The sequence below is a fragment of the Cervus canadensis genome, chromosome 5, assembly GCF_019320065.1.
Source record: "Cervus canadensis isolate Bull #8, Minnesota chromosome 5, ASM1932006v1, whole genome shotgun sequence".
Taxonomy (NCBI): domain Eukaryota; kingdom Metazoa; phylum Chordata; class Mammalia; order Artiodactyla; family Cervidae; genus Cervus; species Cervus canadensis.
The window spans coordinates 86,347,417-86,491,595 of NC_057390.1; positions in this window are offsets into that span (position 1 = coordinate 86,347,417).

The window sequence follows — 144,179 nt, forward strand, 5'->3', positions numbered from 1 at the left end:
AGTGAACGCGCAAGTCCTGACACGGGACTGCCGGGGCATTTCCTGGGTCCTCATTTTGAAGTGGTGGATGAAACATTTGAATGATCTTTATTCCTAATTAAAATGTTACTTGCAGTTCATGTATCCTGCTGGCCAGTTCTGTGTCCCTCACAGCCTGCTAAGCCCCACTCCCTTCTCGGGGCTTGGCTATCTCTTCTGCAAAACGTGAGGGTCAAGGAAGAGTTTTGAAGTCCCTCCCAGTTGAATGTCTATGATCATTAAACCAATCATAGTTTCAAGTCCTTCACAGAAAATCATTTGAATTTTGAAACCTCCTCTCAAATACTAGTTTCTACAAATGCTGGCAGGCTTCCCTGGTGGCTTAGTGGTAAAGAATCCTCCTGCCAAGCAGGAGATGTGGGTTCGATCCCTGAGTTGGGGAGATGCCCTGGAGAAGGAAATGACTACCCACTCCAGTATTCTTCCCTGGGAAATCTTATGGACCTGGTGGGCTAGAGTCCCTGGGGTCACAAAAAGTGGGACATCACTTAGTGACTGAAGCAACAACATTAATGCTGGCAGGGCCCATGTGGAATAAAGCCGCCTGGTGCAAACCCATGAAACAGACAGATGTCCTCCAGTCCTTCCCCTCCTGCGGGGCTGCCCTTCTCCCTGGCACTCACCCTGGGAACCTGCCCTCCTGCTCCCACTTAAGCTGCTGGGCCTCCATCCCAGAGCACAGCTCACCTGGATGGCCTCCGCCTTACTCACATCCTCGTCCATCTGTGTCAGTTTTGGCCACTAGGTTCTTCTCCAATTCCAAGGGAAGCATCTGCCATCCTAAAGACAGGAAAACTCATTTGTCTGGGCTGCGAGGGGCTGGGAAGGTGGGGCTTCTGACAGGAAGGAAATAGACCTTAAGAAGTTTCCAACAGAAAATAGATTCTGGATTCAAGATCTTCAGTAGCTGCTGCTTGCTAAGGCCTGCTAAGTACCAGCTGCTCCATGGGCCAACTTCTAGATGCATCCCGTGCCTAGTCTGTGACTCTCCAAGTAACTGTCAAGGCAGTCATCACACCCATTAGAGATGAGCAGACTCAGTCACTGAGACGGTAAGTGCCCGGTCCAAGATCAAAATATAGGCAAGGAGGAAACCTGGGCTAACCTCAAGATTCTCAATTTCATCTTTCCATTTATTCCACGTTGACTCTGGGCAGGAGAGTTAGAAAAGGCAGAGAAACCAGAGAAACTGGAAATATCCATTGGATCATCGAAAAAGCAAGAGTTCCAAAAAAACATCTATTTCTGCTTTATTGATTATGCCAAAGCCTTTGACTGTGTGATCACAACAAACTGTGGAAAATTCTGAAAGAGATGGGAATATCAGACCACCTTGCCTGCCTCCTGAGAAATCTGTATGCAGGTCAAGAAGCAACAGTTAGAGCTTGACATCGAACAATAGACTGGTTCCAAATCAGGAAAGGGGTATGTCAAGGCTGTATATTGTCACCCTGTTTATTTAACTTATGTGCAGAGTACATCATGTGAAATGCCAGGCTGGATGAAGCACAAGCTGGAATCAAGATTGCCGGGGGAAATACCAATAACCTCAGATATGCAGATGACACCACCCTTATGGCAGAAAGTGAAGAAAAGCTAAAGAGCCTCTTGATGAAAGTGAAAGAGGAGAGTGAAAAAGATGACTTAAAGCTCAACATTCAGAAAACTAAGATCATGGCATCTGGTCCCATCACTTCATGCCACATGGATGGGGTAACAATGGAAACAGTGACAGATTTTATTTTTCTGGGCTCCAAAAGTGCTGCACATGGTGATTGCAGCCATGAAATTAAAAGACGCTTGTTCCTTAGAAGAAAAGCTATGACCAACCTAGACAGCTTATTAAAAAGTAGAGACATTATTTTGCCCACAAAGTTCTGTCTACTCAAAGCTATGGTTTTTCCAATAGTCATGTATGGATGTGAGAGTTGAACTATAAAGAAGGCTAAGCACTGCTTTTGATCTGTGGTGTTGGAGAAGACTCTTGAGAGTCCCTTGGACTGCAAGGAGATCCAACCAGTCAATCCTAAAGGAAATCAGTCCTGAATATTCATTTGAAGGGCTGATGCTGAAGCTGAAACTCCAGTACTTTAGCCACCTGATGCAAAGAACTGGCTCCTTAGAAAAGACCCTGATGCTGGGAAAGATTGAAGGCAGGAGGAGAAGGAGACGACAGAGGATGAGATGGTTGGATGACATCACTGACTCGATAGACATGAGGTTGATTAAGCTCCTGGAGTTGGTGATGGACAGCGAAGCCTGGTGTGCTGCAGTCCATGGGGTCACAAAGAGTCAGACACGACCGAGTGACTGAACTGACCTGAGGAGAGTTAGAAGACAGACTATTCCAAACCTCCATCCTCAGAGTCCTACCTTGCTTGAAGCTTCCATTTGTGGGCCCCATGTCTCAGCTCTGAAGGATGACACTTGGGGTGAGGAAGCAGCATCTCAGAGCAAGTGACAATACAACAACAGGTTTGGGAACTGCCTGGATTCATGGCTGTCTGAAGGGGGAACCGTTTTTATCTCTGTGGCCTGAAATTATCATTGTGGTCACGGTGAGGGAACCTGGCTAACAGTCAGTCAGTAAAGCCATGCACAGAACATCGATGAGTTACGGAGTGCAGAGAGATGTCTAGGAGATGCAGAGGAGGATTGGGGAGCAGATGTTTCTTACTGTGTGAATTGCTTCCATGTAAGATATTTACAAGGAGTTCAATGAAGTGCAGAAGGAATCTGTGAACTATTTTCAGGCATATCCTGGGGATTTATGAGGTGCCTACTAAGTGCCAAACATGGCAGCAGAAGCAAGGTGTGGAGACGTGGATAAGAGGGAATATCTCCCTCTGAGGAGTCCAGGAAGGGTCCCAGAGAGACAGATCTGAGGGGGTCTTCATGCGTGCATGGATATGGAGTGGTCAAGATGGGCAAAGTGCTTTTCCAGCAGAGGCAAGGGTGTTAGCACAGGCTCAGAAAGGCTTGAAGAGACGAGGGAAAAGCTTCAATGCTTACAACACGGGTGGTAGAGATGTCAGGAAGTGCTGGAAACCACAGGCAGCCTGAGAACAAGTTATCATGCACATGTGCTTGTCAGCCTGCCTCTGGCAACCCACCCGCTCAGCTCCCATTGGCTGAAACAAGTCACAGGATGTGCTCAGATTTAAGGAGGGGGAAGACAGGCGTCACTTCCCCTAGTAAGTAAGTAAGGGTTAGTCACTCATTCATGCCCGACTCTTTGCAACCCAATGGACTGCAGCCCACCAGGCTCCTCTGTCCACAAGATTTTCCAGGCAAGGATACTGGAGTGGGTTGCCATTTCCTTCTCCAGGGGATCTTCCCAACCCAGGGATCGAACCCAGGTCTCCTGTGCTGCAGGCAGAGTCTTTACCGACTGAGCTACAAGGGATGCTCTCACTTCCCCATAGAGTTCTTACAAAGGGACCTTATCAAGCAGCCTCAGTAGAGGGAAGCAAGAGGCCATGATGGCTTGTGCAATAGACCACAGATGATATACTCAAGCCCTGCCCCCTGCCACACCCTGCAGTGATGGACACGTCCTGACCCTGAGCTATCAGGACCTGGGCACCAACCATGTGTGGCCGCTGAGCACCTGAAAAACGGCAAATGTAACTCAGCTCAAATGTTAGCTCTATTTAATTATAATAGATTAAATTTCAATGGCCACATTGCTTAATGGTTACTATTAATATATTAGTGAGTAAGCAATAAATCTCAAATATTTTTGACAGAGTCCAGCTTACTGAGATTTTAGGTTTCCCCTTGTTAAGCTGAGCAAGGGCACAGTTTTCTTCAGCACTATGAGCCAAAGATGCCCCTTTGTGAAGTACCAGTCCCTGGTCTGTCCTGAAAGATGACTTGTGCCATCTTGAAGCTCTGGCAAGGGCAGTGTTCTCTCGTTTTGGGTCCCCTCATGTCCCAAGATGAATCCTGAGCTGATGTCTAGGAGACTGATGACTTCCCACTTTAAGGGCTAAGAGCATCTCTCATAGCCTGCCTCAGGGCTTAACACAAAGCCTTGGGGCTCACTCCCAGGTGCAGCCCAGAAACGTGGTTGTTGAGATGTTGAATGAATGCCCCAGGGTGGGGCCAGGAATCAGCAGATAAATGCTGTCTCTGTGGGGACAGTTCTGAGACGCTGTCTGTCTGTCCTCAGAGCATCCCCATGGCATTCACCTATAGTTAGCTGCAGCTGTGCTCAGCACCAGGCTGTCTGTTCCATGACTTTTCTCTTTTCCCCCATTTTTTTCCAACTGCCCCTCACTTTGGCTTCTTGCATTGACTCTCAAGTAAACTACCTGCAGCCACGTTTTTGTGTCAGGCACTACTTTCGGGAAGCCCAATCCGAGACAGGAAGAGACAAGGGGAAAGCTATCTCCTGGTCCAGGTGATGGAGATAACAGTGACTCAGCCAAGCCAGTACTGGTAGAGATGGGGAAAAGTGCAGAAGGCTGACATGCATTTTAGAGTCGAGGGGGACCCACCTGCCAATGTAGGAGATGCAAGAGACTCGGGCTCAATCCCTGGGTTGGGAAAATCCCCTGGAGGAGGGCATGGCAACCCACTCCAGTATTGTTGCCTGGAGAATCCCCATGGACAGAGGAGCCTGGCCGGCTACAGTCCACGGGGTCTAAAAGAGTTGGACATGACTGAAGCGACTTAGCACACAAGCAACAAGACAAAGGTGGTATGAAGTGCGATTCTCCAGTTTGGGCCACTGTACACCAGAGCCGTCTTCTGCTCAGAGAGACGGTGGACTTCAGACAAGTTCAGGACAATTGTAGTAGACACTGGGTATACGACCATGAGATCCATTTGGGGCGTGTTAACTCCAAGCAGTGAGACACTCAAGAACTCCTTGTTAATGATGGATGAGTGAAGTCAGTTCATTTCCATGTTCCATGTTGGTTCACTCGTGAAAGGAACATTGTGATAGCTGCCTACCCAGGGGCCCAGAATTGAATAAAATCTACCACATTAAAGTGCTTGTGTTTTTGCAAAGGTCAAGTCATGCAATTTACCTTATAGACAATCAGTTAAAAAATTTGCCCAAAGAGGTCCTTTGACGTTATTGCACTTTCTGCTGCTCACACAGCTAATGGGTGCTGACTCTTTAACTTGTGTTCCTCTTCTCCTAAATTGTGTCTGCTGCAGCTTCATAAAATTAAGACAGACAGACACAGTAATCATGTTGTAGGTATATAGATTATCAGGTTATCCTATAAGAAATAGTGCTCAGTGTCTAAATGAAAATATTTTCAGACATTCTCTCATCTAGCCTTCCAATGATTATGTGGTATAGATGTATTATTCTCCCCACGCTATACATCAAAAAATTTGAATAGAAAAGTGCATTGCACTGTCCAAAATTACAGGTAAGAGATGGTAAAGGCAGGACTTGGGCCCAAGTCATATGAACTTAAATTTTGTCTTCCACAAATTATATTTTGCCTTCTAGAATCTCTGCTCTAATACTTGCATACAAGTTCAAAGGGATCACTAAATTCAGAGAACTTTCTATCATAAACATTTAGTCTACTTTGGCATTTGGATTTCAAAAGCATCATAATGAAACTTTTGTCTCACCCCACTAAAGCCCCCCTTGGCTGTTTATTAATGCAAAAAATCTTACAATTGCATTTTTAAACTTTAGCTTTAGCCATTCAGAGATTTTTTTCTCTTGATGTTTTAACACAGATTCTCCTAGGGCACTTTAAAATCAGGTCAAATAATTTACTTTTAATGTGAATAGTTTATCATATAAAAATCACAAATCATCAACAAATCATGCTTACTTTCAGGCATATGTTGCAATGCTCTGAGCCCCCGTGTCTAGATCGCAGTCCTCAAGCTTCCACTTTGTGTTGAAAACTGTGACCCAGACTTGATTTTTTCATCCCAATATGGACCTTGAGCTCTAGAGGTCACTGGGCAGAGGGTGAGGGCACTGGGGTGAACGCCGTCTGTTGTTGGGTGTTCATCCCCCGGCAGGACCTGTGGGCATGCCTGTGGGCAGGCAGGGTGGACTTTGTGGACAGAAGAAAATCCCACAAAAAATGCAAGCCTTAGCAGTTAGAATTTGGTAGCTTGCACTGAACTAACTATCCAAGGATTGGGGATATAGACAGGGTACTAACACCGGTTTTGAATTCAAACTTCAGCTTGATGTGGACTTGGTTAAATCTTTAACACTGAGCTTCAATTTATCAGTAAAACTCTGAAATACTGATATTTCACTAATGAGAGTGAGTAGTAAAACAAATGCCGTTATTCTATACAATTAGAGGCACTATACATATGCGTTGCTATTTAGTTGCTTGATCGAGTCCTACTCTTTGTGACCCCATGAACTGTAGCCTGCCAGACTCCTCTGTCCATGGGATTTCCCAGGCAAGAATACTGAAGTGGGTTGCCATGCCCTTCTCCAGGGCATCTTCCCAACCCAGGGATCGAACCTGAGTCTGCTGCACTGGCAGGCGGATTCTTTACCATTAAGCTACCTGGGAAGCCCTCTATACAAATATAAAGTGACATATTTTATCTGAAACACATTTTATCCCATTGGGGCCAAGCTTTTTCACGTAATTTCACCCTATTTCTGAATTCTATACCAAAAGTCTGTGAACAACAATCCTGGGGTCTATGCAGCTATCTCAAGTATGAAGTTGTTAACGGTTTCCACTTAGAAAGTATTTTCTTACTGTGGATCAGCAATGAAACTGTAAGGTATCTTGTTTTTCTGTCTTCATTTTCTGTTGGAGATTTTAAATTTCTTCCTGACATAAACCATGGCTTGCCTTGAGCCGCTAGACCTTTCAAAAGCCCTTGTGTCTGGCTCTTGTTTGGGGCTAATAATTTTTCGAGACTATTTGGTACCATCTCAGAACTGACCTGAAGCAGATACAGCAAGACCACGAAAATAAAAGGTCTTGATGAATTTAATTTTGGGAGAGACTGGGCTTGAATTCAGCTAATAATGAGTCCTTAGTCCCCATATGGGGAATGCAAGTGACTGGGGGCCCTGGTGCAGGGGTGGATGACCTCCATGAAGAAATGGTCAAATGACTCTCCTCTTCCCAGACAGACTCTCAGTGACAGGTGATCTCCTGGCTTTTGGCGCGCCTCCAGCAGTGACCGGCCGCCATCCAGATTCATCTCGGAAATGCATGAATGAAGCAAATGCCAGGGAGCTGGCCTGTACCCACCAGAAGCAGGGAGTTGCAGGGGAGAGAGATTTCGACAGGGAGTTTATTTGGTTTAATCTGGGCAGATTTAGCATTTTGCAACTTCCAAGCAATTTCATCTTTGGATCTGGTCCAGACTTTGAAGTGAGACAGACCTTTTGCTCAAATTCCAGCTCTGCCTCTCACAAGCCGAGCAAGATAACGAATCTCTCTGTCTCCACTTTTATATAAAATGAGAGCAAAAATATCTACTTTACAGGATTATTGCAGGGCTTAGAAATAAGTCTTGTAAAATTCTTGGCACAGAATCTGTGCTCAATAAGTTACAGACGTCTCTATGCCTTTCAGACATTTTTGGTTGGATGGCCCATTATCCCTTTAAACTCATCAAATCAAAATTAAATTTGTTTACTTTTTTCCCAAATGGATTTGTCTTCTGATTTCCCTTTTACTAGTACTTTTCCCATGATTTTTCCAGTACTTTTTCCATGATTTTTCCATCTTTCATTCTGAGTAAACTTGGCCTTTACTCTTCCACCTTTCAGCCCCTCCCATTTTGTAAGTTGCAAAGCCGCTCATCAACAAACCAAACTCATGGCAGGTCACCAGGTCTCTTCTTGTCCCCACTCCCCTCCATGCTCTTGCCTGAGTGACCACCTAGAACATCTCATGCACTCTGTGCAGAAAGGCCCTCCGTGACTTCTGTGAGGATATGAAAGGCCTTCACCTGATTCTCAGCGTTATTTTTCAGGCGCCATGCAGTAGGTGTGGCATTTACAGAAGCACATGTCATTGATGGATATCAGAGTGGAGCTCACAACTCTTTGCTGAGAAGCTGGATCAGGACAGGGTCCATCTGGAGGGTCATTAGCATAAGAGTCAAGACAGAGGCGTGAGCATGGAGTCTGGAGTTTCCTCAAGGAGTCAGGCTCTGGAATATGGCAACAAAGCATAGGACAATTGTGTTTTTCCTTCCCAGAATCACATCTTTTCCTGGCTGCAGACTCCTGGATTTCCCTGGGTCTCCATCACTCTTTCATTCTCAGATAGTAGCTCAGATAGGTCTGTAGAGGGTGCCCCAGACCCGACCAATTAGGGAAGAAATTCCTCCCTGGGCATCCATGACTATTCAGTTCTGAACATGCACTCTAGGAAGCATCAGACCTGAGGAACTCCAAGACTCGCGTGGTGCTCTATTAGAAAGATGTTCCATTTCTGCTTTTCCTGAAACTCAGAAGATCTTACATCTTGCCTTTGCATAGAAACTGAGAGTGAAAGCCAACATAGAGGAAAGAAAGGCTGAGAGATGAACACAGACAGAACTCTGACAATTCCAATCAGCTGCTGGATCAAAGACACTCAAGATACACCTCCTGCTTTGCCAAAGCCAGTACTTTGGGTTTTCTGTCATGAGTCCAAAATTCCTTAACTGACACATCAAGAAGCTATGGAAGTTTTGATTATGACATCAATATATGAGAAATTTTCTATATCGTGTCTATATGCCATTGAAATAATAACTGTACTGTTTTCTGGATGCAGTAGTCAGGTTCACTCATGCACTGCATCAGACTTGCCCTAGAGCAGTTACCAGCTTGCATGACCACAGTCCTTGGTCAGAGGGGGTCACTCACTGAGTCAGGAACAAACAGACTCTGTGCAGCATTGCTTCTAGTCTTTGATCATTGCTGTTGTCTCCACCTGCACTGCCTCTCTGTTTCCCTTCAAAATCAACAAACCTTGTAGAGTTCAAGTTCATTATTTCTTTTATAAGTTTGGTAGCGTCATCTTTTGATAATATATTAAGTCTGTGGTCTTCCTGATCACCTCCTCTGAATTACCAGAACATTTATTCTTTATTCATCTCTCTGCAAGACCGCATTTCTACATGTGGTTTAGGTGATATTACTTCACCACTGTAAGTGTCTGGTCTCAGATTTCAGGCTCCTTCAAAGCACAGTCTGTATGTAATCTTTTGGGGTGGATGAGAGGAAATGCTCCATCAAAGAAGCCCGGTACTCTTCTAGAGTGGCTGGAAGAGAATGTTCGTTTAAAGGTGCGCCTTGTTCCAATATTAAAGAATTATGCAATCATTTATAATTTTGTGAGCTATAGTCATAGAAGCTTCTTTGCTATTAGGCAATGTTTTGTGAGGCTCTCATATTCTACCAGCGTATCTAGAGTTGTGCCCATAGTAATTATATTTTCCCAACTGTCTCTCTTTCTTTCTGTCCCTCTCTCAACACTCACACATACAAACACACACAGAGTTGATTATTTGATGCAGAGCTTTTTCTCTGTTTTAGGGTTTATTACAATCATTTCTTGGGGGGCTTCCCTGATAGCTCAGTTGGTAAAGGATCCGCCTGCAATGCAGGAGATCCCAGGTTGACTCCTGAGTCGGGAAGATCCACTGGAGAAGGGATAGGTTACCCACTCCAGTATTCTTGGGCTTCCCTTGTGGCTCAGCTGGTAAAGAATTCACCTACAATGTGGGAGACCTGGGTTCGATTCTTGGGCTGGGAAGATCCCCTGGAGAAGGGAAAGGCTCTACCCACTCCAGTATTCTGGCCTAGAGAATTCCATAGACTGTATAGTCCATGGGGTCACAAAGAGCAACTTTCACTTTCATAATCATTTCTTCAAGGCTTTGAGGAGTCAACAAATTATTCATCAAAATACTCAAGCCCACGTGATTATTTTTGGATGCCCATTCTCATGATTGAAAGACCATAATGCATGCATATAAGACAAGCATCTCTTATGTTTGTATAATAGAATTACCTATGAATGAACACTCCATGATGTGCTATATGGAGTGCTATGACTTTCAAGTACTCTACTAACTGAATGTGCTTGAGAGCCCCAAATCTGGACTGAATAAGCTCGATCTTCACAGTGGAGATATGATGAGGTCACGATGAGTTTATGCAATGATCCATGGGCAAAAGAATTTTAATGTGAAATGTCAATGGTTAAAAAGCAATTACTTGGGATTGTGTAACTCAAATCCATTATCTTATGGACTAATCCATTATGCAGCTTCTCTGCTCTTGCCTTGTCATCTCTCAGCAAACTTACTTTCTGTAGTATAGTGATTGAAAGCCCAAACCATGATGGTTTGAGGCTGAGATTGTTAAAAGGGTATCTTAGCCATTATTTTGTGAGAAATACTTCTCTTGGGCCATAAGAGTAATCCTAGCAGAAAAACATCTGCTCTGAGCATCTTTCCATTGTCTGTTTAGTTTTGACAAGTATCTGTATTACTGAACTTTTACCCATTGTCTGTTTTGTTTTGACAGGTATCTTTACTAGTGAACTTAGAGGTGCTGATTTTGGGTTTTTAAAGCATGAAGAAAGTATCATTTCATTTTTTTCAGACTTGTGCTATAGACAATATTTGTGAGCCCTCAAAATTCATCTGTTAAAGCCTAACCACCAAGGTGGTGGTGTTAGGAGATGGGGCCTCTGGAAGGTGATGAGATGATGGGGACAGAGCCCTTACGTGGGATCAGTGCCCTTCCAGAGCCCCTGGGCCTCTTCGTGCTGTGTGTTACAGTGAGAAGAAGGCTGCCAGGAACTGGGAAGTGGACTGTCGTCAGTGTCAGCACCCAGATCTCAGACTTCCCAGCCTCCAGAACTTTGAGAAATAAATATTTGCTGTTTGAACCACCCAATCTGTAGTATTTTTGTTATAGCAGCACAAGTGGACTGAGACATGTGCTTATAACTCTTTGGTGCAAACGTGTGTGTGTGTGTGTGTGTGTGAGAGAGAGAGATGGAATCAGGTATGCGTGTGTGTGTGTGTGTATGTGTCATGGAATCAGGTATGTGTGTGTATGATAGAATCAAGTATGTGTGTGTGTGTGAGAGAGAAGGAATTAGGTGTGTGTGTGTGTGTGTGTGACATGGAATCAAGTATGTATGTGTATGTGTGAGAGAGAGACAGAATCAAGTGTACTCAGACTGTCTTGCAGAGAATGGAACCTCTCCTGGCATGACCATGGCTGAGGATGAGCCGAAGTTGGCTTGCTGGGTTTCCCAAAGGAGAAGACGAAGCTCAAGCCCTGGAGGGACCCAGTTGCTCCACGGAGCCTACGTGCACAGGGAGTCAAAGGAGCTTTCTTGGATCAGGATTGAAGCAGAGTGGCTGCCATGGAGGATTTATTTTTCCCTCGAGGCATGCCTCATCCTGAGCCCTGGGGCATCTGTGTGTGCAAACCAAACTTGGGAAATTCAGAGCTGTGTCTTGAGTGATTGTGCCCTGTTTTACCTCTCATAGTCAGAAAACATCCGGAACATAAAAATGTGTGGTCATGTTGTTCCAATAACAATGAGCTAATCTCAGGTTTTTAAGGCAGAAGCTAATCACCCGGGAGTTTGGAAGAATCTTCTGCTTTCCTATAGTAACCGAGCACCGAGAAGCACCAGTAAGGAAAAGTCATCCTTCGTCACTAATTGTTCATGCATTCATTCAACCAACATTCTCAAGAACCCATTCAGTTAACAGTTTTTAAGCTGGAGGTCACAGTCAGGCAAACAAGAAGACAACCTCACCCAATATGCGGGCATGTTCAGTTGTGTTCGCAAGGAATCTAGTCAGCCAGACTCCTCCGTCCATGGGATTTCCCAGGCCAGAACACTGGAATGGGCTGCCATTTCCTCCTCCACGGGATCTTCTTGACCCAGAGATAAAGCCCGTGTTTCCTGCGTTGGCAGGGGGATTCTTTACCAACTGCTCCACCTGAGAAGCCCACAGTTCACCCAGTACAGGAAGTGTTTTGTTCAGGGCTGTGTTTCTTGTCTGCACCCCACAGACATAGTAAGCCAGATACCTGCAAAAGCAATGGCTTCGTTTAATGAGTTTGGGGGAGGGGCTCTCTTGAGAGCATTTAAAATGATTTTCTTCTTAATGAAACAGATGTTAAGGATACTTATCTCACCCCAAACCTTTCTTTCCAGTTTTTGCTTTTTCATGGTATGTGTCTGCTATCAGTTGTCTTTTAATATTCAAGAGAGTATTTCTTTATTCTTTTCTAAAGTAATTTATTTTTAATTGAAGGATAATTGCTTTATAATATTGGTGTGATTCCTGTCATACATCAACATGAATTAGCCATAAGTGTACATGTGTGCCCTCCCTGTTGAACTTCCCTCCCATCTCCCAGCCTTTCCCATCTCACTAGGTTTGGTACTGATGAACCTATGTGCAGGGCCGCAATGGAAATGCAGACATAGAGAACCGACTGATGGACACGGCTGGGGCAGGGGAGGAAGGAGAGGGTGAGACGAATGGATAGAATAGTGTGGAAGCACATACACTCCCATATGTAAAACAGATACCCTGTGGAAATTTGCCGTGTGACTCGGGGAACTCAAACTGGGGCTAGAAAGAGAAAAACAAATATCGTATATTTGCGCATATATATGGAATCTTTCTTTTGTTTTACTGGGTGGTTTGCCCGTGGACGTTCCTCATTGTATGCTTAAATGAATTCCAGCACAATATAAGGTCTGAGCTGTTTTTTTATGGTTGTTTTTCTTTTCCCATTCTATGGTTGATCTTTATTAGTCCCTAAGCCGTGTCATTCATTTTAAAGTCATGAGTTAAAATAAAAGCAGAAACATTTTGGTCTGAAAGCACACAGAATGAGTTCATGTAGAAATTTTTAGCAAACTCCTTGTCGCCAGCTGCCTGAAACAGCAGGCCTGGAGCCCCCAGACAAAACTGTATTTTGAACTTGACACATATTTTGGTTCCTCTAGAATCGGGTAGAAAGAAAAACAATACAGCAAAGCCCCTCTTGAATGCTTTACTTTTCCAAAGACCACAGCACTTAACCTGCCCCCAGATGAAGTCGTTTATCTACAGCCTATTTGTAGGACTAAACTACCGTAGTATTTACATGTTAGGCAGTGTAGCCACGCTGGTGGCTCAGACGGTAAAGAATCTGCCTGCAGTGGGAGAGACCTAGGATCAGTCCCTGGGTCGGGAAGATCCCCTGGAGAAGGGACAGGTTACCCACTCCAGTATTCTTGCCTGGAGAGTCCCATGGATAGAGGAGCCTGGCGGGCTACAGTCCATGGGGTCACAAAGAGTCAGCCAAGACTGAATGACTGGAGCACATCTGAATATATGTTGGCATCCAAATAATTTAATTTTCTTTACTCTTCACAGAACTGTATATTCTATTGGTTTTTTTGATACCAATAACTGAAATTAATAATAGCAATAATTCCTGTGTTATTACCCAATGTTTTTATTACAGGAGGAAATTAATAAAAGAGAAGCAGGTCTGGGGGTGGCCATCATAAAGATGTTGGCAAGTGTGGAAGTCGGGGCTCCAAGCTCCGATCCCTCTCTGCAGGGCCCTTCTCACCTGACATCAGAGGGTGCCTTCTACAGGGGAGACCCAAACTCTGCCTGATTTTCAAACAAGCCCAGGTATCCCCACACAGAACAGAAGCCCGGGCACTGACCTCTGTGTGGCTCTCCCTTAGCTTTGCTGGGGTCTCATGAGCGCCTGGCCATGGAAACCTTCCTTCCTGGAGCCCCCAGGCTGCTGGTGTATCTGCTTAGGTTCCTGGGTCCTTGGTTGCCTTTCAGCATCTAGTCTGCTCTGAACACCACTCAAGTCTGGACTTTGTTAAATACCCAGTGCCTCTGCTCAGAACCAGGGCATCTGTGTCGAGATTACTCCATCAGTCTTTCCTGCTCCCATCCTCTGTTACCTGGCCTGATGCTCAGGGGCTTCCCTGGCGGCTCAGTTGGTAAAGACTCTGGCTGCAATGCAGGAGACCCGGGTTCAGTCCCTGGGTCGGGAAGATCCCCTGGAAAAGGAAATGGCAACCCACTCCAGTATTCTTACCTGGAGAATCCCCATGGACAGAGGAGCCTGGTGGGCTACTGTCCATGGGGTCACAAGGAGTCAGACACGACTGAGTGACTCACACTTCACTTCCTGATGCTGAGACTTAATCTTCAGTGCATGAAACTTACAATGCAACTCACAAGTGCCCTGGAATCTCCCACTTGTCACCATCCCCAACAGGACAGTGATGGCTGTCGATGGCCCTCAATTTTGTCACACAATAAATAATCTTGTTCCCTTTCATCCTTAATGTCTAATTTAAATGTGAAAAAGTTGACTTTGAAAAGATGAAAAACAAGATGAAAAACAAAGAAAATCTCAAATTCATTGAATGAATTAGTATCTCTTAGACTAGCATTTTCACGTATTTCTTAGCAGGGGGACTTTTTCACAAGACATTTATAAGGAACCCCAGTTTATACAGTTGCTCCATGTCTCACCTCTGCTGGGAGGGGCTTGAAGGGAAGGTTGCCTTTTGCGGGGTGCTGGGCTCACTGTTCCCCCTCCTGTTTTGCTCCTAGAGGAAGCTCAAGGCTCCAGGAAACCCGCTTTGAAAATCCACTGACCTGCGGTAGCTCCTTGTTTTATGTTGGAGCAAGCAGAGAAGGTCTCAGAGCTGGCTGGTGACAGAGCAGCTGTCCCCTAAGCCCATGCCTCTTGAACCTGCAGTCAGAAACCTCCCTGCTTCCAGAGCTTCTGGCTGGAATGAAACAGCCCCGTGGGTCCCGTCCTGGTCTTCCTCCACTATTAGCACCGAGAGGAACCAGCTCTTTTCTGGTTTCTTCCTCTGCAGAAGAGCCGCTGGTGGAGGGATGTTAGGGACACGCTCCCTCCACATCTCACGAGATAAACCCTAGCCTCCTTCTCCGGCCGGCGTCTTCCACCAGCTCTGTGTTCAGCAAATGTGTTCCTGGTTCCAACCAGATGGTGCGTAGCTTTCTGTGGGAACTCCTGGGTGGTCTTCAGGAATTGCCCTGAGACAAACACTGCTTTCTGGCCTTGGTCTGAGGACTTTCCAGAGATAAAGAGAGGCTGCAGGCCCAGCATCACCTGAAGGCGGGGCCCCGCAGTGAGGTGGACACCAGGGCCGGTCCTGCTCCTGTGCGGTGGCCTCGCAGGATGTCCACTCCGTTCTGTCCCTCCCAGGGAGGCTGTGGCTGCCTTGTGCGTCTGCTCTGTTCTCACGGGCCCAGCCACAGCTGTCTGGGGTCCATCTCTCTGCAGCGGCCCTGCGGCTGTGATGTGATCTTTAAGTCCCTCAAGGCTGGGCTGCCTGGGTTCCCTGACTTTGCTGGGCATCCAACGCAGGACCAACGTGAGTGTGGGTGTTTCCTGAAAAGCTTTCCAAGGGCAATGAATGAATGAACACCACTTGGCAGATAAAACAAGCTTGCTTCTTTTCATCTTCAGCGTGAATTTTATCAGAACACAGGATGGCAGGTCCATATATCTTTGGAGTGAAATGGCATGATATAGTGAAACAAACACCAGGCTGGAAGTGGGAAGAGACTTTGGATTTTAGCTCCAATTTGCTCTCGTTTTCTCTCTGGTCTCCAGCTTTCTCTCTCTGCTTAGCATTATCAGATATTGCTCAGGACAGACATCCTTATACAAAAAAATGTATATAATGTATATATATATATATATATATATATATACGTATATAGTTTATCTGAGGTTCAAGTGCAGCATAGCATTATTAATAATAAATGCTGGCTCTCTTCTGAGCTGTTTGTGTTCTTTCTCTGTCTCTCCATGAATGAGTGTGTGTGTGCGCTGTTAGCAAGTACTACTCAATGTCCTTCATCTCTACCCTACTGCTCAGAAGAGGCCTGGGGAGTGAATTTAGTTTGAATTTGTTCAGAACACAACACAGATTAAGCACTTGTTTGTTGACACAAATTAGTGTATAACAGTAGTTTTCAAGGTCTTAATCTGGAAGAATGAGTAATTCCAGGAATTTTAGCTCCAGGAGAGGGCCATTAAGAAAGATGAGGAAGACTTTTGGGGAAAGAAAAACAACTTTCAGTGGTTCTCAATTCCTATCACTAAAACACTGTCTCCTCTGCAGAACCCTGAGTGTCACCACCTAAAATATTCAAAGATCAATGCCAATGGGAATGGGTTTCCCCCAGAAAATGTGGAACCCTTATGTGTAATTACTTCTCAAGAATTCTAAATCTGCACTTTCACCTTTGCTTCGGTGAGAGCAGCTCTACAAAGAATGGAGGAAAGGGATCATCTTGAAATGATTCAGGGGCTGATTTGCCATAAAACCCTCTCGGTTCTTTTCTGCTAGGGGATATTTCAAAAACTGAGGAAACACGGTGGAAATATTTGTGGAGAAGTGGTTTCTTGAACAAGAACATAGTTATTATTTCCTTCATTTAAGAAACAAGTAGCTTAATGTCATCCGAACCTCTCTGGTGAATCAGTGGGTAAAGGATCTGCCTACAAATGCAGGAGACTTGGGTTTGGCCCCTGGATCAGGAAGATCCCCTGAAGGAAGAAATGGCAACCCACTCTAGTATTCTTGCCTGAGAAATCCCATGGACAAAGGAGCCTGGTGGACCACAGTCCATGGAGTTGTAAAAGAGTTAGACACCATTGAGCAACTAAACAACAATAACCTCGATGTCATCCAGCTTGGGGTTTCCAATGATCCCTCCACTTTGGTTGAGGAAAGGAGAGTTGTGTCTAGAACCTAACAAGAAGTTTGAAGCTTCCAGCATTGCTCATCCTGGATGCAGTCTTGTGTACCATGCAGGTGGCATCTTCCAGGACCGAAGTGTTTTCCTCTGACACTGCTTGTGAGTCAAACATAACACTGTTGTTTTCATCCCCAAAGCACTGGGGCCTTCTTTTTTACAGTCTAGCCCTTCGCCTTGGGAGTTGGGGGAGCAAAACCTACAGCTGTTAGGAGGCTACCAGATGGCAGTGGCTGCAGAAGACTCTGTGAGCACAGGCAATGGTGTTGGCTAAATAGTGAAGCTTTGCCTGGAGCCGTCCTCCCATCAAGCTCTCAGTCTCTGGGGTTCTAGTTGATCTCTGGGACACACGACTCTAGACTGATTGTCACTAGTTTACCATTTAGTCACTGGCCAGTTAGCTGCAGAATCCAAGACATTTTCATGGTCATTTCTATTAATAACATCTGAGAGTCCCATAAATGTGTTTAAAGGGGAAAGAGCCACTAGCTCATGTAGTCCATCAAAAGTTTTACTGAGCATCACTAGACACAAGGCATGGTGCTAGGCACCAGTGACAGAACTCTGGGCAGCAAGTCATCTCTGCTCTCGGTGATGATTCTTCAGTTCCTAGGGGTCGTGCCTCGCAGGTACATACCGTGTGCTAAGTGCAAGAACACAGGTAAGCATGTGGTACTCCGCCTGCATCACGGAGGATCCTAACCTTCCCCATGTTAGAGGAGACTTAGACATGCTTCCTTACAAACAAAACAAAGAGGAAAAGCACAGGCTAATTGGCCATGACGGTACAAATCATCAGACTTTCCCTGGGAGGAAGAAGAAAGCTGGGAAGAGAGGACTGTGGGGAGAGTGAGCCCTGGACAGGTAGGCTGGCCACACAGGATGGCAAAATAATGTGCAGACCCCAAAGACCAAGACATGGGGGTTCAGAACTTGTCACGGGAATTGGGCAGCTTCATGAACATAGAGTAGCTCACCTTCTGACTACGTGTCTCATAACTGAAGGTCATCTTTCATTTGAATAAAAGGGTCCTTTATCAGAAAGGCATAACAGTCCTAAATGTGTGCACACATAACAGCAAAGCATTAAAGCACATGAGGGAAAAAATATGTTAAGGCACAAATAGGCAAAATGCATACCCATAGAGAGGTTTCACATTTTTCTCAGTATTTTACACAACAAATAAGCAAACTGTAAACAATGATGTAGAATATTTGGAGAACACAATCAATCAAGTTGATCTAATTAACATTATAGAACACAACATCTGAAACTAGCAGAATCCATGATTTTCAAGGGCTAATTGATCAGTCACCAAGGTAGACCATATGCCAGGCCATAAAATTTGGGGAAGTTTGAAATCTTACAGATTATGTTCTCCTATCACAACACTTGATTTAGAAATCAACAATTATTTGACAGAAAAAAACCCACAAAATAGTTAGAAAATAGACATCACACTTCAAATATCCCCTGGATCAAAGAAAAAAGTCTCAAAGAAGGAAAATTTAAAAAAAATATTTCAAACTAACTGACAATTAAAACAAAACATATAATATGTGGAGGATATCCCTGAAGCAGGGCTTAGAGGGAAATCTATATTTTAAATTATATATTGAAGAAAGTTTAAAATCAATGATCTAAGATTATACAGTAAGAAATTAGAAAAAAATTGGAAATCAAATCCAAAATAAGTAAAGGAAAAGTAATATAGGAAAAGCAGAAATCAACAAAATAATACAAAAACCATGTTAAACTTATCAAAGCTAAAATTTGCCTCTTAGGAAAGACTGACACGTTGAATATATTAATCAAGAGAAAAAGAGAGAAAACACAATAACCAATACCAGAAATGAGTCACTGATGCTAAAAATCCCACAGATATAAGGGTATAACAAAGGAATGCCATCACTAAATTTGCAATGGACAAATTCCTTGAAAAGCATAATTTACTAAAAATTACACAAGAAGGAATAGAAAATTCCATTAATTGAATTAAATATATATGTGAGAACTTGAATTTATAATTAAAAGCCTTTCTGCAAAGAATTTTCCAGACCTAGATATAATTTACTGGTAAAGTTCATCCAAAAAGTGAAAGTGAAACTGTTAGTCACTCAATCATGTCTAGCTCTTTGCACCCTGTGGACTGTAGCCCACCAGGCACTTCTGTCCATGGGATTTCCCAGGCAAGAATACTGGAGTGGGTTGCCATTTCCTTCTCCGGGGGATCTTCCTGACCCAGGGGTTGAATCTGGGTCTCTCGCAGGCAGGTTTCTTTACCATCTGACCCACCAGAGAAGCCCCAGATTTTAACAAAAACATAGACATTAAATAATAAAAATCTTATAAAGAGCTTCCCTAAGAATTTGTTACTGGTTGATACAGATTTTCAGCTTCTTCATAACTCAGTCTTGGTATTTCATATTTCTAAGAATTTTTCCATTTATTTCAGGTTACTCAAATTCTTTAGATTATCTCTTTTACACTTCTTTTTATTTTTGTGATATCAGCTATAATGTCCTCTTCCCTCCCACCCCCTCCCCCCCGATTTTAGCCATTTGAGACTTTTTTTCATGTTTTTCTGAAATTAAGAGTTTGTCAATATTCTTGATCTTCTAAAAAGAATAGGGCTTCCCTGGTGGCTCAGCTGGTAAAGAATCCACCTGCACTGCAGGAGACTTGGGTTCAATCCCTGGGTTGGGAAGATCCCCTGGAGAAGGGAAAGGCTACCCACTCCAGTATTCTGGCCTGGAGAATTCCACGGGCTATATAGTCCATAGGATTGCAAAGAGTCGTATGTAACTATTCTTCTAAAAAGAATAATTCAATTTTGTTGATTTTTTTCATATTGTCTTTCTAGTAACTATTTCTGAAGAAGGCAGTGGTAACCCATTCCAGTACTCTTGCCTGGAAAATCTCATGGATGGAGGAGCCTGGTAGGCTGCAGTCCATGGATTTTCGAAGAGTTCACACGACAGAACGACTTCACTTCCACTTTTCACTTTCATGCATTGGAGAAGGAAATGGCAACCCAGTCCAGTGTTCTTGCCTGGAGAATCCCAGGGATGGAGGAGCCTGGTAGACTGCCGTCTATGGGGTTACACAGAGTCGGACACAACTGAAGTGACTTAGCAGCAGCAACAAATGAAATAAACTATTTCATTTATCTCTGTCTTAATTTGTATTTATTTGTTCCTCCTGCTGGCTTAGGGCTTAATTTCTTTTTTTTCTTTCTTGAGGTATGAAGTTAGGTTGCTAATTTGAGATCTTTTTTCTATTTTAATATATGCATTGACAGCTATCAACCTAATTTGCTGCATCTCATAAGTTTTGATAAGCTGTGTTTTTATTCTCATTTGTCTTAAGCACTTAAGCAATTTTCTAAATTCCTTCATGATTTCTTAGACTCATCTGTTGTTTAAGAGTGTGTTAAACAACCCACTTGTTTTGCTTATTTAGTATTTATTTTGTTTCCATATATCTTGAATTTCCCAGTTTTCCTAGTGCTGTTGATTTGTAGTTAGATTCCATCATGTTTGGGGCAGATATCATGCATGATTTCAGTCTTTCTAAATTTGTTATAACTTCACTTCTGGCCTCATAGGTGTTCTATCATGCAGAATGTTCCAAGTGCATTTGAAAATAACTTATTTTGTACTGTTGTTAGGCGGAGTGTTCCATATATGTATGTTAGGATTAATTGATCTTTAGAGTTTTTAAAATTCAAATTCTGTATTTCCTTATTGATCTTCATCCTGGTTGTTCCATTCATTGCTGAAAGCAGGGTATTGAAGTCACCTGTTAGTACTGTGCTGCTATTTCTTCTTTCAGTGCTTCCTCATATGCTTAGTAACTGAGGTTTGGGCCACAAATGTTAATAAATCTTCTTGGTGAATCAACCCTTTTATTTTTATATGATGTCCTTCTCTGTCTCTTTCACAGTTTTTCACTGTGAAAAATTTTTTTCACTATTTTTTTTCTAACTTTGGTGTAGATTCTCCTGCTCACCTTTGGTTTCTGTTTGCATGAAATATTTTTCCCATTCTTTCACTTTCAGTCTATGTATACCCTTAGATCAACCATGAGTCTCTTATAGACATAGTTGGATCCTGTTTGTTTTTGTTTTTTAATGCATTCAGTCAATCTGAATCCTTTAGTTGGGGAGACTAATCCATTTACATTTAAAATAATTACTAATGGAGAGGAACTTACTATTGACATTTTAAAAATTGTTTTCTGAAAGTCTTATGATTTCTTGTCCCTTCTTTCCTCTCTTACCACCTTTCTCTGTGGTTCATTGACTTCTTACAGTGATATTCCTTGTGGTGTTGGTGGTGGTTTTGTCACTAAGTCTTGTCCAACTCTTATGACCACATGGATTGTAAGCCCACAAGTCTCCTCTGTCAGTGGGATTTCCTAAGCAAGAATACAAGAGTGGGTAGCCATTTCCTTCTCCAAGGGTTCTTCCTGACCTAAGAATGGAACCTATGTCTCCTGCATTGCTAGTGAATTCTTTACCACTGAGCCAACAGGGAGCTCCTTATTCCCTTTCATGTATATTCTATAGATATTTGTGGTTGCCACTGAAGTTACATAAAACATCTTAAAGTTTTAGCCTTCTAGTTTAAATTGTTAATCACGTAGCTTCTGCTGCATGCAGAAACTACTCCTCTACTTAATTAAATTTTTATCTACCAAGAGCAAGGCAATTGGAAAAGTTTAAAACATTCCATTTACAATGTCATCCAGAAATATAAAGTTCATGGCAATAAATAAAAGACAGGCAACAACTCTATTCTGAAAACTACAGAACATTGCTGCGAGATACTTTTAAATGATCTACATTCGGAGAGAGCTATTCTATATTCATGGATTGGAAAAATCCATGTTGTTACAATGGTTATTTTATCTGTATACTCAACACATTCCCAAGCAAAATCTCGGTAAATTATTTTTGTAGAAATTGACAAGTTGATGCAATTTATATGTAAATGCGAGGTAATTTTAAAAAATGCAATCTTGAAATGAAGAACAAAGCTGGAGGATGCACAGTATCCGATGTCAAGATTTTCTAGATCACCTCACTAATCAAGACGGCGTATACAGGACAGACAAATCTGTCAAACAAAAAGGAGTCGAGAAATTGACCCCCACCTATGCATCCCATTGATTTTCAACAAAGGTTACAGGATAATTCAGTGGAGGAGACTAAAGTATATTTATCACGTGGTGTTTGCACAAATAGAGAAGCAATCATGTGAAACATTAACGTGTCTTCCACCTCACACCATCAGGTCATTGTATCACAATGTAAAACGTAGCATTTCTAAAAGAAAAAAATATATATATTGGAAAAGTTATTGGGACCTTAGAGTAGGCAAATATCTCCTAGATGGGTCATAAAAGCATTAACTATGAAAAGAAAAAAAAACTTTGGCTCATCAGAAGTTTATCAGGAAGATAAAAACTCAGTTGCAAACTGAAAAAATTACAAATGACAATAACAATACATATAATTTTCAGAGGACTTATATCCAAAATATATACATAGAACTCCTACAAATCAATAATAAAAAGACAAGCAAGCCTAATCAGAATAGGTAAACTACTTTAACAGATGCTTCACACAGAAACATGGAGATGGAGGGTAAGCACACGGTTAGAGGCTCACAATCATTTCATCTTCAAACAGAAGTTAAAATCACAACGAGATCATATAAAGGCTCACACTTTCTCCTTGGCCCAAAACGCCATAAACCAAGTCAGAATACAAACAATAAAGAGAAAAAAAAAATTTAAAAAAGTTTAGTGTAATACTCCTGCATGCTCTCTAGAACAGCTAAAAATAAAAAGATTGATGATAAGATGTTGAGCCATTGGAAACCTTAATCATTACTGGAAGGAGCATAAAATGTTAAAAACACTGGAAAATTGTGCAGTGCTTCTATGTGTTCCAGCAATTGCACTCCTAGGCGTTTATCCAAAAGAAATTAAATCTATGCACACAAAAGGACTCCAGCAAAAAATACTTGCAGCATCATTATTCATAATGGGCCCAAATTGAAAACAACCAAAATGTCCATCAACAGAAGATTTTGTAAGAATTTACAAGCAATTATTTGGACATCTATGCAGTGCAATACTATCCAGCAGTGAAAACAAGGACTGCTCATATTTGCACCAATATGAATGAAGCTCAAAAACTCTATGTCATGTGAAAAAAACCCAGGTATAAAACATATCTATATGATCCCATTTGTATGTAATTCAAAAATAACAAAATCAATTTGCAGTACCAGAAATCAGAAAAGCTGTTGTCAATGTGGAGTGAGGAAGTGGACTGGTAGAGGGCTTGAAGTCTTTATCTTGACTGGCATGCTGGTTTCACACAGGTTTTACATTTGTTAAAATTCATCAATTTGCAATTTAAGATCAGTGTGTCTTACTGTAAGTATATTTTATTTCAAGTTATACATACATATGTAAATGATCACCTCCATCAACACCATCATGTCTCCCTCGGTGCAGCCCACAGGCAAGACTGGTGCTGATTTTTAGCTGAATGTCCAAAGGGTCTTTGTTCTCTTTCTCCAGAGAGGAGCATGTGGCCATGGAGAGGATGCTGGCTGTGGAGTCCAATGTGATTCCACTTCCACTCTGTCACTTACTTACTGGGGGGATTAGGGCTATTACTTCACCTCTCTAAGAATAACTTGCCTCATTTCCTGACCATGAAAAGTAACATCAAACTCATAGGATTGCTGAGAGAATGAAAGATTAGAAAAATATAAGTATATGGTTACCCTGGTCAAGGCTCAGATGTTGATTCAGATATTAATTCCATTCTCTTGCCTGTGCACATGGGGATATAAAGGAAACATGCCCTCAAAAACTCACCTACTGAGCTATAACTTTTGAAAGAATTTTCTGTTTACCCCATTCAAAAGGCTCCTCTCATTTAGAAACCTGTATTTACATTCCTCAAGCGCAGGTACGGAATCTCGTCTCCAGAGTTACTCTGCAGACGCGTGACCTCTGATTTCTGGTTAACACTCCTCACTTGCTCTTCACAGACTGAGTACCAGCAGCTCCGAGGGCAGAGCGACTGTCAGGAAAATCGTTAGGACATAATGTGGGTCTCCAACGCAGACATGAGTTCATTTACTTTGTATGGATTATCTAACCAAGCAATGAGGAAACAGAAAAACACGGACAGTTAATTGATAAAGTAAAAGAGATCAAACACATTTCAGAGAGCAAAGCAAACCTTCCCTTTAACTGTGGATGTTCCTAATTTTGAAACATCTGAAAATGATTTCCTTGTGAGATGTTCAAGTTCAGGAATGGAATATGGGCCTTTGCTAAGAACACTCTATCTGAGTTGTGGTTTATAATATAGGCGTGTCAGAAATACTCTGTTAGAGGTTCTAGGAGGAGGAAAAGGCCATCTGGGCCATCATCCTGGACTCTGTTTCAGTTTAATCTTGCCTGCCTGCATTTTCACTCTGCTCTTTAATCCCTTCCCCTTCCAGAAAAAGACCGAAGCGGTTATTGAACTCATTTATACTGTTGCCTTCAACTGCATCGTCAGATAACCTTTTCCATATGCTTTCCAACCTTCATTTTAAAATAAAAGAAAAGCTGCCCACCTTCCTTCAGTCTTCTGTCTGTTCAGTGTATCCATTTTAGGCTTCAATCTTAACTGTTTACCAATAAGAAAATAAATTTCTATTTATTTGGTTTAGTTTTTACATAGTTTTTTTTTTTCTAATTTTAATCTCTTCAAACATAGATCACTAAGATCTTTCAAAATAATCTTATGACTTGTCAATTCCATTCCACATTCATTTCCCCTGAATTGGAAAGTTTTCCCCATATACTACATAGCCAGAGAGAAAACTGGCCCTGAGTATCAGTCAGGGTAAGGTAGATTATGCTGCAGTAACAAACAATCTGAATCCTTAATCACTCAGAACAACATAAGACTTTTTTTTTTCTGACTCACATTACATGTTTCATGTGGGTCAACATTTGGATTCTGTTCATCAGCTGGTAAAGATCTGCCTGCAGTGTGGGAGACCTGGGTTCAATCTCTGGGTTGGGAAGATCCCCTGGAGAAGGAAAAGGCTACCCCCTCCAGTATTCAGGCCTGGAGAATTCCATGGACTATATAGTCCATGGGGTTGCAAAGAGTCAGACACTACTGAGCGACTTTGACTTTCTCACTTTTCACTTCAGCTGTTCTGGCTGCTATTACAGAGTACCACAGCCTACATGGTGTACATAATAAACATTGATTTCTCATAGTCCTGGCGGTTGAGAAGCACGTCAAGATGCCAGCAAATTCCTTGTCTGATGAGGACCTGCTTCCTCCTTTGCAAGTGACCGTCTCCTTGCTGTGTCCTCAGAGGGTGAAGAGCAGAAAAAGAGAGCATGATCTGAGATCTCTTCTTATGAGGACAGAGATCCCATGCATGAAGGCTCTACCCTCATGACCTAAGCACCTGCCAGAGGCCTCACTTCTAAACCCCATCACTCTGGGGACCTAGGCTGAGATATGCAAATTTTGAGGGGACACCAGCATTCGGTTTGTGGTAAAGAGCATGGCAGTGGCTGGTTGGGACTAACTCTCCTGCACATTTGAGCAGGGACAATGCAGAGGGGTTTATGAAGCCTTGTGTGGCGTCAAATGATTTCCCCGTGTTCCCACTAAGCAGTCTCTCCACCTTCATTTGACTTGGTTATTTCCTTGAGGGGAACTTGAGTTATTTTTAAACATATATTTTCACACCTCGCAGGCTATTCCTCCACTGTTTCTTTGCAGCATGCCAGCACTATGATTTGCACCATATCGGTCAATCACTGTTGAGTTTAAAAAAAAAAAATGTTTCCAGAATTGAACATAAACGCCAAAATGCGACGTCAAGGCACGCTCACGATGGAATGGCGCAGCGGAGAGCTCACTGACTGCAGACTTTGCAGTCGGAGCACTCATTAGCCCGAGGTTGTCCTCAAGTCTGCAGGGCTGTCCCAGATCGACTGATCATGTACGTCTCCCTCCATGTGCAAAGAGCTATATTGAAGTCAATTAGTATCATGCAAAACACAGCAGTGTAATTTGGCCCAGCTTACAGCATGTTACCAGTTCACTTTCCAGAAGAAGCTTCAGACTGCTTATCATGGCAAGAGAAACTCTGAAATCTGCTTGCCCCTGTATTTCCAGCATCTCCAGTTGTACCTGTTACATTTTAGCCAGAGTAGATGACTTGCTAATTTTCCAAGCCCGGCAGCTGCTTTCACATCTCTGTGTTTTGTTTTTACTTTTAAGCTGTGTTCTCAGCACAGAATGTAGTATCATTTCCTGCCCGTCATAAATTCTTCTGCTTCAAGCTTCAGGGTAAATGGCATTTCTACCATAATGACTATTTTGTTCCCTATAGTCAGAATACATCATGTATTTCCTTTTGCTTGCACCTCTATTACAAAACTTACTGAGTTTTTGCTTGCTTGGATGGTAGAGGACACAGTCTAGCCCCACTGATGCACAGAACTAATTCATAGATCTGCGTGCTTAAGTACCAACTCTTACTATTCTGCAAGGGGACTTCAGTGAAAGGTCAGGGAAAAGCCTTACAGAGAGAAATGAATCCACAGAAGTAGAGCATCTTTTTTATGGAAGCACCGGCCATCCAACTGAGTTGTGACAGCAATCCTGAGCGGTGGAGTTGGACATGATGACAGGTCACACCTTGTTATTTCCAAGCGGCACAGAGGAGAAATGGAAAAGAAGTTGAACCGTGTCCTCGGGTTCAGATATGGTGTTCCCAGCAAGGGCTGGAAAGGTGGGAAGGAGTCAACCATGGAAACTAGATTTTGAAAGGAGAAACAGGAATCCTGGGAGAGAAAAAGATATTATGTCTATCATACTCTAGAGGGGTTCCTATCTGTTCGTGGCAAATAGATGGAAAAAAAGTGAAAACAGCAACAGATTTTACTTTCTTGGGATCCCAAATCACTGCGGACGGTGACTGCAGCCATGAAATTGAAAAATGCTTGCTCCTTGAAAGGCAAGCTATGACAAACCTAGACAGTGTATGAAAAAGCAGAGACATCACTTTGCCAACAGAGGTCCGTGTGGTCAAAGGTATGGGATTTCCAGTAGTCACGTACGGATGTGAGAGTTGGACCATAAGGATGGCCGAGTGCCAAAGAATTGATGCCTTTGAACTATGGTGTTGGAGCAGACTCTTGAGAGTCTTTTGGACTGCAAGGAGATCCAACCAGTCAATCCTAAGGGAAATCAGTCCTGAATATTCACTGGAAGGACTGATGCTGAAGCTGAAGCTTCAATACTTTGGCCACTTGTTTCAGAGAGCCAACTCATTGGAAAAGACCCTGATGCTGGGAAAGATTGAGGACAGGAGGAGAAGAGCATGACAGGATGAGATGGTGGGATGGCATCACCAACTCAGTGGATATGGGTTTGAATAAACTCTGGGAGATAGTGAAGGACAGGGAAGCCTGGTGTGCTGCAATGCATGGGGTTGCAAGGAGTCAGGCATGACTTAGTGACTGAACAGCAACAACAAACCAAGAGTTTTTAAAATTTAATTTCAGATCAATTTCCAGGTGCTTATTAGTTGATTTAAATCATGTTTGCCTTTACTGGATTATGAAAAAGGTACTTTTTAAATCACTTTTATATTTCTGTAACCCCTTCTTCCAAAGCTATAAGAAGCCTGGGTCTTTTATATAACTGCTCATGCTTAGCTTATGCAAATATAGCTTCTGTTATTCAAATGGTAGTTCAGTACCCAGAGACAATTGTTAGAAGCTTCTTTTTCTTTCACTCCCTTTAATTTTCCTTTTTTGAAAAAAAAAAAAAATGAACTTTTGCTAAATGAAATGAATACCAGATTTTCCACCACAATTTTGCTCTATTTTCTAATCTTCTGTGGCTTATCTCAAATTTGGTTTCCTTTGAAAAATGAAGCCTTTGATAAACTTGACTGCAGTTGTATCCTCTTTCAGAAATGAGGTGAATGTATATCTCACTTTTTGATCATTTTACCATCATATGAAGGTTATTTTATTTTTGGTTAACCTCTTCCCTTTAATTCAGTGGCCTTAATAAGAGCTTTTTTTTTTTTTTTTTAAGAGAATAATGGATGAGAGAAACTTTACTCTGTCTTCCCAAACATTTTTTTTTTAATAATTAAAGAGATATTGGGGTAACATGAAATATTAAATGCTCCTGGGCAGTACCTTTTCTTACAAGCTGCTTCCAGAGCTAAGAAAGAGTCTCCTTCCTTGATCTATAAACACAAGCCACGGAACAACTACATAGCAAAAGTCCCAGCAAATTGGGCAGGAGGGCCACCCTCCCATCTCCTCCTTGTCCCAGGTTTGCTGACTTTCATGGTTAGAGCCAACGACTCTATGTCTCACTCTGCTAGTGGCTAGCAGGGCCAGGTTGGACCTTGGCTTTAAGCTGAGGAGGACCCTTTCAGTTCAGTTCAGTTCAGTTACTCAGTCGTGTCCGACTCTTTGCGACCCCATGAATCGCAGCACTCCAGGCCTCTCTGTCCATTACAAACTCCCGGAGTTTACTCAAACTCATGCCCATCGAGTCGGACCCTTTAGAGAGCAATAAATGCATTTTGGAGTGGTCGGATTTGCTGGGTGAGCAACCAGATCCCTGGTTGACACCAAATCTTGAGTTGTGTGTACTGGACTAATCAATCTACTTCACAAACTATGGCAACTTCTCTAATGTTGTCTGCCTTGGTGACGAGGGTAACTTAAAGCTTCTTCTTCTCGTGGCAACCTTCAGTTTTATTAACAGCTCGTGAGTGTTCAGGAAGTAGCACAAGAAGCAAAATCGTCAGATCCAACTCTCTGGGTGTCAGAGACCATGGACCCCAGTGATATGGAGGGGAGAGGTCTCGTGAAATGTCAGTCTACGAATCCCAACTGACATCTCACGGACTTTTTTTCTGTTCTTAGTATGGTTTAGATCTTCTGGGCAGGCAGAATAAGGTCTATATGACTATAGGCCTCAATGACTATATTTTTATAAAAAACTAGATGGCAAGTTTCTCTACCCCTGAAAAATTAGTGAAAGAATGAATGAATGCATAAATAAATAATGAGGAGATAGAAAAGAGAAAGACAAGCTACACATAAGAGGACTCTTCCTTTCTGAACACTGCAAAGATGCCATTAAAATATATATATTAAAAATATATATATATATATATATAAATATATGTACATAAATTATGGGCTTCCCCAGTGGCTCAGTGGTGAAGAATCCACCTGTCAATGCAGGAACTCCAGGAGATGTGGATTTGATCCCTGGATCAGGAAGATCCCCTGGAGGAGGAAATGGCAACCCACTCCAGTATTCTTGCCTGGAGAATCCCATGGACAGAGGAGCCTGGTGGGCTGCAGTCCATGGGGTCATGAAGAGTCAGACATGACTGAAGAGACTTACCAGATATGCACACTTATGTATTATATAATACATATCATTATCAATGAAAGGGCTTAAGAAACATTGCTATAAAATATTATATTTTATAATAAACTTTATTTACATTGCTTGTTCTTGCCAAAGTTTGATTTGCTCAAAGAAATTAAATAACTCCTAAGTATCTATATTAGAATGATCTTGTATTTATAAAACTACAAATAATACTTTTTAAAAAATTTTGTCTGTTTGTAGCTAAGATGGATCTTTCACTCCCTGTGTGATTATATTTGGGATGTTTTCTCCCTATTTCCTAAAGTTTAAAATAAACTGGTTTATTTTAAATAGTACTACTGATAAATGATCAATCAGAGAGCAAGATGCAGTATTTTAGGCTTTTGTCATTGGTCTCTAGTCATAATTTCTGTGTCGTTTTTGGCAATATTGTTTTATAAAATTCACCCCAGATAACACTTCAATTCTCTCTTCATGAAATAAATAAAAGCATTGGAGTTTGCATTTTAGAACTTCAAGACCAAACAAAGACCCCTATCATGTTCTGTGTTGACTAAAATCTCAATTAATTAAATATTGTGATATTAGAGTTTTTCTCTTTTATATTTCTTGAAATATTGTTGATGAATTCAGGTTTAGGTAAAGCCCCATTTTGATCCTTATTGAAAACATTTCTGAGATGTATTAGACCATGTTCTTGTCTTAAGAACAGATCACCTTTTTAAATTAATTTAATATTTTTAAAATTAAATTGTCTTTACTCCAAATTATGTCAACTCATGACAAACGAGATCAAGAAATTAAATTTTTGATATTATTTTTTGTTGAAGTATAATTAATTTATAGTTTGGTTAATTTCTGCTTACAGCATGACTCAGTTATACATATATAATTGCACATAGAATGAGTAAACTATAAGGTCCTACTGTACAGCATGGGGAACTGTATTCAATATCCTGTGATAAACCATAGTAGATAATCTTTTGTTACAGAGTTTCCCTGAGAAGTCATGATCAAGGGCTGGGTTTGCATTGTCCATGTGGCAGAATACTTGGGTGAATGTCAGGGTTTATGTAGCAGCAGAATTGGGCTTAACTTTTAGTTCAGTAGAACATGCATTAGAGAAAAGCACACATACCCATCCACATACCAGTGAGCTTTCACAAAAATCGGACTCCACACCCCGGAGACCCTGCTGGTGCCCCCTTCCCATGGCACCCCTCTCAGCACTGGAAGTTTGATCTGTTATGGCTGGATCTGTTTTCCACAGGAAATCAGACACACCCCCATGCAGTGTAAGCAGTATTGTGCCTGTGGAAGCAGAAAAGTTTTCAACTCTTTATCAAAAAAAAAAAAAAACACCTTAACTTTTCCTGAAAATGTAGGAAAAGTGAATGAAAGTGAAAATTGCTCAACTGTGTCCAATTCTTTGTGACAATAGTCCATGGAATTCTCCAGGCCAGAATACTGGAATGGGTAGCCTTCCCCTTCTCCAGGGGATCTTCCCAACCCAGGGATCGAACCCAGGTCTCCAGCATTGCAGGCTGATTCTTTGAGTTGAGCCACAAGGAAAGCCCAAGAATACTGGAGTGGGTAGTCTATCCCTTCACCAGCAGATCCTTCTCACCCAGGAATCAAACCGGGGTCTCCTGTATCGCAGGCGGATTCTTTACCAACTCAGCTCTCAGCAAAGTCCAAAAATGTAGGAAAGACTGCCATTATACGATGCTATTGTCCAGCTCTTGGTTGGCAGGGCTTTTGCGGGAGTCCTGAGGACCGCGGGGCAGATGGCACTGACAGTCCAGAGCACCGGGATGCCCAGCACAGTGTCTGTGTCAGGACGTCCCCCGGCAGGTCCTACCATCCACTCCTCATCCCAGGAGCATCTGCCACCCACCCAGCTGGCCAGCGCCTCTGCTCCTGACTTTGCTGCCCACGGGATGGACACTCTGCACCTGTTACTAGGCTCAGCCTTCTGCCCTTTGACTCAGGAGGGGACTTGAACTCATTCTTGAGAACTTTTCCCACTACAGTTTGGCAAGCATCTTAACAATGAGGAGGCTGTTCCTCCAAGGAGAAAGGTCCTGGGTTGGCCTCTCCTTGGACGGGACACTTGGTGTCCAGGAAGGTCTTGTGTAAGGTCACCTTCATGCCCTCTCTCTCTTTACACACACACACAGACACAGAGGCACACACATTACACTCATCACACAGGACACACACACTCAGGAGCACACACATCACATGTGCGCTCACTCTGCAGGGCTTGTTGGAGAAGTTCTGGGCACTGCTACTGGGAAAAATCAGCTACTGCAGCAGGTGGCTGCCTGCGGAAGGGTTGCTATAGACACGGAACCTGAGGCCACACCTTGCAGATAGAATGACAGAGCCCCTCACTGACTCTTAGGCTCAACTGAACACACAGCGCTTCCTCCTGCCCGGATCCAGGTGTCTCCTACCACCCTCGTGTAGTACTTACGTCTGATCTGCAGCTCAGTCTCCTTCCCTGAAAACAGACTTGCCGTGACTAAAGGGAGAACATGGCCATTAGCCCTTACCAACATTCTGCTCTCTCTGACTTCAGATGTAAAGAAAATCTCCCTGTGAACACATTCTAGAATTGGGAAAAGACCCTGGAAAGGGGCACTTTGCCCACCTGTCGTGCTGATGGCCTCTGAAAGCTGAGACAGCCTCCCCCACTGAACGAGGACCCTCTATGATCTGTTTTTCAAGGCTGTAATTGTTTTTTATGGTGAGGATGATTACCTTGACTTGAAATCTCATCATGTGAGCAGGCCTGTGAGATTGCTCAAATCATAATAAGAGGCAGATTATTTTAAGTACTGCAGTGGAATTTGCCCCCAAACCTACCTTTTAAATTTGTGGAGTTACATTAGAGGTGATTATCCCAGTTTTCCATTAAACAATTTTTTCAAGACAGATGACATGAACAGGCCTTATATTTCTTTTTTTTTTTTTCTTCATTTATTTTTATTAGTTGGAGGCTAATTACTTTACAATATTGTAGTGGTTTTTGTGATACATTGACATGAATCAGCCATGGATTTGCATGAGACAAGTGCTCAGGCCTGGTGCACTGGGAAGACCCAGAGGAATCGGGTGGAGAGGGAGGTGGGAGGGGGGATCGGGATGGGGAAAACATGTAAATCCATGGCCTTATATTTCTGAAATGCTATAATACTCACAAAGAGATATGTGGTATGTTCCCAAGTATGCAATGAAGGGTCCTAAGTAATTTATGTGAAATTTCACTTGTCCAAGGGCAATAAAGACATTGCACTTGGTAATGAAATCTGCATGTGGTTTTCTCTTGATCTCATCAGTTTACGGGGGAGCAAAATTTACCAGATGGTTGGTTCTTCCTGATGGTAACATAAGTAGTCAAATTTTGCTAGGTGTATTTATGTCAGCTATAGTTGACAAATTATGAACTTTGGTACCAAGTAAGATGTTTCCCTGAAATGAAGATATTCAGTTCAGTTCAGTTCAGTTGCTCAGTCGTGTCCGACTCTTTGCAACCCCATGAGTCGCAACAGTCCAGGCCTCCCTGTCCATCACAAACTTCCGGAGTTCACTCAAACTCATGTGCATCGAGTCGGTGATGCCATGCAGCCATCTCATCCTCTGTCGTCCCCTTCTCCTCCTGCCCCCAATCCCTCCCAGCATCAGGGTCTTTTCCAATGAGTCAACTCTTCGCACGAGGTCGCCAAAGTACTGGAGTTTCAGCTTTAGCATCAGTCCTTCCAATGAACACCAGGACTGATCTCCTTTAGGATGGACTGGTTGGATGGGCTGGTTGGATCTCCTTGCAGTCCAAGGGGTTCTCAAGAGTCTTCTCCAACACCACAATTCAAAAGCATCAATTTTTTGGCACTCAGCTTTCCTCATAGTCCAACTCTCACATACATACATGACCAATGGAAAAACCATAGCCTTGACTAGACAGACCTTTGTTGGCAAAGTAATGTCTCTACTTTTTAATATGCTATCCAGGTTGGTCATAACTTTCCTTCCAAAGAATAAGCATCTTTTAATTTCATGGCTGCAATCACCATCTGCAGTGATTTTGGAGCCCAGAAAAATAAAGTCTGACACTGTTTCCATTGTTTCCCCATCTATTTCCCATGAAGTGATGGGACCAGATGACATGATCTTAGTTTTCTGAATGTTGAGCTTTAAGCCAACTTTTTCACTCTCCTCTTTCACTTTCATCAGGAGGCTTTTTAGTTCCTCTTCACTCTCTGCCATAAGGGTGGTGTCATCTGCATATCTGAGGTTATTGATATTTCTCCCGGCGATCTTGATTCCAGCTTGTGCATCTTCCAGCCCAGCGTTTCTCATGATGTACTCTGCATTAAGTTAAATAAGCAGGGTGACAATATACAGCCTTGGCGTACTCCTTTTCCTATTTGGAACCAGTCTGTTGTTCCCTGTCCAGTTCTAACTGTTGCCTCCTGACCTGCATACAGGTTTCTCAAGAGGTGGGTCAGGTGGTCTGGTATTATGTGTGTGCATATATATAGATATAGATAGATAGATAACTATATAGTTACTTAGTTTAGAAATCTACTGTTGTGGTTGTTTAGTTGCTAAGTCATGTCCAAGTCTTTGTGACCCCACGAACTGTAGTCTTCCAGGCTCCTCTGTCCATGGGATTTCCCAGGCAAGAATGCTGGAGTGGGTTCTCATCTCCTCCTCCAGGGAATCTTCTCAACCCAGGGATTGAACCTGCGTCTCTATCACTGCACTGCCTGGGAAGCCCTTAGAAATCTATACATATATGTAGATACATATAATCATACACATATATATGAAAAAGTCAATTACCTACTGAAAGGTGTCCCCCTAGAACAGTGATGACAGCAAAGTGGAGTTGACTTGGGCTTTGCTTCCACATTCTGCCTGTTTCCACTGGTGACACTAAACAGCATCTGTTTCCCCCAGGTGGCCCCTTACCTGTTGTTTACCCACCATCTCTCCTCCAGTTATTTATCTACTTACCTACTAAGTGGTTTATTGTTTATCATCTGGTCTGCAGGAGCCACACGAGTGATTATTTTTCGAGCATGTTCAACTGACTCTGTCCCCTTTTGCCAGAGTCATGCACGCTAAGCCCTGGGGAGAGTTTGGAGGCCCCATCCAAAGATAACACCACATGGCCAGCACAGATTTTGAGCAAACTCACTTAGAAATGCAATCACCTGCTTAGCAAAGATGCAGAAGGGACTGCCATTAAACTAGAGTTGTGGAGTAATTCTCTGTTCGGAAACAAGGGCTGGGCTGGAAGACTTGTGAGGTCTGGAGTTGTGCTGAAGTGTTCGTGAGTCTTCCTGGAGATGGTGTTCTCCTCATGACTGCCCCCGAAAAGCCAGCACACTGCTCACAACTATCCTCGGAGCAGCTGGGGAGTCTGGTTCAGTTGTTTTAAGCTGTCTAGATGTGTTCTCACTCTTCTAAGTGACAACTTTGTGTAGAACTGATCGTATTAACATTACAGTTGAGGTGTGATTGTTGTACTTTACTTTTTCACCAAGATGTCACCACCATAATGAGAAGAAGTGGACCAGAAACTAAGTCCCAGGTGTTAAAATAATCAATCTAGCTGAAGTTTGCGAAATATAATAACTGTAACCCCTACGTTGGACTTCTCTTGTGGCTCAGTGGTAAAGAATCTGCCTGCCAAGCAGGAGACACAGGTTTGATCCCTGGGTCGGGAAGATCCCTGGAGAAGGAAATGGCAACCCACTCCAGTATTCTTGCCTGGAGAATCACAGGGACAGAGGAGACCAGTGGTCTACAGTCCATGAGGTCACAAAGAGTCAGACACAACTGAAGTGACTTAGGAAGCACCCAACCACTATGCTAGCTTAGTACATTTATCAAGAGGTTTCCATTTGTGCGTATCAAAGTTTTCATGGGATCTGAGACTGATTTTCAAAAACAAAGCTGCAAATATAGAGTTATACAATTTCTGCAACTGGTATAATTGAGAGCCAAGTTTTGGTACACACTGATATTGTCATTTGAGAAATTCAGAGATACATCAGGCTGGTTTTTTTAAAAACAATTCATACATAAGTGTTTTGGCTTTACATCTAGAATATCAACTCAAAGTCCAACAAAAACGTGTTGTTTGAAGGAGAGTTTGTCAGTATATTTTTGTTGTTGTTCTATTTTGTGCTAATCTTCTATACCTAAGTAATGTAAAGTTCTTTGTTTTGAGATTTGAGACCGTTCAGAGATAAGCAGAAACCTTGCGTTTTCATAATTTTCTTGGCTTTTACACTATCACCAACTGGAAGGGCCAATTTGGCAATACAGAAAGTAGAAATGTAAACATTCTGCCCCATTTTCCATATATAGCATTTACTTCCAATGACCAGTCTCTAATGAAATAAAGATGTGGACTGTGCTTGCAGAAAGTCCACAGTTATTTACAAACAATTTTGACAGGCACTTATAACCCTGATTTATTTAACAGGGAGGAAAAGCAGATTTCTCTCATCCTTGAAGTGAATTCTTGATCCCTTCATCTTCATCTGTGGATAGAAAGTGAAGGTCAGCTCATTAGCTTTCTTGAATTCAATCTTCATCACAGGTATTTGCAGGTAAATGGTTGTAGTCACTTGCTACTTTGATGTCAAACTCTCCTAAGGGGCACATACAGTTTTTTCACTGTTGAAATGTGAGGATTTGGAGTAAAATCTATCAGGTATTGTCCCTAAGCAGATTCTGTTGTTTTTGTTTGCTTGTTTTTTTTTAACTCCTACTTTCTCCTTTACCTCATTTTGCTAAGTACCTTAAGTGTACACATTCTTTAATATTGAAACATAAAACTTAAGATTTAACACATTTTCCTTTATTTAAACACATGCCTAGAAGGCAAAACAGAAAAGGTAAGTTACATTTGAATCAGACTCTCTACGCACACACACAGACACTCACATACACACACACTTTTTAAAGTTTGGTGAATTCAATTATTTACTTTTCATTGTGAACATTACACATTTCCCAGGTTTCAAACTTAAGCCCGCACAATAAACTATTTTTTGTTTTATATAGTCCATCTTTATTAACTTACAGTTAAAATGTGGAGGTCTGTTACCACAAAGCCTTAAGAGTCTTAAATCACTGAGCTAAGTCTATTTTAATCGGTGACCTCTGATGGGGATTTGACGTCCATCTTTAAGCACACTGTTCTGGTTCAGTCTGTGGACACAGGGATGTGTGTTTAACTCTAAGAATGGGTATGCACATGCCAAACTGATTTCAACATTTTTAAAGATTTTTTTTGTCTCTCCATTTAAAGCATCATGTGTATATGTATACACACACACACAGACCTCAACTCTAAAGTGTAAAAATAAAAACTCTAGTAGGCTGGTGTGTTGGTCCAAGATAAGGAGTAAAGTGAATTGCATTTGCATTTCCACGCATGCAAATACATGTTCAGATTCCTTTTCTTTGTTTTACTTTATTCTTTAAGGACTTTGCTTTGAATGATGTGCCAGGTAGTTGGTGGAGTTGTTTTCCAAAATTCCAGCCTGAGAGCGAGTGCAGAGTTAGAGAACACAGTGAAAAACATTAAAAACGACATACATATGTAGCAATACTGATAATCTTGAAAAATGGCCGCTTCGTGGTTGCTGTGTCCCTCTCCTAGGCAGGCTTGCTGTGGTTCCTCCTCCTTCCTGCGGGCTCTTCTCCCTGCACTGGCTTTGGCTCCGGCTTCTTTTCCTGAAAACCCTCAGTGCACACCCGTCCCCATCCTGTCCATCGTGGCCGTGCTGCCCGAATGTAAGGTGACCGGGGGCCAGGGCTTCCCTGAGGAATCCAGCCCAGGACCCCTCAGAGAGCTGGAGCTTAAAGGTATGAATTGTGTGTTGACACTAGACCAGCTGTGAAGCTGTTTCTTGAGTTGATGGGGGAAACGGCAGCCCACTCCAGTGTTCTTGCCTGGGAAATCCCTTGAACAGAAGAGCCTGGCGGGCTGCAGCCCTTGGGATTGCGGAGTCAGGCACGATTTAGCAACTAAATCACCCACAACTGGAAAACTGTCTTTCGGTTGATGGGCAAGTCAGGAAATGGAATGTTTCAAAGCTGAGGGTTTCTCTGAGGGCCCCCAGATGGAGGGCTGCCCGCGGTTCCTGGCAGGAGCTGCCACTGACCTAGCCACGGACCCTCAGATGGCTCAGTCGGCTTCTCGAGGCTTCTGGCCTCCTAGTCGGCTATGCAAGTGGGGGGACCTGGACGCTTCGCTTCCAAGGTACGTCCTGGTTCCACAAGCTCTGCTCCACTCCTACATGAATGTATCTGCACTGAACAAAGACACCTCAGAAAATATCGTGCCTTTTCTCTTTTTCACGTTTTTCTGGGGCTAAAAGGAAAGTTGGGGGTGTACAAGAGGGCAAAGCCTGTGGACAATCCTCTGTCACAGATGTCCAGGAAGTCAGGCCCGGTTTTGCCCTGATATCCCCATGCTGGGCTGGGTCTCTGGGCCAGTAGGGCTGCCCCACGCCTCTCACCTGGCTCGATTCTTCTGAGGGGCCTGAGACCACTTACAGTCACTGCCTCTGTCCAAATGCATCTTCTCAGAAAGCAAGGGTGTATCTTACTAGTGGTCTTAGATCCTCTGAAGTGGCTCTCCTTCTGTGAGATTCTCAATTCATCAGGTGCTGTGGGGAGGGCGTGAATGAAGCTGGCTTTGGCTTGCTTCCGCGGCCCCCACCTCCCCCCTCACCAGGTTTTGCAGGGCAGGAGCACTCTGATGGACAGTACGCTTTCCTTGGGACCCTGTCTGCTCTTACTTTTAATAGAAACCTGTCTCCGAAGTTAATTCTTAAAATTCTAAAATCATAAATTTAAGAATATTGGTGAGGTTTTTGGAAAAGGGTAAACACAGTGCTTGAACGATAAAGACAAAATCTCTATGCACACACACAAAAATAGTCACATGAAGCAAGATTCTCCACAATTAATAGAGAGGTTTGTAGGACTCTATCTTCCCCTAAGATTTCAGGTGGACTATTTCAGTAGCTGGGGCACAGTCAGAGGTCTGCCTAGACATTTCCCAGCACTTGGTGATGCTTGCATGGCGTCCTTGACCCGTCCTTCACAGGCGCACGTGCATTAATCTGCTGAGTGAATGTGCCCTGACCTCATGGAGCTCCTGGTGAAATGTTTTTATTTTGACAACCTGTTAATTTCACTGCTAACTGTTTTTCCTTGTCACCCCACTTTGCTGGCAGAAATTCGAGTTTTGGCCTCAGTAACTATCTGAAAAATGGCTATGTTTTGTTATAGAGGAATTCTCGAGTAGAAAACCAAGGGGATAGTTTATTACAAGGTTAAGAACATAAATTTGTAGTCACACTGACCTTGGCTCAGATTCAATCTCTACTAGCACCAGTGTGATTCAGGAAAGACAGGCCACTTCTCTGAGTTGCTGCCATTCTCATTGCTGCTACGTGATCCTGTGGCTTCACAAAACCCCACTTCCTTCTGTTTAATTTTTCCTTTGACATTATGGGATATTCACACGCGTATTGAACTGTACGAACAGTTTCCATGCTCATGATTTAGTTCTGCTCCACAAACACTTAGTGGGCCATGTCCTGGGCTGGGATTTTAAAGTGTGAGGCATGGTCCTGCCTTCATTGAGCACACAGGCTGAGTGTTGTCTGCACATTCCTGTCCTTCTCTGCTCCTTCCTGCTCTGTGTGTGCATGCATGCAAGCCCTGGTGCCCCACCAAAATGCTTGAATTATTGATAAGTTGGGCTCTCCTAGACCTAGACAGCATATTAAAAAGCAGAGACATTATTTTGCCAGCAAAGGTCCATCTAGTCAAGGCTGTGGTTTTTCCAGTAGTCACATATGGATATGAGAGTTGGACCATAAAGAAAGCTGAGCTCTGAAGAATTGATGCTTTTGAATTGTGGTGTTGGAGAAGACTCTTGAGAGTCCCTTGGACTGCAAGGAGATCCAACCAGTCCATCCTAAAGGAAATCAATCCTGAATATTCATTGGAAGGATTGATATTGAAGCTGAAACTCTAATACTTTGGCCACTTGATGCAAAGAGCTGACTCATTTGAAAAGACCCTGATGCTGGGAAAGATTGTAGGCACGAGGAGAAGGGGATGACAGAGGATGAGATGGTTGGATGGCATCACCGACTCAATGGGCATGAGTTTGAGTAAACTCTGAGAGTTGGTGATGGACAGGGAGGCCTGGTGTGCTGCAGTCCATGGGGTTGCAAAGAGTAGGACACGACTGAGTGACTGAACTGAACTGAACTGGGTTTTCCTAGTGACTCAGACCGTTAAGAATCTTCCTGCAATGCAGGAGACCTGGGTTCAGTCCTTGGGTCAGGAAGATTCCCCAGAGGAGGGAATGACAACCGACTCCAGTATTCTTGCCTGGAGAATCCCAAGGACAGACAAGCCTTGTGGGCTACAGTCCATGGGGTCGCAAAGAGTCTGACACAACTGAGTGATAAACACTATTGGTGAGTTACAGGCGGATTCTTGGTTGTGTTGCTTTATTACCTCCCTCTGTTTCTGCTTGAACTTCTCTAGGACAAGAGAACGTCTTGGGTGACCCCACAACCTGTCACCACCTTCTCACATGTGTCAGTGGTGGGTTTTTAGTCTTCCTCATTGCCTCTAACTGTCCGCTCCTCTTCTGCGTCATCTCTGTAGGCTGACGTCTTGGCCATTGGTCAGGTGGCTGCCTTGGCGATAGCTTCTTCCTGGGGGTTCTCAGCTGCTGGGCTTATGCACAGAGATTTAGATGAGGGACTCAGTCTTCTCTTATCCCGAGTCTTCACTTGTCTTAGAGGAGTGATTGGACAAACGGACATATAAAAATGAACTTTACTTACAGAAACATGTTTTTCTTCTAAACACACCTCTTTGTTTTAGTGACCAGAGAACCCACAAGCCAGAAACAGGCAGGGAGAGAAAGTGTGGGGATGGAGGGGATGGTGACAATGAAGATAATGACAATGGTGGGGATGCTGGGGATGGAGGGGATGGTGAAGATGGTGGGAACGCTGTGGATGGAGGGGAGAAATGAGGATGATGGGGATGGTCAGGACGGTGGGGTTTAAACTGAAGGTATTATGAAAGAGCCCTGGGAAGCCAGTGATGACATGACCTTTGAGGTGTTGGTGTGGAGCCTGTCTGCGGCACATGCATTGCCACCCCAGCCCTTCTGGACCCAGACTTGAGACACTCCTTTTGTTCCTAAATGACAAGAAGTTTTCACTTTGTGGACAGTTAGGCAGTGATAGCTCACTTTTCTCCAAACCAGGGGACCCCCCGCCCTTTTATTTTTGCTATGGATTTATTTCAGGGGCTGTGAATGTTTAAAAGCATATGGTCTACATAGTCCAGGCACAGTATAGACATTTCAAGCAAAGCGGTTCTGGATTAGGGTTCATACTACTTGTAATTTACAAGTTGAATGAAAGAGTTCAATAGCTTTCTAGAGAACCACTCATACAATTCTATTTCCCTTTATACAATGGTTGCCAGGAAACTCAGAATCAAATTGTATAGACTCCTGTGACTTACATTTATAAATTTTATAATTTATTATAAATATATAATTATATAATTATAATTTTGTAATTCTGGTCTTACCATCTTTGCAAGAGATATGCATTTTTATGTATCTATTTTGCATGTTCTTGAAAGATACCTCAGGTCTTCAAAGAATGAGTTCAGATGTTAATCAATAAAATGAAGAGTAATGATCACACATTCATATATGTAATAAATATGTGTTGTACCATCACCACCCCATGATGCACAGTCTGTTAGGTCTGTAAAATGAAATACTCAGGGGAAAGCAGTTTGGCAGTTCCTCAAAAAGTGAAACAGAATTACTCATTGGAAAAGACCCTGATGCTGGGAAAGATTGAGGACAGGAGGTGAAGGGGATGTCAGAGGATAAGATGGTTGGATGGCATCACCAACTCAATGGACATGAGTTTGAGCAAGCTCCAGAAGTTGGTGATGGACTGGGAAGCCTGGCATGCTGCAGTCCATGGGATCGCAAAAAGTCTGACATGACTGAGTGACTGTACTGAACAGAACTGATGACCCAACAATGTTGCTCCTAGGTGTGTACACAAAGGAAGAATTGAAAACAGGGACTCAAACACATACTAATATGCAGATGTTCACAGCAGCACCATTCACAGCAGCCAAAAGATGGAAATAAACGAAGTGCCCTTCTATGGATGGGTGAAGAAAATGTGGGCTATTCACACATTGGAATATTATTCAGCCATAAAAAGAAGGAAGTTCTTACACAGTTCAACATAAGGAAAGCATTATGTTTAGTGAAAAAAATCCAGACACAAAAGGGCAAATCTTGAATTGTGCCACTTATACAAAATCTCTTGGACAAGCAAATTCAGAGACAGAACATAGATTAGAGTTTACAGGGGTTGGGTGGAGGGGGGATGGAAAGTTATTGGTTAATGGGTCCAAAGTTTCTGTTTGTGGCAGATGAGAAAGGATTGAAAATGAATAATGATGATGATTGTACAACACTGTGAATGAGATTAATGCTAATAAATTGTACACTTAAAAATGGTAACCAAGAAGATTTTATGATCTATATCTATATCAACTTTTCCACAAGAAAAAAATGATTTTAAAAAGATCTTAGGAAATTCATATTATTTCCTGTGTTAATTATAAACACAAAAATTATTTGTTGAAAAAGAGCTATAATTCATTGAAAAGTAATGTGTCCAGGCTTTGATGTATGTCAAAGGCCATCTGAGTTGTCTTGTTTAAGCTGTGTACTACTATATGTACAAAAGTCTGAAAAATAAGAATGTCTGTGTCGGAATTCAGACATCCAAATTGTGACCAAGCCCTCCCGCAGACACTAATACACACTTAAGATTCTTCCGCCTTGGAGGAAAGACCTTTGGGTGATGGGTCAGAGGAGCTGGGTCCTAGACTCTGCCTTTCTTTCTGGAATTCTGTAAAAGGATGCTTTCAGAGTAGGTGACATTAATGACCCTTTCAGTCCTCTCAATTACTCTCATTAATTACTGTGATGGAAGGAACTAACACAAATAGCTACATCTTTCTTATCTCCATAAGAGTTTATGGTGGTTTATATTGATGCCAACAGTAGAGCCAGTTAAAATAAATAGAAAATAATTACAGATGAATTCAGCAGAGAATATGACCCATTCAGCAGAGAATGTCAAAGAAACCAAGACATGTTTTGGTAAAAGGAGGAGGATGAGCAATCGCGATCTTATGAATCTTCCATGAAATGAGAGAAGCTGGGTTTTTTCTGACCTGTGAGGCTTCCGAGAACAAGTCCTCAGCCCCAAGCCTGGCACTCTGTACATAGGGAGTCTCTCGTTCCTTGCATTAAATTTATGGAGAGAAGAGAAATCCCGGTCAACTCATGCTTTTTTTTTCTTCTCCTGACTGTAAAAGTTTTGCCTCTAATCCCTGGCTTTATGTGAATAATTTGTTTCACATGAGTTGAATACTGTTTAGACAAGCCAAGGAGCGCATTCCTTTTGTCCGAATAGCTGCAGAGAACGTATTTTAAAGTAAATTAATTAAGAGCGGGTTTTCAAATGGTCTCTCTGTAAGAAGGTGAGAAATCAAGAGATAGGAAGTGTTGTCTGGGTAAAGTAAACTGACTTGAAAGCTGGTTAGAATGTTTACGACCAGCCGCCTCTCCGTGTGGTCCGATCACCCACCCGAACACAGATTCCACCCACACGGGGACCAGAGTGTTTGGGGCTGGTTGTAATTGGATGCAGCAGCTATGAACTGTACAAGACCTAGCTGGCTTCACTGGCTTCACCGGGCACGCCTATGCTAATATCTGCTGCAGGAAATAAAACCTTCCAGACTGCCACTGGTTCCGGCCATTTGAATGTTAAATATGGGTAATAACTAGAGTGATTTACACCCAAATATTTAGAAAATACTCTTTAACAATCCTAAGGAAATCACACGTTCATGGCCCAAGCCCCAAGCAAGCACTTTTGTAAATACCATTTGTGAGCCTATAGCTTTCTTTTCTGGCAGGAAACGCATGCCATTTTTGCAGAATATTTTCAATTTGCAATTCATTTTCACTTGGGAGCTTCTGGATTGATTGCTGGGGGAGGGGAGTTTTCAGATGATTTAGGTCATTTCTGACTCTGCCACAGCATAGCCGAGGATCTTATGAATTGCAAAGAAGCTGAGATCTGCATGATGTTTGAGAATTGCCTGTTTTAAAATGAATCAATCCATGAAGGAACGTGTCCACTCTAATTTATTTCATTTTTTTAACCTTTATTTTTTTTTACTAAAACAGTTCTGTTAGAATCACAAAGCATTCCATTCACTTAAAAGATATGATTATATTTTTCATTAATTATTTTTCTTAACCTAAAAGAGAAACATTAGTTGCCAAACTCTTTGGGAATCCTTTTAATTTTAATGAACCTCAGCAAGGCCTCGGGGTGCTGTATGGAGGTGTGAGTCTGGGGCACTGTTGATTGACCCGATAACTGGGCAGGTGAGCTTGGGCAGTTCAGTTTATACTTATACAACATGCTGTTGTTGTGTAAGATGTTGTATAAGATGATCAGAAAGATCTGGGGTAGAATGCTCCTTGGTGTAGCAGCACTGCCTTCGTGGGACTGGGCTGGTATCTGTGCTTCTGAATGCAGCTGGTGACCACACAGTACAAAGGCTGATCCAGGCTTTTGGTCTCCTGGATTAAGGGGGTGTAGGAACCTCAGGTCACCTGGAGATTAAACAGGGTCTTCTGGATTGGCCGAAGTTCAAGCACCACCTTGAGTTGGAACGTGGAATGCATGCAAGGATACCAGAGTGGGTAGCCATTTCCTTCCCCAGGGAATCTTCCTGACCCAGGGATCAAACCCGGTCTTGCATGCTGTAGACAGATTCTGCACCATCTAAGCCACCAGGAAAGTCCCTGCTCAGGGAGGAACAGGAGGTGATTCTGATTCTCAGTCACCTCTATTTCCCCCAAATGCCACGTTCTGGCTCCCAGATGGTGCTTTGATCAAAGGTGATGGGGAGCCGAGCACCATTCTGAATAGCCAGGACCATCCTGAAACAGGGCGCACTGTTATCCGTAAAGTACTTTGACTTTCCTTTTAGTGATTTTTAAAAATTTTGCATGCTGGTGGAAGATGTTCTAGTTTAAAAGCGTCTTCCTATGGGGCACGGCTGGAAAGCAGGTACCATTCCCCATACCACCTGTGCTGTGCCCACCCTGCCCCCTGACTGGCGAGTCTGTGGTGAAGGAGATGGCCAGTCTGCTTTGAGCTCTTTATGGACTAGAATAGAAGAGAGCAGAGGAGGATCAGTCATGTGGGTAAGTCTTAGCTGGGCTGATCCACTAACCTACTGTCTACATCTCTAGCAAATTTCCAGTTTGCTAGAAACAGGCTTTTGTCTCTCCAGATTTAAAGCAAAAAGTACTGGGATTGATGATTGATAAAATCCATCATGGAGCCTATAATCCTGTACTTTGTGCGGGCGCAGAAGAGCTGTGCCAGTGGTGATTCTGCACGTTGGGACACGTGGTCAGCCCGGGGAGTTTGTGAAATATGCAACTCCTGAGTCCCTTTCCAAGAAATTCTGACTTCTCCATCAATCTGTGATGGGACCCACAAATTGGCACTTTAAAGAGTCTCTTCAAAGGATCAAGAAGCCATGTCACAGATCACAAAGCACTGGGCAGATACAGGATGATGGTAAGATGCTGACAGCTAAACTCGGGGTGAGCAGACCCTAAAAGTGCGGCAGGTGGGACACCTGCGCTTTGGCCCCCACAGCCGGCGAGAGAGACAGCAGCCACTTCTCATGGTGGTGTTGAGGCCAGGGCCTGCGAAGGATTATTTCCGTTAATAATTTGCAACATGTTTTAAGTGGGTAGATTTTATATGACTCTCCAAATCACAGCCTTCTCCTCAAAATCAGACCAGCCACCCAGAGCCCACGTTCACACCCGGCTTGGGCAAAAAATCCACCCCGCTGAGGAGCAGCAAATTTCAAGCTGTGTGGACTCTCCAGTTCATGCCCCTGGGGACTGTTCTAGGTCCAGTGAGCAGCTGGTTTGGATCCTGAGTAGCTAGTATCCACTGAAAAGGAAATTTAACATGTGATTGAACTTTTTTATGTAGATTGAAATGGGTACTTTAATGGTTTGAAATTGAGATCTAGAGACATACCCTGTTAAATTCAAAACGAACTTCAGGATTAGCCAGTTCAGGATTCTTCAAGTTAACTTCCTTCTGAACTTCAGGGATCTTATTGTAAATGAAACCTTGTGGGCAAATAAGCTGGCTAACAGCCATCTCTTCCCTGTATTGCTGCTGAGTCAGGAGCCCCCTTGATGCCTGTGGGGAATGGAGGACCCCAAACACCCCCTGGCCACCACACCCTACCATGTTTTTAGAAATACCCCTTGCAAATGCAAATGTATTTCAACTCCCTTTGTGTGTGTGGTTTGTTTGTTTTTTTTTAATCCCCAAGGGAATTGAAGCCAGGAAGAGTTAATGATGTGGAGAATTGAAACTCAACTTTGCATTTTTGCACTCCAGTGCTGCGATGATTGGGCAAGACCACAATCTTGCACACTCACTGGTCATTCACTGGTCAGTGCTGAGTAAATCAGCTGGCTGAAATCAGAGGTGGACTGCAGAATACACCTTTGTCTCTGGCAGATTCACACTGTGGTCAGTGGGGAGGGAGCTGCCCTTCCTATGGGGGTTAGTCAGGGTTCTGAGTCGTGCCTGTGAGTCTCTGAGTAACATCAATCTACTTCTGATGGATTGTTTTCTTCTTAATTTTATCAAAGTAACAATATATGTTGTTTTCTTCTGAGCATTAAATCTGCTTACATTTAGTTTTTCAGTGTGTATGTGTCTCTCTTAGTGCATGAAGTAGGGCAATTTTTAAAAAAGTAAATACCCCTCATAACAAAGGAAGTACAAGATTGTATGGTCAGAATTAAAACCAGTTTTGGGGATCTTAGGGAAGTGTGGCTTGCTGCAGCCCATGGGGTTGCAAAGAGTAGGTCACGACCGAGCGACTGAAAAACAACAAAGGTTGTATGGTTAAAATTAACACCCGTTTGGAGGACTTAAACTGTCTTAGAATTTTTGTGAAATCTCCCAACTTTAGTAGTCATCTTTAAATATCATTTTTAGACATGACCTCTTTTTTTCTTTCTCACTCTCTAACACTCCACTTCATCCTTCTCGGTTTAAAGCCAAAATAAACCTTTCAGTTCTGCTAAAATATCATCTTTTCCTTCAAGTACATTGGGATGATTCTTACTGGCAAGATATCTCTCCTCCTTCTGAGTTTTGATGTTTTGAATTTAGGACTTTAGTAAAGCTTTATAGTTGGACTTCTCTGTTGCTCAAATGGTTAAGAATCTGCCTGCTTTGCAGAAGCCTTGGGTTCGATCCCTGGGTCAGGAAGATCCTCTGGAGAAGGGAATGGCAATCCACTCTAGTATTCTTGCCTGGAGAATCCCATAGACAAAGAAACGTGGAGGGCTACAGTTCATGGGGTCGTAAAGAGTCTTGGGAACACAATTTCCTACTGAGTTCTAACCTTTTCGAGATAAGGACAACTGTGCCTCATCAGGTCCCCCTGTGGTGCCCTGCTCATGGCAAGGTGCATGGTAGCCTTAGTCTGCACAGGCTGCCATAGCAGGATGCACAGACTGGGTGGGTTAGACAGCAGACCTTATTTCTCTTCTCACTTCTCTGAGAGTTCTGGAGACTGGAAGAGTAAGATCACCATGCTGGAGGCACAGTTCCTGGGGAGGACACTCTTCCTGGATTGCAGACGGCTGCCCTCTCACTGTGGGTTCACGTGGTGGGGCAGGAGAGACTGAGACAGAGCTTTCCGGTGTCTCTGCTCACAAGGGCACTAAGTGGGTCATGAAGGCCCCACCCTCATGACCTCATCTAAACCAGCTCATCTCCTAAAGATCCCATCACATAGGGAGTTAGGGCTTCAGTATATGAATTTGGGTATTCAGTCTGTAATAAGGATAGGATTCAGGTATTTATTGAATTCTTGAATAACGAGCCTGGTTTTACTGTTAATAGTATCAGTGAGAGTACTGACTAGTAGCCCCTACACTCCTAGGATACTAGAGTTTTGGAGCCTTTCTGGAATCTTAGTTTCTGCTGTGCCCTGGTTGTTCCATGTTTATAGGTGATGTTGCTGATGTCTAGATGGCTAAGTGACTGTCTCAGGATGGTGGGCGTGAGTCTAGAGTCCATGTCTCATCTTGCATCTCATAACCCAGTGCTGGTCCCTCTATGACCTTCTTCCTCCTTCAGTGCAAACATTTCAAACTATAAATCTGCTATAACACTTTGGTGAATAAGCCTCTATTTTATAGACTGTAACAAAGTCCAGAAACTTTGGATTAAAAAAAGTTAAAGTATAGAATATATGGAAACTACTTGTGATATCTATTAAAATCTTGATAAATCAGTGGAGTTATCCAGCTAATGAGAGGCTCACTTTCTGACACAGGAAGACCTCATTTCATTGCACTTCTTCTTCTTACATTTCCCTGATACTGTGTCTTTTGTGAGTTTTAAAAATTATTTATCTATTTCACTGCTTCAGAGCATATGACTTAGTTGCTCTGCACCATGTGGGATCTTTCCCATTCTATTGTTTTCCTCTATTTCTTTGCACTGATCACTGAGGAAGGCTTTCTTATCTCTCCTGGCTATTCTTTGGAACTCTGCATTCAAATGGATATATCTTTCCTTTTCTCCTTTGCTTTTTGCTTCTCTTCTTTTCACAGCTATTTGTAAGGCCTCCTCAGACAGTCATTTTGTTTTTTTGCATTTCTTTTTCTTGGGGATGGTCTTGGTCCCTGTCTCCTATACAATGTCATGAACCTCTGTCCATAGTTCATCAAGCACTCTGTCTATTAGATCTAGTCCCTTAAATCTATGTCTTACTTCAACTGTATAATCTTTAAGGATTTGATTTAGGCCATACCTGAATGGTCTAGTGGTTTTCCCTACTTTCTTCAATTTAAGTCTGAATTTGGCAATAAGGACTTCATGATCTGAGCCACAGTCAGCTCCTGGTCTTATTTTTGCTGACTGTATAGAGCTTCTCCATCTTTACCTGCAAAGAATATAATCAATCTGATTTCAGTATTGACCATCTGGTGATGTCCATGTCTAGTGTCTTCTCTTGTGCTGTTGAAAGAGGGTGTTTGCTATGACCAGTGCATTCTCTTCGCAAAACTCTTAGCCTTTGCCCTGCTTCATTCTGTACTCCAAGGTCAATTTTTTAGAAAAGGCAGAGGAACCAGAGATCAAGTTGACAATATCCACTGGATCATTGAAAAAGCAAGAGAGTTCCAGAAAAATATCTATTTCTGCTTTATTGACTATGCCAAAGCCTTTGACTGTGTGGATCACAATAAACTGAGGAAAATTCTTCAAGAGATGGGAATACCAGACCACCTGACCTGCCTCCTGAGAAATCTGTATGCAGGTCAAGAAGTAACAGTTAAAATTGAATATGGAACAGCAGTCTGGTTCCAAATCAGGAAAGGAGTATGTGAAGGCTGTATATTGTCACCCTGCTTATTTAACTCATATGCAGAGTACATTATAAGAAACACTTGGCTGGAGGAAGCACACGCTGGAATCAAGATTGCCAGGAGAAATATCAATAACCTCAGATATGCAGATGACACCACCTTTATGGCAGAAAGTAAAGAAGAACAAAAGAGCCTCTTGATGAAAGTGAAAGAGAAGAGTGAAAAAGCTGACTTAAGACTCAACAATCAGAAAACAAGGATCATGGCATCTGGTCCCATCACTTCATGGCAAATAGATGGAGAAACAGTGGAAACAGTGGCAGACTTTATTTTGGGGGGCTCCAAAATCACTGTGGATGGTGACATAGCCATGAAATTAAAAGACGCTTACTTCTTGGAAAAAAAGTTATGACAAACCTAGATAGCATATTAAAAAGCAGAGACATTACTTTGTCAACAAAAGTCCGTCTAGTCAAGGCTATGGTTTCTCCAGTAGTCATGTATGGATGTGAGAGTTGGACTACAAAGAAAGTTGAGTGCCAAAAATTTGATGCTTTTGAACTGTGGTGCTGGAGAAGACTCTTGAGAGTCCCTTGGACTGCAAGGAGATCAACCAGTCCATCCTAAAGGAAATCAGTCCTGAATAGTCATTGGAAGGACTGATGCTGAAACTGAAGCTTCAATACTTTGGCCACCTGTTTCAGAGAGCCGATGCATTTGAAAAGACCCTGATGCTGGGAAAGATTGAAGGCAGGAGGAGAAAGGGATGACAGAGGATGAGATGGTTGGATGGCGTCACTGACTCAATGGGCATGAGTTTGAGTAAACTCCAGGAGTTGGTGATGGCCAGGGAGGCCTGGTGTGCGTTGGACACGACTGAGCAACTGAACTGAACTGAACGTGGGATCTTAGTTACCCGACCAGGGATCAAACTCATGTCCCCTGCATTGCAAAGTGGATCTTAACCACTGGGGCACCAGAGAAGCCCCCCCCCCCCCGCCCCCCACCCCAGATACTATGTCTTTTACCAACTGAAGACTTGTGGCAACTCTGTGGCAAACAAGTCTAACTTATTGGCCCCATTTTCCCAACAACATCTACTCACTTTGTGTCTCTATGTCATGTTTGGTATTATCACAATATTTCAAATGTTTTCATCATTGTTGTATTTATTCCAGTGGTCATGTATGGATGTGAGAGTTGAACTGTGAAGAAAGCTGAGCACTGAAGAACTGATGCTTTTGAACTGTGGTGTTGGAGAAGACTCCTAAGAGTCCCTTGGACTGCAAGGAGATCCAACCCGTCCATCCTAAAGGAGATCAGTCCTGGGTGCTCACTGGAAGGACTGATGTTAAAGCTGAAACTCCAATACTTTGGCCACCTGATGCAAAAAGTTGACTCATTGGAAAAGACCCTGATGCTGAGAGGGATTGGGGGCAGGAGAAGGGGGTGATGGAGGATGAGATGGTTGGATGGCATCACCAACTCGATGGACATGAGTTTGGATAAACTCCGGGAGTTGGTGATGGACAGGGAGGCTTGGCATGCTGTGATTCATGGGGTCACAAAGAGTTGGACACCACTGAGCAACTGAACTGAACTGAACTGAACTGAACTGAACCGACTGATGATCAGTGATCTTTGATGTTACTACTATTACTCACTAAAGGCTCGGATGATAGTATTTTTTTTTTTAAGCAATACAGTACTTTTTAATTAAGGAAAGGACTTTTTAAAAGACATAATACAATTGCACACTTAATAGACTACTGCCTTGTGTAAACATTACTTTTATACGCACTAGGAAACAAAAAAAACTGTGTGACTGATTTGTTGCAGTTGCCTGGAAATTAACTGAACCAAGGTCTGCCTGTGTTTATTTACTGCACTGTCAAAATACTAGAGGAGAAGTAAAATGGTAACTGTTCTGTATTGCAGACCCATGATGTACAAAATGGCTTCCCCAATGGACAAGCAGTAAAGAATCTGCCTTCAGTGCAAGAGATTCAGGAGACGATGGTTTGACCCCAGTGTCAGGAAGATTCCTTGGAGGAGGACATAGCAACCCACTCCAGTATTCTTGCCTGAAAAATCCCATGGACAGAGGAGCATGGTGGGCTACAATCCATCGGATCACAAAGAGTTGGATACGACTGAAGTGACTGAGCACCTACTCAATGTGCAAAATACCATTTAGGATCTTGTATTTTTAAAATTCTGTTAATCCCCACAACTATCCTAGAAGTCATGGGCATTTCCCCCAAGATAAAGAACTCAGACAAACAGTGTAACTTGCTTGAAATCACTGAGCACTTTACTGTATAGCCTGGATTTAAATTTGAAGTTTCTAATTTATAATAAACACTGAGGTGCACAGGAACCACGTCATGTGGGTGGGAGTGGAGCTCGGTGGGGTCACCACAATGTCCCCCACTCTGTAGACCAAGAAAGAAAGTGAGAGGCAAGGTGATTTGCTTTGATTTTTTCTTTGGTTACCCTTTCTTTCCTTCTCTACCTACTCTTGACTCCATGTTTTTTATTGCCCATTTCCCCCCCTTGAGAACCAAGGATTTGTTTTTTCTTTTCACATAATGAAGGGGAAATATTTATATACTAAAAGATGTGCCAGTCTATCATAAGATGAAGGCCACATGTATTCATAACAGAGGTAGAAAAGCAGATGTTAGATGCAGGTGATTTGATTATTGGGAGTAATAAATGTGATCATCATTGTTTGCTAAGCTTATGATCTCAGGCTTTTGGTACAAACATCAAGTCATCTCTAAACTTCATCTGTCCTTTCCAATTTTTCTGGCATCTTCATTGATTCTGGATTAGAGCAGAAAGGAACATTTTAGTGACCCTTGAAAATTTAAATAACTTTAAATAACTGAGGCTGGATTCTGTGAGGGTCTGGTGTTTGGCCCTGCAGGGCTGGTTTTTATTACCTTGGGCATAGCCTCAGATGAATTCTGCAGCTCTGAGTGGAGTCAGCTGACTGCTTTTGTGCCCTGTGCACCCACAAACCCAGCCAGCTCCCCAAATCTCAAGCCATGGGTATAGACAATAAAACATGGGTCTGCAGAAAGTATTCTTGAGATGATGATGGGGGCTTTGACTGCAGGAATTTTGGCTGACTGGATCACTTTTCATGTAGGTACTTTTGTTTCCTATTTTCTGGAATTACTGCACAGACATATGAAAGGATACATTCGTGTAAATCATTCTGGAGAACTCTCCAAGAAGCCAGCATACCACTCTACCTGTTTTGTAATAGATATGAGCAAAACCAATCATTTTACTTAAAAACAACGGAGATACTACAATTTCTTATATCAAGATTTGATTTTCCCTGATTTTTATAAAAATGTGTTCTAGTCCAGTTGCTCAGTTGTGCCCAACTCTGTGACCCCATAAGCTGCAGCACATCAGACTTCCCTGTCCATCACTAAATCCCAGAGCTTGCTCTCACTCATTTCCATTAAGTCGGACACCGTTAAGTCAGATTGATTAAGTTGGATACTATCCAACCATCTTATCCTCTGTCGTCCCCTTATCCAGCATGCCAGGCCTCCCTGTCCATCACCAACTCCCGCAGTTCATCCAAACTCATGTCCATTGAGTCGGTGATGCCATCCAACCATCTCATCCTCTGTCGTCCCCTTCTCCTCCTGCCTTCAATCTTTCCTAGCATCAATCAGGTCTTTTCTAATGAGTCAGCTCTTCACATCAGGTGGCCAAAGTATTGGAACTCCAGATTCAGCATCAGTCCTTCCAGTAAATATTCAGGACTGGTTTCATTTAGGATCAACTTGTTTGATCTCCTTGCAGTCCAAGGAACTCTTAAGAGTCTTATTCAACACCACAGTTCAAAAGCATCAGTTCTTCAGCGCTCAACCTTCTTCATGGTCCAACTCTCACATCCACATAATACTATTGGAAAAACCAGAGCTTTGACTTTGTTGGCAAAGTAATATCTCCGCTTTTTAATATGCTGTCTAGATTGGTCATAGCTTTTCTTCCAAGGAGCAAGCATCTTTTAATTTCATGGCGGCAGTCACCATCTACAGTGATTTTGGAGCCCAAGAAAATAGTCTGTCAGTGTTTCCATTGTTTCCCCATCTATTTGCCATGAAGTGATGGGACCAGATGCCATGATGTTAGTTTTTTGAATGTTGAGTTTTAAAGCCAGCTTTTTCACCCTTCTCTTTCACTTTCATCAAGAGGCTCTTTAGTTCCTCTTCACTTTCTGCCATAAGGGTGGTGTCATCTGCATATCTGAGGTTATTGATATTTCTCCCAGCAATCTTGATTTCAGCTTGTGCTTCATCCAGCCCGGCATATCGCATGATGTACTCTGCCAATAAGTTAAATAAACAGAGTGACAATATACAGTCCTGACATATTCCTTTCCCAATTTGGAACCAGTCTGTTTTTGTTCCATGTTCTGTTCTAACTGTTGCTTCTTGACCTGAATGCAGATTTCTCAGGAGGCAGGTAAGATGGACTGGTATTTCCATCTCTTTAAGAATTTTCCACAATTTGTTGTGATCCCTGATAGCTCAGTTGGTAAAGAATCTGCCTGCAATGCAGAAGACCTGATTCAATTCCTGGGTCAGGAAGATCTCCTGGAGAAGGGATAGGCTACCTACTCCAGTATTCTTGGGATTCTCTTGTGGCTCAGCTGGTAAAGAATCCGCCTGCAATGTGGGAGACCTGGGTTGGATCCCTGGGTTGGAAAGATCCCCTGAAGAAGGGAAAGGCTCCCCCCACCAGTATTTTGTCCTAGGGAATTCCATGTACTGTGTAGTCTATGGGGGTCTCAAGGAGTTGGACACGACTGAGTGACTTTCACTTTCACAGAGTCAAAGGCTTTAGCATAGTCAATGAAGCAGAAGTAGATGTTTTTCTGGAATTCTCTTGCTTTATCTATGATCCAACAGATGTCGGCAATTAGATCTCTAGTTCCTCTGCCTCTTCTAAACTCAGCTTGAACATCTGGAAGTTCTTGGTTCACATACTGCTGAAGCCTTGCTTGGAGAATTTTGAGCATTTCTTTGCTAGGGTGTGAGACGAGTGCAATTGTGTGGCTGTTTGAACATTGTTTGGCATTGCCTTTCTTTATGATTAGAATGAAAACTGACCTTTTACAATCCTGTGTCCACTGCTGAGTTTTCCAAATTTGCTGGCATGTTGAGTGTAGCACTGTAATAGCATCAGCTTTTAGGATTTGAAATAGCTCAACTGGAATTCCATCACCTCTGCTAGTTCTGATCTCTATATTAATGAATTAGCAATTGAAGTCTCACTCGGGATATTTATATTGCTTTTTTTTTCTTTTAAGACAAAACACACAAATAAAGGGAAAAAAGCCTAAAACAAAAGTGGGGGTGGGAGGGGAACTTCCAGTTTTACCGAGACAAGTATCTTGATTTATTTCAAAAAATGATGTAGGAATCTCATCTCTATCATATATCACGTCACTCCTGTAAAATGCAATATAAAAGGTTCTCTTAGGTTACTTTAAGGAATAAATGAGAAAATGTGTAAAGTGTTGAGTACATGGTGAGGGCTAAGGCTTCATGCCTTGATTCGCCCAGAATAGTGAGGAGTCACAAATCCGTCTTCTCCATTCACCGTGGTTGGCTGCCCTCCTGGGCCATGTTAGGTATTTTGTTGATCAGCCAGTTTTAAAGTTTGTGAGCAGTGTTCTGTCACTTGGAGGGTGTCTTTGAAAAGCAAACTGAACAAGGAAGCACTCACACCAGTAACTGCATGAGTAATCCTCTAGTCCAGGGACAACTCTTCCATCACCATCTGAAACATAAACACAAGCAGAAGACTCCCCTGGGGCTGGAGGAGAGCTTGGATAAACACACTGGCACCCCCTCCAGTCTGTGCCCCCTCCTGCCTGTTTCCTGGCAGCCTGTGAAGTTCAACAGTCTCTCTCCTGTAGAGCCAGTGTGTTGGGAGCCCACAGCCCTGACCCAAATCTTGCCTTGCGTGTGTGTTCAATTCCTCAGTCGTGTTTAAATCTTTGCAACTCTATGCAGTGTAGCCCACCAGGCTCCTCTGTAAATGGGATTTCCCAGGCAAGAATCCTGGAGTGTGTTGTCATTTCCTTCTCCAGGGGATTATCCTGACCCAGAGATCAAGGCTGCGTCTTCTGCATTGGCAGGAGGATTCTTCACGACTGAGTCAGTGGGGAAGTCCCCAAATCTTGCCACCAGGAGCTCAAGTCTTCTGTGAAAGAACTTGACTCTCTGTGAGCAGCCCAAGGACACCAGAGCACTTCCCTAACCAGAGCACCCAGCATCCCCTGGAGCCTGTGATGTGGTCCTGGGGACCCAACCTCTGTGAACAGGGTGTTTTAAGAACTGCCTATAAAACCACCTTTATAAATGGTGTCTTCTGTTCCTGCCACCTCCTCGAGTCAGCCTTCTGGGCCCTTTATCTGATGGCTTTGCTTTGGGATCGCTGATTGTTTTGACCTGATTTCTCCCGTGGTCAGGGACAAGGGTCAGGAGATGGCCCTAGCTTTCGAGTAGCTTTTCTCCACTGGCAGTGAGCTAGCTCCTTTAGTAATTGAACTCGTGACCTCGCCTCTGTTACCACTAGAGTTTAACCACTTGAGCTAACCAGTCAGGAAAAGCTAAAGGCAATTCTATCTTGTGCTCTGCCAAGTTTTGAAGGCTGAAGAGGCCAGGACCCTGCTTGCCCCCAAAGTTGACTCCCACACTCTCTTCTGTTGCCATTTGGGTGACCTTGGGGTTGTATTAAATTTTCAACTTTAGGCAGAACTTAGAGAAAGAAGTGGGTGGGGCTGTGCCTAGATGTGGAAGAAGAAATGTCTGGGGATCTGGGAGTCCATCCCCAGTGGGACTGGGGGTAGTGGGTGGTGGACATGTGCATCTCCTTTAGAATTCAAGAGGCTGCAGCAGGACAGGCAGCCGCCTGCATGGCCAGAGCATGTCCTATTCCCCCGATCAAGGCGCCCCAGTGCCTCCGGGCATAGCTTGCCCTCTCTCTGCGAAAATGGGCTCATGAAACATGTGGTGGGTCAGCTCCACACTAGACTTCCTATGGCAGCTCCGGGTCCACACTATTGGCTGGTAAACCAGCTCCAAGCACAATCAGCCGTTCCTGGCTCTTGGTCAATGGGTCAGGGGTCAGGGGTCAGCCCCGATTTCTCTCTGGGACCACCTGATCTGCAGGACCTGGGCAGGAAGGGAGGGTGTCCAGATTCCAGACTCTGACCTGCAGCCCACATGGGTGACTCCCTAGTCTGACGGGGGAGGCTGCTGACCCCTCTCGCCACATGTCTAATGAAAGACCGACCGCTCTGCGTTCTCTTGTGACAAATTATATATTAGAAGACAGGAGATTTAGAAGTTAATTCAAGATTAATTTAAGGGTGACTTGTGCATGGAATTATTTGGCCAACAGATGAAAAAATGAAATGTGTACTACAGAGAGGGAAGATTGTAGACATGTCACATTTTAATCCCATTTCCTGTGAAGAATTATCATGTCCCAAGACCCTTCCTGAAACTCCAATTAATCACCCAAGCACCAGCCTTGCCCACACCTTCCAGGAGCAGAAGCCAGGGTGCCACTAGTGTCTGGTAAAAAAGCCCGTTTGAGGGCAGAAAAAAACCTAAATAGGTCCGTACCAGCCTTAAGAGGAAAAACAAAACAATAGGCAGGGTGTATCCAGACCAAGAAAAAACTTTTACCTTTTTAAGTAAATGAGAAATAATTAAAAAAAAGAAAAACAGAAAACTTTTTTTATTTGAAGTTCTGTTAAAATTTAACGGCAGCTGGAAACAACGCAGACCTCACCGTCTCAGTATATGAGAAAAAATGGCAAATAATGGCGATTCCATCTTATAAATGTGAAGGCTCTTTTGGTGGTGGATTGTGAGCGACTGAACTAAACTGAACTGTGGCTGAATACAATTAAAATGCACACACACTAATGGAACCTACTAGGATCAGGTCCTAGCTTCACATGGTGTTGTGATCTGGAGAAAAACATACATTTTAAAGAAAGGCATGTTGGGCCATCTATGAGGCCCAAGCTGCACAAATCATAAATCCTAAGATAAAATCACCCCGGAGAGGTGGTGCTCCATTCTGAAATATTAAAAGCTGAACTTTCTCTGCACATTTCTGAGTTTCAGGACACAGAATGCATCTGGACAGCTTTTTATGGCTTGGTTTTTCTCCCCTCTCTGGTTTTCTACGTGAATGAACATTTGAGCGAGGATATATGTGAACAAGTAGACTAACCTTCAATAATGCATTTTGTTTAATGCCCTATTTGGTCCGGTCATTTCCTGAAAACTACTCATGTGATACCTTATTTTCAAAGCCCTGGAAAAAAAAAAAATCAAGCGAATTATGGTGAAACTTTGAAAGAACTGGAATGAAATGTAATTGAATATGCTTTCTGAGCAGTACACAGTACATTAAAAGGCCCTGCCATCAGGGAACTCGCAGTGAACCCTCACACCAGGGCTGTGTGCAAATGGGGTTGGGCCACGGTCAGCAAGGATGGAAGTTCTGCCAGACCCTGCGGGAGAGAGTCCTGTCCACACTGCGCTCCTCTCCTGGTCCACCTTGCACATCCCTGTTGCTGGTTCTTCATTAAAGGAAACCATTTACAAGGGACTTGTGGGATAATGGCCTCCCCTCGCCCCACCCCCGAAACATGAAGTTTATTGTTGAAACAGTTGCTATAACTTCTACCTTCTGAAAGCCAGAAGATGTAGTTAACTGAAGAATGACCTTAATTTGCAGAATCTGTGAAGACAGAGGAAGGAGAAGCAGGTGATGGAAAGAATGCTTTTTGTTGTTGTTCTTTTTAAATTTTGTTTAAATTGAAAGATAATTGCTTTACAATATTGGTTTGATTTCTGCCATACATCAACATGAATTAGCCATAGGTGTACATATGTCCCCTCCCTCTTGAACCAGCCTCTTACTTCTCCCCCTTTCCCACTCCTCTAGGTTGTTACAGAGCCCCAGTTTGAGTGCTGAGTCATACATCAAATTCCCACTGGGTCTCTATTTTACATATGGTAGGGCACGTGTTTCCATGCTACTTTTCCATTAGCCCCAGCCTCTCCTTCCTACTCCCCACGTCCAGAAGTCTATTCTCTATGTCTGTGTCTCCACTGCTGCCTTGCAAATAGGTTCCTCAGTACCATCTTTCTAGATTCCACATATATGTGTTAATAGATGACATTTGTTTATCTCTTCCTGACTTACTTCACTCTGTATAATAGGCTCTAGATCCATTCACCTCTTTAGAACTGAGTCACATGTGTTCTTTTATATGGCTGAGTAGTATTCCATTGTGTATACGCACCACAACTTCTTTATCCATTCATCTAGATAGGATGTTTTCATGTATATAAGTGATCAGGGTTGAGCTTATATTTTCTTGTTCAATAATTGTTATAAGTTTTCACACTCATATTTTCAAAATAGAGTATGAGATTGAAAACCACACAGACTGACTTTTAAAACTTTTAAAACCTTTTTACGACCAATTTTCCTCCCAACATAAATATGATTAAAGAGAAAGCAATCTGGCCACGATGACTTGTGAAAACCTGGGATTCTGCAGAAGAGAGCCTCAAGCCCAGCCTCCCCATTCTGTCAAGTGTCTGCACATTCCAGGGAGAGGAGTACAGTGAGTCACACTGGGTAAGGACCACGCTGTGTCTGGTGTTTCTTTGATGTGGTAAGGACCACAGTTTGTCTTGTATCTCTCCTCTGAGATGGAAGCACAGAAAGAGGACTGGGTGTTGTGAGGAGGAAAGACAACTTTCTGTTTGGAATCTATGGGATTTGAAGTGTCTTTGGGACACTTTCAGTGTGCGCCTGCCTAGTCACAGAGCCAATATAGGACTCAAATTCTTAGGAGAGATGGAATAGGGGGGCTGTTGGCTCACACACGGTAACTGAAGTCAGCTGAGTACACGACAACCACCCAGGACGAGTGTGTTTGGAGAAAGAGGAAGAGCAAAAGTGTGACTCCAGAATATATTTCAGAATGGAATGTTTTGGCAGAGGAGAAAACCAAGCCTAAGACGGAATAGCCAAAAGTCAGTGTAGGAACCAGGAGTGGATGGAATCAAAGAAGCTGGGAAGAACATGTTCAAGAACCAGCCAGGGAGAAGGGGAAAGGTCAAGATGCAGGAGAAGACCCCAGACCCACAGAATCAGTAGGACCAGCCAGCTCATCCTAACCTGTGGGAGGCAGCAGCACCTTTTCCACTTGAATAACAAGAATGCTGTTTGGGTTGGTGTTTATCCAGCTTTAAGGTAAGATGGTTGCATGTCACAAATCCTCAGACTTTCAGATTTTGGCTACTTCCAAATTGTAACAATACAGGAATTTTGAAAATTTTAATAATGTATAGACAGTGATAATATGAAATGTTGGTCTCCAAAGGGAAGGACCCAAAGGGATTCTTTTCTCTGTTTCTAGCAAAATTGTAGCATTGAGAACATAGGCAGTGTATAGTTCATGTTTGTGAAATGGAGAAATGACTTTCTTATTCTCCAGGGGTTATGCATTGTTGTTCCAGTTCCAAACAAGTTGCAAGTGCTTTGAAGGGAGAAAGCAATGAAAAGTGCTCTTTTTATGAAACCCACAAACAAGGGCTCCAAAAATCCTTTTAATCCAATGTCTGATTCATTCAGAATAATCGATAATAATGCATCCACTAGGCTGAAACAACAAACAAGCAGAATCTCAAAGATAGGATCTGTGATTATTATCAGCTGGTGAAACTTCCCCACGGGCACCTTTCAGGAGCTTCCCTGAGGTTTGACCTTTGCCAGGGATGCCGTTATGGCTCAGTGGGTAAAGAATCCAGCTGCAGTGCAGGAGACACAGGAGATATGTGTTCAATCCCTGGGTTGTGAAGATCCCCTAGAGGAGGAAATGGTGACTTACTCCAGTATTCTTGCCTGGAAAATCACATGGATAGAGGAGCCTAGTGGGCTACAGTCCAAAGTGTCACAAACAGTTGGACATGACTAAAACAACTAAAGACACACACATGATCTTTGCATTAGGAGTCTTCCTCCAGTCAACAGACTTCAGATGAGAAGGGGCCCTGGAAACCAGTTGTCTTACCATCCTGCCCACTGGGCACCTTCACATCCAGATTTCTGCTGCCCTGCTCTGTGCAGCTTTTTGGAAAACATGAATGACTTGTGGCCAAAGTAAGATGTTTATGGTTAGTAGAAAGAGCACACAATTTAGAGTAGAAAGACCAAGATCTGAATTCCCATTTCCCCCAGAGATGTAAAATCCAGCAATCATCTTAGAGATGTCATTTAGATTTTTATTAAATGGTGATGATCATACCTATTTCTTGATGTCTGTGAGGATCTAATATGTCAATATGGATGGAAATCCTTTGTAGGTGGTAAAAGCTAGTGGTGTCTCCAGATCTTAGCGAGGAGTTTAAGCTTTCACTTTTCCCACCCATTCACAGTAAAAGGGTGCTGTCTGAGATGTATTTCAGTCCTGGGGAAATGTGGTGTGTTCCTAAAGATGGAATTTGTGGTGTGGAAGGTAAAGGGGTTTCAAGTCTGTCTTGCACTGGAAATCCATGTGGTGGGTTGCTCCTCTTTCTTGTGAAAGGCCTCCTTTCTTCTTCCTTCACTGGGATTTATTTTGCTTGATGAATGGGGAGAACTGAAAAGCAGAATGGGTACCAAGACTGGGTTCAAGAGAGAGAACAATGGAAGAGGTACCACAGTGCACCTGGCCAGTAGATGACCTGTACTAGTCATCCCTTTTCATAATAGTTGCCCAACTAGGGTCTCTTGAGAGTCCCTTGGACTATAAGGAGATCCAACCAGTCAGTCCTAAAGGAAATCAACCCTGAATATTCATTGGAACGACTGATGCTAAAACTGAAACTCCAATACTTTGGCCACCTGATGCAAAGAGCTGACTCATTGGAAAAGACCCCAATGCTGGGAAAGATTGAAGGCAAAAAGAGAAGGGTGCAACAGAGGATGAGATGGTTAGATAGGGTCACCAACTCAGTGGACATAAATTTGAGAAAACTCTAGGAGAGAGTGAAGGACAGGGAATCCTGTCTTGCAGCAATCCATGGGGTTGCAAAGAGTTGGACATGACTTATCAACTGAACAACATCTAGGATCTACTTTTCCCAGCCTGACTTGCAACTTTCCCATTTGGTAAGTGTCCCCCAATGGGACTGAACTCACATACAAGGGACCACTGGAAGTGGCCAAAGTTTCTGGAAGCTCTTGAGCCTCTTCCAGGCTTCTTTCCTTCTTCACCACCTAGATATAGGTGACACTGACATCCTTAACATGAAAGAAGCTTAGGTCTCTGAGTCCCCTCAAGGAAAAGACCCACCTCAACTAGGAACATCCACATTGGACAACTACATGGATGAGAGATAAACTTTAATTTTCACCTTTGTATATTTTGGGCTATCTGTTGGCCTAGCCCAGCTAATTTCCAGTCTTTGTCCTGAGCTAGAGGGACAGGACTAACTTCCTGGTTTCACATATATTTCAGACCAAACAAAGTATATGGAGTTTTCAATACTGATTCAGGACCAAAGTCTTTACAAACTATACAGCATCCACCCATTTGCCAGTTGTTGTTGTTTAGTCACTCAGACATCTTCGAATCTTTTGTGACCCTATGGACTATAGCCTGACAGACTCCTCTATTCATGGGAGTGCCCAGGCAAGAATACTGGGGTAGGTTACCATCTCCTTCTCCAAGGGATCTTCCTGACCCAGGTCTTGAACTCGTGTCTCCTGCATTGGTAGAAGGATTCTTTACCACTGAGCCAACAGGGAAGTCCCCATTTTCCAATAGCTTCTGTTTTATCTTTCAGGTATTTGACTCAGTGACAAAAGCAGCTGGCTGGAGCCAAAGTGGGCAGCTGTTGTCTTGCGCCTAGGACCTGTGCCACCCGCTACCACCAGATGTGCTCTGGTTAGGACTCCACGGCTGCAGGTTATAAAGACGCAGTCAAGGTAGTCCAGGGAGGTCGAGACAACGGCACAGATGTGGAGGGATGTAGCCACAGCACCCAAGCCTTGGGCAACTTGGAACTGAGCCTGAATTAGGGGGCAACAGGGCCTTCTTTTATGCCATATCAGTTTCTTTCTGCACATGTGCTCTTTCATCCTATTTCTACCAGGCTCGCCCTTACTCACTCATCATTCCTTTTCCGCCGTAATTAAATGAGCACATGGAAGCCATTCCTTTCAAGTTTTGACTTCGTGTGACCTTTGGGCTGCTATACCCACCCAGCAACAGATAATGTTGCTCTTTTCTTTACATCAAGTTCCTAAGGATTGCTCTTCCTGTTTCACTTTTTAAGTTAGACCTTGGACACAGGTGAGTCTTGGGTTCTGCCTCCCCCACCAGTCTAGCCAGACCTTTGGTCTTTGAAATATGACTTTTGGGGGCAGCAGCAATTGGGGCAAAGCAGATGTTTTCTGTGAGGAATGTGAAATGGTAGCTTGGGAGTGGCCTCTTTGACACAATAGCCAACAATAAAGTGCTAAATAAAATTGGCTGTTCTTACATATTACAAATATAAATATACACATAATAATTTTTATGCCAACTAGGTTTTAGGCACTGTGTTAAGATGTTTAGAAAACAAATTATAAATAGCCCTTATTTTTATCAGCTAAACAGTTTATTATTGGGGTTAGATTAAAGCATGCATAATAATAATAAAATCATTGTTATTCTCTAGATAAGAACTTTCTTATATGAATTTCTGGCATGACTTCTGGGGTGTTCTGTTTAAATACACTCTGATGTGGCTGTTGAACGTGTGACTGCTGACCACTTGAAATGCTGGTATCATGGAGGAATACAATTTTAATCTAATTTGATTTAAGTTTAAACAATCATACATAAAGCCAGTGACTTCTGTACTGGATAGGACAACATTACACAATTAAGAGCCCCTACTTAATTTGATATCACCTATTCTTGTCTTTTCTACCCAGATCACTCAAAGAGATGCTCAGCTAAATAGGTAATAGGACTCATTCCTAGGAAAGCCACTCAATATATCCTATTTGCTGCTACCTGCTGTCAAACTAACCTTAACCAGCACCCAACCCCAGGCTGCAAATCAACCAGCCCACCACAATGGCAAAGCGGAGCAGCCTGTTCTGTCTTGAAGGAGCCTGGCCACTCTGGGTAATCTACCCATGGACCATTATACTGCTCAAGATGACATTCCTCAAAACCGGATCTGAAGTCTGATTTGCTAAGAGGAAAGTGGGTGTGTCCACATCTTGCTTGGGGTAAAGGGAACCAGCAGTGCAAAGAGGTCATCGTGGGGCGTGGGCTGAGGTAGGCGGGTATGGAGGAGGGGCAGGGCTGGCCGCGGCATCAGGAAGACTCAGCATCACTCGGCATCTGAGGCTCTGCCCACGGATGCGGTTATCCCAGACGGCCGAGGCGTTGCCTGCCATCTGGTAGCAGTTGGATAGAGAGTTCACTCTGATGAAACCGAGCCAGACAGCTGGCATCAGATATCAGAAAATGCAAAGTCCAAAGTCCACAGTAGCTTTTAACAGAGTTGCCTCTGAGCCTGGGGTTCTGCGAACGGGGTCTAGGGACTCATCCACAGAGCCGGCCAGAGAGGTGAGGGCTTCCTGAATTTATTAGTGTGCTGTTAATAACCCTATTTTGTGCTTATACAGGAGCCCATGGCTTGTTCATTATGAAACTGGTGTTAGCTTGTGGGCCAATCCTGTGTCAGCACGCAGAACATCACTCTGGGTTTTCTCCAAAATGATTTGAAAAATCCTTTCTCCAGCAGCGCATCTCAAGTTTGTTTGTGAAACATCCCACTATTGGCCCTAATAATAATAATAATAATAATAGTTAATCAGACAGAAGTTACCAAACACAGGTCTTCTCCGAAACGATCACCAGAGATGAAAATTCCCTACTGATGCCCTGGAGGAAGCCCCGTGTTCCAGTCAGTTGGGATCCCTGAAACAGCATCGCTCCTCTGACATCCATCACAGGAGCTTTAGTTCAGTTCAGTTGCTCAGTCATGTCCGACTCTTTGCGACCTCATGGACTGCAGCACACCAGGCCTCCCCCTGTCCATCACCAACTCCCGGAGTTCACCCAAACTCATGTCCATTGAGTCGGTGATGCCATCCAAACATCTCATTCTCTGTCGTCCCCTCCTCCTCCTGCCCTCAATCTTTCCCAGGATCAGGGTCTTTTCAAATGAGTCAGCTCTTTGCATCAGGTGGCCAAACTATTGGAGTTTAAGCTTCAACATCAGTCCTTCCAATGAACACCCAGGACTGATATCCTTTAGGATGGACTGGTTGGATCTCCTTGCAGTACAAGGGACTCTCAAGAGTCTTCTTCAACATCACAGTTCAAAAGCATCAATTCTTCGGTGCTCAGCTTTCTTTATAGTCCAACTCTCACATCCACACATGACTACTGGAAAAACCATAGCCTTGACTAGATGGACCTTTGTTGGTAAAGTATTGTCTCTGCTTTTTAATATGCTGTCTAGGTTGGTCATAACTTTCCTTTCAAGGAGTAAGCGTCTTTATCTGTCACCAAATTTCCACTGACCAAAATAGACTGAAAGGGCACAGGTCCTTGGGATGTTTGCAGCAATGATTTTGTGAAATGAACAGAGGTCACTAAGCTGCAAACAGAATTCTTTTCATTAAAAGTGACGGTTCCCATGCTCAGATGTAAAGAAAAAAGCTGTCATTCTGTCTCCATCTTACCACTCTTTGGCATGAGTTACTAAGCCCCGTCCTGGAAAGAAGCCAACAGTGCATATCATTAAACCCCACTTCTGAGGAGCTGTGAATTTTTCAGTGTGATATCACATACATGCAAATGAAAATCCGTGTCTGCCAGGCTCCACTGTAATAAGAACATTTTTAGGAAGGTGAGGATGTGTAAGACACGGTGATAATCTGAGACGTAGCGGAAAAGGAACAGAGAAGCTGTGCTTTCTCCCAGAAGGTGGTTTCCGCCAGGCCCATGTTGAAAAGACATTAGCCTGAAGATCCAGGAACCAGAAGGCATGGCAGCAGGAAGTGCAGCCCAGTGGATTTATGAGGCCTGGGGTTAGACACCTCGGAGCTGCTGGCCGGGCTGGGCTCCTGGGCCTCTCAGTCCAATGGCTGGAAGGTTTCCAAACCTTTTAATTGATTGGTTTCTCTGATCAAAAACATTAAAACATCCAGAGGCTCTGAGTTCTTTTGCAGTTCTGTTCCAGTTCCAAAGTGGACTTGAATGATACCAATAATAACTTTGTTCCAATCCTAGATCCATAAGGGATTATAATCTTGGGATATTTTGGAGAGTGTAGTGGACTCCATTGTGCTCAGTTACTCAGTCATGTCCAGCTCTTTGTGACCCCATGGACTGTAGCCCGCCAGGCTCCTCTGTCCATGGGATTTCCCAGGCCAGAATATTGGAGTGGGCTGCCATTTCCTTCTCCAGGGGATCTTCCTGACCCAGAGATGGAAGCTGCATTTCCTGTGTCTCCTGCATTGCAGGCAAATTCTTTACCCACTGAGCCACCGGGGAAGCCCCAAGCTAGGTAGTTTTATTTCAGAAATACCCAAGTGCAGTGCAATGAGCTTCCTGGTTCTAGGGTGTCCCTAGTTATAGAAAGTGTCCTAGTCTAAAGCTGTGAGGAAAAACTTCTGATTCTTCAAATATAAGGGGAAAAGGAATAAATGAAAAACAAGAACATAAATATTGAAAGGATAAAAGAATATTCAAAAAGAAATCAAAGTATCAAGGGGTCCTTCCGTGACTGCAGGCTAGGTAGCATCCTGTAAGCAATGCATTTTGTTAATGATTGCGGGCGACTCACCTTCCTGTCTGGCCATGTGTCTTCTGGTCCAGACCCCTCACCCTCCTCCTAGGTGGGCAATACTAATGTTCTCTTTGCTCATCCTCTTCCAGGAAGCTTCCATCCCCATGAGGGCCTGGAGTTGGGGAGGGGGGTAGGGGTGGAGCATGGGGGTTGAGGGGCAGGACAGTGGCTTTTTGTTCATCATTTCTCTGGGAATGGAAATCATACATTTGGGCCAGGAAGATCCCCTGGAGGAGGGAATGGCAACCCACTCCAGTATTCTTGCCTGGGAAATCCCATGGACGGAAGAGGCTGGTGGGCTACAGTCCATGGGGTCACAAAGAGTTGGACACAACTTAGCGACCGAACAACACAACCATCCATTGACCACGAGGGCTTTGACTCAGGTGAGCAGCTCTGAAAACACGAAACCTGTTGAGCAGCACATCCTGTCCTGTAAACCCTTCAGTCCTTTAGGTTTAAAGTCCTTCTTTACCTGCGTCATGACGCAGGTTCCTTCAGGCAGTAGAATCCATTATCCGGAGGAATGATGATATAACCAAATCAAGGAGCCAGAGATGTTAAGAGAGTAAATGAAACATCTCCCATTTTTCTGGAATTCCAGCTGAGAATGTCAGGCTGAGGATCCCAGACCACAGTGCCTACGCAGACAAGCTGGGCACATCCCTACAGGGCTTGCAGGCAAGGTGATCAAAACTGCCCCTTCCCCTCGTCTTCACCTCTAGCATATTTATTAGACTTCTTGAAATTGATCAGGGATGTGATTTTTCTAAAGGAATTTGGGTAAGTTTAGATTGCTACCTTGTATCTGGTCCTTTCTCCTCAAGAGAAGTGGGGGTATTCGGGTCCCCCACCTCTTGAGATTGGGGTTACCAGCCAGGATGTGAAGCTCATCTCCACGCTCCACCCTGCCTCACCTGTACAACTGCCAAGCTGCAGAAACCACAGAGCAGCCAGGGATGAGCCAGAGTGTTCTCAGGAGAACCTGATGCGTCCAGAGTGGGCGGACAGGGGGCTGGTGCCTGACTCCCACCTGGAGAAAAGTGTCAGATGGTGACAGGAATCCAGGGGGCCTCCCAGGGGAGACACACCCGTCAGGAGAGGGGCCTGCACACCCAGCATCCGGCAGGCTGAGGGTCTAGAGAAATCCGCACAGGCCGGGTGGATTCAGGACAAAATTCATCTAGAAGCTGATTATTGAAACTCTGAGTACTGCTATTAAGAAGAAAGCAGAGGAGAATTGCCTGGTGGTCCAGTGGTTAAGACTCCATGCTACTGACGCAAGGGTTCAATCCTCAACTGAGAGCTGAGATACCACATGCCATGAAGCATGGTCAAAAGATAACAACAACAATAACAACAGCATCAAAAAATTGTACACTCAAGAAAACATAAAAACATAATTTGGACCTGGGAAATTGAAATCATCAACCTGATACTGACTGCAGAGAATATCAAGGAAAGTGTACAGTGAATGTACACAGTTGTTAACATTGGTTAACTCTGGTGAGAAAAATGTTGAATAATTTTTACTTTATTAAGTATACTTTTTGGGTTTAACCAGTGCTTCAAGAAGCACATGTATCATCCTCTGTGACTAACTCCAACAATAAAGTTACTTCATTCTGTAATAAAAAGTAGGGAGAGCAAGATTTTTATGCTATTTTTATCCCCTATGCCTTACTATCAAAATATCTGGTCCTGGATGACAACTGCTGTGTTTCAAAGGAGAGAACGAGAAACTCAAGAAACTGAATGATATTCAGTCTTTGGAAAAAGATGCAATGATGTTCAGAATTTAAACTTCTCTTAGCTAAAATGGCAGGTGCGTATTATAAGGACACTTGTACCAAGACATTTTGCATCAGTAAAGTTATGACGGCATAGAATATTAAATTAATCAGTGTCCCGTTCAAATCCATTTCGATTTACTGGTCCATTGAACTTTGGTCTCTTCTGGAATGCATGCAATAAGTTTGGAAGAAATGAGAAGATATCCATTTCCTGCTTTTCCCCCTTGGTCTCCTGTTTTCCTCTTTGTCTCATCTGCTGTATAAATTGATATCTGTATCTCTGGAAAGAATAATACAATCTCGTGACTTTCATAGATGGAAATCACGCTTTTTTGCTCGAATTGTGGAAATAATCAAGCTGTTAGCGGACACTTCCTGTCACACTACAACTTTGCTCTTGGAAGCTCCGACTATGAGCTCCTCATCCTAGGTTTGTCCAGTCCCAAGTCAAGGAGATCATTTTTGTGTTTATTTTTACCAGATGAGCCAAGTGAGAAGTGGCATAATTGATATTTCTTCTCCACAACCTGAGGAAAGAAATTCTCTCTGCTGACCTGGACTAAACATGACATGGAAAGTGGTTCAGTGGTTTAAGCGATGGGGCGAGTAAGTAGGGTCTTGTTCTGTCTGTTCTCTCTGTAGATGGTACCTCCTCTTGGCACTGGGGTAGCATCCCTTCTGTAGCTCAGAACTCCTGGCCCCGACATGTCTCTTGTACTTTTTTCTCTTGTAAATGGTGTACTTCACATCAGGGGGACTCTGTGCTATAAATCAAACCTTTATGCCTATTTTAAATTAAGATTTACTATTTGGCCTTTTAAGGAGGCCCAAAGAAATATTTCCATGGAATTAGACTGGGCTACTAGCAGCTCTCTTGCCAAAAGTCAAAAGACAAAATAGCCACCTGCATATTTTAATATTAAGTACTAATTCTGATGAGGTGGTACACATGTTTTAATAATTACTACATGTGTGATTTATTGGATTTAATCAGAGCCTTATTTGCAGCCTTATTCTTGGCCAGAAATAAATTGAGTAAATATTTAAGACCTGCATCAGCTCCAGTTCCTACCCTTGTTGTTTTTAAAGATATCGGTGAAGACAAATTAGCCTTTGTTATGAATGCCCTTAATGATGTCATGATGACATACAAAAAGATAATACATATTAATCCACTTTGTAGCTGTGTTCCTTTGTACTGCTGACACGTCAGCCTGATGCCTTATGCTATTTAAAATATGAAAAACTGGAGCTTGCCTCCAAAGTTGTTTATAGTTGGAAAAAAGGAGCAAATTAATAGATCGGTATGAAGCTGGGGACCCAAGGAACCATTCCAGCTATAAAATAACAGGTCTGGGGGCCTCTCCTTTTCCGGGTAGTTAAGAAGCAGTAATGAAATGGGCCTCTCCAGGAGCCAGCTGGTTTTCAATCAGCCTGTCTGTGTTTCTGTGCCCACAAGCCACCTTTGACACCGGAGAACATCTGAGCATCCCCTAGCCCTGAGGGTGCCCACATCCACTCCAAACAGGTAGTGATGAGTAGGCTTCCTGCGAGATGGAAGCCATCACCTTTGCACCATGATGACAGCTCAAGAAGATGTTGAGGCAGAAGTCCCATTCCCTTTCTCACCAAATCCCCCAAGAATGATGAGACAAAGGCTGTGTTTACTGCTCACACAACATTAAAAAGACAATAACAGCAAAAACCATGGTTAATTTTCAGTGCAAATGATCCCACTCAACTCAATGGAAAAAAAAAGTAGACATTGGGGTGATAGGGTCTATTTTCTGGCCTTATCCTCCTGAACATCATTAAATGCTGGGGTGAATCTAACAAGACGAGAAAAACCAAGCGGGCTTGGAAAGTCATACCACGGTGAAAGTTCTGCTAGGAAGGTTGGCAATGGAATCATCTTTAAAAATTATTTCAAAATATGCAGAATCCAAACTGTTCTTATGCTGACCATTCTTCTTTTGGAATATTTTGTTGTCATTCAGTTGCTTAGTCGTGTCCGACTCTTGAGACTCCATAGACTGTAGCCTGCCAGGCTCCTCTGTCCATGGGGACTGTAGCCTGCCAGGCTCCTCTGTCCATGGGGTTTCAGCAAATGAAATATAAATATAACTGAAATCACTGCAAAATTCCAAATGTTACAATTTGGGCTCCAACATGAGAAAGTAATTAAAGAAATTGCTTTGAAAACTCAGCTGACTTTCAAATGAGGACTGTTATGGAATAGTTAACGATCTAATAGATCATCTTTTTAAAAGCTGCCTTTACAGCCCATAAAGCATCATCGTCCAGTCTAAAAGGTGAACTGTAGACTTATTTCTCCAGGGGGCTGTGCCCTGGGCTGGAAACAATCAGGGAAAAGCCCGATTTCGAGACTCTTCACTCTTTGACTTCTCCTCGGAGACTCTCAGAAATGGTACTAAGGAGGCTAGGATGACAGCAGTTTGAAGAGATGGGCGTGCTTGTGTGTGAGGCCCCTGGACAGAGGTGATTAATGTCTAGCGTGCAAACTCTGGAGCAAGCAGAGGGAAACGGTTTTGAGCAACCCCTTGTTGTCAATTCATTCACTGAGTGCAGCAGTGAAGGAGGGAAGGACCCTTCCCTCATGGAGCTTAGGTTCCAGTGGGGAGGCAGGTAGGCACGTGCTTTGGTCCAGTGGGCTGTGTGGCAGGTGGTGGCTCAGGGGATGAGGGGAATACAAGGAACACAGGAGCACAGAAGAAGCAGGAGGCCAGCGGGAGACACTGTGTGCGTACCGGGAGGGACACACAGCAAGTAACCTGGGGGAAGGGAGCCAGCCAGTGATGCAGCTAGCTGGGGCCAAAGCTCATCATGGGGGGTTGGAAGATGGGAAAGAGAGTTCTCAGCAGAGGGAAGAGCAAGTACGAACCCCCAATGTGCAGTCATCTTGGAAACGCTCCCGGCAGAGCAGAGATGAGACTGATGTAGCTGGAACAATGTCTGACCCCAAGGGTGATGGGGGTGAAATCTGTGGGCTGGGCCAAAGGAGGTCCCATGTACTCCGTTAGAAAGATTTTGACCATTCTGAAGGGCACGGCAGGGGTGAGTGGGATTTGAGAACTGTAGTGATGCCACCTGGCAAATTTCAAAAGGGTGGTTCGGGTGCCATCTGAAGAATAAACTGGAGGAGCAGGCAGATTGGGTAAGAGGTGTTGGCTGGGTTCCAGGCTGTGGTGCAGGGCGGAAGCCGCAGAGCTGAAGGTGAGAAGTGGTCCCACTTTGCAGGTGTGTTGGATGTGGGTGGACGAGAGGACGAGTCTGAGGGGTCGGGCGCAGAGCAGCTTGAAGGATGGAGTTACCATTCACATCTGCTTCCTTTGGCTGCTGTAACAAGGCCCCACAGAATGACTGTCCAGGTCTCCCCACCGGCTTCGGCTGGTTCACCCACAAGCTTTTTGCTTGTGGCTTTCTGCTTGTGGGTTTCTGCTTGTGTGGTTTCTGCTGCATCACCCGGTCTCTGCCTTCCTCTTCACACGGTCTTCTCCCCGTGTGCCTGTGTTCAAATGTCCCTCTTCTTAAAAGGACACCAGTTATGTTGGATTAAGTGCCCATCTACTCCAGTATAACTTCACTTCAACTAAACCCATCTGCTATGAGCCCATCTCCAAGTACAGTCACATTCTGAAGCTGCAGGGGTTAGTACTTCAACACAGGAATTTGGGAGAGACATAATTTAAACCCTAGCACTTTTTCCATGTGAGAAAGACTCCGAGAGCATTTAACCCATAGCACTTTATCGATGTGAGAAAATGTCGGAAGTATTTAACCCATAGCACTCTATCAGTGTGCAAATGACTCAGGAGTAGCAGGTTTGGACCTAAGGCCTGCTTGTGTCCCAAGGGGAGATGTCAAATACAAAGATGAGATATAAATCTGGAATTCAGAGGCGACGTTCAGACCAAATATAGAAATCCATCAGTTAAGCACACGTGTATTTAAAGCAAGGCTCTGGGTAATATTGCTTATAGAGGGACTATGTGGGGAAGAGGGAAGGGATGTGAGAGCTAAACTCTGGGGCACACTTTTAGAAATAAGGGCAGGAGGAGGGATCAGAAAAAGAGTGTTCAGTAAGGAAGGAAGGAAACAGACAGAGCACGTGACACCTGGAAGCAGGTGAAGGCTGTGGTCTAATGCAGAGGAGTGAAGGAGCAGATGCTTCTGCCCATGCTGAGAACTGGATTCAGCATCAGACTTGTGTACACAGTTTTCTTGGAGCTCTTAGGGTGAAAGGTTAAGGGAAGTGAGTTCGAGACAGAACGGGATGAGAGTAACTGGAGATGATTAACATAGAAAAAAATATTCATGAAGTTTTGCTGTGAAGGGAAATAGAGAAATAAAAAAGTTGTCTTTGGGGTGTTTTTTTTTTTTTTTAACAATGATAGAAATTTGTTGAGCTCTTCACGCAGATGAAACCACCCTTTGGCAGAAAGCAAAGAAGAACTAAAGAGCCTCTTGATGAAAATGAAAGAGGAGAGTGAAAAGTTTGGCTTAAAACTCAGCATTAAGAAAACTAAGATCATGACATCTGGTCCCATCACTTCATGGCAAATAGATGGGGAAACAATGGAAACAGTGAGAGACTATTTTTGGGGGGTCCAAAATCACTGCAGATGGTGATTGCAGCCATGAAATTAAAAGACGCTTGCTCCTTGGAAGAAAAGCTATGACCAACCTAGACAGCATATTAAAAAGCAGAGACATTATTTTGCCAACAAAGGTCCATCTAGTCAAGGCTATGGTTTTTCCAGTAGTCATGTATGGATGTGAGAGTTGGACTGTAAAGAAAGCTGAGTGCCAAAGAATTGATGCTTTTGAACTGTGGTGTTGGAGAAGACTCTTGAGAGTCCCTTAGACTGCAAGGAGATCCAACCAGTCCATCCTAAAAGAAATGAGTCCTGAATATTCACTGGAAGGACTGATGTTGAAGCTGAAACTCCAATAATTTGGCCACCGGATGCAAAGAGCTGACTCATTGGAAAAGACCCTGATGCTGGGAAAGATTGAAGGCGGGAGGAGAAGGACAAATGACAGAGGATGAGATGGTTGGATGGCATCACTGACGTGATGGACATGAATGTGAGTAAACTCCGGGAGTTGGTGATGGACAGGGAGGCCTGGCGTACTGCAGTCCATGGAGTCGCAGAGTCGGACACGACTGATCTACTGAGCTGAGCTCTTCACGTGGGTCCTCCACCGTCCCGTTCTCCTGATTTCTTAGCTCTTGCTCTTATTGGACGAGTCCCTCGCTCCTCTTTCACATCAAGCCTCTAGAACTTCCTCCTCTACCCTCATCCTCAGCTGCTGACCTCACCTCCTGCATCCTTGAGAAAAAGACAGCCCACCCTTGAACAGTATGGGCCTGGACTTTACAGGTCGAGTTATATGCAGATTGTTTTCAATCTAAATACAGTGCTACAGGGTCTGTGGTTGATTTAATCCACTGATGTGGTGTGGAGGATACAGAGGAAAGAGCCAACTTTAGGACTTGAGCACCTGTGGATTTTGGTACCCATGGTGGGCCTTAGAACAAAAGTCCCAGGGAATCCAAAGGAGGGCAACCAGAGGAGAGTTTCCACATCCTTCTGACACATATCCAGGGAACTGCACATTCACCTTTGTTCCTCTTCCAATGAGTGATCTGTCCACCTCCTAGAGCAAGCCCTGAGGAATTGGATCTGCTGCTCTGTTGTCTACTTGTGAATATCATTGTATTTTGACTAAATCATCCACTTTTTCTCTCCCTTGTTATCATTCTACTCATGTACAAACATGCTATAATTTCTCTCACCTTAAAAAAATCTCTTGACCCCTACACCCCCTCCAAATACCACTCCACTTCTTTCGCCCCCCTTTACTGCAAACCCTTTAGCTATTGTCTACCTCCCTTGATGTCCAGAGTCTCTTCTTATGGCCCATCTGGGGTCATCGAGGTCAAGTATTGCTCCCATCACTCTAAGGAAATAGTTCTCAAAGTTATCAATGCCCTTCTTGTTGCAAACTCCAGTGATCAATTTCCCATCGAATAAGTAGCATTTTATATGGGGCTTCCCAGGTAAAGAACTACCCTGCCAATACAGTAGCCATAACAGATGCAAGGTAGATCCCTGGGTTGCGAAGATCTCTTGGAGGAAGGCATGGCAACCCACTCCAGTATTCTTGCCTGGAGAATCCCATGGAGCCTGGCGGGCTACAGTCTATAGTGTCACAAACAGTTGGACATGACTGAAGTGACTTAGCACACTTGCATGCAGTATTTTATACAGTATCCTGTATTCCTGTCTGAGACATTTTCTTCACCTGTATCTCTATGTATATATAATCTTTCTTACAACTGTTCTGTGCTTGGCATACTCTTATTTGTGTTGTGATAAGCCATCATGGTTGTGAAAGTAGACACACCTAAGGGCCGTTAACTACAGGAAGTCACAGCAATCATTCACTTCCTTGGGGAGCTCCCCGTGTGGGTGGGGAGACCAAGGATGCAGATTCAGGTGACAGCTGCATCCTGAATGCTCCAGGCTGGTCGAGGTGCCCGAGATGGTCCACTGTGCTGATTTCAGGGAAGATTTAAGAGAACAGGAGGAAAGCAGGCGAGCGTGCTTTCCTAGAGCCACAGATCTGGTGAGGAGGGTGGTGTGAGGTTGATGTGCAGGTAGAAGAAATCGAAGAGGGAGGATGTTTAAGTGGTTTCCTCTGGACTGGAGGTTACCCTTGGGTAGCAGTAAGTGATAACACTGGAAACATCCTTTACTTAGAGTATTTCAGAAGGACTTAAGTTGCTGGCTAGAAGTTGACTTAACTCTGTGTAGGGCAAGAGACAGGAACATCTCGAAGCAGGAAAAGCGACCCACCAAAGCAGACTTCGAGAGGAAGCCGCTCAGAAGCAGATGAAATCTGCGTCCCTGAAAAGGAAACTGAATGATGTTGATGGAAGCAGGAAGACTGTGTGTGGGAATGACTTCACTGGGTTAAACTCGTTTCTGAACCTTTGTGCTTCTGATGGGGGAGAGGCTTCGGCATCACAGAGTTGTGTGGGAACGCTTCCGGCCTAGATGGCGATGGTGAACGCAGAGCTTTATAAGCTCAGGCCTCTCTGGTGACAGGCAGGGAAGGCTTACTTCTGCATCAGAACAGTTATTAATACATCATTAAACAGCTTCCGTGACAGAGCTCACAGAACCTGAGTGGCAAGCCTGATCTGGGAGACAGGGTAGGCGGAGAGAAATATGCTGCTCACGTGGGGGCTGGGAGGCCCTGGAAAATCCTAAAGGGCACTCACAAGGGGACCAGAGTATAAATGGCTGGAGAGGGGAGCCAGGGCTCTCTGGGTATTCCCTCTGCCAACAGACATACTAACTCTCTATTGCACACACATACACACAACATCACTCACACTGCATCACAAACACACATATACTGCGTCTCACACACACACACATATATGCTCTGCACCACATAAAAATGCTCTGCACCATACATCCATACACATCCTGCATCTCACAGAGCATCACACATACACACACTCCATCAGACACACACACGGCATCACACACATCACATACAGTGCATCACACACACACGTGCTGCATCACACTTACATCACACACACATACTCCATCACACACACACAGCATCACACATATACACACACACACACACCACATCATGCACACACTGTATCACACTTACACACACATATTATTTTAGATACACATATCTCTGGTAGTGTCATGTTCTTGAATAAATAAATGCATGAAATAGCTTAAATAATCAGAAAATAGCTAAATTTCTTGATCACTTTGTCATAAAAATTATATTTCCTCTTAAAACTAAAAGTCCTCTTAGGCGGTGAAAAACAAAATTTAAATGGAAGATAGAATAATAAAGTTGGAAAAGAAACATTTATTGGAATATTTACAGTTTCTATTTTAAAATGTTCTCTTCCTCTACAGGAGTCAGAAAGAGTTATCTTTAAATTAGCAAACTAAAACAATAACAATTACAAAACTTAGTTCTTAATATGTGTCCTTTAAAACTAGAGCTTTCTTAAAATAATTTATAGCATTTTGGATATTACAATGTTTTCATGATGGTTTTGTGCATCAAAAAAAATTAATGTAACCAAAGAATTGTTTAAAATACATCTTAACGATCTTGACATCAATGTAAATGGGCACCACACAAAGTAAAACTGTGTTTCACAGTCAAGGATGCAGAAACCACTGGGGTTTTGTTTTGGGTTTCATCTGTCTGCTGTTACTGGTTTGCTATGCTATACCTCACCTCATAGAGATCTTGTAGGGAAAGAAAGTGCTCTTAAGAATTAGGGGAAAAAAAAAGCAAAACCCCGCGATCCAAACTTTAAATTAATGCCAGAACATTAGCCATATTCCTTTGCATTCAACGTACACAGGCACCTATTTATAAACCCCGGAGCGGGTGTTAAGTGGTGCCCGCAGCTGTCACGAGGCAGATGCGTGGATGGTCCTCGTCCATCTCCTGGAGATGGACGCGCCTCCATCAGCCCCACCAGAAAGCCGCCTCCAGACCAGCGGAGTCACGGCTGCTCCCGCTCGAGTCCTGGAATTCCTCCCGGTCCCCAGCGGGCCGGCCTCCCCCGCGCAACAGCTGTAACACATTTATTTCTTTGGAGCGGCAGAGCCGGGCTGAATAGACTACTGTTCAAAAGTGTTTCGACTTGTCTCTCCTCGGGAAGGCTGGCCCCAGAGAAGCCGGCCCAAACGCTGATGCCTTTGAGCTTGCAGGGCTGTGGCCGCCGAGGGGTCAGATTTCAGGAGGTCAGCTCCAGCCTGGAGATGCGGCACAGAGGCACACACACTAGAGCGTGGGGGAGGCCCAGGGCTGAGGTCCCCCGCTTCCTCGTCTTGTTCTCTGGAACCGTTTTGGACTTGAAGCCTCTGCAACAGAGCCAACTCGCGTGGTCTGGACTCTCTGGACCACTCTGCCCCTCTCTATCTTCCTCTCTCCCTCTCCACCTCCTAGGATCTAAAGGGCTCTCCCCAAAGTCAAAGCAGCACAAACAAACGGTCTCCTTTTTCTTTCTGAGAGTTAGAATGATGGCTTTCCTGGGTCTCAGATTATTTCCAGCCCTCCCACTGCAGGGGAAGCCGGATGCTAGATCCCAGAGGTTGCCCAGAACAGCCCCCAGGTTAGCAACATTTCAGGGATCCCTGCTGGAAAGTCCGGCCGCCCCAGGAGGCAGCTGCAGACGGCAAACAGCAGCCCCACCCCGTGATGGCACTGCAGTCCTTACGTTTCTGCCACCCACCTCTTAGAAGTTTTGGGCACTGTGAAGTGAAAGGAGCCCGGTGACAAAATTGTACGGAAATAGTAAGTTTTTCTTTGGTTGGTTTATTTGTCAATAAGTAGGCCATTCAATTGTATTTCTGGAAAGAAGTGGGGAAAAGAATAAAGACAGAAATACACTAAAGTGTCAGCAGTGATTTTCTGGGTAGTGAATAGTGTGTTTGTATATATACTTCCCTGGTGGCTTAGACAGTAAAGAATCTGCCTGCAAAACAGGAGACCTGGGTTCAATCCCTGGGTCGGGAAGATCCCCTGGAGAAGGGTGTGGCTGCCCACTCCAGTATTCTTGCCTGGGGAATTCCGTGGACAGAGGAGCCTCAGGCTACCGTCCACGGAATCACAGAGTCAGACATAACTGAGCGATTAAAACATACACACACACATACACACACACACACACACACACACACACATATGTATATTTTCCCTACGTTTTCAGTAAAGTATATATGCTACTTTTTTAATGGAAATATATAAGACTTACTAATGTTGGCTTTTGATTCTGGACCTGTGGGAAGAAAAAGGTGGAAAAATTGCCCCCCCCCACCGCCCTTTAAGCAGAAGATTTGCCTTGGAGCTTAAGAGACCCTTCAAACCAGGAATTAGGGCTGATAACCCAGCGGCTGGTGGAGGACCTGCACTTTTGTTTCCAGGTAAACTCCTCCATTAAAATCACAATGTCGTCTTCCTGGGAAAGCAAGACCCTAAGGTCCCGGACTGAATAACAAATGCAGAGCACACCTCCCCCACTTCCACTAAAAAGTCGTGAAAAAGAAGAAAGTCTTGCCAGCAAATGCCAATTAACATACGTTAACATCATAAACGGACATTAAAATGCTCTAAACCCTTATTATTGAACGAATTATCTGATTGAATTGATGAAGGCTTTCTTTCTTCTTTGACATCTTTTCTCTCTTTCCTCCCTACATCTGGAAAATCTCAGTGGAGCCTAAAGCAAATGAAGGAATGATTTACCACTGCAACTGAATATATGTGAAAGTCTACAAGTCTAGAAAGATATACATTCTGTGATAAGACACTTATTAGTTCAATGTGTTACTTCAAGCTGTTGCTTCATCTGAGGTATTTGTAAGGATCAATATGGAAAATTTTCTTTTAAGCGAAATGTTTTTTATTCCAGAGAGTCAAATTTAGCTGATTGCATATATTTTTAATATATTAAGTATTGCATATAGAAATACACACATCTAATTTAATATATGCTAATATATAAATACATGTATATTTATATTATGATGTATATTCTTGATACATTATTTCAAGGTGGTGCAGTGGTAAAGAACCTGCCTGCCAATGTAGCAGTCAAGGATTCGATCCCTGGGTCGGGAAGATCCCCTGTAGAAGAGAATGGTAACCCGCTCCAGTATTCTTGCATGAAGAATCCCATGGACAGAGGAGCCTGGAGGGCTATAGTTCATGAGGTCTCAAAGAGTTGGCCACGACTAAACACGCACACACAAACACACACATACTTATCAAGAAAAGCTGTCATGGTTTAACAAACTTTTTTACCTTTAACTTGAGGTTATATTCAGAGTTATTACCCATACCCTAAGAAAGGCATTTCAGTTTAAAAAATAAAATTCATTACTGAAAAAGTTGGCAGCTTTGTTTTCATAAATTGAGAGCCGTAAGCACAAACTGTGATCATCATCTAGCTTTGAATAGAAATCAATTATAGTATTGATAAATTTGATGGCCAAGATCTCTAAATTTATTTCAGCTTCCTTGTATGGTATTTTAAAAGTCATCCCTGGAAAATGACTGAATGACACTTCCTTGGGCAAGGTGAAAGCAGCATTTGAAAATCCAAAGAAAAACAAAACAAAACAAGAATATGTTTTCTCAGCTTCACTCACTTGTTGGCCACATCTTTTGAAATCACCTGCAGGAGAGATTCCTGCATCATTTACTTTGATAAGAGCTGTTTTCTCATCAAGATGGCAAAGTTTATTCATAGAGTAAAGGCTGCTCAGTGAGCAGGAAAGGGGATTTACTTAGATGGCTTTGCTAAGGAGCTCCATTTTCTTTTGCTGTTTCTGTTTGTCTGCTTGTTAATTTTAAATTATATAGAAAATCTCTTTGCATCTGAAATTTATCTAACTCTGAGTAGCTTTCACATTCCCTGGACCTTCCCCTTGTGTCTTTCAGCTTCTGCCCCAGAGGTTTCTCTCACCCTGAGTGCGATTTGATCCCAGTAAGCAGAGCCACATTGAGCCATACAGTAGAACCTTGATTCAAAAACAGAGCCATGCTCATCACAACAAAAATAGGAGCACGTTTGGATTTCTGAGTTAATCCTCCTTTACGAAGAATTGATGCTTTTGAACTGTGGAGTTGGAGAAGACTCTTGAGAGTCCCTTGGACTGCTAGGAGATCAAACCAGTCCATCCTAAAGGAAATCAGTCCTGAATAGTCATTGGAAGGACTGATGCTGAAGCTGAAGCTCCAGTACTTAGGCCACCTGATGTGAAGAGCAGACTCATTGGAAAAGACCCTGATGCTGAGAAAGATTGAAGGCAGGGGGAGGAGGGGATGGCAGAGGATAAGATGGTTGGATGGCATCATTGACTCAATGATCATGAGTTTGAGCAAACTGTGGGAGATGGTGATGGACAGGGAAGCCTGCTGGGCTGCAGTCCACGGGGTCACAAAGAGTCAGACTTGACTGAGCGACTGAACAGCAACAATGCTGTGGTCAGGGGATCTCGTAGATTCTTAGGTTTTTTTGAAAAGCAACCTACAAATGTTCCCATTTTTGGTCTCAGGTGGCCTTGGCTTGCAACGGCTCGGACCGGGGCTTGGGTTCCCAGCCGGAGACTGAGCTGGGTTGTGGAGATAAGAGTAGCAGATCCTAGCCGTTAGACCAGTGGCCAGTGACAAAGGTCCTTGCCCTTCGACCTTGCAGAAAAGATATTCCCATAAAGACAGAAGGCAGTGAAACAAATGAAGTATTTTTTTAAGAGGAAAAAGAGTATGATACATGTGGATTGACACAGGGGCAGACTCAGAGAGAGCGTCACTGAGACTCACCGTTGTGGCGGTTTGAATTACTTTTATGGGATATTTCTTTTTTGGGGGGGATATGTCTTCCAATTTTCCTTTGGTCAATCATTCTGATTTGCCTGGTTCACAGTCCACATTTGGTATATCTCAGGATCCTCCCATGTGTGCTCCTGTATCTATCAGCCAAGATGGATCCTACCGAAAAGGCATCTGGGGAGAACATACTTTGACATAACTCCCCTTTGTCATCCTAGGAGCCTTTTCTGCACATGTGTGGTTGGTGAGGTCTCCTGAGTTTGGAACAAGAAATATGTGGTCTGTGCAAGGTCCAGCCTCCTCCCTTAATTGTCCTGCCGTTCTTGTCTTGGAGTTTCGGTCAATAGAGAATAAATCTCTGATGGCTTTAGCCTGGGTGGGTGGCTGGGGCATCTGCCTCCTGCCTCATCTTTTTCCTGCAGAAACTGAGATCCAGATTGGTGAAGAGAATAACCAATGGCACCAGGACAGATCAAAATGGCCCAGACTTCAGCCCTGCTGCCATCTGGCTGCCTCTTGCAAACAGATTCCTTGGACTAAAACATGTCTTCGAAGCAGGTCTGTTTTTCATTAGCAGGCCGTGGCAACAACTCTAACTGGGGACCCTGCTTTTAAAACTGCTCCAGCTCTGTGGACTCAGGTCTTAAAGCCTCAGGCCTCTGCTCAGTCTCCAACCTTTGCTCTACCCAATATAAACTTTATTATGTGGTGTAGAAAAAACACTAGCCCTGATAAAAGCTTTCTTTCAGTTTAAGTCAAAAAGATGTGGGATAAGAAAGTGAGAATTGGAAATGTGGAAGCAGACACTTTAGGATCTTGGGAAAGTCACAGCTGCAGGCCCGAGGGTCCCCAGGAACAGGAGGATGAAAGGCTTTGGGGAGGAGGGTAAAGGTGGATGAGATTGTATACAGTGTCCAGAATAGATGCACTGTCTGGGCAGATTCCATTGGAACTAGCTGGTGTAGAAAAGTTAGTAATGATTTCTGTCTTAGGAAAAACAAGATGAATGATATAAACTAACTTAAGTGGTCATATAAAGTTGTTATAATCAAGGAAGAAAAAGACAGATTTGTGACTCAGAAGAAACTTTAAAAATTGTATTGTTTACCTAATTGATCAAGGTTCTCTTTCTTGCCTTCTTTATGGGTCCAGTGGAGACTATGTCTATAAAAGTATTCAATTCTGCTCTATAAGCAATAAATTCTAGTGTTGTTATCATCGGTATTACTGTTACTATAAATTTAAATCACTGTGAACAGTGACTGCAGCCATGAAATTAAAAGATGCTTGCGTCTTGTCATAGCTTTTCTAAGCTATGACAAAGCTAGAAAGCATATTAAAAAGCAGAGATATCACTCTGCCAATGCGGGCCGCTATAGTCAAAGCTACGGTTTTTCCAGTGGTCAGGTAAGGATGTGAGAGTTGGACCATAAAGAAAGCTGAATGCCGAAGAATTGATGCTTTTGAACTGCGGTGTTGGAGAAGACTCTCGAGAGTCCCTTGGACTGCAAGGAGATCCAACCAGTCCATCCTAAAGGAGATCAGTCCTGGGTGTTCATTGGAAGGACTGATGCTGAAGGTGAAGCTCCAATATTTTGGCCACTTGATGCAAAGAACCGACTCATAGGAAAAGACCCTGATGCTGGGAAAGATTGAGGGCAGGAGGAAAAGGGGGCTTCAGGGGATGAGATGGTTGAATGGCCTCACCGACTCAATGGACATTGTATGAGAAAACTCAGGGAGATAGTAAAGGACAGGGAAGCCTGGAGTACTGCAGTCCATGGGGTCACAAAGAGCTGAACGTGACTGAGAGACTGAACAGCAACAACATGAATTAAAATGGAATTACAAGGGCTCCTACGGGCCGGGGGAGATGGCTTATTTCAGTGTATCCTGAAACTTGCTTGGAGGTGGGAAAATGGTATGGTTTAGTAGAACAGGTCACGGGACAGTGCAAAATAATGCCTTTTGTCTTTGGGGAGAGATTAAGGTTCCAGCACAAAGTAAATGGGCTAAACCCTAAAGTCAGAAATACAGGAGCTGACTTAACAGGGACAGGGGATCAGTCACCAGTGACGGATCCATGTGACTGTGATCTATCTGGGGGGAAAAATGAGTTAAATTTCAGCCACAGAAAGTTTCAGTTATTGACAAAAACCCTTTCATGTGTTTTTGTAAAGCTAGCCTGTTTCAATGAGTATAAATCAAATGTTTATGGGTGGAAGGAGAAATAGGCAGTGTGTGTTCATGGATCAGAGTGAGTTCCCTGACTGCTGAGAAAGAGACTCTTTCTCTGGTTTAGAAACCAATATTTTCTTTAAGACATTAGCTTAGCGGCAGGGTTAGAACTTCTGGGACAGAGGAAAGAAGAAATCTAGAAGAATCCCTCAGCACTGTGGGCTGATGAGGGGGAGGTAGGAGGTCGCTGTGATGAGGACCCAGGTCAGACTGAGACGCGTCTTCTTTTCTAGAAGTCGAAGCAGCCTGGAGCCTACTCGCTCATTTGTGTCTGACTCTGCGACCCCAGGGACTGTAACTCGCCAGGCTCCTCTGTCCATTAGATTCTCCATACAAGAATACTGGAGTGGGTTGCCATTCCCTTCTCCAGGGGATCTTCCCTGCCCAGGGATTGAACCCGTGTCTCCTACATTGCAGATGCATTCTTCACTGCCTGAGCTACCAGGGAAGTCCATCACAATGTATAACCCAGACACCTCGAGACGGTTTCGGTACAGCAAAGACTCTAAAGGGCAGACTCAGAACTCTCCCATTTAGAAACTCAGCTGTTAAATTACCCAAAGATATTTTGTAAGTCTTGCTCTGACTGGTGCACAATATGTTTTCAAGAAAACGCTGTAGTTCTTATGAGAGGTCGTTGGCTCATTTTAACGCATACCCTCAAGAGATACACACACAAACGATTAGGCTCCGCATTCTTCCTTCAACAAATATTTGCATGCCTTCAGTGTGTATGTGAAATGATTTTCCTCTTCCAAGTCATGCACTCCTAGAGTGAGTCTCGTGTGGGGACTGGGGGCAGGCTTCCCACCTAGCATGTGGGGTCCTCTGCAGCAGGAGAGTGGGGTCCTCTGCAGCAGGCATTCACTGGGGTCTTGACAAACACACTTGCATAGTTAAAATGGGGCCTGGGCACAGTGTACAGAAAATGCAGAGCGATGCCTCCAGCTCCTGGCAACCCTGGCCACTTCTGGGAGGTCCCCTGTCTGCACTTTTTGGCAACCAGTGGGGCATCACATGGTATTTCCCAGTGAACCTGAACTACGCAGCCCTGACTTGCCCAATAATCCTTCCTCTTGAGTCAGGAACTGAATCTGTGGTCTGTTTATTGCTTCCTCTCTTATCACTTTGGACAGCTGAGAATTCACAGGGACAGAGGATGAGAGCTGGGGCTGCGGGGAAATGCAAGGATGGGTGGCGGAGACAGGAAGGGGCTGATATACAGGCCTGGATCTCAGGACGCTCACGATCTAACACAAGACAAGATGGTGACATGGACACCAATTAAACGGCAATAAAGATCTGTGCATATCACCAAGTGTTAATCGACTGGGCTCTAGTTAAAGAAAAAGCCCAGGAAGGAAGCCGGCACTTAGGGTGTGTCCGCTGCTCACTTCGCACATCTCCTTTAAACCTCACAAGAGAGCCTTGGAGACACAAGCTGTTGCATTATTTTTAACAGAGGCCAGAGGCCAAGTGTGGTCTCTCTCCTCTGTCTCTGCCTCTCCCCTGCTCTTCTCCTTCCCTTCCTGTAAGCACGAGGAGGGAGCGAATGGCAAAAGTGGGTCCAGACCTTTGTTAGTCTGACTTCCAAGCCTAAATTTCTTCCCATCGCCCTGTGTCACATATGTATCTAAGGAGCCTCTTCCTGAGGTCATGAGGTGACTGCTCGGGTCTGGGGGAAACTTAAAGATGCAGGATGAATGATCCTAATCATGGGGGATCCAGAAGCACTGCCAACACCATCCTGGGTCCCTGAAAGCAGAATTTCTTCCCGTGGGCCTATAGCCTTTGCTCAGTGAATAATCAGAGAGTAGGAATGAAGGATTCGGCAGTCACCTCTCACAGTTGCCTAGAAGGTGACATGCTAGCTCTGTGTCACTCCAAGTTCAGGCCATGTATGGTCCATCAGTCACTGGGGCAACGTAGTCCAGATGCAGCTCAAAGGCCCACACAGGACCTTCTGGATCAGACTCACACTGGGAAGGTCCAGGAATGATGCCTGTGATAAGCTTCCCAAGTCCACCAACAGGTGAGTGGGGGCAGTCTTGGTTGATGGGCAGCCTGGTCTCGGCCACAGCTCACATGCACTCACTGGATGAATGGTCACCTTTAGTCTTCACGACCACTTTATGACGGAGCTCTGGTTTTATCTCCACTTTACAGATGGACACAACAGTCTGGACAAGGCCACCCAAGGTGCCGACTGTAACCGAGGTTCAGGGTCAGGCGTGTGGCTCATAGTCATCACCCTAGACTCCCTCCCAAGGGAGGGTTAAAACAGAGAATATCAGCCACAGAATAAATTAACAGTTCCCTGAGTTATATTAAAACTCCCCAGTGTACTATTCCTTCTGCTCATCTCGTCTCTAGTTATAGAATTCCACAGACTAGTCAGGTTATCTTATCCACCTGGGAACCCCACATGAAGACATTGGTGGGTCTTGGGGGCTGCAGCAGCAGCAATGAACAAGGCACATTCCTCTGTAGATAAGGCTCAGCCACCTAACTTAGAAAAAGGAAGGGAAAAAAGCAGAAAAGCTTGACTTCTGCAGACACTTGGTTTGAACTGAAAATGAACTCCCAATAAAATCAAGCTCTTGAAATCTATTATTCCCTGGGGAGAGAGAAACTGGCATTTGCATTGGTTTGTAGGAAAAAAAAAAGAAAGGTATTAAATAAGATTAATTGGAAAATGATGAAAATCACCTATTTTTAATGTTTTGCCATGGCTTATGAGTCCATGATGGTCTGTGCTAGAGAAATAAGAGGAAATTCAGGTTCTCATTCATTCAGTGAATAGGTATTGAAGTTCTGCTTCTGACAATTTTCAATGCTACAGATCCAGGTTTCAAAACAAGTCAGAAGTTAAAGAAATGTACATGACCAGCTTTGCAAGCAAAAGCTCCAGGATGTAAAACTGTGCTCCATTATTTTTATAGTTAGACCAGGGAAATCTTCACAGATGAAACAGAACCCTTGTAACTGGAATGCTGATAAACCCAACACTGGTGTGGGTAATTGAACTGGGTAGAGTCTTCTCTAATTATAGAACATTTACATGTTAAGAATATAAGAAAGCAATAAAACCAATACAATTCAAATTAGCAAGCCTAATCAAAGGGGATGTTTTGCTGTAATAAAGGTTCCAAAGTGGGGTTTCAAAAAGTAAAATTAATATGCTTGAAAGCTTATTGGCTGTCCTCTTCATTCTTTATTTTTTGGTGTAATGGGATCTATTAAGCCTTACTCAAATTCACACAACTGCGGAGTGTCTTGTGAAGTATGTAAATTAAGAGATCCAGTTTTGATAAGATCTGAGGCTAACGCAATCTGGGGGCAGGGCTTGTTTAAGGAAATGGATCCAACATTATGAATACAAGTAGAAAGCCATTGCCCCGGGAATGGCAGCTCAGATCTGGCAGCTTCCCCATAAACTCATCTCCTTAGGAAGTAGGATCATCGTGCCTGGCACATAGTAGGTGCTCACTACGCATCAGTGTCTGTGGACTTGCCCTTGAAAGCAAGCACGCCCTTCACTACAGTGACACCCGAGGAGGTGGAATTTGTCCTGTGCCCTCTCCTTCCCAGGATCCCCCACAGAGCAGGTAGTTGTTGCCCCAGAGTTCTTGTGAGTAGAACAGTGTAACCATTTGAGCAAAATGACCTAGTAACTCAGAGTGGTCAACACAGTCTAAAAATCTGCCCATGTTCTCCAGAAATGAAGAATCTGTCCAGTGCCAGAGATTGAGCTGGTATGGCATGTAGACACAGTCCGTCTTGGAAATATGCATCCTTGATGTCTTCATCTGTTTTTCCTAGTGCTGTGACCTTGACTGTCATCAGATATATGCGGCGGGATTTATTTTAAGATCTGTAAACCAGAAGGTGCCAAGACTTGGTATTCGTGTTGACATCCGCTCGGGATGGGCATGTGTCTGAGAGATGTAGCCCCGGGGCCCTGTTTTAATTTTAATTGTACTGCTTTGGGTATAAATATAATACGGATTTGCACATTTTCTCCAATTACTTATTGCCATCAGTAAGCAGTCAATAGAAGCTAAAGCATACTACCACGGTTACATCTTTCCTATTAAAATAGAATCAAATATTTAAATAAAAAATAAATTGCTACACCCTTTAAGCCGTGTCTGAGAAACCTACACAGCCCCTCAGTAATAAGCTATGCAAACACCTACATCCCAGTCAATATTCTAGATACACAGATCAGCCTTATCTCCCCCTGCCCAGCCAGGTCTTCAACAAACAAGGCAGCAAGTCCCCACCGTAGGTGGCCCTGGGGGACACAGGAGGAAAGGGTGCTTTTCTGTGTCAGATTTCACCCAAAGAAATGCCCTTCAATGCCACCCTTACAAGTTCACAGACAAGGTACATTTTTTCCAAGGTTCTCTCTTTAAGTATTCTGGTCACAGACTGTGTAAAAGGAGGACTTTCCCTGGTTGACGGTTAGCACGCAGAAGTATGGAATGCTGGAGGTCTAGCCAGTGCCAGGAGGAGCTGCTGGAATCTAGAAGGATAATAAATATTGCAGACTGATCGTTCTACACCCAGAAAGGCAAACCGTACTGCCTGGGGTGCCACTGATGTAGAAAGCCACCGCACCGCAGACAGGCACTGAAGTGGCTTAAAATTAAGACAAAACACTGGTAGGAGAGAAGAAAACAAAGGAAAGGAATGTAAAAGAAAAAAAGAAAAAAAAGGAAGCTCTAAAACAAGCCACCAAGAGAAAATTAAGGGAAAAAAATCAACTATAAAAGGTATTAAACAGGTCTTATCTGGCAATGATGGCAAAATGCAAGAATTCAGAATTTGGTAATTTTTAATAATTGTTTCAGCTCTGAACTCTGTGCTAGGCAGCAGTAGGATGTTCTTGGAATCAAGTAGTCCATTATACCAGGGCCCGGCATCTGTTTTCCTTGGGAGGTAATGGGAGAGCTTTGGGGGTGCGATTGTCTGCTTGCTTGTTTGTTTGTTTTTGGAAAGACATGAGAGAGGAAAGGAGAATGTTGATAGGATTTAATTTAATGGACCTGGGCCTATTAATGCACAGTTTTTTTTTTCCTTTGCAATTATTTAAAGATAAAAAAAAAAAATCAAAGAGATTTCCACTCTCTTTCCCACTGATACTCTGAAAGATTAAATCATGTTTCTCAGAGAGATGAATACATCCAGTTCTACACTGGGAAGAAAAAAAGATCCACTTTTTGCCTGAAAAATAATGAAACAATTTTATAAAGTATTGAGGTGTCCAATATTGAATGAATATTTACGGCAATCATTGTTTGTATTGCATCTGTAAGCACATATAAAGCATTTATACCCTGGTCCGCTTATGTCCAACATAATCTATGTAATAAATGTGATTTATGGCAGGCAGGCAGGCAGTTATCTACCTGGGTGTCACCACCATTATGCTTGGAAATGTGGCTGCCGGGCCACAGACTTCTGATAATGAACTGCATAAAATAAGGATTAACTCATTGTTCACTGCTTTATCTCAAACCAGACAGGCAGCAGAAGCATTTACATTTCAAAACAGGGATTTACTCAAAATATTCAGATAAGCTCGAGAACACCTGCTTTTCTAGCCTTTGCAAATAATATCTGTGAGTTTTCCCTAGAAGGCAGTCCAGACCTATCTTATCACCCAGTGAATAATGAGCCTGTCTATAGAGGAAAGAGTGAGCTGCAGTGAGGGCAGAGGGTGTTGAGGGGAAAGACACACAGAGAAATCCAGAGATGATGCTGTTGTGACTTACTGGAGCCTTAGAGTTCTAATTCTCGCTGGGCCACGGAGTGTTTTATCATTTCCCTGGTGGCTTTCCCCAGTGGCGTTGTGGTCCTGCTAATGCAGGAGACGAGGGTTTGATCCCGGGTCATGAAGATCCCCTGGAGAAGGAAATGGAAACCCACTCCAGTATTCTTGCCTGGAGCATCCGATGGACAGAGGAGCCTGGCGGGCTACAAGTCCACGGGATCCCAAAGGGTCAGACACGGCTTAGAGACCTGATAACAAGAACAGAAACCCTGTGTGTTAGCGGATTGACTTCTACACGTTTCCAGAGGCTGTGCGTGTGGCAGAGGTGAAGGGAGAGCAAAGTCTGGCGGCTGCCGTAAGCTCATTCACCCTCTCGTTGCCTCCTTCCTGTCCTGCCACCTGCCCCCAGGTGAGCTGGGGCCAAATATGCTGCTGCTGCCGTTGAGCTGGCCAGGCTTCCCCCACCACACCTGTCTGCTCCAGCCGGATCCTTCCTCCTCTCCTTGTCCCTCATTCCCATCGCCTAAACATCTTTCTAAAAGAGCTTGGACTTTCCATACAGGATTGAATTTGAACCTGAGAATTTCATTCCCCGTAATCAGATTAACCAGGACCTCGCTTTCTTTACTTGGAAAGTTAGGCAGTGGAGGCTTCCTGCCAAAGCTGCTGTGATGATGAAATAAGTGAAAACTTAAGGTGTGATGGGCCGGTTGATGTTTAGTTGCTAAGTTGTGTGTGACTCTTTCGACCCCATGGACTGTAGCCCTCCAGGCTCCTCCGTTCATGGGATTTCCCAGGCAAGAATACTGGAGTGGGTTGCCATTTCCTACTCCAGGGGATCTTCCCAACCCAGGGATCGAACCCGAGTGTCCTGAATTGGTGGATAGATTCTTTACTACTGAGCCACTGGGGAGACCTTGAGGGCGGTGTGTTGGTCCCACGCTGCCCATGGAAGGAAGCCTGAACGTCATCTCCTGTCATGGCTGTGCAGGAGCAGAACAGACCACAGACCCAGTCAGAGTCTGGAGCAGGAGAAAACTGAACTCTTGGACAGGTCAGAAGACTACAGGAAGGGTGTGCTCAGGAGTGAGATCACTGGAGACCTCATACTGCTTCGTACCAAGGAATTATCTAGCTAAAGCTGCCTGGATTTCAAGGAAACCCCACTGCTGTGCGCCTACCAAGAGCTTCTCAAATCAATCTGCTGAGACTCAGCGTTCAGACAAGTGCCTTTGTCCCTATCGGCTTTCTAGAACAGCCCACTCAGGGCTTTCAGAGAAGGCTAATCAGAACTCAGAGGTAGGCCCGGCTGCATTAGAACCCCTGGAAAGCGCTACGTGTCTCCCTGGGGGTTTCTTTGCCAGCAAATGTTTTGTCTGGATTCTGCCAGCCTCCTCTTGGTTATTCCCTTCAATCTGTAAACGCTGGTATAATCTGATTTGAAACCACTGTCAAAGCCAGGCTTGGAGAGACCAGGAGAGGAAATGTCATTAAGAAAGTGCAGAGGCCGGGGAGGGTGAGAGTGAGGGGCTGGGAGGGCAGCCCCAGGCGCTGTTTCTGAACCTCTGTTTCCATCTGGTTACTGAGCCCCCTTCCCCCTAGAGGGAGGCCCGTGCTATGTTGGGACCCCCTTAGATGCCAATATGAGTCCCTTAGATACGTCTCATGCCTATTTGATGGAGGAAATTGTTGGAGACACGAGAGACATTTAAAATGATTCACACTTCTAGAGAGACAGTGTTCTTTGGGGCAGGCGGTCTCCTGGCCCTGCAGCACTGGGGTCCCTGTCTGCCCCCTTCTGTCTTCTCCTGTGGTCTTTTTCAGTTGTCCGAGGTCTTAGCATTTGAATGTGTCTTATGACCCTGGAGACATGAGTGGCATTCTCTGGTTCTCTGAGCTGCTGTTGCAAGTTAGTCGGGCCCACGTGGGCGCAGGGTACACGTTTAATTCCCTATCACGCTGTTGAAGTGTGCCACACACCCTCGAGGCAAGGAGAGGTGAGTAAATCAGAGACTGCTTTTGAAGCCCATGAACATTGCCCAGCTCCTTCCTCCACAAAGCGGACAAAGCTGCGAGTTGCAGGGAGTGTGAGGTCTATGCCGCGAGGAGGCAGGAATGTTTCAAACTGAGGCAAGTCCCGCCAGGCTGGGTATGGGTGTGATGGATCCAGACAAGGTCACAGAGAAGAGGCCTCAGGGGTGCGCTTATGGTGGTGGGAGATTCTGATGAGCAAATGGCAGTTGTAAGTGCGAATGTTCAAAGGAAGCCAAGACAGAAACAGATTAAGGGCAGAAGAAAGTGTTTGGGGAACAGAAGCCCTGGTAAGTTGAATGTCCTATGTATTAGCCATTTCCTTTTTTTTTTTTTTTTTTGCACTGAGGAATAGTCCTTTTAAAGAATATTTGCAATTTGCAAAATTGAATGTATCATTCTTATTGAGTTATAGAGTTTGATAAATTTCACACTCATACAGATCATCCACGTTACTTCTAAATATTAGCATTCAACACCATCCCATTTTGAATGGTACACACATACACACAAACAGCAAATAAACACCCCAGCTCTGTCTTCTTCTGGACCACAAGCTTCAAAACGTGATGCCTTATCGAAGGGCAGAGGCGTTGAGTGGCAGAACTTAATTTAAACAGTGATAAGAAGCACAGGATTTGTATGACCTTTTGTACTGAAAGGAGAAAGGAAAATATTATCCTGCTTTTCTATTAAACCTTGACGGGTTATGGCATCCAGAGGGCAAGGTTATGTCTGTTCCCCACTCCTGACCGTGATTATAACACAGGGGACAAGGATCAGAGGTGGCGGTCAGGAGGTCAGCATTATGAGAAGAGACTGAGATTCCTCACACTGGCTTCTTACGTGCCAGGCTCAGTGCCAAGTTCCCTTCGTACAAAACCCCTTCATGCTCAAATAACTCCTGGCAGCTACCTACTACTGTTACACCGAATGCTAGGGACAAAAAGGAGATCTCGGGTTGAGTAATGTCTTACTGTTGAGGCTTTCTAGGTGGCTCAATACTAAAGAACCTGTCTGCCAACATAGGAGATGCAAAAGATGCGGGTTTGACTCCAGGGTTGAGAAGATCCCCTGGAGAAGAAAATGGCAACCCACTCCAGTATTCTTGCCTGGAAAATCCCATGGATAGAGGAGCCTGGTGGTACAGTTCCTGGGGTCACAGGGAGTCGGACATGGTTCAGAGACTGAGCACACACACATGTCTTGCTGTTGGGGAACGCGGTAGGTCTAGAAATGCTTGATCTCTGGCCCTGTTTCCAGAAACCACCCTCTGCACACTGTGTCATGTTCCCTCACCTGGCACTGCTGTCCTGCGGCTCCCTAACAAAGCACCACAAGCTGGGTGGCTTCAGACCACAGGGATTTATTCTCCAACAGCTCTAGAGGCCAGGTCTAAAGTTAAGTTCCTCGCGCGGCCATGTGGCCTCTGAAGCCTGCAGGAGACAATCCCTCCTTGCCTCTTTCAGCTCCAGGTGGGTTTTCGACAATCCTTGCCCTCTTTGGTTTATAGCCGTCCGGCTCTGATGTCTGCTGGCCTCTCCACGTGGCACTCCCTCTGTGTCTCTGACTTCCCTGGGTCATCTTCTCGAGAGGACACTAGTCACGTGGGATGACGGGATACCCTTGTGCACCCTCCTCCAATAGGATATGCCCTTTCTGCACCAACCCAGTTTTCAAATATGGTCATGATCTAAGATACTGGAGGTTTGGACTTCTGCATACCACTTTTTGGAGGAGACGACTCACCCCATAGGAATAAGGGCTGCTTGTCTGTGACTCGTATTCAGATCCACAGAGCTGATACAGTCTGAGGAAAACAGATACACACACAGGTAAATTAAATCAATTTTCTGGATGAATAATTTCACACAGAGGAAAACTCAGATATACAGAGTCTCATTCGCATTCAGTACTGGGTAAAAATAACAGGTGCAAAGTAAATTTTTATTTGCTTTAAATTGATTGAAAGTGAGCTTGACACCAAGAGGGCCATTGCCACCTTTTCCCAGTTCTATGTGGTCCTCCATTCATCTGTCTTTCTCTCTCTGCTCTGTCACCATTTTCAAGTGAAGTGAAGGTTGCTCAGTCGTGTCCGACTCTTTGCAACCCCATGAACTGTACAGTCCATGGAATTCTCCAGGCCAGAATACTGGAGTGGGTAGCCTTTCCCTTCTCCAGGGGATCTTCCCAACCCAGACATCGAACCCAGGTCTCCCGCACTGCAGGCAGATTTTTTACCAGCTGAGCCACCAGGTAAGCCCAAGAATACTGGAGTGGGTAGCCTATCCCTTCTCCAGAGGATCTTCTTGGCCCAGAATTCGAATGGGGTCTCATGCATTGCAGGAGGATTCTTTACCAACAGAGCTATCAGAGAAACCCTAAGGGGGACCACTTTAAGGGGGACAATTATTCCTCCTTGTTATGTCTCACACTTACCCCTGTGCCTGGTGGGCATGGACACTTGATGCCGAGTTCAGGACTGACTGGTTGGTTTCACAGTGTCAAGAATAAACTTGCAACCCACTTCTGATGTACTTAAAAAGAATATTTTTTAATTGAAAGACACGGCCACAGAATTTCTCCTAGTAATAATGGCAGCTTATTCCGTGTAGCAGGAAATTGTTGGGCAGCCCTGGGAGACCCTTATCTTTGGGGCAGAGGCTGATTCACACATGGCCCCCAGAGCTGCAGTCTCCTAAGCTCACAGGCTCGGGAGATAGACGTGGAAACTTCCGTCAGGTTTTTGGCCTCAGTGCATTCGGAACAACCTCTGTTCTAGATAGGACCTGGATGGTATTCAATTCCTTGTTGCTCAGTAGCTCAGTCATGTCCAGCTCTCTGTGACCCCTCGGACTGTAACACACAGGCTCCTCTGTCCTCCACTGTCTCCCGGAGTCGGCTCCAGTTCATGTCCATTGAATTGGTGATGCCATCTACCCATCTCATGCTCGGCCACCCTCTTCTGGGGATCTTCCTGGCCCAGGGATTGAACCCAGGTCTCCTGCATTGCAGGCAGGTTCGTTACCATCTGAACCACCAGGGAAGTCCTTTCATTTCCTTAGGAGTTCTTAGATATGTGAATCACCCAGCGGGCTCTGTCTCCCCAATGAAACTATGAAATCTTGATGCACAATCAGCAAAATTGGCAGGCCCCATAGGATTTGGAACCTATTTTAAAATGATGCAATCAAGGTAGAGACCATGGCTCTAGTTAGTCTGTGGCCTTGGAGCAGAAACCCCAGAAGAGACTCTTATGAACATCTCAGCAGGACTCATGTGTCTTGGCTTTGGGAGATGCTCTTATTTTCTTTTTCCATCTTGCTGTGCAGACAAGACACTTTTATTTTTATCTTGTTTAACAAATCCTATAGAGCACTTGCTGTGTGGGGTTGGCAATTATTCTGAGTCCTTCTTTTGCCAGATGAGGAAATCTTGCTAGACCTACCCCATACTCAAGTCACTTACAGAGATTCCAAGTATCCACCAGCCCCTGTTTAACTTAGTTTTGACACAGTAGTCAGGCATTTATAGACATACCTGCTTCACCTCACGAGGATAAACCTCTTGTCTCTCTAGTTTCTGCTACCCATCCCTTTATCTGGTTACCATGGTGATGTGACAGACTTCCCCATCAGTTTCATTTGGCCCTTGGATCCCTGATGAAGTGGGGCACTGCAGGAACAGATCCTCCCAGCTCTGCTGGCATCAGCTGGAGAGAGTCGAAGGCTATGGCACTTGCAGACCTCTCCCTCGCCAACCAGGGTTGGCGCTGACTGGCTGACTCCTCTGCTGGATCCTGGGCCAGGAACAGCTCCATGTGGCCTCTGGGCCATCTGAGCTTCCTCCCAACATGGCGGCTGGTTCCCAGGGCCAGTGAGCTGAGAACAGCTCCAGCAGCTGCAGCCTCATCTTCCGTGACGTAGCCTCAAGCTGTCAGAAGCATGGCTGCCCCAGAGCTTCATTTCCTACTCTGGTTCCAGAGGCCTGCTGGTTTCTGTGGGGGAGCAAGCAGACCCCAGCACCTGGTGGGGCACCTCAAGTTTCTGGAAGAACTTGAGATGGGAAATTCCCCCTTGGTCCTGCCAGGGAAACACCATCCACCCCAGGTCTGAGGATTAATTCAAGGTACCAATGGTGCAGCTCATGCTTTTGGCTCTGTTCACATTTAGACACAAGACTGTGCTGTGCATACTTGCTCATCATGTCCGACTCTGTGTGACCTCATGGACTACATTCGGCTTCTTTGTCCATGGGATTTCCCAGGCAAGAATGCTGGAGTGTGTTGTCATTTCCTTCTCCAGGGGATCTTCCTGACCCAGGAATTGAACAAGCATCTTTTACATCTCCAACATTGGCAGGCAGATTCTTTACCATTGTGCATCCTGGGAAGCACCAGACAGAAGATAGGCAATTTTTTCACTGATTTTATCTTTATTCCCATTTTCCTTTAGCATGAAAAATGCTTCTTTTTTTTACTTTTCATCAACCTTCAATGCCCTACTGCCATCTTTCTTGTTATCTTAATTTGAATATCTAATGTGCATTAATAGAGGATGAGATGGTTGTTGTATAGCATTACCGATTCAACAGACATGAGTTTGAGCAAACTTCAGGAGATAGTGAAGGACAGGGAAGCCTGGTGTGCTGCAGTCCATGGGGTCACAAAGGGTCAGACATGACTTAGCCACTGAACAACAATAACAATGTGCATTAACAAAGACCTTCCGAGTTTCTGTTTGACTAACCCCTCTCTTTCATCATCTTCCTTCTCAATTATCCCAGGAAACACTACTGTTACTTACAGATAGAACACAGAGGCCAAGAGAGAAAGGACACACGCCCAGTCACAGGGAAGAATCCAGTTAGAATCCCCTTTTTTAACACATTGGTGCTAATCGCTAACTTCATTATTGTAAACCAGTGGTGACCCTGGAATGTTGAAAGCTTCTAAAATCAATCTATCAAAAACAAAACAAAAAAATAAATAAATAAATAAAATCAATCTATCAATTGACTGACCAATGGGTCTATCTCAACTAGCCATTACACTGAAGTTTTCAAGGTGTAGCCTAGGGACAGACCTCAGGAAGCAGTCTTCCTTTTGCTGATGCAGGAAACGAGTTTTCAATAGTTAAAAACCTGTGGGGTACACACACACACACACACACATTGCCAGGCAGGAAACGAGAATTATTTCAGAGATGCCTCATCCTGCAGCTCTGAACACTATCAGATGCCACATTCAGCTTTGCAGGCTGTGATTTCCAAGCCACGGTCTTGTCATTGCATTTCCTGCATGGACCCCGGGAGGGTCGCTAAGTGGATGCCTTTCATCTCCAAGGAAGCAGAAAAAATGGTCTTCTCTGCTCCCTGCCCCTCCCTCCTCAACCTCACAGGAAATGCCTAGGTCTTGGACTGCAAGTTGCAAGGTTTTTGTTTCCCAAGAGCTGCCACAGACCTCGTCTGGCCAGCTGAGTGGAGCCTGCAGTGTGCTGGAATAAAGTGACTTAAAAATCATTTCCTGGCTCAGCGAAAGGTTGCGGTAAGGCTGCTGCAGAAAACTCGTTTGTGCAGCCCACCCTGTGCTCCCTGCAGGGTCAGATGTCACACTCGCAAATTGAAATGTCAGTTTGATAGTCTGTGCTGCTGGCTGGGCTGCAGAATTGCTTCCCTGCCCAGTGGAGTCATACTCAGAGGCTTCTGGGAAGGCCCTGTTCTTAACACAGCTAGATGTGCTTGACCGTGGCAGGGATGTGTTTAGTCATGCCAGGGTCTCCTTGTGTCTTTCAATTCTAGTCACATAGATGAGATTAAGCACCTCCAAGGTACCTACCTGGTGGGGTCCTAAGGCTGTTTGCATTTCTACAAGTCTTAGCCACATAGACTCTGCTCACCCTTGTCCAGTGAGCATTTTCCTAACGTTTACAAGTTGTTTTATTTTAGGATACACAGCTCAGTCCGCTTCCCTGGTGGCTCAGCTGGTAAAGAATCTGCCTGCCATGCAGGAGACCTGGGTTCGATCCCTGGATTGGGAAGATCCCCTGGAGAAGGGAATGGCTACCCACTCCAGTGTTCTGGCCTGGTGAATTCCATGGGGTCGCAAAGAGCCAGACACAACTGAGCAACTTACACTTTCACACACCTCAGCTCGGGTGTGTGGATGTTGTCTTGCTAACACAGCTGCTTTGATGACTTGAGTCAGTAGCACTTGAGGGATTTGTCTTGACCTCCTGCTTATTAAGGAGGCCAAATGCTGAGGCACGAAAAAGACTTCGTTAAAACCCTCTTCCTCCAAGAGGTAGTTTCTTGAGCCACTTGATCACTTGCCTTGAAACCTTTTCTGGAAGTTGGTGTCTTAAACAGGCTGCTTTCTCTTCCAAGAGTTGCTTCTCATGATCGTGGGCTGCAGTCTTTGTCAACTGAACAAAGAAGGCCAGTCAGCTATAAAAGAGGGTGAAGGAGAGAAGGGATGGATAAAGTTAGGGGCCTCCAAATCCTACAAAATGTGCCCCAGAAATAGAAGAAGTCAGCTTGCCATCCCATGAGAAAAAATGCTTTTCTTACCTAGGAGTATCTTTAGAAATGTCTGAAAATGTCCCTTCAGAGTCCCTTGGACGGCTAGGAGATCAAGCCAGTCAATCTTAAAGGAAATCAACCCTGAATATTCATTGGAAAGACTGATGCTAAAGCTGAAACTCTAAAACTTTGGCCATCTGATGAGAAGAGTTGACTCAGAAAAGAACTTGATGCTGGGAAAGATGGAAGGCAGGAGGAGAAGGGGATGACAGAGGATGAGTTGGTTGGTTGGCATCACCGACTCAATGGACATGCTGCTGCTGCTAAGTCGCTTCAATCGTGTCCTACTCCGTGTGACCCCATAGACAGCAGCCTGCCAGGCTTCACCGTCCCCGAGATTCTCCAGACAAGAACACTGGAGTGCGTTGCCATTTCCTTCTCCAATGCATGAAAGTGAAAAGTGAAAGTGAAGTTGCTCAGTCGTGTCTGACTCTTCGTGACCCCAAGGACTGCAGCCTACCAGGCTCCTCTGTCCATGGGATTTTCCAGGCAAGAGTACTGGACTAGCTTGACATTGCCTTCTCTGCAGTGGACATGAGTTTGAGCCAATTCCAGGAGATAGTGAGGGACAGAGAAGCCTGGCGCGTTGCAATCCTTGGGGGTGCAGACTTGGACATGAGTTAGCAACTGAACAACAACAACAAAAATGTCAAGTCAAAGTATATACATTTTTCAAAGGCATCAAGCTGGAGTCTTTAGAAAAACTCCAGGTGTTTTTCCTGGGCTGAAATCATCCTCGTAGAACCACGTAGGCAGTGTCATGTGCTATGTTCAAAGACCTCTTTGATGCCCACAGCTTCCAGTTCAGTGTTTTCGTTTTCCACCGTGTTCTATCCTCCTTTCTGTCTCCAATATGTAGTCCAACATTCCAGTAAAGATCTGGATTCCTACAAAGATTGTGTCATCACTGAAAAGTGGGTCCCGCCTGCTTTGTGATGTCTTTTCAGCTGCTTCATCCCCCACCTTGCTTCCCAGAGAAAGGGTTTGCTTAGCAAATGTGTGTCCTCCCAGAACCCTCCTTGGTAATGGCACTGGTTAATGTCACTGTGGAAATGGTGGGTGATATCCTCTATTCAGAGACCAAGACCTGAGTGGAGAAGCTGCCCTCGGAAGGAGATGGAAGCATCGCCCACACTCTTGTTGGCCCCAAAGGCCAGCATGGAGGCCCCTTGACAACACTCCAAGGTGGGCAGGGACTGTTTCATCCAGTTCCATTTCTCCTGATGCACCTGAAGGCAGAGCCCTGAGGCCTTGACATGGTCAGTCTTCAGGAACAGATCCCATGAGCAGAATAAAATAAAATGCCTGTTGTCTGGCTGGGTGCTTGCCTGTGAGAAGTACGGTGTTGCTGGCTGTCAGTGGAGGAAACTACCTGGTCTTGAATCCCTGAAGATCCCTGAAGATCCCTGAAGACCTTTGTGAGACTGAGACTGTATGCATGTGTTCCTCCATATTTGTTATTCTTTTCTCCAAAGAGCATCCAAGTTAATGGAAGCCCAGGTAAGGCGCAACAGTGATCTAGATCTTGTTCATTCCTGATCCCCGAGCAACTGGTGACAGTGAACCTGGATCTCAAAGTACCGAAGGAAGAAGCAGTCTGCCTGGGCTGTTGGGCATGGTGGTAAACTCAGTGGATGCTCTACAGAGCACTTGGTGCATCAAGACCTGTTCCTTAGTTTTTTCTATGCCCAATAATTCCAATTTTCTTACTTTCTAGTACCTGTAAACAGGTACTGATCTGAGATAGAAAGGCGAGACCTGCAAGTAAGAGAGGTCTCCTGGCAGAGGGCCGGAAAGGATCTGTAGCAGGACTTGGTCCAGACCCATCCTTTTAAGAAGAGGAACCAGATTTGTTTCATGTCATTCGAGCACTTAATCATCCCACAAGCCCAGGACACATCACAGGGCTCTCTTCATCCTCCAGTGTGCTGTTTCTTTATTTTCTTAGAGACTTCTTTTCTACAAAAAATACATATAGCCACACACATACACCTGGGCTTGCCTGGTGGCTAAGTGGTAAAGAATCTACCTGCAGTGCAGGAAACCCAGTAGACTCTGGTTCCATCCCTGGGTCAGGAAAATCCCCTGGGGTAGGAAATGGCTACATACTCCAGTATTTGTGCCTGGAGAATCCCATGGACAGAGAAGCCACAGTCCGTGGGGTCACAAAGAGTTGGACATGACTGTAGTGACTGAGAACACAGGTATGCATATTTAAGATATTTAAATACACTTTATTATATGGATTAAATATATTAATACATATTTAAATTTTATTTTAAATGCAATAAAATTGGAAACAGCCATAGAAAAAAATTTTTTAAATATGGTTTATTTTATTCTGAATATGTATGCCCTATTACACACACACACACACACACACACACACACACACACACACATATATATATATATATATATATATATTTTGTTTTGCATTTTAGGACCAATTAGCCTTTTGTTCCCTGAGGCACTCTGATACAGAAATACTGAAAGAAAATATATTACAAGTCCTGTATTTTGACAATCCTTTAGATAAAGTACCTCTGCATTTTTGAATCCAATATGCATTTTCCTCATGTAGTATTTACATACACTTTGATTTACAATGGAGTGTGGAAAATACAGTCCTTACAACAAGAAGTAGCTACCCATGCTTCAGTTTTCAGGGAGAAAATGATATTCGAACACCATAACATTTATTGATTTCCTAAATCCTAATCCCTGATTAGGTGAGGCCCTGTCTCCTAGGAAATATGCAAATGAAGAGGAAAGAAAAAAATCATCCTGCAGATTCTAGCCTAAAAAAATCATAAATGGTTTAGTTTCACTTAAAGAAAGAATGATAGAGTGAATCTTAGTAACTCATAACCACAAGAGCATTTCCCTTCTTCTTTTCTTATTTATGAACCCGCTTGAGGCCCCGGCTCCACCCTGCCTACCGCCCAGGCTCCCCACCCCACGGAGCCCTGAGCTCATGTAACCTGCATTCACCATCAGCATCTTGGACAGCAGGGGCTAAAACACAACACCTCCCCCACGCCAGGGTATAAAATCTGGCTCACCCCAAAGACACGCCACTAATTAAGCCAGAGCCCAGTGCGTGTGCTCCGAGAACGGTGAAGTCGACATCCAGCCCTCAGGGCTATATGCCTATAGAAAGTCCATCTTTGGTCCAGCCTTGACAGATAAGAGGGATTTCTAGAAGATGAGGGACGTAGATGTTCTAGACTCAGCGAGCAGTCTGGGTGCAGCGGGTACACAGACACACAGACAGAAAGAGAGCTTTCCACCTTTAAGAGCATCGCCAGCATCCCACACCTCCTCTATCTACACACTCACAGGTTAAACAGACAGCAGAGTCCAGCTATCACTGCTGACTCTCCTTCAGGAGTTACCAGGAGAAAACGTTAGTCACATCCTAAGTATGGAGCCCAGCTCTGTGGTCCTCTGCTATGGCTGAGGGACTGAATGTAAGCGTCAGGATGACTGTCCAGACCCTCCAACATGGGTACCAGTAATGAGGGGAGGGAGGTTTCAGAGACCCGGCGGATGCTCCAAGACAACTGACGTGTGCTGGACTCCTGGCCCCTGCATCTCCCACTGGCCTCCACTGGTTTCTCAAGAGAATGAATTCTCACCATTGTCTAGGGAGTTTAAATAGAAAATTTCAGAGATGGGATGACTAAGTGGAAATCGTAAATTAAATCTTGAGTCAGAGAGAAGGCGATAGATGGGAATTGAGTGGAAGGAGGATTAGAGATAAAAGCCAGAGATGGAGCCAGCAGACATCAGAGAAATTTCAGGAGCCAAGATCAAAATAAACAAGCATCGAGACAGCTCAGCTTTGGGAAGCGCCTGGCCTCCGGGGTCTGGATGGCGCGGGCAGGTGTGTGCGGCAGCCGTAGGAACTCTTGCTACAGGGCTGAGCTAGGACCCAAATGGGAGAGAAAACTCAAATAGGACTTGGCTGGTCATTCCTTAGGCGATAAGAGTCCTCTCCTAAGAGGAAACATAGGAGAAATTCAACTGGTATATCTGTCCACAAAGTCAGAGCGACATCTAAACATCTGTGCAATGTGACCAAAAGAACCCTGGGTGAGGCTGGCATCAGGAGACCTGACCGTGAGCTGGCTTTGTGATTTGAGCCAAGACTGCTTCCTCTGACTGGATATTTCATCTGGGACACCAGGAGGTCGTACCAGGAAACCCCTGAGTTCCCCTCGGTTGCCACACTCCTACTGTTTAACGGGTGCTTCTAAGAATCTGTCCTTTAGCGTTGCTTTGAGTTACTCTGTTCTGAGCAAGACAATTTTGAAAGAAAACAGGAATCCCAGTAAACACAATGGAGACAGTGCCTGGAAGAATTAAACTGAGCACCAGGAAGCTCTCAGTCTACTCTGTGTAGGATCAGGGGAGGGGAATTCTTTGCTTTTTTGCAAATCCAAGTAATCCCACTGGATTTGCAGTAAATCAGGCACACAGTCACCCAGCCCTTGACACCTATGGTGAGGAAATTATTTGATTTATTTACTGTGGTAGACTTAAAGCATTCCACTGGCTGGTCTGAGAGCAGTTGGTGGCAGGAAGAAAATTCAAATGCAGCACTTCGACCGTGTGCGTTAGGAATCGCCTCCAAGAAGCCGAAATACACATCAGGGCTGGCTGGACATAGAAACCCTTGATATGAACCACATGAGGCTTTAGAGATGAGAAGACCAAAAGTTGAGCTTCCCTGGTGGTTCAGCAGTAAAGAATCTGTCTGCAATGCAAGGGATGCAGGAGATGCAAGCTCAATTCCTGCATCGGGAAGATCTCGATGGATGGAGGAGGAAATGGCAACCTACTCCAGCATTCTTGCCTGGAGAATCCCACGGACAGAGGAGCCTGGTGGTCTACAGTCCATGGGGTTGCAAAGAGTCAGGCATGACTGAAGTGACCGAGCACACAGCAGCAAACATGCAAATACAAGTACATTTTTTCTGTCTTGTTTCCTTAACCATTTAGTTTCCCTTGCGGACCATTTGGTCACAGAAAGAGCTGAAACCAGGGCTGTGGAAACTGGGAACCATTTCAAGTTTTCACCTGTGTCCAAACAAACACTGATTCCCTGCCAGCCTGCCTTTTGGATGACGTTTTGCATTTTTATTACACATACACATGTACACACTCACTGGCACACCACACACATTAATGTACATTCACAGATACACATACACACAGGCATGACCCCGCATAGGCACACTCATACATACACACACACACACAGACACACACATTTTTATTCCAAAGCGCAGCACTGAGTTTCACCCCCACGCTCTACTTCTCCGCTGGGTGCAGGAAATCCTGGCCCTCCTGTGTGTCTGGGGCTGGTTGGTGCTCCAGGAGCTCCTCTCCCTGGGTGGGACCTAGTGTTGTCTGTTCCTCTCCCGCCCGTCTGTTCTGAGGCGCCTCCCTAGAGAAGTCACACATTCCAACATCGCAGAGCCAAAGCATCTATTTCGGCATCTTTGGAGGCCTCCTGGGTCTTTACCTGATTCCTGCCCTGCGTCCTTCATCCGGAGGCCCTGCTCCTCGGGTGTTTTCCTCTGACCCAGCTCTTGTCATCCTTCTTGAGATTCAGCACCCTTCTGGCAGGAGATGTCAGTGTTCATCCTTTAAAACAACATTGTAAGTGAGTGTTTGCTCATTGTGGTTCTCTAACATGGCTGGCCCAGGAATCTTCAGAACACAGAGATACAAACAGAAAGCGACTTTGGAAGGAATGCAAATGACCTGTCTGGCTTTTCTGAGATTATTTTAAAATGACTAAACACTTTCTATTTATTAGTTATGCTTTCAATTAATTAATGAGAGATTCTGAAGATGCAAAGATGAATAAAAGATGACTTCAAGAAGTTTAGAAACTAGCAACTTGACTTACTAAACTCTTAGCAATAACCTGAGTGTATGTATATACAAGATCTCACAAATATTGATGCCTACCCATCGGTAGGTGATAGACAGCAGGATTGTATGATTACTGACAAATTCCTCCCATCTAAGGCCAAGTTGAAACGCCCATTCAGCATGTGTAAGAGAAATGTTGGTGTCTTGACCCTGTTCAAGCAATCTTCTTTTACCATCTGGTCTCATGTCTGATCAGTCATGGCAGCCAGTAGGAGACACTGCACGTATAATCAATGGTCAGATAGTAGGTGGTTAGGCTTTTGGGGCCATGTGATCTCTTGCACCAAATCAGCTTTGCTGTAGCTCCAAAGTGACCATAAACAAAGCAGAAATGAGAGAGCATGACTGCTGATTGATAAGACTTCCTTTATAGAACCAGGTCGCAAGCAGATCTGGCCTGTGGTCTGTCCACCGGGCCCTGCTCTGCCGAGTCTCAGGCCATTCAGGGACCATGATGGCCAAGCTGAAACGATCTCTTCTGTACACTGGAACTTTTGTGTACTTATCATCTCTGAATTTTCTCCACACTCACAATTCATCTACAGAACCTCCTTACTTTGATAACTCAGACTTTCCCCATTGCTATGTGTTTCAGAGCAAATTTTGGAACAATTCCAGGGTGCTAGATTTGAAGAAAAAGGAGCTGAGACAGGAAGAAATAAGCACAAGGGGTGAATCACTGAGTTGGATGCTACTTGGTGTTAAGAAAAGCCCCGTGCTCCATCTCAGGGAAACATCTTCAGAGATGACACATGGGCTATTGACTTCTCCAGAGCTGCATCTGTGGAGAAGCTATCTACTGGGTCCTACCTCCCATTGGCCAGAGATTACACTGTGTGCGTGTGTGCTAAGTCGCTTCAATCATGTCCTACTCTGTGTGACCCTGTGGACTGCAGCCAGCCAGGCTCCTCTCTCCATGGGATTCTCCAGGTAAGAATAGTGGAGTGGGTTTCCATGCCTTCCTCCCGGGGATCTTTCCAACCCAGGGATCGAACCTGCATTCTGTTTTGTCTCCTGCATTGGCAAGCAGGTCCTTTGCCACTAGAGCCAACTGGGAAGCCCAGAGATTACCCTGTTGGGCATTAAGTCCCCGTTCTTACAGGCTACACATGCACAAGTGGGTCCCACTGGGTTTCATGCTCTGCACTAGGGGGGCCTTCTCATGGATGAGGTCAGGGCTGTAGTATTGTACCTTCTGACACCACTCCATTGGTAAGCAAGTGTCCAAGGAGCCAGCAAGTACCTAAGAGGGGGCCCATGTACCCATACCTTCAAATATCCAGAAATCATGGCCTCCATTGTATACAGATCCTGATTCTTTGGGGGTTTTGTCTTAATGAATAGAGCCTTAGACTCCCCTTCAAAGTGGTGTTTGGCCATGTCTCTGACAAGAGAAAGTCAAGAGGAAGGAGACAACCATCCACTGAGCAAACCTTGAGACCACACTGATAGTCGCTGCCTTCCTGTTCACCATTCAGAGATGTTAAAGCCCATTGGAATCCCCTTACCCTTCTACATTTACCATCCTGATGAGCAGCAGCTTGAGTGGTTTGGTTAGTTCTTTGGTGGGGTGATCCAAACCTTCCTCCTGGAAGGAGATGAACCCTTTAGTCTCTCACTCTTGACTGTCATCCATCACTTGGTCTAGAAGCACCAGAACAGTCATCTTTGACCATCATTCATACTCAGTTACACCAATAATGCTTTCTGGTCTCTTGGCCCACTGGCCTGAGGAGACCAAAGCAAAGAGAAGGTGCTCAGAACTTCCAGGCAATCTCTACGCATCGCTACTGCAGGGTCCCCCAATGGAAATTAGGGTCAGTGAAAGCAACGGTGAATAGGCCAGTCTTACTTCCATCTTCAGACACTGTGCTCATACGTTCTGGCTGTTGAGGACCCATTTGCTTGTGTTGGTTCAGCATTTATACTGTATTGTGGAAGCCATTTCCTCAATGCCTCTTAATGTCCAGCACCAGACTCAGTCTTTGACCAGCCATGCACCTCTCCATCAGGCTAGGTGCTTCCATGTGATGGAGTCATGGTAAAACCCATGGACACATGCCTATTGATTCACATCATTTGCCCGTAAAATTGAGTCTATTGGTCTGGGGAAAAGTTGCAAGTAATCAACCTGTCAACAAAGGGCTATCTGGTCTCAAGGAATGATGCCATAAATTCAGCATCACCGTCTGCTACTGGCCAGCTGGGGTTTTAGTCACAGCAGTAACTAGCTCGGCCATGGAGAGAAATCAGGTTCAGGACAATATTATTGGGTCACTTAGTCAACCATTCCCTGAACCCTATTTGTTGACATACTTATGTGAGTTAATTTATTTTCTTATTTTTAAAGTCATTTTGTGTATGGGATTGGGCTGAGGAAAGAAAGATAGTTACTGAGAGCCAGTGGCAATCAGTTTAATTAACTCTATTATTATTATAAATGGAGCCAAACCAGCTGTCCAATAAAATCAAATGTAAAGCAGAAGAGGCTGCCTAAGAATGGGACATGAGTAAAAAGATGCCCATTATATCTGGCCACATTAATTCTAGATTAGCCCACTGTGGAGGTGTCATCAGCATTTTTTGGTGCTGGGGGCATTCTCTCATGCTCTGGATATATTGAGTGGATGTAGTTAAATTGAAAGGGTGGACTTCATTCTGAAATTTCCAGTGAAGTTCACAGATTAGGGGCAGATTTTAAAGTTTGTAAAGCATTACTTTAGTGATTTCTAACCAGGGTGCTTGCTGAAAAGACAGACTCTCTCGCCCTCCTGCACATCAAGTAATTAATGATCTCCGAGAATGAAGCTTAGGGATCTGTATTTTCAACAAACTCTCTGGATAATTTTCATTACTGCCAAGACTGAGAGCAAATGTCTAGAGAACATTGGCTCAGATCAGAGTAAGAGCGCGCCAATTTAGCTACTTGGGATGAAAAAGTCCTCCTCACTAATCCAGGCTCAACGTTTCACATGTCTATTTAAACTTTTAATGTTGAGCTGGAAAGGGCTGAAGCTTCCTGGCCTGAACTGGCTATACTCTTGTTCAGCCAGCCTCTAACACTAAGTAACCTTGGAGAAATGACTACTTTGGGGGAGGGGGTGGGGGGGGCGAGGGGCTCCGTTTACTCATCTGGCAAGAAGATTACATAAGATTATATATAAGTTCCTTTCTTCATAAGAAATTCTAAGAAAACTCAGTGACATCAACCTTGGGGAGTGGTTACATAACTTTTATATCCTTAGGCAGATTTACGTAATTTCATTTTAATTTACTGATTTTGACTTTTCTATTCCTACCATGACATTTTTATGGGTAAGCGAGAGGGCAGTAGGAAGGATGTGGTGAACAGTAAATGGTACCCCAGAGATACCAATCAGGAGGAAACCATCTCTGAGTTAAGAGTCCTCTTTCTGAAACTGAAGTTAGACATCTTGAAAAGAACTTAACACGCTCTTACCGTACACAATGCTATGACATAGTTGAAAAGTTGTTCACCAGGTGAAATTTCATCTGACTTAGATTTTCCACTTCTAGAACTCACACAATTTGAAAGTAGATTAGACAAAAATCTATTAGAAAGCACACATGTATACTCAAATGATCATAGAAGATGCTCGGTGTTATTCTAGCTAATATAAAGTTATAACCATATGGGCTCTATTCTCTGTGTGGTCCTACAGGCCTCTCCCATTTCACCTACAACACGAGATTTGGCAAGAGTCTGCTTTAGCCTCTAAGCATTTACTTCTAACCCTGTAAATCTGGTGTGAATATTCATCACATTTTCCTGCTTCAGTCAAATCCCTGGTCAAAACTCTGTGACCTCGGCGCCTATAAAAATAACCTAATCAAAGTGTTGAGATTGCTTTCCTTGAGACCATCATCTTCTCCCCAGGCCCGTAGTAGGTAATGAAATCTTAAAAATCCTAAAACCAAGCGTTGTGATGAGACACATACCAGCAGCTTAGGCGGGGTTCCAGACCTCTCTCTGCTGCTGGCCAGATGTTGGGCCATCTACAGCTCAGGACTGCCTGACCACCCAATCAAACTTGATAGACACAGTTTACATCTCCCATGCTCTACCACTCTGTCTTTGAACAATTCCATCAACAAACCAAGTAACAGAATCGGTTTCCCCACTAGCTCAAGGAGCTTGTTCAAGTCTACCTTATTTAACAGCATTCAGGAAGGATGAAGTTTGCTGTATCTCTATCTTCAACCTGGAGGGCTGCAGAGGGCAGGGCAGGGCCCAGCAGGCCATCCACCTCTTCACCCTCAGGCGAACAGGGCTGGGATGTGGGAGAACAGCTCAGGGATGCAGGTGGGAAGCACGAGGATGCAGCCAGGTGTAATGCACACGGGCAGGAGCACTGGTACTGCACCACCTGCTTCTCATCAACAGTCATAGGGACAGCGCGTCCAAGGCCCATCCTCTCTGCTGAAAACATGCTCCTTCACGTTCAGCACCACCAAATCCACTCCATTCAAACGCAGTCTCCTCATCACACATTCTGAGCTCTTTGAATGGCCTTCCATTTGCTGTCAACCCCCTAATGAAATGTGTGTGCGTGACTGCAGTGCGTGTTCCGTGCACGCGGGGCTGGGGTTAATGGAAGGGCTTTCCGGCTTGCTCAAGGTGTGAATTCATAACAAGAGCTGGTGTGTGCAGAATTTAACAGCCTGTCAACTGTGTGAGTGGAAGATAATGAATTCAAGTCCAGTTGGGTTTTTCTCTGGTTTGCAGGTTTATTAACAAGAAAAATATAGACGCAGGAGTCACCTGGAAAAAATGCAGCATGTTTTCTGAGGGCCTGCAATGGGAATGGTCTTTTGCTAAAGGCTGACCTGACCATTGGGAATAGCTAAGTCTGTCTAACTGCCTCCTCTTTCCTACAAAATTAAATAGACTTCACTTTCACTAACTCCAAACTTGGTGAAGAATAACCCCAAATGAGCCATTTTGAAATATGGGCATGATTTTATTGGAAACCTTACCTGTACCTTCCGATGAGGCAACCACTGGCCATAGTATGTAACTTCTGAGCATGTGCTGGTCCAAACTGAAGTGTGCTCTAAGGGTACAAGGTACACTAGATTTTAAACATTTGCTACAAAAATATATCATTTACTATAAAATATATCATTGATACTTTAATGTAAGCTATACATAGAAAGGGCTTCCCTGGTGGCTCAGTGGTAAAGAACCCGTCTGCCAATGTAAGAGATGCAGGTTTGATCCCTGGGTCAGGAAGATCCCCTGCAGAAGGAAACGGCAGCCCACTCCAGTATTCTTGTCTGGGAAATCCCATGGACAGAGGAGCCTGGTGGGCCACATACAGTCCATGGGGTCTCAAAGAGTCAGATACGGCTGAGCGACTAAACAACAACAACAACAAATACATAGAAATGATAATATTTTAGATATATTTAGTTTAATAAAATATCTTATTTACATTTCTTCCTTTTTACTTTCTTTGGTGTGGTTACTAGAAAACTTAGTTATGCGATTGCCTCGTGTTATCTGTCTGCTGGACAATGCTACCTTACACTGTTTTCATCTAACTTGAACACTGAATATTTTTTTTTTTAGGTGACCAAATAATCCCTTGACCTTTGTATACTGCATTTTTTTGAGATTATATCTGCTTTTCTCCACTTCTAAAATGTAGCTAATATAACCAATTCGCTTGTCTATGGCATTGATCATGTGCTTTTTCAATGGTTGGTTTGCTTTTCCCACGCATGGTTCCCATCTTCTCAACAATAGTATCATCTCCTAAAGAGAGAAGTCCCAGCTTCAGTTCAACTCGGTTTGTTTAAAAATCAAAAAACATTCACTGAGAGTCAGGTGTTCAGCTAGGCTATAAATAAAATGAGGAGCAGTGAACAGACACCAGCAGAGTCAAAAACACCCAGTTCTCATGACACTAAATTTCAAGAATCTTGCAACATCATGAGCTTGTCTGAGCCCTCGACCCTGAAAGAAATCCACAATATCTATTTGATTATTTGAAGTGAGAGCTGAGACTGTAAATAAAGCATGTTCTCCTGATCTTAGGTCTACTTTTAAGAATATATATGATTCAAAAGATGATATAAATAATACATAATTACCTAGGTAATTATTTCAGAAACGAAGACTTGCATGTATAGAAGAAAAAATACTTAAATGCTTCTTAAAGGTCACATTAAATACATTTACTGTACCAGCAATTTAGCCTTCCAATGCTGACACCACCCAGCCCGCGGGCTTGCCATGGTGCAGTAGACATCACTGTGGGAGCCGACTGCACGGGTATTTGGGGGAGCACGAATGGAGCTAAAAATATCTCCCCTGTTTTATCTTCTCCAGTAAGCTCTTGCAGAGTTGAATTTCCTCCCGTTGGAGTCTCTTCCTATTAAATGGCAGGTGTGTTTCAGGGAAAAGGTAGTTAGCTAAGCCCCAAGAGCCCAGATTTTCTGTCTCAGGTTACATCCGGGAATGAGACCAATAAGCAAGTTAAAGTTGGCAGAGAATGGGTCATTGGGGTTTCCCACCCCAAGAAGGGGAGATTCAAGTTAAACAGCGCCAGGGGAGAAGACAGTTCTGGGTCTGGGGGTGGCAGAGTGAATGAATACCCAGCAGGGAGCAAGCTTTGGGTGGTGAAGAGCAGAAATAAAGGAGAGCCCCCCAAAGCCCAAAGACGGAGCTTCCTTCTTCCTCCCAGCTTCATGCACTGTTTTTCCTGGCTCTGGGCACCTTGCCCTCTCGAGTGAGCTGGAGGGTAATTTGGGTGGAGCCGTGAGTGAGCTCCCCAGTGGCACAATTAGCGAGGCTCTTTCTGTCAGTCCCCCGAGGGGGTGTCTAGCCAGAGCGCAGCCGTGACGTGGATAAAGTTTAGTGACTGTCAGCTGTTTGCAATCTGCAATCCCATTGAACTTCTGGCCAGATTCCTTGTTTTGAATGCTCTCCAGACTTTTAATAACATGTATTAGCTTTTCTTTGCTCTATTGAAATTTTATAAATATGAGACAGTACAAAGAAAAGTACAATAGTTCATAAACCCATCACCTACAGATAACCAGAGCTAATATTTCTGTGCATTATTTTCCAGGCTTTCTTTGAATATATTTAACAACTTATTTCCTCAGCTCTAAGATTTTATAGATTACAAAATGCACTGTCATGGTAAGAGGACTTTTTGGAAAAAAAGGAGAAAGGAAAGAAAAGGACGTAAACACCATCTCATTCAGTGTGGACATGATTTGTAAGGTACATTTCAGTTTACATTTGATAAGGGTGCCTATCAGAATAAAAAGGAATGTAAATATAGATCCTATGATCCAAATGTATCAAACTTCAGGGATATTACTCTGTTAAATAGGAGGAGGGATGGCAACCCACTCCACTGTTCTTGCCTGGAGAATCCCATGGACAGAGGAGCCTGGCGGGCTGCAGTCAGTATGGTTGCAAAGAGTCGGACTTGACTGAAGTGACTTAGTACGCATGTACTCTGTTTAAATACCCATGGGACAATACACTGAACTCCACTAAGTGGCTGTATGTTGTTTGGTCTGTTTGTACTTCCCGGGTCTCTCGGGGAATCTCCAGGTGACATCGTCCTGTTCCCTAAGCATACACAGAGGACACCTTCTGCCTCTGCACTCCAACTGCAGACCACTGGTTCCTTTTCTGGAGCTGAGCTGCGGCTCTCTTAGCCAAACCGAAATCAAATACTAACCAGCGTTTAGGGTGTGACCAACACCCCAGGGCTTCCCTGGTGGTTCAGGCAGTAAAGAACCTGCTGGCCACGCAGGAGACCTGGGTTTGATCCCTGGGTCGGGAAGGTCCGTGAGGAATCCCGTGAGCACAGAAGCCTGGCTGCTACAGGGGGTCACTCTTTGTAACGATGCGACCACAAAGAGTCAGACACAACTGTGCGACTAACACTTTCACTTTCACACTTAACACCCTCCACACCCCTCAGATGACTAGAGGAAAAGAGAATTCTAAAATAAGAAAAAAAGATCCAGCAAATATTTTACCAAGGATGATACATTTTATTGGGGGCACAAGCATTTTTTGGAGAATATAAAATAGCCGTTTTGGGGAGTGAGGAATTCTATTCCCTCCTTTCTTACTTCCATCTGATCAGTCTACCCACATTCTGGCTGCTTCTTGACTTCCTTCTCACTAATCCTTTTAAATTTTTACCCTAAGCTGCTATAAGTTGGAGAAGGCAATGGCAAACCATTCCAGTACTCTTGCCTGGAAAATCCCATGGACGGAGGAGCCTGGTGGGCTGCAGTCCATGGGGTCGCTAAGAGTCAGACACAACTGAACGACTTCACTTTCACTTTTCACGTTCACGCATTGGAGAAGGAAATGGCAACCCACTCCAGTATTCTTGCCTGGAGAATCCCAGGGACGGGGGAGCCTGGTGGGCTGCCGTCTCTGGGGTCACACAGAGTCGGACACGACTGAACTGACTTAGCAGCAGCAGCAGCAGATACAAGTTATCCCCACGCTGATAGAAGTTTATCTCTTGGTTCCTTATCGAACTGTTAACTTCAGGTAACATATTTCAGAAAATTAAGAAACAAAACAGTTTCTTTACATTTTGAATTGCCTTCATTTATCTTTATCTTTTAATAAATGAATATCTTATTGAAGTACAGTTGCTTTGCAGTGTTTTAGATATACAGCAAAGTGATTCAGTTATGCATACATATATGCTTATTTATTCTTTTTCAGATTCTTTCCCATTATAGATTATTTCACGATATTGACTATTTGAATCATGTTTAAATTGAGTTTGCTGTGGCTGCCGCCTACCTGGCTTGGTTGAAAGTCCAATCTCAGTATGGGGTTTTGCACCTGCTCTCTTGAGAGCACGCGAAAATCCTCGGCTTATGCAATCTAATACCTCTGACTGTGCGTTTCCGGAAACCCTCTGAAATCTAAAGAAACAGTTGATTCTGCTGGTGTGAGGAAGCCAGGGCCCAGAAGGAGGACACTGTTGACTGGGGAGGTGGGGATGCCTTTCTTCCTCCTCTGCTGGCAGGGGAGCCAGGGCAAGCGGGGAGCTGACATCCCACGAAGGGGCTGTCCCCCAAACCTGGACACACAGGGAGCCCAGAGTTTTCAGGGTCCCTGTCAGTGTGGCCGGGTGATGGGACCCACAGAAGGTCAGCGGAAGGTAGGGGCCCCCCTCCCGCCTAGCCCAGTGCAGGTGGCTGTGAGCACCTTTCTAGGCTGGATGCAGGGCTCCGAGACCCTGCACCGTGACAGACGGGAAGGGGGGTGGTGGTGGCTCCTTCAACCAGTGAAGGAAGAACTTCCGCTCCCAGAAACTCCTGCTTCCCTGGGGCGTTGTGAGAGAATGACTTCCATATATTGAAGCTTTGAAACGATAGGGTGTGTTTGTTACACGGCCGACATTACCTTAATGAATACATCTCTCAGTTATCTGACGAATATAAATCATGCAGACGTATACCATAATATATTTAACAGTTTCCCTAGTTTAGATATTTTTGCTCATTAATCTTTATTTGCTAGAAATAATACTATAAGAAACATTTATCAAGTATCTTTGCATGCCTGGAGGAATAGTTATGAAGATGTTTTCTCAAGAGTGGAGTCTGAAGTCAAAGTGTATTGAGAATTTTACATGTCAGCTCAGTTTGACAGAATTAACAAATTGCCCTGAAATACATGCCAAATCAGACTCCTAGATAAATTCTGAAAGCACCATTTTCCTACCTTATCTAACCATGTGTATCAGCAGTCATTTTAAAGTTTGTCGTGGTGACAGAAAAAAAATAACTTAAAAACAAACTTTTAACTTATTTATTACACATGATACCAAGTTCCCGTTCCTTTTCATACCTGTAAAATCTGTTGACATCTCTTATGTGAATTACTTTTTCATGTGCTTTCTGTAAGATTTTATTGAATTGTTTATGTTTTTTCTTATTGATGTGTAGAAGGTTGCTTACATATGAGGAAGTGTGTTTTATCTTTTATTTGTCTTGGAAATACTGTGTCTCTGTTAAAACATAGTATCTCCCAGTTTAACTTTATTCATAATCTTTTGAATATGAGACATATATATATATATTTGAATTTTACATAGACAAATTGTTGATCTATTACTTCATGACAACTAGGTATTACTGTTGCTTGTAAGATTATCATCACATTTCATGATATTACAAAAATATTAATATTTTCTTCTAATTAATGAAAAGTTATAAATGTATATATACATCATATATAAGTTTCTGTATATAAAATACAGAAATTTATGTGTATATATGTAGGTACAATTAACTTTATTTGTGTATATATACAGTTGAATGTATACATAAATGTGTGTGTGTATATAATCCATCTGGAAAAATTATGGTGTAAGAACTTTATTATTTCCATCTCTATAGCAAATTATATCAACACAGTTAATATTTATTTGACCTAAATTCAACATCTATAATACACTAAACATATATACATATATATCTGTCTGTATCAGTCTCTGATATTTTCATTTACCTGTTTGCATATTGAATAAATAATTTGGAATCCTACTTTTAGTGATTGCAAGCAATTTCATCATGTGAATGTATACTAATGCATTTAGTTTATTTACAACTGCTGAAAATTATTTGATTTTTATTATTTATCATATGAGCAACTTTGTGTATGAAACTATGAGCTTTAATTTTCACATTATTTTTTCAAGATCAATTTCTTAAATAATGCAATGTGGAATATTTTTAAGAATCTTGAAATATATTTTCCCCATTATTTCAGAAAAGAATTATGACAAGTTATACTTTCACTAGCAGCAGATGAGCGTGCCTTTTTTACAACATCCCCACCATCATTTATATTTTTAAGAATGTTGGCTAATTAAAGAAACGGAAATAGCATGATGCCTTAATTGTGCTTTGATTATAACTTGATCATTTTTAATTACTGTTAGTGCCCAGCACCATTATGCAAATTTAGCACAATAAGAAAGATGTAGCCTGGCAAGAGTTAACCCAAGGGTCTTAAAAGTTCAAAATAATTCTCATGAATGTCCTTGAGAGGTAGGAAAAAAAATTACATCTAGGTTCTCAGCCTGATACTTTATTTTTCTGGGGGCAGTGAAAGTGTCAGTCGCTCAGCTGTGTTCAACTCTGTGTGACCTCAGAGACTGTATCCCACCAGGCTCCTCTGTCTGTGGGATTTTCTGGTTGGAGCCCTCAAATCATCGTACATGTTTTAAAAGCATACATAGAGCAGAGCTGCCTTCTGGCCGGGATTCAAAGGAGCGAACACCCACGTGCAGGCCTGGCTCTGCTCTGGCCCTAGCGGTGGAGCACCCAGGACTCGCGTCATCACCGTGAGTTGTGAAGGTACACCCATTGCATCACCGCGCCCCGAGGAACAGGAGCTCTGTGCTGAGGGGAGGTTAACCCTCTCCCTGACCTCGGAGACCACCCTGCTCAAGGCCCGACTGTCCCCAGGCGCAGGTGCCGGTGGGAAAACACCCACCCACTCCATCCCTGGAAGGAAGCCTTTGTGGGTAGCCCGTGACTGTGACGGTGAGTCAAGGCACTGCTGGCTCCACTGACCCTGTGTTCCAGCCCAGGCACATTGGGCATTCAGACATTTATTGCTGTGAAACTGAATTTCAGAAGCAGCTCAGATCAGCACGAGGCCATGTTTGCTGTCAGAAACGAGCTGGAGCCGATTACCAACCTGCTGGTGGTGGTGGCCTGGTGGGGTTGGGTCAGGGGGCGGGCCCTGAGGGCTGGGGAGGCATGTCCACGCCTGTTCCACTGCCATTGGACCCTTCCTGAAGAGTGAGCGGTGGTTCCTAAAGGCGGGTGATTCCTAAAGCATCCTCAGAGGTTGGTGGATGCTTTTCTGATTCATTGCCAGCAGCTAGAGGTGCTTCCCCAAGGATGGGAAGTAGCTAACAATTGCCAGGTCTGAGGAAAAGCAGGAAAAGAGGATCACTGCGACTGTGAACTCTGGCTATGAACAGGAGAACCCCCACCAAGAAGAGGAAAAACCAGAGACACAGAGCAGGACTCACCAGTAACCCCGGATGAGACGTGATTTGAGGGTCGTGTTTGCAGCTCAGCGTCCCTAGAGCTTGAGGAGGGGGACATCAGAAGGAGGGTAGGTGGTGATGTATGAGCAGGGGTATAAGCTAAGGACGCAGTGAGTTTGTCAGCCTGGCCCCCACAGCCAAGTAAAACCACCTTCTTCTGACCCCGGGACAGGCCACAGAGGAGCAGAAAGCAGGCCCCTTCCATTCAAAACCCTGAAGCCCCCAAACAAAAACTCTGAGTGTATCCCTATTTCAAACACACCGTAACACCCTGTTACTAATCAGCCAAAAATGGAATGCCAATTAAAGATTTAAGATACCAACTGCACAAAGTGCTGTACTGAATCAGTTAATCAATTACTTTTGAGGGCATAGAATGGTTTACATAGACATTTTAACTGAGCAACAGAAAGCTGGAGGAATAAGTGTTTTAGAGGTCAGTATAAACCTTCACTCCCTTTAACAAATGGATACAAGTACAGACCAGAGGGAAGAGATTGTCCAAGGGTAAGTTACAGGATGCAGGTTGTTCCACAACAAATGAGATTTTCTAAAAATAGGTCTGATGGAGCTCCCTCTAATATATTGTAAAGCCTAAGAGGAAAGGGAGGGACAGAACTGGTGAGGGGGGCAGCTACTTGTCTTAAATATTGTCATGGTAAATCTCCTGAGTTACACTATTGCCATTGTTCCTAATTGAAACACATAATGGAAACACAACTGAAAAATCCTACTTTCAATTCAACTAATTTTAAATGATAAGGGCTCTTCTTTTTCACTCTGGGATATCAGTAACATCAAAAGTAAAAAGAACCTTCAGGGTTTTGTCCAGTGATTTCCGCTTCATAAAACTGTTGCAAATCGTGTTTTCATTCACAAGGTATTGAGGGCCTGATCTGTGTTACGCTTTCCATTCACTTGGTCCAGAAATTCCTAGCTGACAGAGCTGGGTGCTGTGGGAGAGAAATAATGGTGAGAGCTGGGGAGTAGAGCCCACCAAAGGGAAAAGCCCTTATTTAGGGTTGGGACACAGAAACCACACCAGCAATAGAAGAGAGATGGTAGTGCTGATTCTTTAAAAAAAAAAAAAAATTATTCTTTTGGCTGGCCTGGGTCTTCATTACTGCACATGGGTTTTCTCTAGTTGCAGCGAGCAGGGGCTACTCCCTGGTTGCGATGTGTGGACTTCTCACTGTGACAGCTTTCCTTGTTGTTGAGCATGGGCTCTAGAATGTGGTCTCAATCGAGTTGTGGTGCATGGGCTTAGTTGCCCAATGGCATGAGGAATCTTCCTGGACCAGCGATTGAGCTCAGGTCTCTTGTATTGGCAGACGTATTCTTTACCACTGAGCCACCAGGGAAATCCTGTCCTTGTTGTTGTCCACTTGTTAAGTTGTGTCCGACTCCCTGCGACGCCATGGACTGCAGCACACTATCCCTGTCCTTCGATATCTCATGGAGTTTTCTCAGACTCATGTCCACTGAGTCCATGATGCCATCCAACCATCTCATTCATCCTCTGTCATCCCCCTTTTCTTCCTGCCCTCAATGTTTCCCAGCATCAGGGTCTTTTCCAATGAGTTGACTGTTCACATCAGGTTAGGGAAGTCCTGCTATTGCCTATTCTTGCTCTCTGGGTAGCAAGGATAAGAGATAAGAGAATGTATGATAACAGAATGTGTTGTAGCTAATGGACTACAATATTCTTTATTCAAGCTCTTTGGTGTCCATTCATTCACCCCATCACTCAGGCCAGAGAGAGTATTTTAAAAAAAAAAAAAAAACCTGCTGCAGCATACCCTACAGTTTGTAAAATTTTTATCTTGGACTCAGTAACTTGAATCCCGTGGCATCACCCTGGGAGGCGGATGTGGTAGGACCACTGCTCTGCCCTCAGATTCTTTAGAGATGAGTATCATGGTGCTGGGACTGGCTCCCACCATAGGTGTGGACACCAGCTGGCAAAATGGAACACACATACTTCTGCCCAACTTTGCCACCATGTCCTAGGGGAGAACAATGCAGTAGCCAAGTTCTCTGCTTCCAATCAGCCTGCACTGAGGTTCTTCAGGTGCTCTGGCTTCTGGGCCAAAGCATCCTGAATTCAGCTCTTCCAGCTAGCTCTTGCCACGCTGTCAGCTGGGAAGATGATGCCTGGGCCTTTGGGGCAATGTGATACACAGCTTTGATCGCCGGACCTGCTTGCAACACCCCTGATGTAGCGCTTATTTTGGTATTTATAAATATCCCAACTTTCAGATTTAAAAAGCCAAACTCATTTGTATCTCTGAGAGGGTTTTGAATTGATCAGTGTCTCTTCTGGCCTGCATCTTCAGCATGCCTCATGCCTCCTTCTGTAAGTATGATCTCGGAAAACCTATCCTTGACTCATCAGCCTGCTTCAAAATGCGGGCTTGCCTTTCTTCCTTCTGTCTTGTGAATCAGTCTGAGCCTCATGCGTTCATCTCCTACTTAGTTTTCCCTGCATCTTACTTCCACTTAAACTAATCTATTGACCTAATGCTCCTAGTAACTCTAATATATGATTAGCCTTCATGCTTTGGATCATGTTTTCCATGTATTTCCAATTTTGGAAACTCAAGAAAGGGAATCAGTTAGGAGATGGAACTGATGAATTGGTTATATTATAAATTGCAGAGAGAGAATGAGGGTGTGAAAGGAAACTTGAAATGATACTTTGGCATAAAGAAAACATGTACTTTGCACCTGCTAATGCAAGACACTGCACTGAATGTATAAAGAAGACCAAATTACAAGCTATGATTTTCATATCTTTGTAATATATTGGTGAAATAAGACATGTTATGGACCTTAGGAAGCATTCACTACAAACAAAGCTAGAGGAGATGATGGAAATCCAGCTGAGCTATTTCAAATCCTAAAACATGATGTTGTTAAACTGCTGCATTCAATATGCCAGAAAATTTGGAAAACTCAGCAAGTGGACACAGGACTGGAAAAGGTGTTTTCATTCCAATCCCAAAGAAGGGCAATGTCAAAGAATGTTCAAACTACCACACAATTGCACTCATTTCACACACTAACAAAGTAATGCTCAAAATTCTTCAAGCCAGTCTTCAACAGTATTTGAACCAAGAACTTCTGGATGTTGAAGCTGGGGTTAGAAAAGGCAGAGGAACCAGAGATATAATTGCCAACACCCATTAGACCATAGAAAAAGCAACATAATTCCAGAAAAACATCTACTTCTGCTTCATTGACATGCTTAAAGTCTTTGACTGTGTGGATCACAACAAATTGTGGAAAATTCTTAAAGAGATGGGAATACCAGACCACTTGACCTGCCTCCTGAGAAACCTGTATGCAGGTCAGGAAGCAACAGTTAGAACTGGACATGGAACAACTTCCTAGTTCCAAATTGGGAAAGTGCATCAAGGCTGTATATCGTCACCCTGCTTGTTTAACTTACACGCAAAGTACATCATGAGAAATGCTGGGCTGGAGGAAGCACAAGCTGGAATCAAGATTGCCTGGAGAAATATTGATAACCTCAGATATGCAGATGACACCACCCTAATGACAGAAAGTGAAGAGGAACTAAAGAGCCTCTTGATGAGGGTGAAAGAGGAGAGTGAAAAAACTGGCTTAAAACTCAACATTCAAAAAACAAAGATTATGGCATCTGGTCCCATCACTTCGTGGCAAATAGATGGGGAAACAATGGAAACAGTGACAGATGTTATTATCTTGGGCTCCAAAATCACTACGGTTGGTGACTGCAGCCACAAAATTAAAAGACACTTGCTCCTTGGAAGAAAAACTATGGCCAACATAGATAGCATATTAAAAAGCAGAGATAGGACTTTGCTGGCAACGATCCATCTAGACAAAGCTATGGTTTTCCCAGTAGTCATGTATGGATGTGAGAGTTGGATCATAAAGACAGTCCAAAGAATTGATGCTTTTGAACTGTGGTGTTGTAGAAGACTCTTGCGAGTCCCTTGCCCTGCAAGGAGATCAAACCAGTCAATCCTAGAGGAAATCAGTCCTGAATATTCATTGTAAAGACTGATGCTGAAGCTGAAGCTCCAACACTTTGGCCACCTGATGCAAAGAACTGACTCATTTGAAAAGACCTTGATGCTGGGAAATATTGAAGGCAGGAGGAGAAGAGGATGACAGAGGATAAGATGGTTGGATGGCATCACTGACTCAACGGGCATGAGTTTGAGCAAGCTCTGGAAGTTGGTGATGAACAGGGAGGCCTGGCCTGCTGCAGTCCACGGGATCACAAAGAGTTGGACACAACTGAGTGACTGAGCAATAACAAAGACATCTATATAAACTGTAATGCAAGTCTCAGTGATTAATGATGTTTTGTGTATGTGCTCAGTCTCTCAGTTTTGTCTGACTCTGTATGACCCCATGACCAGTAGCCAGCCAGACTTCTCTGTCCAAGAAATGTTCCAGGAAAGAATACTGGAGTGGAGTGCCATTTCCTACTCAAGGGATTCTTCCTGACCCAGGAACTGAACCCAAGTCTCTTGAGCCTCCTGCATTGGCAGGCAGATTCTTTACCACTAGTGCCACCTGGGAAGCCTGATGATGTTACAGGATAGATATAAATGGCATACTGCCTGCTTTTAGAAAAAGTTTCCCAATTAAATTTTCCAGGGAAGATGCCCTGGTGGATATAGGAGTCAAGATGCATCTGGAAATGTGAGTAAGATTTTATTAATTCAGCAATTAATATGTTAATTAGTAATTAATTAATCAGTAATTATTAGGCACAGCTCTGCCTGTGTTTGCAGTGATCTGTTCAGTACAAGCAGAAGACAACTCGAATGGTCTGGATATCTGGGAGAATAATGTAGTAAAGTTTGGCTAAAAAGAGCTTCAATGAGCTTTAAATGGCAGGCTGAGAAATTTGGAATACCTCCTCCAGACAAAATAAAGCCTTAGGATTTAGAACAAAATGACTCTTTTCACGGACACTATGATAGCCTGGCTTGCCAAACTTAATGCTGCTGTTTCATCAACTGGCCATGTTTGTGGGCCTCCTTCAATGTTTCTGTCTGATGCAGTTAATTACATCACCTAGGTTTACTGTGTCATTACAGGTGAGTAGTGCCTTGGGCCCACTAAGCAAATGTGGTCTCTTTCTTCCTATGCATGCACCTGAAACTTATCAAATATCCTCTCTTTTTGAGTCGTAACAGTTACAAAAAAATTATACCTTTAAATTTTTGAAAAAGTAAATAATTGTCTTCCTTAATTAAGACCTGGAAAAATCTGTCTAGAGGCTCTGAAACTGGATATGAAGATATTATTTTGAACAGGTAGAGGAAAACTGATATTAATGAAGTCTAGTGAAGATCCTCGAGAAATGATTCATCTTGGGCAAAATATTTTGTAAACAGCTCTCTTTCTATTGGCCTAAAAGCCTTTAAGAAGCTTCTGTAAATTAGTGTGTCTGCTTGATCAGACTATCTTTTCCACACCCTTAATATTCATGCCCTGATCTGCTCTGACAAATCTGTCATTACATCATCCTTATTTTACAAATGAGAGCAGCTTGCCTGCTCTCTCATGTGGCTGAAAATATATGAGTTTGAAATTCAAGAACCTCTATTAAAAATAATAGTGGAAGGTATGGTAGACTGCTATTTAAAAAAGAAAAAAAAAAATCTGATGTATAGAAACTAGATTCTAAAATGATGGTTTGTCCGAACATTTAGTACTCACAGTCCATTGCTAGGGTCCTCCTCTAGGAGCCAGGAAAAGTGGCCGAGTTCTGAAAAGGCATGCAATGGGTTCAGTCACTCATATGCATTTTAATGGATTTATAATTGCATTCAGGATTCCAGATGGAAAGCAGGAGTGGGAAGTGAGGAAAATGCCTCCCTGGGTATTTCCTTTAGAGGGATCATTGAGAAACAAGCCACAGACTGCAACAAGAGAGAAGTGAGGACTGGGATCCCTAAAGTGAAAACTACATGCAACCCAAGGCCTCTCAGAAGTTGTACTTAAACAGCTAGACATCTGGGATTTTGATGGAGAAGCTGACAATTTTGACATCCCAAGTTGGATCATTAATATGATTATTCATTCCAACCAGGACTAAGTCATTTTATTTGCATTAACTAAATATATTATGAGGAGAAGTCAAGCTGGCCATGGCAATAAGTGGAATATGGAGATTCCATTTAGTTCTCTGGCAGAAACCCAATATCTTTTCATTTTCCCTTTTTTCCTTCCACAATGAACACAGCTGGGAACCTGCATATATAAACGGGAAGGGCCGGGGGGTTGTGTTTTCTTCCTCTTACATTTGACAGCTTAAATGATTATAACTTTTGCTAATTTCAAAGTGATTCCCGCGTACTTCCTCATGTTGTTAAAACAAAAAATGCAATTTATTCCAGGAAGATGCATAGAAATGTTGCCTCTCCTCCTACTTGTTTTTTTATAGATATCTATGCAAATTTGATAATAAAACAGAGCTTGAAGTATTAAATGATCACCACGGTTGGGTAAGCTCTATGTAGTCATTAAACAAAAATTGAATTATTAAAGCACATACTAAGCCAGCAATAATTAACAGAATCGGTTATTAGCAGCTGCCTAAAATCTGTGTTCTTTAGGTTCTTTGCTTTTCAGGAAGTATAAGTGACTTCAAAGGCACTCTTTTTATTTCCTCTGATATTCTTGATAAAGTCTACTCCAGCCATACCCATTTATTGGAGCCAGGCAGTATAAATAGGTGATTTAAATTATTTTTCTAGAAGGTCCTTGATTCCAGTCATCCTTCTTCACCTTGACATTAGCAGTCCTTAGCAGCCATGGCTGCCCTCCCCCTTGCTTCTCTCTGGACTTACTTGCTCTACACGGAAACTTCCAGGTGTTACTGCTGACTCTTCCCTCTCTCCCTGCAATCCTGCTCTCCTGGACTGGAATATTCTTCCTCAATTACCTGTCATCACGTGACTCTCTTACCAGCATGCAGACTCTCTCCCAAGCCCATTTGGAATCTCATTCCCATCCTTCTTGTGAATCAGCGCCTGTGTCCTCCTTCAACACACACACACACACACATACACACATATACACACACACTCTCACTCACTTACTCACGCTTCTCAAGCCAGAGATTAATTACACCCCCTGCCAATCTTTCCTTTACCAGCAATACTTCCATGTTCCTTATTTTGACTTACATTACTTTGCATTTGCTACCAGGTCCTTGCGATTGCATAAATGACTCTCCAGGGTCAACGCTTCCTACAGATGAACCATCAGCTTCTTGAGGAGCTTCTCTGATTCTTCTGCCTGATTTACACCATCTAGCAAAGTAGATGGGCACCATGGACATCCAATCTAATGGTGCTAGATTAATTAATACTTCAATGATTGGGGACACCCAATCATGGACTTTTAATTAGCAGTTTTAGTCCAGAGCCAGACTTTGCTGTGTTTTTCACTGATGGCCTGGTTACCTAATGACAGTGGTCTTTACAGCACAGAGGCTATGCCCAATACCTCCCTGACCCTTGGCAGGCCATGATTGTCACGTCACCGGTTCTGCTCTTCCTGTGGGTGTTGTTGGCTTCTGCACACCAGGTAAGGGCACTCTCTGTGTGCCTGGGGCAGATTTTGCACACACACTGCTCTATGAGAAGGCCGTCTAGAGGAACAAAACCATGCCTGAGTGTACTCAGCACATTCTTGTCAAGTACCTGCTTCCCATGCTATTGCAGGATTTTTCTTGTAATGACTTTTGGGGGAAATATATCATAAATATAACACAACCTCAGAAAGGCACACAAAATGTATGCACAATGTGATGAGTTGTATAAGGTCAACACCTAGACCACCTGACCTGCCTCTTGAGAAACCTGTATGCAGATCAGAAAGCAACAGTTAGAACTGGACATGGAAAAAATAGACTGGTTCCAAATAGGAAAAGGAGTACGTCAAGGCTGTATATTGTCACCCTGCTTATTTAACTTATATGCAGAGTACATCATGAGAAATGCTGGGCTGGATGAAGCACAAGCTGGAATCAAGATTGCCAGGAGAACTATCAATAACCTCAGATATGCAGATGACACCACCCTTATGGCAGAAAGTGAAGATCTAAAGAACCTCTTGATGAAAGTGAAAGAGGAGAGTGAAAAAGTTGGCTTAAAGCTCAGCATTCAGAAAACTAAGATCATGGCATCCGGTCCTGTCACTTCATGGCAAATAGATGGGGAAACAGTGGCTGACTTCATTTTTGGGGGCTCCAAAATCACTGCAGATGGTGATTGCAGCCATGAAATTAAAGGACACTTACTCCTTGGAAGGAAAGTTATGACCAACCTAGACAGCATATTAAAGAGCAGAGACATTACTTTGCCAACAAAGGTCCGTCTTGTCAAGGCTATGGTTTTTCCAGTGGTCATGTATGGATGTGAGAGTTGGACTATAAAGAAAGCTGAGTGCTGAAGAATTGATGCTTTTGAATGGTGGTGTTGGAGAAGACTTTTGAGAGTCCCTTGGACTGCAAGGAGATCCAACAAGTCCATCCTAAAGGAGATCAGTCCTGGGTGTTCATTGGAAGGACTGATGTTGAAACTGAAGCTCCAACACTTTGGCCACCTGATGCGAAGAGCTGACTCATTTGAAAAGACCCTGATGCTGGGAAAGATTGAAGGCAGGAGGAGAAGGGGACGACAAAGGAAGAGATGGTTGGATGGCATCACCGACTCAATGGACATGGGTTTGTGTAAACTCCGGGAGTTGGTGATGGACAGGGAGGCCTAGCGTGCTGCAGTTCATGGAGTCACAAAGAGTTGAACACAACTGAGTGACTGAACTGAAGTGAACACCCAGGTAATGACTGCCCAGGCTAAGTGATAGAAAGGCATCTCCACAGGGCAACAGACATCCTCTAGCCTTCTTTCATGGCTTATCTCTTTTTTATCCAACTGTGCTACACTGCACACTATAATTTAGATTGCCCATTTATTTTTATTATCTTATGGTAGTTAAAAAAACCCTCAGGACTGATTGCTTTTTAAGGATTAGCTCCATGTGAATGCTGCAGTAAGTTCTCTTTTTTGTGTGTTTTGATGTCAGCTTGCATATACTCTATCCGTATGCGTGTCTTACTATGGCCCACATCCAACTGGAGACCTGTATTCTTATCTCACCTCCATCTCTCTGTCCCATATCCATCTCTGAATCTATTCAACCACACATGTCATCCAAACATAAAACGCTTCGCTTCTTAATTGTCATCTTGACTTTTCAGCCATTAAGCATAATAAAATCTCTGTTACTTTCAGGTCTTTACATTCTGGAGTAAATGAGTAATGGTGACAATGAAGTTAGGGAGAATGTCAACATAAAATATACTCAGATGTGTTAATACTTATGGATCTAACAGGGCATGAGTGGAGAAAGCTTTTATTAAAGGGTTGCTCTAAAATCTATGAGGATAATGTTCAGAAAGATTATTTTTCATGCCAGGAAGTGCTTCTAAAGATAATATTAAGTACAATCCAGACAGTAATTTTCTTCAACGGTGTCAAGTGATTTGCAAGCATGATCTTCTTGTTCTTTACAGAGCCTTTTGAGGGTGTTGACTAGTGGCAAAGTCATCATGATCTTGTTTTGAACCAAGCAACAAAGGCAGATGGGAAAGAGACCCATGACACATTAATATATTAAACAAGAGTGTCGGCTAACACAGAACCCTAGAATCCCAGTAAGAACCCACGGCGCTGACACAGGATGCTTGACTGTCCAACGCTCAACAAGCTTTGCAAACTGACCAAGTCTGTCTCTCTACATCTGACCTCAAAATAGGACAAAAGCATGGAAATGAGCCAAGAGACTTAGTGTGGGTTTTATGTGGAGTTGTGATTGGGAGTCTGTTTCCCTGGTAAGGCCAGCTGAGGGTTAAGCAATCTTTTATTCTGTTGAAACAAAACCACAGAAATGTTAGGGAGCTGAGCTACTTCCACAGGGATGGCTGGATCCGCGCTTGTAGTCTCGGCCCTGAGGGCAGGTGGCACGTTGTGATGAAGTCAGTACAACAAGGACAGAGGTAGGGACCACTCATAATCCTGGCTTCCATCCTGTGAAGCCCCTTCTTCATGCTTTTCTGTATCCACACTGACATGAAGTCCTAGGGTGATCCGGATTTAGGTGGGACCTTGACGTTTCTAGTAATGACAGCTCAGTGTTAGGAGCATCTCTGCACACGTGTCCTCTGTTAGAACAAGGTCAGTGATGCACCCTCTTGTTGAAGCATAGTGACTGTGACACGTGGTCTCAATATTAAGTCTCTGACTCACATTCCACTCTTCAGAACTATGATCAGAGACGAAACCCCTCTCCATTTGAATTAAAAAGACGCTGCAGTCCTGCTGGCCGTGAAGTTGGCTTCAGTTGCACCAAATTGGGTTTGAAGTACCAAAAAGACCTATCCAGGCGCTAATGGACAATATTAAAAAAACGAGGTCAATAAAACCTGCAAATACACATCTATCCCTCTTGCTCATAATGGAGTTTATTAAGCAGAATAATGGTGACTTATGGGTGAGTAAATATGAATTTATTTCACAATTCAGAGTCCATAAAAACTCCTAAAGTTGTTTCTACTTATAATAAAGGTTTTCCTTCTCCACTTGGTAGTTAAGCTTACTTGGCATTTACTTGATAATTTGCTTAGTTATTGGCTTGTTGATGGCTCTCTTACATATTAAAGGCTACTTAATCCATTTAGGTCACCTCAAAGCTATGAAGAAATAATTGTCTCAGGACTTTGAACTCACAGAGATATCTACGTTGCAGTTTCTTAATGTACACAGTATGGTGGGTTATTTTTGAAAATGGAGAGGTAAAAAGTTCATGGATATTTTGCATATGTGATTGTGGATGGAGAGAAAAGAGAAAAGTCTAGAGTCTAGATATACATTTCAGGGCTTAAGTTTTCTTATTACTGCTGTGATTTCACAACTGTTTTTAGAAACACATTGTCACGTGATGATTAGACTTTACTTTTCAAGAGGTGAAGGATGTTCTGAGAAACTGCATGTGACTGGTCTGAGACGTTAAGCTCCTCGTAGTCACAGATGTGACGCTGTCTTCATCAGATCATTAATTCTCTAAAGAAGAAAAGATGTTTCTCATGTCAGTATTTCTCTTTGGTTTGCATTAGTGATGAACTGAATAGAAGAGAGTGGAATTATGCAAGTGTGAAGTATATCCACACCTAGATCTATTGAAGCTGGGCCCGCAAAATGACTGCAAAACTAAATAGGTTCTAAACCAACCACTAAATAATGAGATGAGCTGACAGCCTTACAGGGTTGTTGAGAAGATGCAATGAGATCATGGAAGGTGCTCTCAGGGTGCTTAACACCAGGCCCTGTTGATCCTATTGGAAGGGTCTTTCTAATCTGCCCACTCCATCCATAGAAACATCTTCAGTTCTTTATCACTTGTATCTGAGACACAGAAACCCCTGCCTGGTCTTCTGCCTCAGTCTTATACAATTTGAATACATTCTCCCCTCTTCAGCCAGGAGGGCCTTCTCAAAACCAAATGTGAACATGATCATCTTCTATTTAAAACCTTTTGGTGGTGTCTTGAAGCCTCCATGTGAAAGTCAAATTTCTTAATCTGGCTTACAAAGCCATCCCTGATCTGGATGCTCAGGTCTGCAGTGTGATTTCTTAGGTCTCTTTCTTCAGCCCTCTGTGCTTCAAAAAAAAGTAGCATTTATGGGAGAAGAGATGCAAAAGTGGATTTCATTAGTTTCATAAATGTACAACTAACATTTTCATAAATTGTAGGCTATAAATTCTGCAAGCCTGAGGCCAGGAAAAAACAGGAAATGTATGCAGGTGAAATTAGACTAGAGCTTAGTAACAGCTAGTAATAGGACTCAGCAAATCACTGCAGCTCCGTGGCATGGGTCCTCGTGTGCAATGTGGACAGAGTGATTTCTCTGGTCTTGGGAGACACAGCCTGGTGTGCAATCCAGCTGAACAAAGTGTCAAGAGAGGCTGAGCCTGGACTTACACAGTAACTCATATTTTAGGAGTTGAAGTCTATAGTTGGGCCCATATGTCTGTATTGTCAATGAGAACTATCCATTAATATGCCAAGGTGAAAGTCGCTCAATCATGTCTGACTCTTTGTGACCCCATGGACTATATAGTCCATGGAATTCTCCAGGCCAGAATACTGGAGTGGATTGCCAAGCCCTTCTCCAGGGGATCTTGTAAACCCAGGGCTCGAACCCAGGTCTTCCACATTGCAGGCAGATTCTTTACCAGCTGAATCACAAGGGAAGCCCGAAGCCCCTAATAAATCTTCATTTATTAAGTTATTTCTACCGGATACTTTGTGAAGCACCTTACATGCATCTTTTGATTTAATTCTTACACTGTTCCATACAGTGGATACCTTTAGACTGATGTTGCAGAAAAGAAAACTGAGCCTTACAGATGAAAAATCTTGCTTCTCAGGTGAAAAATTAAAAAAAAAACACACACACAGTTAGGATTCAAACCCCAGTCTGTTAAAATCTCAAAGTCTGAACCATTATGGCACACTCTTTCCTAAAATCCTACCTACCTCCAGCTTGTGAAAAATAGTATGTTTTGCTGGTAGGGTAAATTCACTTCTAAATTTTGTATTATCTCTGACTCTCAGGGAAAGGGTGGCCTGAGATTAAAAGGATTTGGGAGCAGAAGGCAACTGGCTGCTCCAGTGACTCTGAGAAGGTCTGAGGGAGGTTCCTGGAGGGGATGGGCATGGGGTCCGGCTGGGAGGGGGAGGGGACACCACCCTGGTTTCTCACCCTCTTCCCCGGGCTTGAGGCCTGCTCAGTGGTGGTGCGGTTGGGATCAGTCTTGTAGGATCTCAGCGCTAAAGGCAAATTCGAGATATTTCCTATGTCATAACATAGTGATGACAAAGACAATCACAGTGTCCCAGGCACTGGGTCTGGGTTTTCATGTGACCCAACATTTTTCAAATGTCAACCATCCCACAGGACCCTGATAAGTTTTCTCTACATATCCCTGTACCCCTGTGTGATAAACTCACTCTTTCATTGAAAGGAATTCATGAAAAAAGAAATCTTTAACTCTAAATAAAACAAAATAAGAAAGTCAATATCATTGGTCATAAATGCAAGGTGAAAAGATACGTGCATGACCAAATGCATGAGCACAATTTTATAAAGTTCATGTCTGTGTCACCTAAAATCATCAGTTCTGCCCCCAATATTATATTATACAAACCAAACCACTCCTTAAGGAAGCTAGATCATTTCGTCACTGTTTTGTACAATCCTGTAAGATTAGATATAGCATTTCCATTTCACAGGTCAGAGATTGAGACAGCCTAGGTAATTTACCAGAAATCCTACACATTTTTTTCTGACTCCCAAGCACCTGATTTCCCCATGGTCAGTCTTTGTTGTTGCTGCTCAGTCGCTAAGTCGTGTCCAACTCTGTGACCCCACGGACTATAGCGTGCCAGGCTCTTCTGTCTATGGAATTTTCCAGGTGAGAATACCGGAATGGGTTGCCCCTTCTTTTTCCAGGGGATCTTTCCCACGCAGGGATCAAACCCACATCTCCTGCATTGGCAGGTAGATTCTTTACCCCTGAGCCCCCTTGGAAGCCCATGGTCAGTCTAGAGTCTGGTTAATTAAATCCATCTCATTCACTGTAGGCGTATATTTTTGTGGTCTGATATTCACTCTCACCTCAGCAATTATGGCAAGCAAAGGAGAAAGCCCTTAACATTTTTATACCAGAATTTAGGTCCCTGTGCACCTCAAAAAAATTCTCCTTAAAGAAAAGGACTATGTTGTTCAAGTCACTAAACTGAAAAACACTGATGTTAAAGACTGTGTGTCATCTGCCCTGTTGTTCATACAAACTCCAGGATCCCGGGTCAGAAAAACACTCCCCAAAGATCCCAGCAGGGTGGGATGGACTCTGAGCGACCCGGTTCCATTTAGGATGGTGATGAAACATCACACTTATTTGGGAGCCCTTTGGTCCTGTTCACATAGTTGATAGATCCCTGCACGTGGAGGGAAGGAATCACAGAGACAGTGCAGTCCATGAGGCTGCTGCCTGTCACAGTTCATGCTGGGTTTCACTCCACGGTGTAATGGCATGCTACAGTGTGGCATTTGAATGAGAATGTGTAAGACTTCACATCTGTCACCGTCGAATCTTGTGGAGGTGGGGTGGTGGTGGGAAGTTATTGCAGATACTGTGAAAAACAATGAGAGAACATGAGAAAGACAAGTTCACACAAAGAGAGAGATTTCCTTGTCCGAGTCGTCTGTCCCTGACCACAGGGCTCCTTAGGGGTTATAACTGCACTGGAGGCAGGGAGGGGAGCTGAGATGTGTTTGTCTGCAGGAGGCCACCCTTGGGTCCGTGGCTCTTCCCCTGGTTTTCAGCTCCAGGACAACGGCTAGACTCAGACTTCCCATCACATCATGTAAAAGAGAGAGAGAGAATCCACCTCCATCTAAGGAACCTCAGTTTCACCTGCGAAACTCTGTTTACCACAAAGATTTGGAAAACTGATTAGAAGTCTGCAAGGTGCACTGGGAAGACCCAGAGGGATGGGATGGGGAGGGATGCGGGAGGGGGGATTGGGATGTGGAACACATGTAAATCCATGGCTGATTCATGTCAATGTATGGCAAAAACCACTATAATATTGTAAAGTAATTAGCCTCCAACTAATAAAAATAAATGAAAAAAAAGAAAAGAAAAGAATGCAAAGCCTGTGAGCAGATAGCAACACCCTGGAAGCACTTTGTCTCAGAAGGAGCCCAGCAAGAGCTCAGAGGTTTTTCTTAGAATGCATTGACCTGTCAGAATTCACAGCAACGTTTTCAGCAGCAAACAGAAGAATGCATTTTTTTCACCAACACTGTGCCTATGGAGAGAAAAGGGCCAGAGTGTGTTTCTCTGACGGTGTGCCATCATGCTGTGTGGTGACAGGTTGCAGCGCAATCGGTAAACAAACGGCAGGCCATCCCTCGGGGTGATGATGTCATAGGGACCTCGGTCAGGACTGGGGGGCGGGGTGGGAGGGACCAAGCTGTGCCATCTGGTTGGAAGGGAAGAAATAATAGGTTTGCCATGTTCTTCACGGTGTTGTGTCTGGTGTTTTCATTTGTATTTGCTTCCAAATGATTTCTAAAACCAGGTCACTAATCTCTTGACATTTTCACACATGGCTTGACATCATGTAGCAACATTTGTTTTGTTTTTTTTTTTCAATTTGTTTTTTGTATTATGTGATGTCATTTAAACCATTTTCAATTTCTCTTACTCTCCTCTTTCCCAGGTCAATATTAATCTTTGAATGGTATATGGATTCTTCACTGAGAGATTACGTCTTAAAGAAAATTTTCCATAAGCATCTCTAACTCATTAGATTTTCCAGGACTACTATTCATGCTAATATTGATAACAGTATTTGGCACCTACACTCTACCAAGCACTATACTGATACTTTAGATATCTCAATTTTTACTATGAGGACCAGGCAAGGTGAGCATCATTATAGTGTTTCCTAGGTTTAAAACAAAGAGTAAGAGAAGGAAAGTCATGTTCCAAATGCCACACAGTTAAGAAGCTGTGGAGCTAATTTGTCCCACCTTTTCCTTCCCTGATTGTGTCCACATATCCATCCTCTGTGTGTCTCTGTTCCTATAAATAGGTTCATCTGTGTCATTTTTCTAGATTCCACACACATGCATTAATATACTGTATTTGCTTTTCTCTTTCTGACTTACTTCACTCTGTATGACAGATTCTAGGTCCATTCACATCTCTACAAATGACTTCTTTTTTTCCTTTATATGGCTGAGTAATATTCCATTGTGTATAAGTGCCACATCTTCTTTATCCATTCATCTGCAGATGGACACTTAGGTTGCTTTCATGGTGTGGCTGTTGTAAACAGTGCTTTATTTTTATCACTCAAATTCATGTCCATTGAGTCAGTGATGCAATCCAACCATCTCATCCTCTGTTGTCCCCATCTCCTCTTGTAGTCAACCTTTCCCTGCATCAGGGTCTTTTCCAATGAGCCCACTCTTCACATCAGATAGCCAAAGTATTGGAGTTTCAGCTTCAGCATCAGTCCTTCCAGTGAATATTCAGGGGTGATTTCCTTTAGGATGGACTGGTTGGATCTCCTTGCAGTCCAAGGGACTCTCAATAGTCTTCTCCAGCACCAAAGTTCGAAAGCATCAATATTTTGGTGTTCAGCTTTCTTTACGGTCCAACTCTCACATCTGTTCATGAGTACTGAAAAGTCATAGTTGTGCCTATATGGACTTTTGTTGGCAAAGTGATGTCTCTGCTCTTTAATAAACTGTCTGGCTTGGCCATAGCTTTCTTTCCAAGGGGTAAGTGTCTTTTAATTTCGTGGCTGCAGTCACTGTCCACAGTGATTTTGGAGCCTAAGAAAATAAAGTCTGTCAGTGTTTCCACTTTTTCCCCTTCTATTTGCCATGAACCTGTGATGAGCTAGAATGCTACAAGAAATCCTGAAGTGAAAGAAGTAAGTATTCAAGGTTCCTGAACATGAGGAGAAGCAAAGTGGTAGATCCCTTGAACTGGCCCCTACCCGTTAAATGCTGCGGAGTGATCTGAGTGCCTGTATGTGGGAAAGGGTCTCTGTTAGTAGAAAGTTCACAATATATACAGTCTAGTCTGTGGTCTCCTTGGAATGCGTCTGTACATAAAACTCTGCCCACCGGCTCTAAACAGACATGGTTAAGCTCAACATTGTACAGATTCTTTTCTGGGGTCCTGTCCACCATAGCCTCAGCCATAAAAAGGAAGGATAAATAAAGCATTTCTCACGTGCAGCACATATAAGCAACTGTGGAAAATTTGCAACAAAGCACAGATCCTCCACTCTTAAAGATTGTCATTTAGTTCTTACAACAATGCATTTCATTATTTTTAATTTTTTTAGTACCACACTACGTGGTTTGTGGGACCTTAGTTCCCCAAACAGAGATCAAACTAGTTCTCTGTGCAGTGGAAGCATGGAGTCCTCACCACTGGACCACCAGGGAATTTCCTTAAAGTTTGTAATTTAAACTGTCTGCTTCTGCTGATTTTAATGACCCTCTTCAATGAATTCATACTCTACAAAACATCAGAGAGAATAGATGAAATTGAAATCTGACCACAGTTCTTTCTTTTGCTTGAAATCCTTCTTAGCTCCCATTGTCCATCTGTGTCATCCAGAATGGTACCGCTAGCCACATGCAAAATCGGGCACTTGAAATGGTTGAGTCCAAAAGGGGATGTGCTGTAAGTACAAAACACACGTTAGACTTGAAAGACTTAATAGAAAAACAAGAATGTAGACTAACTCATTAGGAACTTCTATATTGTTTATATGTTGTAGTTGCAGTATTTTTGGATATATTGTGTAAAATAAAATGTTATTAAAGTTCAGTCCATCCGGCAACAAAACCAAAAATGAACAAATGGGACAATATCAAACTACAAAGCCTCTGTATAACAAAGAAAAAAATGAACAAATTGAGAAGCCAACCTATAAAATAGGCGAAAATACTTACACACCCTACATCTGATAAGAAGTTAATCTCCAAAAAATATTTAAAAAAGAAAAACTCCTACAACTCAATAGAAAACTAAATGATTTGATTTTAAAAATGGGTTAGGGACTTGTAAGTTGTTTTAAAGGGTTGCATAACTGGGTAACTCCTAGAATGGCTAAAAGAAGGGATAGTTAGGGAGTTTGGGACTGACAGGTACACACTGCTATATTTAAAAGGGATAACCAACAAGGACCTACTATACAGCAAAGGGAACTTGGCTTAATAATAACCTAAATGGGAAAATAATTTGAAAAAGAATGATACATGTATATGTGTAACAGAATCATTCTTCTGTACACTTGAAATGAACACAATATTGTCAATCAACTATATCCCAGTGTAAAATAAGATCTATACTCCAATATAAAATAAGGTCACCCCTAAGACAATCCACAGACCTCTGCCCCTGCATAAAAATAAAATATGGTGCTAAAATCACACAGCTCCATAGAGGACATCTCCCTAGATGTGTAGCCCCAGAGGAAGATAGACAAAGGTGATCCTCCCAGAGAACAAAATCAGAGAGGCCAAAACAACAGATGAAGAAACAGGGCCCATGGAATCCTGGTCCTGCCTTCCATCAGGAGGTGAGTTCTCTTGTGGAACGGTTACCTGTGAGCTTTGTTTTTCTTCTCCAAAGGGAAATGTTCCCTTGGCCCTGCACAGCAAGCCTGGTTCTATTTCTCTGTATCAGGTGCATTGGGAATTGTTTAATTCATCCTTTAGCTATAGATCACCAAACAAGTCTTCCCTGGTGGCTCAGTTGGTAAAGAATCCACCTGCAATGCAGGAGCTCTAGGTTCAATCCCTGGATAGGGAAGATTCCCTGGAGAAGGAAACGCCAACCCACTCCAGTATTCTTACCTGGGAAATCCCATGGACAGAGGAGCCTGGTGGGCTACAGTCCATGAAGTTGCAAAGAGCTGGACTCAACTGAGTGACTAAACCACAACCAGCACCAAACATGAGAATCTGGGTTAAGACTACCCCCAAGAACTGCAAAGATCCTTAATCTTGACCCAGAGCTGAGTGAATTAACAGGGTGATGAAACTCGGTCATAATTTAGGACATGGTGTGTTTCACAAGAACAGGACATTTTGCTGGATGCAAATGCATGGAAAGCAGCAGCTGCAAAAAGCTGGGCTTGACCCTGGATGATATATTCTTTTGGCCTCATGGCATCAACGCACCACTCCTCCTCAAATAACAATGCCCCAAAGTCCCCAGGAAGCAATCCCTCTCCTACCTTCAATCAATGCACATGTCAGGTTGCAGAGATGGGGCATTTGTGCTAATAAACATGCTTAGTTCCCTCACCAAGCATAGTGTCCAGACAGAAATACAAGATCAAATCCAGCCTCTCAGGGCCAGTGAGACCCCGTTCCAGTACTTTATCTGTGCTCCCTGGACAGTGACCTCTTGTTCTGCTCCAGCTTCTTTGCGGGGACAGGACCTCAGATCTCCACTCAGAAGCAGTAGTGCTGAGAGCTGGGGAGAGCTCTGTCCTGTTTACACTGTTGGAGACTGGGGTCCTGTCCCCCCAGAACTCTTTCTCACTTGTTTCTAAGCTAATTTCAGCTAGATTTCTTATCGATGGCAACAGAAATCATCTAATTAAACTGCTGGCAAAATTCTTGGCGAGAGATGTGTGGTAGCTACTGGAAATTCTGCAAAACTCTCTGAGTGCCTTTCATAATGGTATAGGTAACTGATTAATGTTTCCAGAATAAAAATATGCAAGACTAGCCCAGATTACATTACACAAGAGCAGGAAAGAGGTAGTGCTATTTTATCTTCAAATTTATGTGACATAAAATTAAACAAATCTGGCTTAAATTCTTCTGGGAGCTATTATTTATTAGCTTTAAATCCAATGTATATTTTTAGACTTGAATCTGGCGTTTGTAGTATTATGATGATTTCCAACTTCTTTGGGGAGGAGTAAAAGAATTTAAACATATATGAGTTTGAACGCATGTGCACACACACACACACACACAAACACACACACACCCACAAGCTTGTACAAGTAGCATAAGTTTTAGATTTGAAAGTGACATCTCAGAAATTTTTTCTCAGGGAGAAAATGACTTTAGAAGTTCTCAACTTACAGGTACTGACCAAAATCAAAATGCATATTGATAAGGGGAATTCCTTGTCAGTCCAGTGGTTAAACTTTTGTGTTTCCACTGCAGGGGGCATAGGTTCAATCCCTGATGGGGGAACTAAGATCCCGCATACTCTGTGGTGCAGCCTAAATAAATAAATAAATATTTAAAGAATGCATATTGATAATACAAAAATTCAGCTGACCGCAGCATTAAAATAATTCTACTCTTTTTTTTTTTTTCCCTGATACGGCCTAGTGTCAATGGATTTTACCATTCTTTCCTAAGTGAAACTGTGATGATTTGGCTACAACATGAAAATGTTTATAGTAATGCATGTGTGCTCCATCACTAAGTCATGCTTGACTCCTTGCGACCCCATGGAGTGTATCCCACCAGGCTCCTCTGTCCATGGGTTTCTCCAGACAAAAATACTGGAGTGGGTTGCCATTTCCTTCTCCAGGGGATCTTCCCAGCCTAGAGATTGAACCTGCCTCTCCTGTGTCTCCTGGATTGGCAGGTGGATTCTTTACCACTTGAGCCACCTGGGAAGTGTTTATAATAATATTATTAGAATTTTTATTATAAACTTGGCATTTCATCATTTCTCATCTGAAAAAATGTCTGTGTTTTACACCTAAGAGTCTGCTGCTTAAACAAATGTGCTATTATTAGTCTGGCTTAATATTTGGGAACTACAATTAAATGCATATATTTAGGATTTGCTCAAAAATAAAATTGAGTGTTGCAAGGTTAGACTTTGGTGATATTTTCCAAGGAGATATAACTTGGGCTTTTAAAAAAGTGTGTGTGTGTGTGTGTGTGTGTGTGTATGTGCGCACACTTGGTTGGCTTTAGGTATGAAGAAAGCGTTTAAATAGATCCTGAAATACTGGTCTGGAAACAGTCATTAAAGAACATTGTGTATTGGATTATCAGTAGCATCACCAATAGGAGAGTACCTAGTGTCACATCCATCGACCCTCTCCTGTGAAATAATGAAACTGTTTGTGAGACTTCCCATGGCCCTGTGTTTACTCTTAGAATAAACTACACTTGGTTTTTGTTTTTTTTTTCCCTCTCGGTTTGAACAATGCTTTCAGAAAAAAAAAATTCTGGTGATGACTACATATTTTAGATTCTCTTGAATCATGAAATAATTCCAGTGTCAGTACTGCTCACATATTGGATGAATGTTCTCAAGCTCTGTCAATTTCTATCACTGACTTCACAAAAATCAAGAGACCTCATTTTTAGTTTTTGCAGTCAGAGTGGAAATTAATGCAAGCTGGCAAAGGTTTCTCAGTGTCCAGACATCGAACAACTTGAAGCTTTAAGAGACCAATAGTCAATTGAGGGCTTGTGAAATCGCCGTGGCATATGAAATCTGTGCTGAATTACTTCCCATCCCCCAAGCACACCCATTCAGCTACACAGCAATTGCCTGTTTATCTGGAATGGCTGTGTTACTTGTTTTGTGTTTTATTCTTCCTGCTGCACATTGCTAGAAATGGCTTCTACAGCCTCCTTTAAAACTATGCTATTTAATTGCAGATGCTTTGATTAAAATATTTATTGTTCCCAATATAATTTAGTTTCCCATTCAACTTCATTTGTCTATCATCTCCTAACTATGAAAGCCTGAGGACTGTAAGTGCTGGTATATTCTATTCTAGGAAGACATTTCCTGTAAGCCGTTATTTCACCTGAGTCAACTATGAACAGTGATTTCACTACAGTTGCCCTTTTCTCCACCATATTTCAATTTATTTATCTAGGTTCTTCAAAAAGAAAGTCAGCAGTGAATGAATATTGTAAAAAATCCTGTACAGATTTTTTTTTTCCTGCTTAACTCAAAATTTCTCATTACTTGAGTCCTTCCATAAGATAAATCATGTCTGATAAATTTGGTAAAAACTAAGCATTTCAGTTAAAGCAAGAACTAAAAACTAGAGGCTCTAGTTAAAAATACAAATGAAGTGACTATAATAAAATTCAAGCTATATGCAATTTATGAGAAATAGTACCTAAAACATAATGCATATGTAAAACATAAGGCTGAAATGAAGGGTCAGAAAAAAAGATATACCAAGGAAATACCAACCAAAAGAAATCTGTGTAACTATTTTATTATCAGATAAAATTGGCTTTATGACAAAGCATCACTAGAAATAAAGAGGCAGTAATGAAAGTTTCAACTGATAAAGGTTGCAATTAACTAGGAAGATACAGCAATTCATAGACTTGGTGCAATTTTATGACCTCAAACTATGAAAAGAGAAAAAGCAACCTGACACAATCATAGGAGAAAATAGAATAATCCATAATCACTGTGGGAGATTTTGCAATTCTACTCTCAATAATTGAAAGAATAAGCAGATAAAAATTTTGGAAGAATTTAGAGATTTAAACAAAGAAATCTAATGTAATGGAGAAAGAGTGAAAGAAAGAAGGGAGGAAGGAAGGGAAAAAACCAAACTCAACATAGAATGCATGGTTTTTGACAGCACGCTTGGGATATTTTTCCATAATTGAACACATCCTAGTCCATAAAGCACCTCTCAACACATTTCAAAAGTTTCAAGTTATACAGAGTATGTTTTTGACAACCATACAATTAAGTTGAAAATAAATAACAAAGAAGATGTAACAAAATATGTTTGGAAATTAAGATGCTTCTAAGTAACCCATTGATCAAAGTGGAAATTATAATGAAAATAAAATATTTTGAATTGGGTTATAATAAAAATTCTATATATCAGAACTTGTGGGATACAACTGCAGCAGTATTTAGATAAAACTTTATAATCTTAAATATGTAAATAGAAATATATAAACCAATGAACTAAACATCTATCTCAAAAACTTAAGAGAAAAAGACCTGGCAAAATAAACCGAAACAAGCAAGAAAGTAGAGGAAAACACAAAAAATTAAAACCAGAACAGAAGTTATTAAAGTAGAAAACATGTTCAGAGATAAACAAATCCAAACAGTAGTTCTTTAAAATGACCAAAATTGATAAATCTCTGGTGAGACTGGTGGAGAACAGAAAAAAGAAGTCTCAAATACCTAATATCATAGATGAAAAGAATCAGCCTCTATAGACCAGGCAGCCATCAGAAAAATAATAAAGTGAATTATAAGCAATTGTAAGCCAACAGGATAGACAATGAACTTGCTATGGACAAAATATCCTAGAAAAATCTAACTCGCTCAAACTGCCCTCTTCTTAGCATAGAAAATGTGAGTAAGCCTTACTAACAAGAACAAAATTTCTGAAGCACAAACAGAATGTCCATTTAGTTAGGCAAATTTTAAATCCAGGTGATTTTGCAGCCAAGTTTTCCCCCAAATATTTAATAAAGATATAGCTTCAAATATACACATTGCTTCTAGAATTTATTTTTTGATCTAATTAGTCTGTTAAAGAAGATAAAGGAGATTAAAAGCACATGCCACCTACTCTGATGAGTAGAGATAAAAAAAAAAATCTTAAAAAGGATATTAGCTGGCTAAATCTAAACTCTAAAACATGTCCCCATTGAGTTTACAACAAAATTCAAGATTGGTTTACCTTTAGAAAATCTGTCAATGTGTTTCAATTAAAAAAAAAATGGTTATTAAAGGAGAACACTAATACGTTCACTGGAATAGATGCATAAAGGCATTCAATGAAATTTGAAATCCACTCATAAACATCACTTGGCAGATTAAGATTAGAAAAAAATTTCCTTTACTAGTAAAGAGTGTGTTACAAAGCAGCAGCAGGTATCTTATTTATTTAACAGTGAGATGTTAGTGGCTCCCTTTAGATTCTAACGGAAGAAAACCTGTACTTCATCACCGTTCTGTTCAGAACGATATGGAGCACCTATCCAGCTCATTAAACATCCTAAATTAATACCATCTAGTGTGTTACGTAAATAAAAAAATTAAAGGTACAAGAACTGGAAAATAAATAGTTCAAAAGGAAGAAACAAAACTGTAGTTATTTATAGATGCTATGAAGGAAATTCTCCAAAAGGATCTAGAGATGGGGGATGCAGGTTTACAATGATTTGTTAAACTATGTCTTTACATCCATATGTTATTTCACAATTTTTTTTTAAGTACATGATAACTTTTCTGCAAAAACCTGTTTTCTATACATCAGAATTCTTACTGATCCTGGTTCTTATGGGAGAAAATATGAAGCATTAGCTTTGTTTCAGGACCTTAAAAATGCCAGTTTTACTTTTCACAGGCAGGCAATGTGATATGCATGCTATATCTATTTATGTCTGTGTGTAGACTCAGATGAAGGTATAGATACAGGTGGAGATGCATGGAGAAAGCAGCATAAGGACATTTGTAATATTATGCTGTTAAATTCATATTCCTTGTGGATCCAAAGTGATTCACTTCACATTTTTCTGAAACAAGATAAAATTAATAAACTTGAATTTTCTCTGTGCTCAAATAAATACCCCAAAATTGGCTGTCATTGCACTTCACATAGAAATAAAACATTCTGAATCATTCTTATGTTCGAATGTATCCTTGTCCTCAGCACTGGGAAGGTACTCTGAACACATTTGCCTGTTTATGTGGATTCAATCCAGGTGAAAGTTCATGTACAAGAGCACCCCAACATCCTAGAAGATTATTTCTAACTATGCACAGTTCATGGGTGATTCTTTAATACTGACCGAGAGGTAGAGTTTTTGAAACACTGGATTTCAGTATTATTTTTAAATAAAAGCTGTATTTTCCAGGGAAACACAAGGCTGTGATTCACTTGATCATGTAGGAATGGATCTGAGACTTTCAGGCCTTTTGTCTCAGCAGAATATTCTTGTCACACGCAAATGGACTCTAGGATGTGCCATAGCCCATTGAGAGAGAAAAGCTGTCCATTTGCCTTGAATTTGAAGGACTTGGCCCCCTGGCTAAATGAAGTTTGATTGCTTGCTTTAGTTATTTTCCACTGTAAAAGTGAACACTATTAAGTTAATGGAGTGGATGTTTGTAATTTTAATTGTACAAATAAGAATTTATGGTTCTCTTTCAGACTCAATCCTTTCATTTTGGGAAGGTGGGGACTCATTCCAATATATCTATATATATATGTATATATATATATATAAAGAAAAGCTTATACTTTGGTGCAAATTTATTGGCCATATGGATCAGCACCAAATCTTGTGAAAAGAAGGGATAATTGATTAAAATCAGAAAGTTGCAAAAGCTACATTGTCACTACTAAGGACTGAGAATGCAAATAAAGGTAATTATCAGTTTACTGAAAATTGAGAATCTAATCTGATTTGACTAAAGGACTCTGTATTTTGATAAAAAACATCTTAGCTTACAATGGAGGAGGGAAGGCTCATCTCTGACAGTGAAGTCATGTCTGGACGTGACTGCCACTTGAGTCTAAGCTACTTTCTGTGTTTAGGAAGGAATGCTTACCTCCAGAGTGTATATCTGGCAAAATCGGCCTACTTCCCAACAGAACATATCGATAATGCCAGGATATACTCCTTTTTCCATTTTTTCTGCTTAGTGATTTTGCCAGAGAGAGTAACAGTACCTGAGAAATGCACTCCAAGTTCTGCTTGAAGTTCATCTCCTGTTACTCCAGTGGATAGAAGCAATGCACAACCTAAAAAGTAGAGAAGTATATTTTATTGAGTGAACCCACGGAGGGCTTCCCTGCTGGCTCAGAAGACAAAGCATCTGCCTGCAGTGCGGGAGACCCGGGTTCAGTCCCTGGGTCCGGAAGATCCCCTGGAAGAGGGCATGGCAACCCACTCCAGTATTCTTGTCCAGAGAATCCCAAGGACAGAAAAGCCCAGGGGTCTACAGTCCATAGGATTACAAAGAGTCAGATATGACTGAAGTAACAGAGCATGAACACATAGCTAGAAATATTTTGAAAGGATATTGATTTTGAAACCATTGAACTCTCAGGCATGACAGCAAATCTGGTAGAACTTTGAGTAAGATGTTAGAAATGACAATACTTCCGCTGTTCAGCACAAGGGCATAAACTCTGGATTTAACATCAGAAACGCTGGATTTGAGCCCCTATTATGTGATCTACTGACTGTTTGGCCTTGAGAAAACCATCTGCCTTCCCTAAATTGAAGACAATCAAGGCAGAATTATTGCAAGGGTCAGTGATAAAATGCATTTGGGTATGGAAAGAAGTATCTATTCTTCAGCAGGCTGACAGGAGCTCTTATTTAGCCTCAAGTCCCAGTTGGGGAACCAGGGCTGAACTCGCATACTTCAGTCATTAGCCCTTTAATGAAAGTGGTTGCCACTCAGTTTTAGGTGTGTTTTTAATTCATTTCATATTAAGTGCCATCTCTTCTGTATGTTTTACATATTATCTCTCAATCTCTCTCTCTCTTTTTTTCCTTTTTTTTTTTAGTTTGGCCCTGGATTTTGTTTCTTGTTTAAGGAGGTTCTCCAACCTCAATAATTAAAGCCCTCCATTTTAAAGATGATATTCAGTCCTTTATCTGATTCACTTTGTAGATTTTGAGTGAGAAGTCAGCCTGGAATTTGTCTCCCATTTCCCCAGAAAGCACATGAAATATATGCCCCTGCAGTGTAAAAAACAGATTCCTGGGACGTCTTACTGACCCAGAAGGAAATCCCACTCCTGTATCCTCCAGGTCAAACCACACCTAGCAAATGACATGTAAGTGAATTTGCCAAAACATGTTGAATACAGACTTTGCACTTTAAAAGTCATCCTCCCAACAATTGCTTACAAAGAAATTGAAAATTTCGTCCAGTTCGTACTTGTCCTCAGACAAGGAAATTGCCAGGAAATGGGAACTAGGTCATTATATAGAAAATCACTGAAGTACTCAAAATGGTTTCATAGGAGAAAAGAAGACTCCGCAAGTAAATGGCTGAAATATTTATTTTAGACTCAACTTTGAGAAGTGACACCCACACCTTAGTTTACACTAATGCCATAATCACACTCAAGTTCTAGCGGCACGTCATTCATTATATTCTATGCATTTACAACTTCTCATTACTAAGGATATTGTGAAACTTCACTTCTCCATTGACACTTTCTTTGTATGTGCATTATAAACCTGTCAAAAACTGGAGTCACTTCAAGAATTGTTGCAGAGAGGAACAAAAAGGAGCTGGCCCTTGGTCACGGTTCTGTTGCCCAGGGTGCTCGGACTGGAAAGGCAATCGTCTTTCCACTGCACAAAGTCCCCTCCCTGCTTCCATAGGCACATGGTGGTGATTGATGGAGTGACTGATCTCTATTTACAGTACTCAAGCCTTGGGTATCTATAGGAAATGATAGTACTCTATAGGAAAAGGCAGCAGGCACGAAATGTTAATCGGGGCATAGCTATGTAAACACTGTGATTTCTGCCGTCATCGGTTCATGTGAGATCACAGGAGAAGTCCTCTCAGGATGAGGTATCTTAGAACTTAGCATCCCTGTGGAGGCCAACCTCCACATGTGAAGAGTCATGATGGTATAAGCAAATAATGCATCTTTCATGGGTAGCATGTTCTTCATGGGAAGAGGATCGTTTGACAGGACCTGGAGTTAAATATCAGCCTCATCACTGATGTTGACCAACTTGGTAAGGTAACGCTCTCTCCGTTCAGTTTCTTAATTAGTGATCACCATTTCTCACCAGGATATGGTGAGAACAAATGGGGTAAAAAAAGCTGAGATAACATGCTTTGAGAGGTGCTAGATTAGTTCAAGGAGTGGCTGATAATTTTGTAGGCTATTATTAATAACCTGTAAAGAAGATTTAAATATGACTCCACACCAATTCATTTCACCAAGAACTGAGAGCAATCGAGCATTAGAATATAAACAATACTATTTCCATAGTCCTTCCCCAGCAAACTTGTTTGCAGAACACCATACACTTTCAGGGACTTCACTGATTAGAAAAAAAATTAATACCAGTTATTTGATAGACACAAGCCCTTTCATTATACAGATAAACTAGAGCAACACAAATTCTGAATCCTGGGAGTATGTGCATTTTATGTCACTACTAAAGATTAGTTATAAATATTTTCTTAGGAGCAAAACAAAAATAGATAATAGTTTATTTAGATTTATTTCCTCAATCACAGCCTTTGGGAAAGCTGCAAACATTTCTAGTTTTTTGAATGATGCTCTTAGACTCAAATGTTTAACAACAAAACCAATGTGTAGATAAGACCAATGGGGCAGCAAGACTGTTGTACCACATGCAGGAAAGTCACTGCTGTTCTGTTTATGGGCAGGTCACTAACATTTTGAGATTGTTGAAATAGAAAGGGAATTTAGAGGTCATCTTGGTCAATTTTACACTAACTACACTTTGCTGTTGTTGGTTAGTTGCTAACTCTTGTCTGACTCTTTTGGGACTTCATTGCTTGTAGTCCGCCAACGTTGTGGCTCAGTGGTAAAGAATCTGCCTGCCAAGCAGAAGGCCCAGGTTTGATCCCTTGGTCAGAAAGATCCCCTGGATGAGGAAATGTTAACTCACTCCAGTATTCTTGCCTGGGAAATCCCATGAACAGAGGAGCCTGGTGGGCTACAGTCCTTGGGGTTACAAAGAGTTGATCACAACTTAGTGGCTAACCAATACACCAATTGGATCAATACCATTTTTTTTCAAGATTTAAAACTCTTTAGGATGTACTTGGTAAAAATCTTTGCATAAGCTTTTCTGAAATGAGAATATCTTACAGCTTGCTGTTACATCACCAGGGAAAAACATCTTCCTTGTTCTTTTGTCCTTAACAGAGGGTCTCTATCTTGTAGCCGCTGTTTACCTTTTGTATCCCCACCTTTACTATGGATTCCTGCAGGATTGAACCTCATGTTCCTCCATCACCTCACGTGGGATCTGAACCCTAGTTGACACTTGATGTGAAGTCGGTCAGAGGAACACTTGACAGATGTATTCTGGTCTTTATCTGCCTCATGGTTTCCATGCATGTGACCCAACAGAAAGAAGCTATTTCACATCAAAAGTATGAGTCTAATGCCTTAGACTACTCCAAGGGCTTGCTCTGAAAAGGATTGCTAATTCTCTTTCTCTAATTGAAAACATTTCAAGAAGCATAGAACACCTGAATAGGCAAGTTTTCTCAACTTATCTTGTCATACTGCTTTCCTGATTTTCTACCTGATTCTGGGAAATGTTAAAAAAAAAAAAAACAAAAAAAAAACACAACACCCTATTGTTCCATTTAGTCTTTTGCAGATTCTAGTTCCATTTTTGTATTAGAATGCAGTTAAGAGGGGCACCAATGCAGACTGCATCATTGTTGGAGTGTCCTGGGATCTCTTCTGCAGCAGTGTTGTGGGAAGGCCTTATAAGTAAAGAGAGAAAGTAAAGGCTCAAGGAGAAATGGAAGAGCCATATTTTGGAAACATTTTCAATGATGGAATCATGGTACTATAAAAAATCACACATTTCAATCACTTTTAATTTAGTTATTAATATTTACAGAATGCTAGTATATTCCAGGCATTGTAATGGGTGTTAAGTATTCCATGGTAATCTGGTTATTGTTTCCACCCTCACTGAGCAAACACAGAAAGCAAAAGAGAGTTCTGGAAGAGGTTTTGGGATCCTTGTTAGAAGAAAGACGTG